The sequence below is a fragment of the Vigna umbellata genome, chromosome 3 (assembly GCF_029865625.1).
Source record: "Vigna umbellata cultivar VRB3 chromosome 3, Vumbellata_1.0, whole genome shotgun sequence".
Lineage (NCBI taxonomy): Eukaryota > Viridiplantae > Streptophyta > Magnoliopsida > Fabales > Fabaceae > Vigna > Vigna umbellata.
Window position 1 is genome coordinate 46,002,620 of NC_142167.1, and position 144,179 is coordinate 46,146,798.

The 144,179-nt window shown below is 33.6% G+C and overlaps 5 protein-coding genes, 1 long non-coding RNA gene and 1 pseudogene across 6 annotated transcripts; 4 read left to right on the forward strand and 3 right to left on the reverse strand.

Annotated features, from left to right (window-relative positions):
* The first annotated feature begins 45,362 nt into the window (after window positions 1-45,362).
* LOC148202695 (uncharacterized) lies at window positions 45,363-47,190 on the forward strand. Its single transcript, XM_088110593.1, has 5 exons — window positions 45,363-45,799; window positions 45,873-45,999; window positions 46,095-46,373; window positions 46,460-46,564; window positions 46,650-47,190. The coding sequence occupies exons 1-5, from the start codon at window positions 45,363-45,365 to the stop codon at window positions 47,154-47,156; spliced, it is 1,455 nt and encodes a 484-aa protein (XP_087966719.1). The 3' UTR covers window positions 47,157-47,190.
* A 4,714-nt stretch (window positions 47,191-51,904) lies between these two features.
* Window positions 51,905-55,261, reverse strand: LOC148202696 (uncharacterized). The gene is made up of 5 exons (XM_088109673.1): window positions 54,967-55,261; window positions 54,677-54,798; window positions 54,407-54,499; window positions 54,054-54,317; window positions 51,905-52,075 (listed from the first exon to the last, which is right to left on the reverse strand). The coding sequence occupies exons 1-5, from the start codon at window positions 55,259-55,261 to the stop codon at window positions 51,905-51,907; spliced, it is 945 nt and encodes a 314-aa protein (XP_087965799.1).
* A 5,849-nt stretch (window positions 55,262-61,110) lies between these two features.
* LOC148202697 (uncharacterized) lies at window positions 61,111-62,869 on the forward strand (annotated as a pseudogene).
* A 19,046-nt stretch (window positions 62,870-81,915) lies between these two features.
* LOC148202698 (uncharacterized) lies at window positions 81,916-89,493 on the forward strand. Its single transcript, XM_088109674.1, has 4 exons — window positions 81,916-82,180; window positions 82,244-82,557; window positions 82,642-82,737; window positions 89,248-89,493. The coding sequence occupies exons 1-4, from the start codon at window positions 82,009-82,011 to the stop codon at window positions 89,491-89,493; spliced, it is 828 nt and encodes a 275-aa protein (XP_087965800.1). The 5' UTR covers window positions 81,916-82,008.
* A 2,453-nt stretch (window positions 89,494-91,946) lies between these two features.
* Window positions 91,947-96,076, forward strand: LOC148202699 (uncharacterized). The gene is made up of 6 exons (XM_088109675.1): window positions 91,947-93,849; window positions 93,929-94,179; window positions 94,279-94,491; window positions 94,582-94,674; window positions 94,755-94,856; window positions 94,941-96,076. Exons 1-6 carry the CDS (start codon window positions 91,947-91,949, stop codon window positions 95,280-95,282), a joined length of 2,904 nt encoding a protein of 967 aa, XP_087965801.1. The 3' UTR covers window positions 95,283-96,076.
* Window positions 96,077-112,344: 16,268 nt separating this feature from the next.
* On the reverse strand, window positions 112,345-114,866 carry LOC148202700 (allene oxide synthase, chloroplastic-like). The gene is made up of 4 exons (XM_088109676.1): window positions 114,777-114,866; window positions 114,345-114,418; window positions 112,851-112,915; window positions 112,345-112,763 (listed from the first exon to the last, which is right to left on the reverse strand). Exons 1-4 carry the CDS (start codon window positions 114,864-114,866, stop codon window positions 112,345-112,347), a joined length of 648 nt encoding a protein of 215 aa, XP_087965802.1.
* Window positions 114,867-118,285: 3,419 nt separating this feature from the next.
* On the reverse strand, window positions 118,286-118,844 carry LOC148202701 (uncharacterized). Its single transcript, XR_015784819.1, has 2 exons — window positions 118,707-118,844; window positions 118,286-118,654 (listed from the first exon to the last, which is right to left on the reverse strand). It is a non-coding gene; the product is annotated as an uncharacterized LOC148202701 (long non-coding RNA).
* Between the last annotated feature and the right edge of the window lie 25,335 nt (window positions 118,845-144,179).

The window sequence follows — 144,179 nt, forward strand, 5'->3', positions numbered from 1 at the left end:
GTGGAAATTAGTTTCAAGTTGTGGTCCAATAAATTCTCCTATATGCTTTTAGATGCTAGGAATAGATCACATATAAACATCACATACAAACATCAAGTTGTGGTAACCATTAATAAGAAATTCCTCATTGAAACTCTTTTCCACAACTTTTCATTCATAAAGAACGTCCAAAACTTTGCTCGGAACCCTTAATTTTAGACTTTCCCCAACACTTAGTTCCTGTCAGACAAGTCATAACACTTTGCTCCATCTTATTATATCATTAGTGAACAATTAACATCACCTTTCCATTCTTCACAGGTTTGGTCAATCATTTATAATTCCTCTGTGTTTTACTCCCAATCTTCCTACCGAGGTGGACATAATGGGAAAAAAAGGTGGAATTTATCCATTATCACACTTAAGGGGTGTACGAAGAAATGATGAAGGTGCACAAACAATATTCCATTCTTTGGACCCGGTGGTTCCAAATTGTAGATCCATAAAGAAGTAAATTAAAAGATATAATCAAAATTGAACTTTTCCTGACGAGGGTATTAATCAAAGGGGAATCAACACTTTAAAATGCCACTTTTATGTTTTTCTCATCACCTTAAAATGACTCAATGAAACCTTTCTGGTTACAAGGTTATAACGTATTACGATGTATCATATCATACCATGGAGAAAATAGATGGAGCCTCAGTTTCCAACTCAAGACTCTACGTACTTAATATTGCCATTTGGAAGTCCCACACGGTTCAGAATATTAGACAAAATAATCTATATAAATCTTCTGACAACATGACAGTTCGCCGAGCTGAGTAACGTAAGCTTATAACCTGAGTGGGGGCATCAAGGTGATTGAAGAAGGCTTTGGCTTGCTAAGCTGGACTGGAGGTTTGCATCTTGCTGGCTTGCCCACTCCAGGTCGGGAGTTGAACCATGGGGCCTTTGCGAAGGCAAGGGTTTCCTAGTTCCTAGATAGGAGGGCACCGCGGTGCATATTTGGTAATATGTAGGATAAGTTCACCCAGCAGTAACAGTTTTCCCTCAGCAGCTCCCACTTGTATAACAATTTGAGGAGCATTTACAAAAATTGAGGGGTTCTGAGTCCACTTCATCATCATCATCGTCTTCAGTGAGCCACAAACTCAGTGAAATGCAGGATTTGCATGACTGTATTGACAAGTTCCTTCAATTGCCATTGGAACAGAATGTTTTAGTGCGACAATGCGATGGCAAGTGGGTTGATGACTTACTGGACGGGTCTCTTAGGCTCTTGTATATGTACTACTGCTAAAGATTGCCTTCTGAAATCAAAGGATCAAAAAACTGAATTCAAAATCCCATTTCCATGCTCGTTCAAACAGCTTACCTCTACACCACACCCACTTATCCTACAATGCAAGGTTAAAGGCTTCCCATGAAACCTCCTCTTCCTCTTCAACCCTTAGCCACAAGCTAGGAGGGTTGCAAGATCTACATCAATGTGTAGAAAATCATGAATTAGACCTAATTCTTATAAATTTTTTTTATTTAATTAACAAATCTTATAATATTGAAGATATTTTAGCAAAATATTAAAAAAATTATATTTTACTATTATCTATGTCTCTTAGGCTCTTGTATATCTGTACTACTGCTAAAGATTGTCTTCTGAAATCAAAGGAAAGCTTGAGTGACTTAGTTGGAGAGTTTCCATGTGGGAGACACTAAAATAATTCAATTAGATTGACGTTAATGTCCTTTTTTACATTGTCACTATCATTAAATTGTGAATACTACTTAGATCTAATTAAATTTTTCAAACGAGTGAGAGAATTAAAAAAAAGAGATTTTAGCCAAAGAAAACATATAATTAAGGATGCTTTTTCTAACCTTTTCTAAATAAGACTGAAGCAATCTCAAAACATGCAACATGTTAACATGACCCGTTTTAACTTTTACGCATTTTTCCTTATGTCTCATATCTTTAACTAACAATATTTAGTAATCACCTACCTTTAGTGAATGTTATATGAATTATAATTGGGAGAACTACCTTCAATCACTTGGATAAAATTTTAGAGATGATATTAGATTGAAAACTTAAAATTACACTTCAAAGGAGTAAAAGTAGAAATTACATTTAAATTATGACTTCTTTTTTCTTCTTACATGATAATTACTATGGAAAAAAAAAACATTACATTAAAAAGCTAAAATGACGTTGTAAATTCAGAATCTCCTCTCGTCTTTCTTTTCACCAAATCATATCTTGTGAATTGCGCAACCCATTTCTATTGATCTCATCACATTTTTCAAATAATATGAGGATTCATGGGCTGCGAGTACATTGAACATATTGCTCATCTGGATTCCTCGTCCTTCCTACAAACATATTAAGCATGTTGAGATAATAAACAAATACTCTTAAATAACATGAAGGAATGTGTAGATATAACATTACATATCAAATAAGATCATACATTAATCAAGAATGATCTTACCCTTATATGTTGCACATCGAATTAAGAGAATTGTGGATGTGAAATTTGGGGCAACTGTAATAAAAGTTGTTGGTTAATAGAAAGTAGTTGTTTGTGATGTAATATGAAAGAAGAGAAGAAGAAAACCTAAATATAAAAGTGAAGTAAGAACTAACCATTTAATGGAGGAAGAACCCTTAACCTTTAATCGGAAGATTATCCCTCCGATCATAAAGGTTTCTCCTAATTTAAAAAAAGATATAGAAAAATCAGTATGTTAAACAAATTATAAGATGCAGCGTTGCTTTAAAGTTGGTTTTGTGTTGAGTGTGATTAACTATAAATCAGATACCTTTGGTATTTCCTTGATTTGATTTTGAGATTAGGATCTCATTCTTCAAAAAGTATACATTTTTCTCCTTCTCCTCTTCTTCATCTTTGCTTAGGCTGTTGCTGCCCATTTCATAACTTGCCTGACAACTCTTTCAATCTCACCTATATATAGATGAAATAAGTAGGTTAAAAAGAATAACTTATTTTAGTAATTTCTTTTAAAATGAATTATATTTTCATTAAATTATTAAATTTATTATTCAATAATCAATTATGTTTTTTTTTATAAATTATATATATTCCTCTTAAATTTACATGGTTGGTTTTTTAATAAAAAATTGTTCTGTCTTGTTTATCATTTTCTAATATCAAGATAATATTTTTATTTCATACCTTTAATTTATACAAACAGAAAAAAATTATTTTTTTATTATTCCAAATTTTATATTTTTCATAAGTAATTTAGTAAGATGTAGGATAAGTTCATAACCACACTACTCAATTATTGAAAAAAAAAATATAAGTAAAGAGCTAATTGAAAAAAAATAATAAAATTCTAAATACTTTCATATATAAAATAAATTAATAAAACATTAATTGAAAATAGTTATATTTATGACATTTAAAACTTAATTAAGAATAAAATTAATACAAACATTAAATAAAGTTTATTTAATTTATCAACCGTAACATGTAGCAATTAGAAATTAATATTCTGCAGTTTAAAATACACGCGCAAGTTTATTTATTCAATGGATGCATTCATATCAAACTCAATAATATTAATTATTATATTAATTAAAAGTAACATATAATTAAGTTTAATATATATATATATATATATATATATATATATATATATATATATATATATATATATATAGGTTTGCTAACTATAAGCTCTTTATCAGTTGGTACATTTTAACAATGTGTACCGAGTTTTAGTAGATAAAAATATTTCATATATTATGGATTTTATATTTTAAGGTCAATGATATTTAAATAATTGTCATTCTCAAAACTAAAAAAACAAAAAAATCCTTAAATCCTTACTCACCCCTCTCTCATTCATCTTCCTTTTAATCATTTCTCTTTCATCTCTGTCACTCTAATTCTTCCTGTCATCCCTTTAGTAGCCCCAACAGAAAAAATCAGAAACACTCACCTAACCCTAATTCACCTTTCTCACTTATCCAATTTGTTTTTCTTTCATTTTCGTCCTCCTTCTCACCCACACACAATAACCCGCGACATCGCAATTTGTTGTTCTAGCTTTGTTAGTTCATTTGTTTTCCACTTTAACAACAAAATAATTGATGATGTTGATGTTGATTTTTGATTTGAGGGTTGTGTTATATTTTTTTCCCTTCTTATTGTTATTTAATTTTTTTTTAAATTTTTGAATTAGTAGTTTATCTTTAGGGAGATTTGATATTTTGACTATTAAGTGGTTCGAAAATATTTTCTAGAAAAGAAAAAACCTTATGTGGAAAGGGAATTCAAGAAGGGGTAAGTCATTGTCCAGAAAATTGATTTATGAAGTCAGCTCTTAAAAATAATTCTAAAAACATATTTTCCGTTAAAAATAATATTTCGAAATATACTTTTCACCTTCCTGCATATAACGAACATCAAAACACAACAAAAAATGAAGCTCCTGCACATCATACTAAATGATTTAATAGAAACAAATTATTGAAGAGAGTTATGAATAGAGAAAATTGTTGTGGTTGACTCTATCCCTTATTCAGAAAAGAGACAATTGCTCGTTCTCTTTCGAATGTTTCATATTGATAAGCATATTTTCATTTCATTTATGTAAAAAGAATAAAAATATTCTAACAAATTACACATCTTCTATATTTGAGTAGATTGTAGAATATTGAGTAGTTTCTAAGAACAATTGCATTAATATACCAACTAATTAAAAATCAACCAGAAATTAGTAAACTAGTCATAATGAACCTTTTAGCTCTTAGTTGGACCGGAAAATTACTTTCCAAAGTAAATCATATAATGTAAGTTTATTTTAAAGAATTCATATCTCCAACTTGTTTGGTGAATATAAACATGATGTTAATCATTTTGATTTATCATTTGCTGCAGAAGCGAAATTAAAAGAAACAAAATGCACTGAATTTCAAATTGAATTTAAACTTAATAAATTTGTTACCATCATGCTCATAGTTTAACTTTTACTCCTTTCATTTCTATGTTTTTATCAACATTTGTATTAAGAAACTAAATGTTTTGCAACTATTATGGTTTGTTGCTAACGTCTTTTCGTGGGAGTTTCTCGTTTTTTTTTCTTTTAGTTTTGAAATTATTGAAATTATTCTAGACTTTAGTTTTTTACAAATTTAATAATCATCAGAAGGAAAAGATATAACACAACCCTCCAATCAAAATCAACATCAACATCATCAATTATTTTGTTATTAAAGTGGAAAACAAATGAACGAACAAAGCAAGAGCAACAAATTAGGACGTTGCGAGTTGTTGTGTGTGGGTGAGAGAGAGAATGGAGATGAGAAATAAACAAATTGGATAAGTGAGAAAGGTGAATTAGGATTAGGTGGTAGTTTCTGAATATTTTTAGTTGGAACTACTGTAGGGATGAGAAAGAGATGAAAGGGAAAGCCTTGAGAGGAATGAGAGAGAGAGGTGAGTAAGCGTTTGGATTTCTTGTTTTCTTTAGTTTGATAATGGAAATTATTCAATTACCCTTGATCAAAAAACATAGAATCCATAATATACGAGGGTATTTTTGTTTTCTAAAATCTGATATACTTTGTTAAAATGTACCCACTGATAAAAGAGCTTACCTATTTTATCAAACCCATATATATATATATATATATATATATATATATATATATATATATATATATATATAATGTATTCAATCCATGGATTAAATATTAAACGCACTTTTCATTACAATAAAATTAATGCGAACATTAAATAATATTTATGAGATGTTTGTAGTTCTTAACAATTAATATTCTACTGTTTACAATGAATACATTTATTGATTTAATGGGTGCATTTATTACAATTTCAATAATCTTAATTATATTAATTAAATGTAATATATAATTTATTGCATATATATATATGAGATAATGTATTTAATCCATGGAGTTGATATACACTCTTTATTACTATAAAATTAATACAAACATTAAATAAAATATTTACGACTATAACTTGTAGTAATTAATATTTTGCAGTTTACAATATACCCTTTATTTATTGATTTAAAGAGATTCATCGCAATTACAATAATATTAATGGTTATTTTAATTAAATTTAATATATATATATATATATATATATATATTATTTAATATAAACAAAAATGTGATTCAAACACGCAAAAATGATATTTATTAACTAATAATGTTATTTATGTTACATGAATACAACATGAAAATCGTAGTGCAGAATTGGCTTTTAAGGTCATCCTGTAGACGTCGGTCCACCAAATAATCAACGTAAATTATTGATTAATGACATTTTCGTAAATAAGTAGACATATAGACGTCCTTTAGGAGGGGCCCGTTGTCTACAATATTATAGACGTTGGGGTCCCTCCTAGCAGATGTCTATATGGCTGAAAGGGTAGGTGAGAAGTATTTTTTCCGACGTCTACAGCTAGTTATATATACTACAAAACACGAACCCGCGAGGAGTTGCGCTCACTGTTCATCGTCTTTCTCGCGTTTTCTGTTTGAAACATTGCATTTCCAAGTGCGTTTCCCCTCTTTTGCGCGAGGACTGCATTTCATAACTTGCCTGACAGCTCTTTCAATCTCACCTATATATAGATGAAATAAGTAGGTTAAAAAGAATAATTTATTTTAGTAATTTCTTTTAAAATGAATTATTATTTTCATTAAATTATTATTTATTATTGAATAATCAATTATGTTTTTTTTATAAATTATATATATTCCTCTTAAATTTACATGGTTGGTTTTTTAATAAAAAATTGTTCTGTCTTGTTTATCATTTTCTAATATCAAGATAATATTTTTATTTCATACCTTTAATTTATACAAACAGAAAAAATTTATTTTTTTATTATTCTAAATTTTATATTTTTCATAAATAATTTAGTAAGATGTAGGATAAGTTCATAACCACATTACTCAATTATTGAAAAAAATATAAGTAAAGAGCTAATTGAAAAAAATATAAAAATTCTAAATACTTCATATATATAAAATAAATTAATAAAACACTAATTGAAAAGAGTTATATTTATGACAAATTTAAAACTTAATTAAGAATAAAATTAATACAAACATTAAATAAAGTTTATTTAATTTATCAACCGTAACATGTAGCAATTAGAAATTAATATTCTGAAGTTTAAAATACACGAGCAAGTTTATTTATTCAATGGGTGCATTCATATCAAACTCAATAATATTAATTATGATATTAATTAAAAGTAACGTATAATTAAGTTTAATATATATTTATATATATATATATATATATATATATATATATATATATATATATATATATGAGTTTACGTAATTTTTTTTAATTGATACATTTTAACAAAATATATTTACGAGAAATTTAAAACTTAACTAAGAATACAATTAATACAAACAATAAATAAAGTTTATTTAATTTATCAACAGTAACATGTACCATTAGAAATTAATATTCTGCAGTTTAAAATACACGCGCTTGTTTATTTATTCAATGGGTGCATTCATCACAAACTCAATAATATTAATTATTATATTAATTAAAAGTAACATATAATTAAGTTTGATATATATATATATATATATGAGACAATGTATTCAATCCATGGAGTAAATATGAAACGCTGTTTTCATTACTATAAAATTAATACGAACATTAAATAATATTTATGAGATGTGTGTAGTCCTTAACAATTAATATTCTACTGCTTACAATGAATACATTTATTGATTTAATGGGTGCATTCATAACAATTTCAATGATATTAATTATTATATTAATTAAATGAAATATATAATTTAATACATTATATTTGTTAACTTATCTAACCTCTTAAAGTGTAACATATTTTAGTTGACAAAATATTCTCTACTCATAAAGAAAATATACTTTAAATATATGGATATTTTAAAATAAAAAATAAAAAAAATTAAAAATTATTCAAATCCTCTCAACCTTTAAACTTAGAATTCATAATATATATATATATATATATATATATATATATATATATATATTAATAATTTTTATTTATAAATTAAAATAAAAAATAAAAAATAATTTAAATATCTTTAACTTAGAATTTATAATATATAGAGATATGTTTTGTTAATTTAAAATTTAATATATTTTAAAAGATTATCTAAGTTAGCAAAAGTATATATATATATATATATATATATAAAAGATAATGTATTTAGTCTATGGAGTTAGTATAAACATACAAACTATAACATGTAGCAATTAATATTATTTGGTTATACTCCTTGATTAAAAGAGATTTATCACAATTACAATAATACTGGCTTATTTTTGTCTTGGAATAATCGATTATTTATAATCGATTATGACTTACCATAATCGATTATTATGAGTAATTATGAGAGTTTTCAAATAGATAAATGATTATGTTATTTAGATAATCGAATATCACATATTAAATAGTTGACAACATATTTTTGGAGGTATCTTTGAGTAAGATCTCTATATATTGGATTGAGATTCTTATTCTAAAAGACGAAATATGTGAATTTCGAAAAGCTTATTTGTTTTGTTGTGTGTTGTGATAAGTGTGCTCTAAGGTTTCTCTAATGTGGCTTTGAGAAGTTGGTGTGGGCATAGAGTGATAACTTTCACGGGAGTTGTTGCTCTTGTTGAGTCAAAACCTTTCATCTTTTGTGAAGATTCAAAGGAGGTGGTCATCCTTCGTGAAACATTCGAAGGAGGTGTTCATCCCTTGTGGGTTTCAAGGGAAGTGAGTTTCATCTCTTGGAGTAACGAAAGAAGTGTTCTAACCTTAAACTTGTTTATTTTCTTTGTGATTGTAACAATTTGTTGGTTTTTGATAGTGGATAGTTAATTCTCATTTGAGATTAACAATTGGATGTAGGATCCTTGTGATCTGAACCAATATAAATTCATTTGTGCAAATTTTCTCTCTACCTTACTCTCTTAGCTGTTTTAAATTATTGTTAATGAATTTAAATTACAAGAGAAAATATTTAAAGGCACGATTTACGATAAGAAACCAATTCACTCCCCTCTTGATTTGTTGTTCATGCTAACCATTCCGTTACACCGCCCTAACAATTGGTATCAAAGCTTGCTTTGATAGTAATTCAATGACGAGGCAACATTAAACCTTTGCTGAGGATACCTCTATCAATAGACCTCCATTCTTTACTAGAGAAAACTATGCTTTTTGGAAAGTTAGAATGCAAATTTTAATGGAATCGGTTGATCGTGAGATTTGGAAAACTGTCACAAATGGTCATTTTGTTCCTACTGTTTTTATTAACAATTTGTAGGAAACTAATGGAACACTAACGATAGAAGAAGATCACAACAGGATGTAAGGGCTCGTAACATAATATCATATGCTTTAACTGTTGATGAGTTTTACAGGATCTCTATTTGTAAGAATGCTCAAGAGATGTTGGAGATTATAAGGGTCACTTACGAAGGAATGAATGATGTTAGAAGGGCAAGAAGGAGTACTTTAATCCAAGAGTATTGGATGTTCCGAATAAAAAGAAGCCTCCAAACAAAACAGCTCATGCTGAAAGTAGTAAAAATAACTATAAAATTTAAAAGGTTATTAAAAATGTTCCTAAATATAATTATAATTATTACGATTATAATTATAAAAGTAATATTAAGTATGTTCCTAAATATAATAAAAAATATTATGATTATAATTATAAAAATAAAAAAAAATAAAGAAAAGTTTGGGTAGGAGAAAGAACTACTCATAGGAAACCAAATGTTGCTACTTGTTTTTATTGCATGAAAAAGGATCATACCTCAAACAAATGTAAAATTAAACATTATTGTGTTTCTTGTGGAAAATATACTTGGGTTATAAAATAATTTAAAAATATTTGTTTAGCTAACCCAACGGACCCATACAAAATTGTTGAGTACCAAAAATAACTTATTCTCTTTTTATTTTGAAGATAAGTTCAAAATTCACGAAGTCCATGTAGTATCTTGATAATGATTGTTCAAGGCACATGATAGGGGATAAAAAGAAATTTTCAAACTTCGAGAAGAAGGAACAAGGTTATGTCACATATGGTGACAACAACAAAGGAAAGATCCTTGGAATAGGAAACATACACTAGTAAAAAACGAGCTTTTTAACGCGCTATATAGGCTTTGGTTTCGCCAAAACCGAAGCGTATAAAAACACGGTGACATTTTTGTAATTAAGGCGACATTGTGTGCCTCGGTTCATTGAGAATCGATGCATAAACGGTATACTGCTTTGGTTAACAGGGCAACCGAGGCATAGGACCCTATGCCATCCACCTGCCCAGTTTGCAAATCAGACTTTTCGTCTGACAGCCTTTTTTGGAAGACGCTTCTAGCTTGGTTCCTTGGCAAACCGAGGCATAAACGCTTGTGCTAACCACCTGCCCAATCTTCCTACCCACGGTGCCCCGTTGTCCAATTCGTTTTCTTGCGCTATCTTGACAGAATGAACTGTTGTCCCTGCTGCCTCCATTTCTTTTGTGCGAAGGGCTCTCTACTTGGCAACTTCACGGTTCTTTCATTGTGTTTTTCTGTGTTTGATAATAATTGTTGTTAGGAGATTGCTATATTGACCATAGAAGTAGAACTAGCAATTGTATTGGTATTTGGTGATTAGGTTTATATGTATTTCATAATAATTTTTGAGATTGATATATTTGTGATTGAATTATCAATTTTATTGTTATTTGGTGATTAAGATGAATATGTGTTTGATGATTGGTTATAGGAGTAGCAATTTTATTGTCATTTGATAATTAGATTAATATAATGGTTAAATAAATTTCAATTGTATTGTATTGTTAATTGATGATTAGATTGATATGTATTTGATAATAATTATTTTGAGATTGATATATTGGTGATAGGATTATCAATTTTATTGTTATTTGGTGATTAAGATGAGTGTGTTAGACGAATACAATACGAGGACGACCCTCTTGGTGCGTTAGACGAGCTTTGTAACATCATTGCTGATGCGCCGATGATTGTACCATGGGATTCTACTAAATTTGGAAGACATACGGAGATCCCGTTGTACTTGCATCAGCAAGATGTTAAGGAGCTTGCGTCCGGGAGAGAAGAGATTAATATTTCTCTCGTTCAGTTGTGGGTGATGTAACTTTATGAGAAATTTTTTATATAAATTTGATTTATCAAGTTACTTATATAAATATTTCCCGTTGTCGTTTCTCTTGACTACACTAGTGATAGGAAGTGTAGATACCATGATGATAGAGGATGTACTATTTATAGAAGGATTGAAGCATAATCTACTAAGTATTAGTCAACTATGTCACAAAGGTTTCAAGGTATTAGACATGCAAATATTTATTTATTTAATTAAGAAACTGCATCAAATAAAAATATTTCATGTTTAGTAGTAAAAGAAGAAAATTCATGTTTGTGACATAAGAGAGCTGTTCATATTCATATGCAACAATTGAATAAACTCATATCTAAAGACTTAGTAATTGGTCTACCAAAACTAAAATTTGTTAAGGACAAAATATGTGCTGCATGTCAAAAGGGTAAACAAATTAAATCATCTTTTAATTCGAAAAATATTGTTTCAAGTGAAAAACCCTTATAACTCTTGCATATGGATTTATTTGGTCCTTCAAGAATAAAAAGTTTTGGGAGAAATTATTATGCTTTAGTTATAGTTGATGACAATTCAAGATATACATGGACATTCTTTATTACTCTAAAAAGTGAAACTTTCAAAGTTTTCAAAAAGTTTTCAAAACAATTTAAAAATGAAAAAAATTTGAAAATAAAATCTATTCTTAGTGATCATGGAAGGGAATTTCAAAATGAATCCTTTGAAATATTTTGTGAAGAATTTGGTTCTCATAATTTTTCTGCAACTAGAACTCCACAACAAAATGAAGTTGTAGAAAGAAAGAATAGGTCTTTAGAAGAACTTGCAAGAACTTTATTAAATGAATCAAAGATTCCAAAACATTTTTGGGTTGTCACTGTGTGTACTATATGTTATGTTTTGAATAAAATGCTTATATTAGACCTATTTTAAAATGTACTCCTTATGAACTATTTAAAGGAAGAAAGCCAAATGTTTCTCATTTAAAAATATTTGGATGCAAATGTTGTGTTTTAAATAAGGGAAAATAAAATTAGGAAAATTTGATTCTAAATTTGATGGAGCTATATTTTTTGGTTATTTTGTAACAAGTAAAGCATATAGAGTTTTTAATCGGAGAATGTTTGAAATAGAGGAATTTATGCATGTTTTCTTTGATAAAATTGTGAAGCTTGAGGAAAAACCTTTTGAGTCAGATGAACCAGATGCAGGTGAAGAAGAAGACTTGCAAGAGACAACAAATGAAGAGACAAATAATCCTCAAATTGAAGATTTGGCTAAGATATGGCAACAACCTCGAGGATTATCATTAGACAATATTATTGGAGATGTCTAAAAAGGAGTAAATACTTGGATAGACTTAGCTAATTATTATGACTATGGATTTTGTTTCATAGTTAAAACCTAATAACATAAAGGAAGCTCTCCAAGATGACCAATGATGTATAACAATGTAAGAAGAACTCAACCAGTTTGAAAGGAATCAAGTGTGGGAGTTAATCCCTAGAGAAAACACTCATCAAGTAAATAGGAACTAAATGAGTGTTCAGAAACAAACTAGATGAAGATGGAAACATCACCAAGAACAAAGCTAGGCTTGTTGCACAAGGTTATAATCAAGAAGAAGGTATAAATTATGATGAAAGATATGCTCCTGTTTCCAAGTTAGAGGCAATAAGCCTACTTCTTACTTATCTATCTATTATGAAATTTAAAGGCTTAATACCATTGTTGGTCCCAATTTTTGTCAGCTTTGTTCGAAATGGTCCTAATTTTTTTAAAATGTTCAATGTAATCCTAACCATCGTAATTTATGTTCGATTTAGTCCTTTTGGCTAATGACGTTTAAATCGTTAACGACTAAATGTCTAGCTGAGCAATCAGTGACACATCACCCTTGACACGTCATCATCATCTCCTAACTTCAGAAACCCTAATTTCCCCCTATAGAGAAACCCTAGCCACCACCTAACACTAACCTTTGCTGCCACGCTAACAGCCAGCCACCATATTCACACCTCCATCATCAGACATTTTGAAACCCTAACCAGATGGTCGCACCGCTAGTCCAAAGGCTCCGCCACAAGCATTGCGAAACCGAATCGCGAGTTCCTTGCGCCTTTGACCAACGTCGTCGTGAAGCTTCTTCATTCTCCACCAGCCAACATCAACCTGAAACACAGAAGATCAAAACCCATATAACCAAAAATCTCCTTCAAACCAGAAGCGTGATTCGCACCGCAACGGTGAAGAGCCACCAACATCATCACCAACCTCTCGCGAGCAAAACCCAAATCGCAAAAATGCAAAGTCGAATTACGCAATCATCTTCAACCGTCACACCAGCGCCTCTCCGCAAGCTTCTCCGCCGCGCCTTCTTCATTCACCTGCAAGAGAAAAACCTAGAAGGAAACCAACTATCACGAAGTTCACGATATCCACCATGAAGGAGAAACCCTATTCTTGCGTGACGGCATTGGAGCAAGATTTTCCCCAATCTGTAGATGCAAATCTGAAACCCTAATTTTTCGGTGAAGAAAGGGGTTGCCACAGGTCAACCCCTCATTGGCGCAACCATCCTTTGTCAACTCTGGTCCTAGTCACGTCAGTCAATAACTGCCATGTAATTCATTGATTGATGATGTGTCGTTAACGATTTAAACGTTGTTAGCCAAAATGATTAAATTGAACATAAATTACGATGTTTGGAACTACATTAAACATTTTAAAAAAATTAGGACCATTTCAAACAAAGCTAACAAAAATTGGGGCCAACAATGGTATTAAGCCAAATTTAAATTATATCAAATGAATGTTAAAAGTGCTTTCGTAAATGGTTTTCTAAAAGAATATGTATTTGTTGAACAACCACCTGGTTTTAAGATCATAAATATCTATATCACATCTTTAAATTAAAGAAAGCTCCTAGATCTTGGTATGAAAGGCTTAGCAATTTTATGTTAAAAAATAGATTTAATTAAGGTAAAGCTGATTCCATTTTATTTATAAAAAGAATAGGAAAACATATTTTCCTTACCCAAGTATATGTTGATGATATTATATTTCGATTAACTAATAAATCTCTCTGTGAGGATTTTGCTAAGACTATCCAGGGTAAGTTTGAGATGTCAATTATGGGTGAGTTGACATTTTTTGTTGGTTTACAAATAAAGTAAACGAAATAGGGTACGTTTCTTTCCCAATCTAAAGTTTGAAATGCACAAAGCTAAGGCGACATCTACTCCTACGTCAACGTCTTGACAAGGATGAATCAGGTACGCTCGTAAACCAAACTCTGTAAGAGGCATGATAGGATCTTTATTATATCTTACTAATAGTAGACTAGATATCATGCAAAGTGTGGGTGTTTGTGCTAGATACCAAGCTAGTCCTAGAGAGTCTCATCTTATCGTAGTTAAGTATATCCTTTACCTTAAGGAAATTGTGTCTTTTGAGTTGTGGTATCCTTCTGAGTCTGGACCTAGTCTTATAGAATTTTCAGATGCAAATTATAAAGGTTGTAAGATAGATAGAAAAAACACTAATGATAGATGTCACCTCTCAGGCAGTTCCTTACTTTCCTAGCATTTTAAGAAACAAGCCTGTGTAGCCCTTTCTACCACTAAGGTTGAGTATATTGCTAGAGGTCAATGTTGTGCTCAAATTTTATGGATGAAACAATAATTAAAGGATTTTGATATATACCTTAACCATATACCTCTTAAGTGTGATAACACCAGTGCCATCAATATTACTAAGAATCCCATTATGTACTTTAGAACCAAACACATAGATATTAGGCACTACTTTCTTAGAGACAATATCCAAAAGGGGGTTTGTGAGATATAATATGTAGATACCAAGCACCTATTAGCAAATAATTTCACTAAAGCATAGTCCAAAAATAGATTTTATGATCTTAGAAAGGACTTGGGGATCCTAGAAATTACTGGAGGGTATTGTTTGTTGCATTTTTCATGTTTTCAAAAATCACCACGCAAAAATCGATTATCCCTAGATGATAATCGATTATACCTCCCTTTAGAATATGTCATGGGTTGTGGAATAATCGATTATTTCAAGTTATGGGCTTTTGGTTTTTGAAGCGATAATCGATTATCTCTTAAAAATAATCGATTATAACGATTTCTGACTGTTAGAACTATAAAACTAGACGTTGTATATAGGGGTCCATTTGCTATATATAGGGGTCCATAATCGATTGTTTGGATATATTTTTTTCTTGTATGCTTACTTGATCATTTTGTGCAATCTTGCTTGTTCTTTTGCATTTTAGCTTCTCACCCCTTAGTTTTGCATTGCTCCTACTTTCTCCATATGGCTGATAGAAGAAAGTTACCAATAAGAAGGAGCTCTAGCTCCTCCTGCTCTACCAATCCAAGAAGTCGTGACAATAATCTTAGCGATGGATCTCCGATGAAGAAAAGCAGCGTGAGTTCACCTCGTTTTGGAAGGAAAGAAAGTTGATATCCCAAAAGTACAATGATCTCAACTGGTTTCACATATATGGGTTTCAGTTTCAGCCACTTATCTTCCACCAAGGCATTCAGCCCCTACTAGATGCAAGGTAAGTTCTACCGGATTTGGTTTGAGTTTTCTTCTTTAACTTAAAGGTACGAGATGCGGTCTACTCCATTAGAGTCAAAGGAGTAGATATTTGGATAACAGTGTCTCAGATTTAGTTGTGATGTTGACTCAAGGTATTGAAGGTGATAAACGGCGTTATGAGGCGAATGATGAGAAGACATAAAATCTAGAGTAGATCGAGTTGATGAACCGAAGAAGCAGCGGAAGAAGCAAAGAGATGAGGAACCCTAGGTTTTGGTGTCAAAGAGGGATAGTGACGAACAAAACCTAGATTCAAGGGTTTGTTCGGTGTAGTTTAGAGATATGGTGATTTATAACGATTTAAATACTGGAAAGGAAGGATTAATCAGTGGAAATGGATGGCATCAAGGTTTCAATCTTTGAAAATGAAGGAAAGGGCGAAAATGGAGAAAACAAATAGTGGATTGATCGAAAAGCTAATGGGAGAGGTTTTCCATGGCTTGGATTTGCAAAGTATGGAGAAGGAATAAGGATTTGGTGATGTGCGGGACCGAAATGGAGTTCTTCGAAGGAGATAAGAACTCTCGTGAGAGAAATGGCTGAGATAGGGTTTGGACACACGAATGAAGATGTGCTTCTACGAGAAGGAATTCTCAAGTGAGAAAATGTGAGAGAAGTCGTGGCTGATGACGTGCATGTGAGGCTGCTAAGCGTGTTGACACATGCGCATAAAGGCTGTAATGGCGAGGCGACAGGTTCTTAGGTGGAGGAGTGAGAAAATGGATTTTGGAAAATGAAAGAAATGGAAATGTAAGTGGAAGATGGCTAGAGGAAATTGAGTTCTGGAGTTTTCTCTATAGAAAAATTAATTCATTATTCTTAAAAGTGTGTTACAAATGGTGTTGACATGTCTATTGTTGATAGGGGGAGCACTGGTTTAGCTGAACCCACAATCTCAGTAATATCTGAGTTTTTGATGATCACAACGCATAATTAATAACACATGTCTATTCTGTGTGCATTGTTCTATGCTTACATGTTATATGCGTATATGAGAACATGATTGTGTTGTTGTTGTGTTGTTCATTGCATTTCACTGTGTTATATATGTGATTTTATACATGAATACATGACACATGTTTTTGGTTGAGAAAAATCACAAGCACTAATGTTGAACTTTAATTGTGTGGCAAAACAACAGTTTGAAATCGATTACATTATAGGGTGAATCGATTACAACTTGTGTTTTTTGCACAAACTTTTTCAAGTGTGCTGTGAGAAGTTTTTCAAAGAGAAAAGTTTTCAAAGCTTTGCATAACACTGTTGCATAATCGATTGCATGCGATATATATTCGATTAAGTTTGTTACTGTTTTGAAATCTGTTAATGCTTGATATAACTGTCACAACGACTATATTTTTAAATGTGTTGACCAAACATTAAATGCTATTCGACTGCATTAATTGTGAATTCAATTAATTGCTTTGATTGCTATTATTTGTTATAATTGAATTGGTGTATTCGACTACATTAGTAGCAAAGTCGATTATGTTGCGTCTGATACAAGTTTGTCTATATATTGACGCAAATTTGATTTCTGTAAAGACTTTTGTGATTCTAACATTTTCACATTCTTTTGCAGAAAAGTGTAAAGTTTACAGAAAGAGAAAAAGCTCCAAGAAACTAGTTTGACCGTGGTGATCAACTAATTGTGATTTCTTGAAGAGCAAGATTGCTGAGTTTTCAAAGTCTGATCTATCTGCACATTTGGGTGGCTATTGCAAGATCAGGTTCTACAATCTGCTGAAGATTGGGTTGAGTTCCCTGTTGTGATTATGGGAAGAAGGACGTGCTGCGTTCTTGACTTTGAGGGTGCCTCAAAGGGGTTGGACTACAGAAGAGGGGATTCTTGCTTTGTGTACTACCTATATTTTGATTAGAGGGTTAGAGAGGTGTTTTATATTTTTGACATAAGGTCTCTATAAAAACCTTGTTGTAAAAACCTTGATCATTATAGTGCATTGGCTTCCTGTGGTTGGAAGGACACTGCATGTAGGCTTGGTCGAACCAGTATAAAAGTCCCTCCTATCTACCACATGCCTAACACATTGTACATATGTTGTATAACAAATAAAAGAAATGCTAAAAGAATAATTGGGCTTGATCCCCATCTATCAGAAGGCTTCAACAAGATTTTGGCCTTCGGCTCCTTTTTGAAGAATCCTGAGGTTCATATTAACAGGTAGTAGTTGCTTGTGGATGGTCTCAAGAAGGATGAGAGGTTAATTCATTTCTTGATTGTGTGGCTGCTTTGTCCCTTTGCTTCTAATAAGGCGCAATGCTTAGAGGCAGATTTGATGATAATTTATGGGATAATCAATGAATTTATGATTCATTGGCCCAACCTTATCTGTGAAACTATGATGAAGGCTAAGAGTTTCACTCATTACCCTCTTCCTTATGCTCTTTTGGTATCCAAGATGTGCGAGTACAAGGGAGTTGATGTCTCTAATGAGGCCTTTCAGAGTATGCATAATAGGAGTCAGATAGAGAGCTCTTCCCTCCGTTAGATGGGATTCATCTTGCAAGGAAATACCTACGTCCATCATGATGATGTGGGGTACCTAGAGGATGAAGATCAAAACTAGTAGATGGATGGTATCGAAGATGAAGCGTGACCGTCTGCACCAGCTCTAACCAACTCCTCTTACTCTTTAAAGAGTCTGTCTTGGTAATTGTCCGATATGTCTCTTCTTCAAGCATTTAATGATGAAGAAGTATGTTCTCTCCTTATGAGTCTATACGATAGGGTCCATGCCATAAAAGACTTAGTTAACCCCCTAGTTAATGATGACAGCGACGAGTTCCAAATGTCCTTCATGCATCCCATTTGGGTTTTATTCTCTTCATGTCTTATGTATCATGTGTTTAATAAAAATGAATAATTTGCCTTATTTTTTTTATTGTCTTATTTTTTTATGGTTATATTCAGGGGGAGTTCTTATATTAAGGAGCAGTTATAAGATAATCATACATAACTTTTCTTTTAAAAATGATAAAAAAAGGGGGAGAAATATATTTAAAGAGGACTTAATTTATTTATCTCTTATCCATTAATCCTTTTTCCTAAAGTTATGTATGCATGACAAATTAGTACATGTTACAAAAGCCTTTAAATTAAAGGAGTTTTAATCATCATAAAAAAAAGGGAAGACCGTTAGCATAAAGGTGAAGCTTAAGAGTTATGACAATGTTTCAAAGTCCAGTCTCAAATTCTCAAGTTGCAAGATCTTCATGAGGAATTTTTTTTTGTTAAAGCTTTTTTAATTCATTAGTTTTATGTATAGGATTATTTATTCCTTATTACATGTATTGTGTATTAAAACGGTTTTCCAAAAACTAATTCTGTCTTGGAATAATCGATTCCTAACATATGATAATCGATTATCCATAATTGATTAAGACTTATCATAATCGATTATAACGAGCAATTATGAGAGTTTTCAAGCACGTTTTTGACCGTTGTGCATACATTAAATGCATAATCAATTACGTCATTTAGATAATCGATTATCATGCATGAAATAACTGACAAGGAAATTTTGGAGGAATCGTTGAGTGAGATCTCTCTATATTGGATTGAGACTATCATTCTAAAAGACAAAATACGTGAATTTCGAAAATTTTATTTGTTTTGTCGTGTGCTGTGATAGGTATGTTATAGGGTTTGTGTAACCCTTGTACTTGTGGCTTTAAGAACTTGGTGTTGGCATAAAGCAAGAACTTTCACGGGAGTTGTGATTTAGTGTTGTTGTTGTTGCTGAGTAAAAGCCTGTCATCCTTTGTGAAGATTCAAAGGAGGTGGTCATGTTTCATGAAGCATTCGTGTTCATCCTTTTTGGTTCCAAGGGAAGTGAGTTTCATCTCTTAGGATAACAAGAGAAGTGTTTTAAAAATTTTTATTTTCTTTGTGATTGTAACAGTTTATTGGTTTGTGACAGTGGATCCTTAATTCTCATATGAGATTAGCAACTGGACGTAAGATCATTGTGATCTGAACCAATATAAAATCATTTGTGCAAATTTTCTCTCAGTTGCTTTAAATTATTGTTAAGGAATTTAAATTACAAGAGAAAATATTTAAAGACACGATTTACGATAAGAAACTAATTCACTCCTCTCTTGGTTTGTTGTTCACACTAATCATTCCGCTGCACCAGTCTGACAACCCATTGGCCTAAGAAAACAACATGTAAAAAAGATTTTAAATGTTGCAGGATACTAGTTTCTCCTCTAAAGAAAACAAATATATTATGAACATAGAGAGTATGAGAAGGAAATTGTATCCCTCGATGACCAATAATGGAAAGCATAAGTCTTTAGAAATAAGCTCTAAAATGCACTTTCTCAAAATCTCCTCGATAAAAAAAAGCAAAAGAGATTATTCTCCTGTCTAATCACTCTACCACAAGTAAAGTAACCAGCCAAACCACCATTAACACGGATAAAAAGATAAGCAAATTGTAAAATATGAAGAATAAACATCAAAAATCCTTCACGAAACCAAAACAACCCAACACTTGAATTAAGAAATGCCTAACAAAATTTATTCTCATTATCATTTATCATACAATTAAAATAATAAAAAAATTGTTTAATTTTTTTTAATTATTTTATTAAAATTTACAAATTGTTAAAAATATTAGTTATTTTTTAATAACTTTTATGATCAATAATTAAATTATGTATTCTAGTTAAATTGATTTTAAATTATAATAATTTTTCACATAAAAAATGGATAGTCTGATTGTAGAATATAACAAAATAACTAATCTTAGACAATATTAAAAGTCAGAAGTTTAGCTTTCTTAAAAAAGTTATTAAATCAATATTGTTTTAGACAAAGTATTTAAATGTATGTATTATAAATTATCTCACATTCTCAATAGGATAGTAAATTAGTTTACTGACTTTAGAAATATCACAATGTAAAATTAGTTTACTGTAAAGAATCACATCATATGTCAAACTCTATGATAATTATTATTATTAGATGAAGATTTTACTTGTTATGTTGGTAAATCTTTTCCACTCTCTTCATTTTGTGAAAGAAAAGTATATCATGTTAATCTATCTAAACAATATACTCTATAGATATTACATTTTATTCAAGTAATAAACAATATAATTTTATTTGATATAAAACTATAATATATGGATAGAATATTACTTGCACTACCAAACAATCGTACTCAATTCAGGAGAATATGTACTTTGTGTTTTATGCATCGAAATATTTAGTTGTATTTTGTGACATTAATCCATAATTTTTAGCATATTATGATTTAGTTGGATAAACTTTGTAGATAGTTTTTATACTAGAAGTCAGTTATCCATATAGGTCTAAATTATCAATCCTATCAACCTCTCCTCTTTGGGTAAGAGTCAGTTGGTTGTGAATAGAATATATATTTGCACTGAACATATGAATGGTCTTGTAATACTTCTCATAAATGAAAGCACCAAAACCATCTGGTGCAGGAATGATATTATTATATTTAGTCATGGAAGTCAATCTTGAATGTGTATTACATTTAGAGTAGCTTCTTGAACTTTGAGATGCAAATCCTGAATGGTATTTCTTTCTATTCTAGTTTTGTAAAGTTTGCTTAGTCACTTTTAGCTTTTGCTTAAAACAAAAACACACGGCAAACAACTAGTGCTTTATTCAAGACATTTTGTACGATGTTCTCTCCATCTTATTCAGAGGATTACCTTTGATGATGAAATTGTTCTTTAGGTGTCAACAAGATGGAAAATTGTTACCACGAAGGTTTACGGATGCCATAAAGAACCGAAGCTCATGGTTAATGGAAAGGCTTATGTTGAAACACAAAGTCTAGATCAGTAAAAAGAGAGAAGAAAATTTTATATTCTGATTGGTTAAAAACAAACTATGAATTCATGAAATTTATTGGAATAGTTTGAAGATCAAATTAATATTACACTCAACTGATAATTACTATGAAATGTAGTATTACATTGAAAAGTTATAATATTTACAAAAGATCAATAAATGTTTCTCTTATTCTCTCTTTTCAGAGAAGCCTCCAACCATTCAACAGTGCTCAAAATATTCCTTCTTTTCAGCAACTCTCAGACACTTAACATCCTTATCTTATTCTCCTTTTAAATTTCCATCAGAGGTTGGAGCTCAAGATATTTGACAGATGGGAAATTATTAATGAAATGGGGGAATCCTACGTTGACAAATTTGACTGCAAAACTATCCCCATTTCTAAATAATCCCAAATCATCATCCTGTCATTCGTAAAAAAAAGGCTTCTGTTAGAAACTAGAATCATTTTGAAATCAAAGATTATGCTGCACTCATTCATATATGTTAAGGTTGACATGTTTATAATCTCCATTTTCATGTATGTTTTCTGACAGAAAAATTCTGAAACAGTTCTCAATATGTGTGTCTCACTAAAAAAATGTAATGTTCAGTAAACGAAATGTTTTCTAATTTGAAAAACTAAATAAATTAAAACAATAAAAAAGTGGAGGATCTAATTAATGAAATGCTTATATATACTATACCTTTGGTATACTTCCTTGATTTGATTTTGAGATAATCTCATCACTCTTTCAAAACTTTATGTCTGCGTCTTCCTCGACTTCATCATTTTCCATGATGATGCCCATTTCTCTGAACTCTAATATTCAGAGACAGCAAAAGAATTGCTGTTGACAATGGTTTAAACTTCGACAATAGTTTAAGGGAAGAGGATTAATATTAATTTTTATAGTATTTCCCGTTTCATAAAGATTTAAAATAAGAAAAGTAATAAATGAATGCATTTGATTAATAAATAATGTCATTAATGTAATAAATTAATGCATGCGTTATAATATTTATGCAATATCATTAAATATGTTACACCAAATTAATGTATATATTAATGTAACATAAATAACCTTAATTCATTTATTTATTTGTAAATATTAATATAAGTATACATTCTATTGGTAAGAAGTACAGTCAAAATGGGTCACACGGCCCGACTCGGCTCGGTCCACCACGGGTTGGTCATTTAGTGAGTCAACTCAACCCGGTTCATTTATTAGCAAGTCAAAAAAAAGGGTGTTGCTCTCTCCACCACCCCTAAGTGCTTCTGCGCCTCCCACTATTTTCTTTTATTCCAAAAATACTCTACATCTCCCCACTATTTTCTTTTATTCCAAAAAGACCCTACACCTTCCCACTATCCTCAACAATCTTTCTCTTTCTCTCTCTGCATTAATGGAGCATTCATATGGCCTAGATTTAAACTTGTGATATATTGCAAAATATAAAATTCAGAGAAAACTTCAATATTAGTGCTTCTACCACTTCCATTTTATAAACTTAAAACTTATATCCAAATATAAAATAATAAACATAATAATAATAATAATATTATTATATACTAACTTTATAACGACGAAAGAACTAAATAAATTCCAAATCTTTAACAAATAACTTTTCTTTTATATTTTAAGTATTTAATAATATTTTTATATTATTTATCTAATAAATTAAGTACTTTATTCAAGTTATTTGAGTCAAACATGTCGGTAAGTGAAAACATAATATATTGTTAAAAATTAGGTTTAATCCTTTTCGACATCCCTATTTATGTACAAATGTCTCAGATGGGTCCTCGTTTTTTAAAGTGTATCAAAATGGTCCTTAATTTTGAAAATTGATATCAATTGAGTCCTTTTCGTTAAGTTGGTTGGACGGCGTTAAAAAAATTGATGAGTGGATGCTGAGATGACGAACGAACGCTCGTCCACCAGCGAACGAACGCTCGTCCACCAGAGAACGAACGCTCGTCGACCTCTTACTGCTGGACGACCGTTCGTTCGGTGGTCGACGAGCGTTCGTTCGCTGATGGACGAGCGTTCGTTCGCTGGTGGACGAGCGTTCGTTCGTCATCTCAGCATCCACTCATCAATTTTTTTAACGCCGTCCAACCAACTTAACGAAAAGGACTCAATTGATATCAATTTTCAAAATTAAGGACCATTTTGATACACTTTAGAAAACGAGGACCCATCTAAGACATTCGTACATAAATAGGGATGTCGAAAAGGATTAAACCTAAAAATTATAGATATTAAATGTAAAAAAAACATATATATAAACATTTTTCTAGAAATTTAGAACAAAATTTTACCATTTATTAAGTAATTTGAAGAAAAAAAATATTGAACTGTGAAAATAAGATTGAATCAAACTTATTTAAGGGAAAGTGTAAATAAAATTTTGCAATATATCACAAGTTTAAATCTAAACCATGTGAATGCTCCATTAATGTGGAGAGAGAGAAAGAGAAAGATTGTTGAATATAGTGGGGATGTGTAGGGTATTTTTGGAATAAAAGAAAATAGTGGAGAGTTGTAGAGTATTTTTGGAATAAAAGAAAATAGTAAGGAGGTGCAAGAGCACTTGGGGTGGTGGAGGGAACAACACTCTCAAAAAAATTCAAACCCGGCCCGACCTACCAAGGGTTGACTCTCTGGCTCACTTAATTACAAATTTTTTAAATAAAAAAATTACATACTTTCTATAATTCAAATCTAAACAAATTTCACTCCCACATTTCACTCTCAACATGAGTGTTTAATTAATTTTGAAAATGAGGAACTTAAATAATTTTTTCAAGTAAAAAATTATAATAAATATTTTTTTATAAAATTAAAATTAAATTTTAATAAAATAAAATTAGGTAGGTGACCAACCTGGCATACCAAGGGTTCAACCCGCATAAATTGGGTTTAAATGAGCTGGGTTGAAATCTGACCCGCATAAAAAAATACAATTTTTTCAAACCCAACCCAGCTCGAACACGTGGTGGGCCGGGTTGGCTCACGGGTTGTGACCCATTTTGACAAATCTAGTAAGAAGGAGAAAAATTAAGATTTTAAGAATAAAGTAGTTTGAGATTTTAGGTTTTTGTTTGCAAATTAGTGTTCTTGAGTGTATATTTTTATTAGAACATAATTGTTATGTTATTTCTTTATTTTTATATTTTTTCCTAGAGGCAAAAGGGTCTTTTACTTTATTTAATTGGTGTAGAAATTAATTAAGGGCTGGTTTAATGTTTAGAAACTCTAAATCAGAGAGAGAAAACAAAGAAAGGGTAGAAATTGGCGTTTTGGGAGAAGAAGAGAGAGATAGCGACGCTAAACTCTTAATGTAAAGAAAGATTGGTGGTGTTTTAGGGTTTTAGATAAAGTCTTATGATTGGTCAAGGTATGGGAAAACTTACTTTTGTTTGTTTATGGTTGTATGTTATACGTGTTCTTGATTATCTTGATTAGTAATCCTTGATTTGATACATATGTATATGATTATGATTATATGTGGTTATTGTTGGGTAAGAGTTTGTGTATGAATGAGCATAGGGATTATCTAACATTTGTGATGAGTTTTCCATATGAATGTATTATGTATATTTTGTTGGGTTATCCTAACAAAGGGTTTGATGCTAAGTGTTGGGTTGTTGGGTTCCCTTCAAATGTGGAGAATAGGCCAAATAATATGGACCATTATGCCTCACTTTGTTTTAGTGGAGATGGGTCAGATTAGTAGGACACATTAGAGTCATTTGAAGAGAGACAAAAACCAAGTGAGAGAGAAAGGAAGAGAAAAAGTCATTCCCGCATAACATTAAATCTGCACTGGTGTTTTCATCATTGTGAAGTAGTTCACCGTTGGATCAGATTGATTTTTGACAATGAGTTCCAAACTTAGGGTTCTTCATTCTAACCGTTCAGATCGTTAATCGGAGGTCTAGTTTGGGAGAAAACATCCTCGTATCAACAACTTTGTTTTGGAGAATTTCATAAAATCTACACTAGTGTTTTCGTGGTTGTGAAGTCGTTCACTGTTGGATTAGACTGTTTTTTGGACAGTGGGTTCCAAACGTATGGTTCTTCATTCTAACTGTTCTGATCGTCAATCAGAGGTTTAGTTTGGGAGAAAATAGCCTCGGATCAACAACTCTGTTTTGGAGAATTTTCATCTTCTTGGTTATCCAATTTGCTTAGTTTGGCTCATTGCAAGCATTATGCTTAGTTAGTTTGGCTCATTAAAAATCCAATTTGGTTTTTTTTATCGGAGACTCTTTCACACCCTATTATTGGGGGTATAACATATTGTAGAAATAGATTGGCCTAGTTTCTCAACCAAAAGGGGCGAGAGTGAATTAGTTTTGTTTAATAAAGAATTCAAGGAAATAAAAGAGATAAAGGATAGAAAGAACAACACCAAGGTTTTTACTAGTTCGGCCTCAATGCCTACATTCAGTCTCTTGCAATCAACCTGAGATTGAAAGTAATCCACTATATAGATCGAGTTTTACAGCAAGCAATAAAGAGACACCCTCTATATGTATCCTTCTCTCTAACTCTAAATATACTATAGTGAAACACAAAAAAAAAACAATCCTCTTTTTGAACCCTCTTTGAGATATAACACTCAAAGTAACTAGAACGCAAAAGTTCTCTTCCTGGCAAGTAGCAACAGGAAAACCACAATCTCACAAGATTGCAAACAATTTTGATCTTCCAGCAATACACCTCATATTGCAGATTGATTAGACTTTGAAAATTCACCAACTCTTCAAGAATCCTTGCTTTGATTTCTTTCCAAATGAAATGCTTCTTGATTCTTGGAGAATAGATGCTCTTGATATTTAAGAACTCAACAAACTTTTTCAGATATAAAAGATATTATTCAAAAGTTGTTTAATATAAAGAGTTATGCGTCAATTTATAGAAATGATTATGACGCAAATTAATCAATTACGTTATTAATGTAATCATTTAAGCAATTAACTCTACTGTAACAGAAATACATTTAATGCATTTAACAGATTAAGCATAGCACGTAATCGATTAAGCAATTAATGCAAGTCTTAGCATGTAAAAATATAATCGTTAAGGCAGTTATGACTTATCAAGAAAAAATTTTCAACTAATGAACATTTTAACCGATTAAGAAAAAGGTGTAATCGATTAAGTAAAACACTTAAGCAAATTTGAAAACTTTTTCACACCAAAACTCATCAATGCACTCAGTAAACAAGTATATGCAAAGACACGAGTTTTAATCGATTATCTACATAATATAATCGGTTAAAACTTGTAGTTTTTCCATTGTTATGCAAATAGTGATATTTGATGAATCTAATAAATTACAAAAACACTGTAATCGGTTAATTCATATAGATATGCAATATACAAAGAGTTTTTATCAATCTTAACCAATGAATATGCATACCACAAATACAGTCATATATCACATATATAAACACGATGAATATGCATATCATATAGTTCAAGTACAATCAAATATATAAACAACCACCTGGTTTAAAAGATCATAAATATCTAAATCACATGTTTAAATTAAAGAAAGCTCCTAGATCTTGGTATGAAAGGCTTAGCAATTTTCTGTTAAAAATATATTTAATTGAGGTAAATTTGATTCCACTTTATTTATAAAAAGAATAGGAAAACATATTTTGCTTACCCAAGTATATGTTGATGATATTATATTTGGATTAATTAATAAATCTCTTTGCGAAGATTTTACTAAGACTATGCAAGGTAAGTTTGAGAGGTCAATTATGGGTGAGTTGACATTTTTTTGTTGGTTTACAAATAAAGCAAACGAAATAGGGTACGTTTCTTTCCCAATCTAAATATTTTAAGGAAATTCTGAAGAAGTTTGAAATGGACAAAGCTAAGGAGGCATTCACTCCTATGTCAACGTCATGTTGTCTTGACAAGGATGAATCAGGTACGCTCGTAAACCAAACTCTGTATATAGGCATGATAAGATCTTACTATATACCTTGACATATACCTCTTAAGTGTGATAACACCAATGCCATCAATCTTACTAAGAATCCCATTATGTACTCTAGAACCAAACACATAATAGGCACTTCTTTCTTAAAGACCATATCCAAAAGGGGGTTTATGAGATATAATATGTAGATATCAAGCACCGCAGATAATTTCACCAAAGCATTGTCAAAAAATAGATTTTATGATCTTAAGAAGGACTTGGGGATCCTAGAAATTACTGAAGGGTATTGTTTGTTGCATTTTTCATGTTTTCAAAAATCACCGTACAAAAATCGATTATCCCTTGATGATAATCGATTATTCCCCCCTTTAGAATATGTCATAGGTTGGGGAATAATCGATTATTTCAAGTTATGGGCTTTTGCTTTTTGAAGTGATAATCGATTATTTGTTAAAGATAATCGATTATCACGATTTCTGACTGTTAGAACTATAAAACTAGACGTTGTATATAAGGGTCCATTTGCTATATATAGGGGTCCATAATCGATTGTTTAGATATATTTTTTTCTTGTATGCTTACTTTATCATTTTGTGCAATTTTGCACGTTCTTTTGCATTTTAGCTTCCCACCCCTTAGTTTTCCATTGCTCCTACCTTCTCCATATGGCTGATAGAAGAAAGTTACCAATAAGAAGGAGCTCTAGCTCGTCCTCCTCTACCAGTCCAAGAAGTCGTGACAATAATCTTAGCGGTGGATCTCCGACGAAGAAAAGCAGTGTGAGTTCACCTCGTTTTGGAAGGAAAGAAAGTTGATATCCCCAAATTACATTGATGTCAACTGGTTTCCCATATATGGGTTTCAGTTTCAGCCACTTATCTTCCACCAAGGCATTCAGCCCCTACTACAGATGCTAGGTAAGTTCTACCGAATTTGGTTAGAGTTTTTGGACAACAGTGACTCAGATTCAATTACATGATTATTACATCGAAAAGTTAAGATCACACGTATATTTATAAATTATAATAAATGTTTCTCTTATTCTCCTTTAATCCTTTCCATCACATATCTCTCTACAATTTTGTATGAATTCGCATTTCACCCAACAGACGAAGAGCTGATGCTTTAATTAAGCAAATGTCTGCAGAAGTTCGTCTTTGAAATATTCTTTCATTTATTGTTGCTCATCTTGAGAATGGAATTGGTGAAATGACATAAGGAATCCGAAAAATTATTATACATGAGACCATTAAGTCAAGTCTCGTGTAAACTCCTCCGCCATTTCTTTATGATTTCCAAAACGATAATGCTGTAATTCAAATAAATGTTTGTGTTAGGAAAATAGAATTAGTTTCAATTCAAAGATTAAGTTTCACATGTTTAATGAAGATAATCTTAACAAAAAATCAAAAACAAAGAAAATTTTGAAAAAAAAAACAAAATTTAATGTATAGGTCAGGAAGAAAAAAAAAAGGATAAAAAGGTGAAAATTGAAAATTAAAAGAACTTCCATCTCTTCTTACATGCCAGGACAGAAGACTGAAATTCAGAAGAAAAAAAAGGCTTAGAATGAATGAGTTTGACGTCAAATTAGATCATATATGTTCATTTTTCACTTTGACATGTTTTATGAAGATAATCCCTATTTACATGTATTTTAAGAAAAAAATTGTGAAAAAGTACTAAACAAATGCAAATAGTTTATTTTAATTTGAATAACTAAATAAAAGACAGCAATGAAAAAAAGGCATGGATCTAATAAATGAAACGCATATATAAAGAGTACCTTTCGTATACTTCCTTGATTTGATTTTGAGATAATCTCATAACGCTGCTGCCCATTTCTCTAAACTCTAAATATTCAGGGACAACTAAAACTATTCTTTTGTTACTATGAATCTCCGCTTTATTTATAGATGAAAAAAGAAAGAGGAGATGAACAATTCACTGAATGAGGTTTAATATTAAATTTTACAGTAATTTTCGTTTCGAAAGCAATTAATGTATTTATTTAATAAATAGATAATGTCATTAACAGTATACGTTATATTTTAAATTATCGATAAATTTTACCCATAAATAATATTACATTATATTTCATATTACTAATGTAATATCATTAATAGACATGTCAATTTGCCATCCTCACATGTGGACCAGGCAAGAAACACTCATAAGACCATAAAAGCTTAGCATTGAAAAAGCTCATCATCAAAATATTCATAAAAGTCACGTGGGTCATGATTAATTCATAGATCTTCTTTTTAGAAAAAATATTCATTTTAAATACTAAAAAAAATACAATTAGCTTATAATTTGTGACAAATATAAATATTTTTAATTTATCTAAGAAATATATATAAACATTTTAATAAAACTAAGTTGTCTCTTATGTTTTTTATGTTTTAATAATTTTGATTGCTTACTTATATAAAAGAAATTACACAATAACATAGGACTTCGAAAATCTTATTAACTAAACATATTTAATTTTCCTTAGAATGTTAAACATATTTTTAAAGTATATAACATACTTATTTAATTTTGTTGTTCAAACAATTCATCTAGATGAATCAAAACTAAATGAATCAAAACTAAATAAAACATCTCAATTTGAAAGTTTAAAACAATAAATTTATGAATAATAAGTTTATGGATTTTTTTTATTATGTGTTGTTTATTTCTTTTTCTTTTTTAATGTATCACTTAAATTTATACTTAAATTCTATCAATTATTTATTTCTCTTTAATAATCAATAAATATACATATATATAATAAATATATATTTAGTAATTTTTAAAAAATTTAGTGTGAATTTTATTAGAATTAGTATAATATTCTCACATTAAACTCTGTTTTTTGTATCATGTTTGAGATTTTTTTCACAATGTACTATGTACTTTTATAAGTTTTTTCTAATAAACTGATAAAATTAATAAATAGATTATAGTGAATAATTATCTTAAACTATATGTTATATACTTTATTTAATAACATAATAATAAGTGTGATATAAAAATATTGATTTAAATATAATAAAATTATATCTTAGATATCTAATAAAATATATAATTTTATATGTGTACATAAATGATATTATTTCTAAAAGTTAATTAAATTATTGTAGTAAAACTAAATCCACTTTAATCTTGATCCTAATTCACTTGAGAGACTTTAGGAATATAGACATGTTTTTTGCACCCACTTGAGGAAATACATCATAAAAGAGAATTATTTCAAAGATAGATTATGACTAATTGTCCATGAATTAAGTTAACAACTTTAATCATGACACTAAAGATAGTAATGTTGAATCTCAAGAACTCATTAAGGAAAGGAGAATCTCTTGATCGCTAATAGCTTAAATTCTATATATTAAGATATGAAGTGGTGAAAAATATATGACGTTAGTGTTTTGCAAACAATCCTAAGACCACTGAGCTAAGGTTTGCACCTAGAAGTTAGTATCTGATAAAACATGTAAATATTACTCTTTTCGAAGACATTGAATATATCACAAAATATTAATTACTGATATATGCAGTTGGGAATGATATATTGTATCTATATTAAATTATATTTTCTTAATGATCTATTGTTTAATATTAACTAAGTGTTTATATGATTTTGTGATATGTTTTATTTTATGATATTAGTTGGTATGAGAGGTAATATTACATGTTAAGATAAAAGTTGCATAATTATATATACATTAAAGTAAGGTATGTATTAATATTTTAGACCCATGAATAAATAAATTAAGTTTAATGATATTACATAAATAATACAACGCCTACATTAATTTATTAATCAATGTATTACATTAATGACAAGATTTAATAATTAAATTATATATGTTAAATGTATATACAACATGACACCACTTGTAACTCAAAACTTATATTAAAACAATGAATTTATAATCTTTTACTTATATAGTCAATTTATTCATTTTAATTTAATATATATATATATATATATATATATATATATATATATATATATATATATATATATATATATATATATATATATATATATATATATATATATATATATATATATATATGGGTTTGCTAACGTACGTACGCCTGTTTCTCAGTTGGTACATTTTAGCAATGTATACCGGATTTTAGTAGACAAAAATACCCTTATGGATTCTAAGTTTTAACGTTAAGGATATTTTAATAATTTTATGAATGTGTACCAGATTTTAGTAGACAAAAATATCCTTATATATATCATGGATTCTAAGTTTTAACGTTAAGGATATTTTAATAAATAAATAAACAAACGTGTTGTAAACTGCAGAATATTAATTTTTAATTATTACATGTTACTGTTGATAAATTAAACAAACTTTATTTAATTTTTGCATTAATTTTACTCGTAATTAAGTTTTAAATTTCTCATAAGTATTTTTAATTAAGTTTTTATTAATTTCTTTTACATATGAAGTATTTAAAATTTTTATTTTTTTCAATTAGTTCTTTGTTTATATTTTTTTTATAATTGAGTAATGTGGTTGTTATCTTATGCATGTTAAGAATGTGAAATTTTATAACTAATAAAATAATAATAGAAAAGTAAGAATGATTACGTGTGTCTAAAAATGATTTAATATATCATTAAACAAAATTACACAAAAGAAATGATTTAATATATCATTAAACAAAATTACACAAAAGAAATGATTTAATATATCATTAAACAAAATTATACAAAAGAAGTGTAATACCCTATAAAATTTTATTAAGTAGAATAATAAAAATGATGGATTAAAGTTTAAGTTATAATTTTCAAGATGAGTAAAAATGATCAAACTAATTATATAACTACTTTTGTGAATTATATAAAAAGAATTGGCCAGGTAACTTTGGCATGATTATAAAAAAAATTGTGATTTGGTTTGTTTTTCAAAAACTATAAGGGATGACAGCAACTTAAAATAGAAAAAAAAACAATAGTTACAAATATATATATATATATATATATATATATATATATATATATATATATATATATATTGATATTTTTGTGTATATGGATTGATAAAAAATGTTACATTAATATATGTATTAATTTGATGTAGTATATTTAATGATATTTTATATTCATTAATTTATTACATTAATGACATTATCTAATAACTAAATGCATATATTAATTACTTTTTCCTATTTTAAATCTATTTAAAACGAATGTTGCCAAAAAAAATTAATATTAATCCTCTTTGATTGAACTATTCATATTTTTTTCATCTATATAAGGCAGCGATTCGTAGAGTTTTCTCGTTGAAGGCATTGAACTTTAATCAATGAGAAAAAGAATAGGTTTGGTTGTGAAAGATGAAGAGGAGGAAGAAGGAGACATAAAATTTTTAAAGAGTGATCAGATTATCTGAAAATCAAATCAAGGAAGTATACCAAAGGTAGTGTTTTTTTGATTGTTGTGTTTTATTTAGTTAATCTTTGAATTGAAACTAATTGAATTTTTAAACAAAAACCTTTATTATGAATTACAGCATTGTCTTTTGGGACATCATAATGAGGAGGAGGAGGAGTCTACATGGACGTCACTTAATTCTCCTCTTATTTTCTTGAGCTCCACTCTCATAGATGAAGCTGTTCATGCCACAAAAACGGGGATTCTGATCCTAGTAATGTACCAGAGACTAGTGTAATTAGCGAGAATCAGTTTGAGGTTGTGGAGAGCCGTTATCAGACTGGGTGGCTATGATGTGGTATGGATTTGTCTTACATGTTATTTTTGACAGATCATCTCTTGGAATGTCTTTTTCTTATACCTTTACTCTTTTTAAAGCTAATAATTGTTTATTTATATGTTGAAAGGAAAGAGGAATGCAAAGACAAGGAAGTCACAGGCCGAGATAGTTGATAAGGCACACAACACGACCGGAGATGCTATCTAAATGCCAAATTTAAGACATTTTTCTTACCTAATTTGGACTTAGTTCGCAAAACTCATTAAAAATTATACTTTAACGAGTCTGGTCCTATTTTGGAAGTCTAAATCAGTAAGTGTACAATTTAAAATCTCTATAATTAACCTGATGTTGTGATTAGTGACACTAAAAGACTAACCCGTACATTAGAAATTTTTTAAGAAGTCAATTGCATACTCACTTTTCATGAACATTATACATACGTGCCCAGAATTTATTTCTTTGAAATGGCATGCTTAGAAAATAATTAACAGAGATAGTACAACTTTGGCTACTTACCTAACTTTTTTAGTTTACCTGTTATTATATTTTGTAGTGCTTCCCTAGCTTGCATTATGTTCAATATTGATTAAATTGACCCTTGAAGTTGGCCTTTTGTTGTTGCTACCATAACCCTGAACCTGTTAAGCTTAATTAGAAGTATTGGATGTTGTTATGTGGGTGTACGAGGGGTTAGTTTGCTTATGTTTGTGTTATCTTTTTTCACTGTTTGAATGTGAATGAGAATGTAAGTTTTATATTGTGGGTTGGTTGTCTTGGTTGTAATGAAAGCATGACTTACTTTAATAGTTTAAACTTGTATATAATATGTAGTTATTTGTTATCATGCACTGAATTTATTTGGATTTTACTGGAGTTTTTGTTTGTTGTTATGTTCAAATTATAAAGATATTTTTTACTTTTGGTTTTTTAGTGTCCAAGACAACCCAACAACAATGATTGTGAGTATTACGTGTGTCAATATATAAAGAAAATTATCACATACTAAGGAGAAACAATTCCAACTGATGTAAGCTATTTTTCATTGTTATAATTAATTTGTAGTAAAATTTAAATAACTAATTTTATATTATTTTTTTCTTGCAGTATTTTTCTAGTTGCAGATCAACAATATCGTGACAGTCAAATCATTGAAGTTAGGAAAAATTGGTGTCTACATGTAATTAGTACATGTTTATAGGTTCTATTATGGTGATGTACATGCTTATAAACATTGATATAATATAATGAAGAATATGTAATACAAGCAGACTCAATTGTGACCCACGAAAGTAAAATATCAATATATAAGATTTTGTATATCTTCAATCTAACTAATTCACTTTTTTTTTCACTCAAACTAAACTTCATTTCATACCAACAAAGCAAATGTAATAATTATTATATTACTTTAGTTCTAATCTATCTCGTATAATAAATCAAATGATGGCAAAAAGTTTATATAATCTGCTTTAATTTTAATTTGAAGTGACATATATATGAATTTAAATTGTTAACGTTAGATTGTCCATGTTGGCAGTATTTTAATTAGTTGTTGGATTGTTGCATACGTAATTATCTTGCAAAATGAAAGTAGTTCACGTTGTCATCGAACTACATTGTCAACTACCATTGGAGCTATCACCGGAGCAACTTTGTTCCTCCACCATTGTGATGCATCAAATTACACCACTATCGAGAGTCCAACACCAACAAGGAGGAACCATGAAACCACCTTGCACCACCAGCATCTGCATGTTATCCTGTCCACCTACACTTCGAACCACCATTACCCTTCAACGCAAAATTGTAATCCATCTTCTCGAAGTCCCTAATCGCAAACCACAAATCCATAATCAAACTACTGTGAGACGAAAACAACAACTTATAAACAAAACGTGATAGAGGAACAAGTAGCAATTTAGCCACCATTGAACCCTAAATCACAAAAATTCAAATCGTAAGCTGCACATGATGAACCACCTCACGTACGCAACTCACTACAAGAAATCAATCATCACAATAGAGTCAATGTCGTACCACTACAAACGTGAAAACGCTATGAATCAGAAACACTTTTGCCATGTAGACAGAGAGCACCTGTATCAGAACACAAATCGGAGCATTTCATGACCTAGACGAAGCATATATGTAACCTCGTCATAGTTTGTTAAATTGGTCTCGTCAGCCGGGTAAGCAAATCGAACCCTAAATAAAATTAAAAAAAACCATTATTGAACCCTAAATCACAAAACCCCAAATTGTGAGCTTTACAAGATGAACTGCCTTATGAAGCAACTCATCGCGAGCAATCATGTCACTGTCAAACCCTAGATAACGTCAATGTCATGTCACTACAAACATGAAAATGCTATGAATTAGAAACACATATTTACCATTCACACGGAGAGCACCTGCATCAGAATGCAAATTGGGTCATTTCATGACCTAGACAAACCATATATGTAACCTCGTCATGGTATGTTAAACTGGTCTTGATAGTTGCACAAGCAAATCGAACCCTAAATCACTAAAACAACCATTGAACCCTAAATCACTAAAACTACCATTGAACCCTAAATCACAAAACCCTAAATTGTGAGTTTCACAAGATGAACCACCTCACGAATGCAACTCATCACAAGAAATCAACCATCATAATAGCATCAATGTTGTGGCACCGCAAATATGGAAATGTGACGAATCATAAATGCATTTTCACCACACACACAAAGAGCACATGCATTAGAACGCATATCAGAGCATTTCACGACCTAGACGAACCAAATCTGTAACCTTGTCATGGTATGTTGTATGATTAGTTGCATAAGAAACTCTTATTGTGCAGGACAGGACACATAAGCAATAGTCCATTCGAACATTCACTACAAGAAAATAGCTAGTTACCCGCGGATCATTATATACGGATTAAATCCGTATGTAATAAAAGTATTATATACGGATTTTACATACGGATATTGGGAAATCCATTATATACGGACAAATCCGTATATAATAAAAAAAAAATTTTTATACGGAGGATCCGTATGTAACTGGCGTACGTAATAACAAAACAAGTGAAAATGAAACTGAAAGCTCCAAAATTTCCCACACTCTGAAAAAAACATATCTTCTTCCTCTTCTGTCCTCGAACGTTCAGTCGAGTTCTGCCTCTTCTCCCTCTTGTCGAAGCTCAGTCCACTTCTTCAGTGCATTCTCTTCTCCGCTGTGAGTCCACCTCGCCTGCAGGGAGGCTCTTCTTCAGTGAAACCCGCACTCGACGTCACTGCTCGTAGATTCGGATTTCATTTGTCGATTACGGTGAGTAATGGAAGCTTTGAGGATTATTTTTGTTTTCGTTTTCTCTTTTTGTTCTTTGGAGGTTTGAAATTGCGATTTTGGAAACCCTAGGTTGGTTTCTTCGAAGTGGTAGAGATAAGCTGGAGCTGTAGTTGCGTTTTGGTCCTGGTAAGTTTGAATCGTTTAGATTTGAGGTTTATTTGAGTTATCTTTTCTCTCGGTGTTGTTACATTGTCCTATTTTTGCTCGTTGTTGTTTCGAGGTTTGAAATCGCGAATGAAGAAACCCTAGGTGATGGGGTCTTCGAAGTGGAAGAGATAAGATCGAGCTGCTATTGCCTTCTGCATTTAGTAAGTTTGAATTGCTTATATTTTGGTTTCGTTTTATTGGTTGTTATTGAAAATGGGTCTTGACGAAAACTAGTCACTGAAAATGGTTTGCTTCGTTATTGAAATTTTTATTTTGACTTTGATACAGGAGCTGAAGTGGTTGAGAAGTGTGGGGTACCTCATTGGGAAGGCTTAAAGTGTTGTACAGTGAAGCAAAAGAGCTAGGTACTGAAGCAAGGTATGTTTACTCCTGAGTTTTGCTGTGTTGTTTCCCCCTCTTTTATGTTTAAAGTCCTTACTTTACTTCTTATGCAGTTTAGCATTAAATTGTATAAAGTTCATTTGAACTTCCTGGGAGCATTTTAATAGAACAATAGAGGAAGCTGCTGGATCAATCTCAAGGTTAGGAGAATTATGGTGGTGTAGAGAAAAGAAACTAAGAAGAGCCAAAGTAAGTGGCGCTAAACATTATCTTTGATTCTGTGAAATATGGTGTTATGATTATATAATGGGTGAATGATTCTTTCTAATATGATGAATGCAAATTAACATGTACTTTGATTAGAATAAGGCTTTAGTTATGTTTAGCAATATTTGTATGTGACGTTGTGAAATTGGTCCGAATAGGGGTTTCAAGCAGAATAGGAAGAGTTTCATAGGTTCTCTAGGAACATTCAATTATATGATTGATTAAGGTGCAATGTTGTATGATTGCTGGAGAATTTCACCTGATATAGTTTATAATCCAGAAAACCACACCATTAACTGACATTTTGGTTAAGAAATGAATATTTAGTAACCAAGGTAAGTAGTTCAATGCGCTTGGAATTGGTTAAGTGCAGTTTTGTTTAACGTGATAGGAGATATTGCGGTGTTACCTCTGGTTGCAAGTTTAATATATAGGTTTGTTAAGTGCAGGTTTGTTAAGAAATATGACATAACCTCTTTTTTAAATCCAACACCCATATAGGAAATATTAGAAGACCGCTCCAACTGCTCCTCTGATATTCCAAAAGGTATTCTCATAGTAGTGTTAAGAAACTAGAAGGCATGAATATTAAAAACTACTAAAATATATAAACTGACTGGTAAAGAAATGCACAACTAGCTAAAACTTGGAGCACTCAACTTTCATACTGAAGAACCACTTTTCAGAAGGTAACAACTCTCTAACTTGTGGCTTATGACAGTAGAAATCATAACTTTCTATAGAGATTTCACCCAGTTTACTATTTCAACTTCCCTCATTTCCCATAGTCACATTGAAACCTATTTCTACCAAGAGAAAACGAGAGAGCACCTCTGTATAAAAACTCATCCCTCTACATTTTCTCTTTATACTTCCTAAAGAAAGTAAACAAATTAAATAAACAGATCAATGTATATATATATATATATATATATATATATATATAGAGAGAGAGAGAGAGAGAGAGAGAGAGAGATAGAGTGAGAGTAAAGATGTTACAAAAGAGGAGTTGAATTGATTTATTGGTTAGGTGTAGAATGAGAAGTAGTGGGAAGGAAAATATTGGTAGAAAAGAGGTAAACAGGAAGTGATATGGATTTGGATTGAAAATGATGAGTTAGGTATAATGGAGATAGTTATTACAGTTAGAGTAGTGTTAAGATAAAGATACGTTGGTGTGTTTAGTTCCCATCTTTATCTTCTTTTTCTCTCATCCCATCAAACTATAAAAAATAAATAAATACAAGAAAACTAGCCAGGACCATAATGAATCTAATGATCAACTAGTACTACTAGCAAAATGTTTCTCCTGGCCAAGAAATGAAATCCATGACCAAGCCAAGTATTCTGCATTATGTCATTTTTTGTTAAAATTAAAGAAAATATTTTATTTGAAGGGGAAATAGATATGATGAAGAGAAGTTTGAGCAGATATTGTCCTCCTTTATCTGATAGCATAATGATGGCAAGCACATTACTGCATAGCTGTAAGAGAGCCTTTCTGAAAACTGGCCATGGCGAATACAATTGTTTCCATATTAATTATGGTGATTTCCCATTAAGTATCCAAGTTTTGGTCTAAGTTCTAACTGCAGATGCGAAATATCAGCATATATATAGGATTCTGCTATAGAATAGTATCGTCCTTGTTTTTGGGAAAACCTTTTAATCTAATTGAAGATAAATTGCTCTCAAGCTTGAGAGATCTCTGTAAGTAAGGTGTATGTAACAGCAAAGGAGATGGGAAGTACATTGTCATTACATTTGGTGTAGAGGGAAAGAATGGGAACAGGTGTTCCTATTGAATGTTGAGCTGGGACCGCATATTGGATATTCATCAGGTTCCATGACTCACCAAATACCATATAATTCTGCATATGCTCTTCTCTGCACTGTGAATAGGCTGTTGTTTCTGAATTAGAAGTTAGAACAACACAACAAAGTTATTATGAGTTGTAAAAAACAACATCCATGCATGTACCACAAGCTATTAATCAAAATAGTTTATATTTGTAAACAAGAGTCGTCCAATAAAGAGTCTAACTTCCGTTTTTTAATCCCTCATTCATTAGTTATCTTAGCAATGGAGCTTACGTAGGAGAAGAATTTAAGGATGACTGACAAACCAAATGTCGTCAGCACAAGGTTTCTTAGTTGTTATACTTTAGCTCACCGAGACTGCATGGAGTTTAGCTTCATTACATTGAACCCAAGCAATGAGGAGCTTGGCTAGTGATATGCATATTTTAATAGGAAAAATATAGGCTTATGAACATGAATTAAAAAAGAGTTGAATTTGTTCCCATGGTGATCTCATGAAATGACTTCATGCTCATCTTACAATCAATGATTCCAATCACAAGTTTATATCAACATAATAACTTTATATGAACACAAGTATGAAATGGACGGATGAAGAAAGAATAAAAGATAAACTGTCAGAAGCCTTAGGAAGGAATAGAGAAAGGTGTGACACTTGTTGAAGTAGAGATTACTCCATGCTTCTCTAAGAAAACCTCCTAATGTTGAATCACTGACTCCTAAGAAATAAGATAAAACTCTATAATCTACTTCACACACACAAAGTTGTCAAAACTTGCTCTGAAATTTCAATATATCAAAAGTGATTTTACCAAGGATGAGGATGGCTATTTATAACCTGTGACATCCAAAATTCAAATATAAAATTCTGAGGAAATGTTTGCTACTCCTAGACATTGGAATTACCATTTCTTTTAAGAAATGAAGAAATTTGAAGTGAAAGCCAAGGACAGACTCTCTCAGCCACTATATCAGAATGTTCAAATCCTATCACTTGGGCCGTTATTCCTTTTTTCACATCCTCACTGCCAGATTAATTTCAAAACCTATTTAGTACATCAACTTAAACCAATGCTAAGCATAGAAAACTGAACATGATTTAAAATCAAGCACCCATAGTTGCTTCCATTCATACCTCCAAAACTCAAGTCTTTGAAACACAATTCTGATAATATGAATCATACACTGTGGTACGTACATGCGATCACAGCCAAGATGCAATTGCAAGGATAACAAAAATGACAATGACAATTATTGGGAAACCAAAGAACACTTGTTTTCTCATAGATTTGGTGTATCTTTCTAACACACAAGTGTATCCAGGTAAGTGTATCTTTCTCTGAATAGGCTGTTGTTTCTGAATTAGAAGTTAGAACAACACAACAAAGTTATTATGAGTTGTAAAAAACAACATCCATGCATGTACCACAAGCTATTAATCAAAATAGTTTATATTTGTAAACAAGAGTCGTCCACTATAACTACACTAGATTCCCCCATTTGAAAGGGTGTGTCTCCAGGCCAAGCCATTAGGTTCAGAACATGAAACTTTTAAATCTCCTCAGTTATGACATCTGCTATGTCCAACAAGTATCCTCTTTTGATGCAGTATATGAATTGGGCTTAAGCAATGGTGGAGCTAGGTACATGAGAGCTAGGGGTCACATTAGAAATGAGAAAGGTGACCCATATTTGTGATAGTTTTCATGTTTTCCCTTTGGAAGTCTTTGAGGTTGTCCAGACCTCCATATCATAAGGAACTGATATTTGCTGTCAGGGTTCCTTTTCTTACTAATATTAAGTGAAATTATAATTTTATAAAGTTATATATATACATACCAGTGAGATAGAATAGAGCATGACTGGTTGAATTCCTCACACTCTGATTTCAAAAATCTGCATCAATATTCTTCACTGGTTTGAAGTTGTGCTCACTGTTGTTGGTCAGATTTTGTGGTTTTGAATCTTGGTACAAGTGTGTTTACTATTGTTATACATGTTTCAAGTAGTAGCAACTCTTGTTAATCACTAAAATGCAAAATGCATACCTGATTTCCGTACTTTCAGTAGCTTGTCATGTCTTTGTTTCACAATTCTCCAATTCAATTTCTGGTCTGCTTTGGTCAATACTGTTTCTGCTCAGTTTTGTTGTGTATAAAGCTTGAGACAAGTTTCTTTTATGATTTTAAGCATGTCTCAAGGGATAGCAACTCCAATCAATCACAAAATTGAAAAATGAATGGTTGAGTTGATTAAATTCTGGATTTCAAAACTGTCACAGTTTTAAATAAAGTGTTTGCACCGTGCTTGCTGTCTTTGTGTGGTTTTAGGTCACTTTAAATCTTCTAGCTGATATCCTGTAGTTAGATCTAGTGTTTAGGCATTGTTTGAGTCTTTATTTGAACCAGCCAGCTTTGAATGTACTGTTTTATAAAATCTGCAAAAGTTTTCAATGCATTTTTCGGCATTTTAAGCAACTGCTGCTGTCATATGAAGCCACTGGCTGTGTCTATGTATTCTAACCAATCGAGCAAGTCTATGTTGTCATTTGAAAGTTGTGTGCAATGTTCAAATGGTCCTTGAGAAGCCTATATGCACAATTCACCTTTAAACCATCACATTTTGCTGCATTTTAAGCTACAACTGTTGTCAATTATAGAATATGATTGTTTCAGTGGAGTTTAAACTTTTGTGCATGTGTCTTTTACCGTTTGAAAGTTGTAGTTACTGTTCATTTGGTAAATTTGACACCAGTAAGATGTGTTCATTAATCTGTTCTTTTTACTGTTTATTGTGTTATTTACAGGAGGTAGTGTACGGAGGTGTGATTAGGGAAAAGCCAAGAAGCAAAGAAGATTGTCCACAATTCCTGAAAGGTATGCTTAATGTTATAGTTGTAGCATTTTTGAAGTAATAAGTAGTGTTCTTTGTCTTGACTCTGATTTATGTTAATCATCAGGTCAAAATTTCCCCCAAAGTTGTAGTAAAACAGTGAAATCAAAACTCAAGTAAGTGGTTCTAACCTTTTATTTGGATCTTTTTGCCCAAAATAATGTTGGAGTTGTGATGTTTTCTTGGATTTTAGTCAATGAGTTTGTTTTCTTTAATTTATTTATTTATCTTCTATTCTATTTTATATATTTAGCATTTATAGATATATTTATTAATTTGGTTTCTACTATTGGCTATCATGCCTTCTGCCATATTTTTATTTTGTTTTCTTCTACATTATAAATAATGAGTGGTGCAAGCAACACCATTGCTTGCTTTGGAATCCTTACTTATTTCTTCGGTTCTTTAGTAAACAATACCCCAAACATTCCTTTTCCAATTTATAAATGTAGAGTAGAAGCCTAGTTTTTGAATAATGTCATATAGGAAACAATGACCTTAAAGTCCAATTTCCCATCTTACAAACTTCCTTTCCCTAACAAACAGTTTAATCTATTTGCAATTGGATCCTCTGTGAAACATGCAAAAGAAGTGAGAGTTTAGGATGCCACTTTTAGCCTCTGAACAGTTAGGTTCTTGTTACCCTTTTCATCTAAGGTTGAAAGGTTTCAGCTTTCTAATAAAACATGTCCATTAAAAAAAGAACATTTATAGAGAGGAAGATTCTGGATTGAGTATTAAATCACAGTACAAGAAAATAGAAAGTTCAAAGAATAGAATATTCCTTCCATTCAACTTAAAAACAATACTCCAAGAAAGAACTCAGTGGCAAAGAAATAAAAAAATTAATTACCCTCTTTTCAGTGAAAATATCTACAATTGAAAAAGGAGTATTTGACAACAAAAGCAATAGAGTTGTAGATCATGATAGAATAATTACCCACTTAGGAAGTTTCTTACTGCATGGAAAATTCACTTGCACTATTTATAGTAGCATTCTTGGCCAATGACATTTTTGGCAAAAAGCATAAAATATTTCCCTGCACATCCTATTCAAGAATGAGCAGTTATCAACTTATACCACGCATGGCTATACCATTATTCTTTATGTTTTTGACACATACATATATATAGCTTATGCTTTTAATATTCATCACATGTCACAAACATAACACTGCCGCACTGCTTCATCTCGCAAACTGATGCAGCATCCATGGTGGTATCAGAGTAGTCGTACTAGGAATTGTTCCTCCTTCATCCACTTCTCCTGAATTCTGACTGCACCATTTTCACACTTCTTATAATCCCAAAACTCTATAATATATACACCACCAACATTCTCTAAACAAATTCAACATCAAACCTCACCTAAACTAATATATATATATATATATATATATATATATATATATATATATATATATATATATATATATATATATATATATATATATATATATATATATATATATATATTCAACATGAAACATCTATACCCCATGTAATATGGCAAACCTTTTAAACTAACATGACTAAGTACTTACCTAACATTACCTTCCAAGGAGCAGTGATGGAAATTCAATTACTGATTGTTTAGTGTTGAACTTTCTTATTACTTTTCCTTGAAGGAAAACTTGTAATACATAATTAATTTAGCCTTATATTAAGTAATGGCTAATTTGTCGTTATACCTCTACCATTCATTGGATAAAAGGTGAGTGTCCAGAAAACGTAGGCTGCTTAATAATGCTGTTCTGTAAAATCTAGATGGACCATCATAGTGTAACATTTTTAAACCAGTTCTCAAATGAGGGACCCAGAAACAAAATTGTTCTAGAATTTACTGTATACAGTCACAGTTGTCATTATACATAAACTGTCAACCATAAATTTGAAGGTTAAACATCTTCATAAAGACAACACAGGCAGGACTTCATGTAAATTCAAACACAATACTACCATGAAATAGCACAATGTTTGTCATTTCTAATGAACTGCAAAATCTTGAATTTCACTGAGTTTTGACTCCATTTAAAAGGAGTATACTCAATAACAAACTAAACATTAAAAGTACTTAGATACACACAGGAACTAATAAACAGAAACAGAGCAACACTGTAAATAAAATTCTGCAATATCCACAAGATACCCAACAAAAATGTACATCCAATTGCAAGAGGCAATAACTCCTTAAGAAACAACGAGGCTTAAAGAATTCCCCAATGCTATACGACACATCAGGTTGAAAGTCTTGCTGAGACAAGTTCCTCAGAAGAATCTTCCGACAATGATTGAAAGGCTGTTGGGGGAGCACAAAAGGGCTTTAGAAGATCATCTTATTAATCTTCTGAAGTCTGTGCATAACTCTCCAAAATCATAGTTTATTTTTCTTGGATAATTTTGTGGTTTCTTATGTTTGCTTACTATTAGATCTTCTATTATTCCTTCTAATTGCTGTGAATAGTCAATCCTCGCTAAATTTTGCTTGAATGATGTGTAAAGAATTAATGTTAGTAAAACCTAAAAACTGATTAAAAAAGTAAAAGGAAACAGAAGAACTAAAACATAAAAAAGTAAATTGAATCTGATTTTATGCACACATACTAATATATATATACTACACTCGAATTTGTGGCTGTATATCCTCCTTGTCTCGTAGTCTTTTCCAGCTCTTCATCTTCAGATGTAATGACTTGCTATCTCAAGTTGCATAAGAATAATCTGAACTGTCCATTAGAGTTTTTGACTGGCAGCAACAAGTTGACTGGTCCAACAATTCACACATCCCTATCTCAGATCAATTCACGTTCAAATTAGACTTCTCTCTTGTAACTTCAGATTACTGTCAGGTGGAGGTTTCCCACTGCACTACTCTTCACAGCACCTAGACCAGCTTACCAACAATATCTCTCCAGTTTACTGCACTATAAAATGAAGTTTTTTCACTGCAAAAAAAAAAACTTCATTTTATAGCTAACAAATCCCATAGCAGAAGCCACTTACCACCCCAATAGAAACCAATTTAGTGGAAGCCACTTACCACCCCAATAGAAACCAACAAATCCCATAGCAGAAGCACCTTTCCTTTTCAAGGCTTCAATAATAGGTTTTGCAATTTTTCCCTGCACATTTAATAGGTAATATCATAATAACACAAAATGTTCTTTTCTTACTTTTCCTTTCTATTCAATTGTAAACATAAATTGACCGTACAATTTTGTTTTTTGTTCAAGAATATGGCATCAGATGGTTGTGACCCTCCTATTCCACCTTCTTCAAAATCAGAAAAGGAGAAGGGCAAGAAGAAATCTTATACGGTCAAGTTGTTAAACCGTTTCAATAACGTAAATGCTTCAAGTAGTCAGCCATCTACACCTACCTCTACCTCCACTGCTAGATTTGTTCCACCACCATTACAAGTTCCTGGTTTGACACCTACTCCACCACCAATTCCACCTTCGTTGGAAGTTCCTCCTTTGACACCTAGTTCACAACAATTTGCTGCTGATCAATGGAGATCACCCTCCCCCCATGTTGGTTCTAACCCAACAACTCCCACAAATATGCCATCACCATCTCCTATAGGGGATAACCCTCCACGTTCAAGTTCAGCAGCCAATGACTTTGAAGATGTTTCCAACAATCGTCCAATCATTACACCTATTGGAGGAGGGTAAGAAAACATCAATTTAATGTTCCAAGCATATACTGTATTATTCTAATATTTGACTTTTATTTTGGTATAGCTTTTATCCAACAAAAACAGCATCCAAAGCAATCACAGCCACCATCAAGGCACAGTTTGATGAGCCATGGGTGACATGGGGACAAATACCTCAGACACGAAGAGATGTTTTCTTTGAGCGTTTTAGGGTACACTTGTGTTCATTTACATTATGTACTACACTTAATTTTAAATGTTAAGGTCCTCAATTATCTTATCCAATATTCATCTTTTTTGTCAACAGAGAAAGGTTTCATGGAGGTCTAACCATGAAGAAAAGGTGAAAAAAAATTTCCACACAAAAGCATCTCATAGATTATCTGAGATGTTTAAAAAAGCTCGAACAGAAGGAAAAAAACCTGATTGGATGGGGGATATTGTTTGGAATGGTCTTTTGGAGAAGTGGAACATGCCACTTTATAGACAAAAATGTGAAACGGCCAAAAAGAACAGGACATCTGACAAGGGTGGTTGTTTGCACAGTGGGGGATCCATTAGCGTGCATGAGCATGCAATTCGTCTGGTACATATAAATTTATTTTTACATTTCTATACGGATAAACTTTAAAAATATTTGATGTTAACAACTTACATCTTCTTTGCTTGCAGTCACAGGAGCTTGGTCGGTCAGTGCATGTTGATGAAATATTTCAGCAGACACATATTCGAGCATCAACAGGAGAATTTGTCGATGAAAGGTCTAGGCGGACACATGTTAGTTTCTACTAACTTATTCTTTATTAGGTTATATAATTCTTAGGTCTATCTATTTAACGATAATCATGTATTCATTTAACAGGAAGAGTTTGAAGCCAGATTTTCTCAAATAAGATCTGAGACAGCATCCGTTGGGGCTTCAACATGTGCTCCCCTAGACCCTGCAGATGAGGAAAGATTGAGGAACCAATGTTGGTTGGATGTTGCTGGTGGAAGGTACAAGGGACGCGTATACGGCATTGGAAATGTCAGTGCTCAAGATGACTGTGTCGATAGTTACATACAACAGACACAGGCATCTTCTTCTCAGCAACCGATTGCAGAGGACATTCTTAACCTCCACACACGAGTATCAACCCATGATGACCAACTTCGACAGATGAACTCTCAATTGCAAGGCTTTATTGGTGTCATGATGCAGTATCTTCCACCTCCTGCAGCCGCAATTGCACAACAATTTCTTCAATCCCAGAATCAGCCACAAGCTAATGTTCAACCACAACAACCACAACAACCACAGCAACCAACAGATCAACCACAGCAACCAACAGATCAACCACAAGATGATACTGTTTATGGAGATTACTAGTTATGTTTTTAGAAGTAGGACATGTGTATGACTCACACTTTATGTAAACTTATTTGAACTTATTATGATTAACAATTATGTAAACTTTCTTATTATGATTAATGTGAAATGCATGTTTGTAGGTTTTAAAGACTTAATTTATTTATCAAATTTGTGAATGGATATAATGTCCAGGTCTTGTGAATTATCTGTGTGGTATGGACAGGTCTTGTAAATTGTCTCTTTTTGGATGTTGGATGACCAGGTCTGCTATTCAAGTCAAGCTGTATCTAATTTATATACGGAATATCCGTATATAAATTATATACGGAATATCCGTATATAACTTATATACGGATATTCCGTATATAACTTATATACGGATATTCCGTATATAACTTATATACGGATAATCCGTATATAACTTATATACGGATAATCCGTATATAATTTATATACGGAATATCCGTATATAAGTTATATACGGAATATCCGTATATAAGTTATATACGGAATATCCGTATATAAATTACATACGGAATATCCGTATATAACTTATATACGGATTATCCGTATATAAGTTATATACGGATAATCCGTATGTAATCTTATCTACGCCCCTTTTATATACGGATTTTTGACCGTATATAATCCGTATATAACACCACTTTTTATACGGATTTTCGATGTTATATACGGATTTTGGCCGTATATAAATGCGATTTTTCTTGTAGTGATTGTTAATATATGTATAGTTTGTCATCAACGATTTAGACGACGTCATGAAAAAAAAGACCAAATTAAACATAAATTACAAAATTTGAGGGCATATTGAACATTGAAAACAAAATGAGTCTCACATTGAACAAAGATAACAAAAATAAGGTTTTTGACTTTTAATGAAGAGAAGAAAAAAATTAAAGGAAAAAAGGAAGTTCTGCGTTCACAAAGTTGAAGGAGAGAATGGGTTTTCTCGTGGGTTCTTTTGGTCCTCACTAGTGCAGTTAAACGAATTGGCACCGGTTATTTTTGGCCATGAAAGCAACACTTAAAAGCTTTTAACAGAATCCCTCAATATTTGTAGGCAAGTGCACGAATTGTTGTTTAAGAAGGATGAAAATTAAAAAAGGAGATGCGCATTGTTGCAGACCATTTGTTACTAATTGGAGATTCACTTGTGCATGTTCTTGGATGGAAACTTAGTAACTTGGAGAAGAAAACTCTACAAAAGGTAATTATAGAATAAAACAATTCATACTTTAATCATTGAATTTTATTTCCTTAGTACCTCTTGTTTCTCCTTGTGAAGAAAGCATTGAAAAGGAACCAAACAAACCAGACATTCGCTCCAAGGTTGCCTTCAATATTGACCTTTTCGAAGAAAATATAAGTCAAGAAAATATGTAAGAATATCCAAATTTATTTTGCAACTGTTCAAGGGAAAAACGTATAAAGTAAGAATATATATAAATGACCAGCTAAAGCAAATAAAATGAGAAGTAATGAAAAAGTACCTTCACACAGAAGTCATTAATATCTAACAACAACAACTTTGATTCAAAGTAATGAGCCAAGCAAACACAACCAAACCACCATATGCGTCTTTCAAGTCAGTAATATCTAACAAAACTTAACAAGCTTACATCTTAAAACACCGTCGAGGAGGTAAATAAAGTGTTAACACCATCAAGGAGGCCGTGAAGAAGGATGTGGCTCCGGTCAACGACTGATTCCACCTTGTGCGACTCACTCTCAAACTCCTAAAAAACGCCAATCTCAAGATCTGCGAGCTCTAGGTTTTTGGAATTAGGGATTTGAAACAGGGAAAGACAAGGGAATTAGGGATTGCAAAGTGACGAAGGACTGTGAGGATGGAGAAGCCGAGACGAGAAGGCTGTGAAGATGAAAACGACAAGACACGAAGGTTTGGAAGATGGAAATGGCGACATGTGCAAATCATAATCGATTTTAGCTCCTCAAAACCGTCATCGGAGAGCTCCTCAAAAATGTAAATCGCAAGGTCGGTGAGCTCCTAATGCTTGCGTTTTTAGAATTAAGGATTTGGAGGAGGAGAAGGCTAGAGATTGCAAAGTTACGAAAAGGGTTGTGGAGATGGAGTAGTCGAAACGCGAAAGATGAAGATGAAGAAGTGGAGACGCGAAGGTGAAGATAGAAATGAGGAAGTGAAAAACAAAAGCTCTGAAAGCACGACTTTGGGTGCCAAGTATTTTGAAAAGTATATTTTGTATAGTTCCAATGGTTTGATAAAAAACTCCTGAAAATTGTGATAAAAAATTAAAATTAAACTTGACTGCGATTTTGTATTAAACCACCTATAGTTAAGAGAGGTTTTTAGAACCCATGTAAACAAAGCTCTACTATAATGTTTTATTTTTATAGTGATAGAGTTTCATCTTTTAAAATTTATTGGATAACTTAATTGCATGAATTGATTTACTTAATAATTGTTTGGTCTAATTAAATGAATTGTTTGAGATTAGCATCTAAATGAATAAATAGAAAAATAATAAAACAAAAAAGAATTAATTTACTATGACAAATTTTGTATTAGTTGTCATGTCATAATAACTTTAAACGTATTAGGATTGATCCAATTATATTTGTTAGATTAAGTTCATTTACTATAGTAAGTGTTCAAATATTTATCATAATAAGTTGGACTAATTATAACATGTTTTAAAAAATGTGTCATAGTAAATAAAAATTATTACGATAAATTTTTAAAAATGTATTACAGTAAATTAAACTTATTATGGCTTGAATATTTGTGATAATGTCAGATTTGTAATGACAAATTTTTGCAGTGTCATAAAAAAACATTTTCTTTAATTTTCACAACTAGTCGTGATACTTATCATAATAAATCCATTTTATCTATAAAAAATTCTCGTAATGGTCACACATAAGTAATGGTCACATAAGTTTGTGAATGGTTATCACTTCAAATATCATCATAAAAACATTTTCCACAATATCATTTTCATATTGCTAAAGCTTCCTTATATCACAATATCATTTTCATATTGCTACATATCCTTCACTTTTTTCTTGGTCACGATTCCTTCACTTTGGATTTATTGTTTCGGCCCTTGATCCAGTGATATAGAGTTACTGGTTTCCAAATATACTGTTGTGAAATATTATTCTTACATTCAAAAGTTCCTATAGGTACAATTCCCCTATATCTCAACAGTGTTCAGCAAGCTCTTTCTTTTTCTATTTTGGCTCATTGAGGTTTTCGATTTTATTATTCTAATGTATCATATGTTAGAATTTATGATTGAGAGATTAACAAGAACAATAAACCCTTTAATCAAAACCAAAATTCCTTAGAACAGTAAAGCTTAAGCATACACGAAAGATTAGACATGAGAAACAATGAATAAGTAATCTGGGTTGGTTTATGATATGTTGGTTTTTGATCTTACCTCTCTACTGTATCTTAGGTTCATTTTGGATTTTCTTTTCTAATAGAGATAAAGAGAAAAAAGAATAGGAATGATACGATGTGCTCACGGGGACCATCACCCTTTAAATAACCTCTGACGGTTAATATTTTTTAGTTTCAATATTTATAATTTGGTCCCTTCAACAAATTAAAATTATTGTTGGTCTCTATACAATATACCTTTCATGACAAATATACCCTTAGTCATATTTATCTTAATTAGATCACTTTATAAAGTTGGCTAATAAAATATAATAATCCTAACATATTTAATAATTGTTATATATATATAAGTTACTTTTAATAAGAAATTTTAAAATAGTTTGTGATAGGAAGAAAATTGAAATTTGACGAGAAAATTACTTATTTATCCTCAGTCTTAGTGTTTAATATTGTTGGCTTGTATTGATCTTCTTAAATATATTGAGAATTTGGCTGTTTCTCTGACGTCATAAATTTTCTTAGCTGTTGATGTTCATTTGACTACAATAGTAATCGTCAGAATATGATCATGAACAGAACGACCTTAACCCCATCACGACCTACCGTGTCCCTCAATTGTTAATGGCTCAATGGTTTAATATAAAATCTAAATTTAATATTTAAGTTTGAGTCATCATAACCGACGCTTGATATTTTGTTTTTATTTTATTTTTTTATAAAGATTTTGAGTTCCTACAAACGACTCTAATATTTAGATTTACTTTTATATCATTTTTGTGTCTGTTTGACCGACACTATTAACTTTCCAATTATGACCGATGCAAAAATGTGGAATCTAATTCTATGAATTCTATATATACATTTAGTCTGTTACATCCCGATCCATTGGTTCAGAACTAGTTCTGCGTCGCAATCTTTTAGTTCATATGATCTTGCACACATATCTTACGCTGGAACATTCAAGGGCATGTACTTTGTTAATTTTACATCTTCACATACACACTGTTATAAAAGGGAGAGCGAATGTTCCTTAGAAAGTGAAAGTAATGGGATACAAAAAACAATAACAATTAAAATTACATTCATAATCAAATCACACTTTCAGACTTTTTCTTCTTCTTAATTACATTATAATTACAATCAAATCTGGTATTACATTGAAAAGTTAAAATCAAGCGTATATTTATAAATTATCAATAAATGTTTCTCTTATTCCCCTTTAATCCTTCCCATCACATCAAACTTGTTGAAGTATTGTTTGATGACACGTATATTTACAAATTATCATTAAATGTTTCTCTTATTCTCCTTTAATGCTTTTCAGGAGCTCTCGGCCATGTCCTATTTAATTGGCATTTCATCCTAAAGATAAAATAGCACATTCTTTAAGCAAATGGCAGCAGAGGTTCTCCTTAAGCATATAGAAACTGGCACCCAGTTTCTTTGAGCCCACTGAAACTTTCTTCAGACCATCGAGAGCTCCAAACCAACCGACAAGCCTCAAAAATCTTGTCATTTTTGGTCGTTCCTACAAACAAAGCCAGCATAATCTTAGGTTTCACATCTTTTATGACAACAATCATCACTTTTAATCGTGCTTTAGAAAACAAACTGACAAATATTGTTCAATATATGCAAAAACTGCAATTTTCTTTAAACGAAATGTTTTTTAGTTTAATAACAAAATTTAAACTAACTAAGAGTGAAAAAGATATATGTAAACTATCAATCCTATTAATCAAAAGACTATATAATACCTTTGGTACTTCCTTAATTTGATTTTATCACTCTTAGAAAGAAGTATATGTTTGCGTTTTCATCGTCTTCATCATTATTGCCCATGGTACTGATATTTGCCCGAACTCTAAATATTAAGGGATACCTGGAAATATTGGCTTTGTCACTGATGAAATTTCGATTACTTGGTTGAGAAAACTCTTCCAATATCCACTTTATATAGATGCAGAAGAGGAGATGAGCGGTTCAGTGATAGGATTAACGTTAATTAATGTGCTTGTACTTTTCCTTCTGAACTAATTATATAAATAGATTAAAATAAAAACAAAATTAATTGATACGTATATTTAACTAATAAACAGTTTTATTTATATAATATATTAATGTATGCATTGCATTATTTAAGTGGTATCATTAAATATATTGCTCGAAATCAATACATGCATTAATAATATCTTAGTATGTAACGTAAATAACCATAATTACGCATTCAATCACTTACGTAATACATTAATATATGCATTGATTTAATCTATTATATGCAATTAATATAGTAAAACTTTACTGATAACATTCCAAAATACTAGGTTGTCTAGATGTCTATTTATCTATTTATGTATGTATTTATCTATATATTTATTGTTATATTAATATATATATTCGAATGAAAATATATTTAATTTTTCGAATAACCATACAGAACTCTTACCTTATACATTAACATATATATTATCTCGTTAACCACGATTATAATAAAAAAAAGGTTAATTTAAGTTTCAAGTCTTTTATACATTTAGGTATTTTTAATTGGGTTTTTTATTGTTAACTGAACCGTTCATAACTTTTAAAACTTATTATTGCTTTTAAGAAAAAGTTGTTTTTATGTTTTAGTATTAACTTTTTGGCTTAATACCCTATTTTGTCCCCAGTTTTGCTCGAAAATGTCAAATTAGTCCATCCTTTAAAAAATGCGTCAATTACGTCCTCACTTAATAAAATTTGCATCAATGAAATCCCTTCCGTTAAATCCGTACAAACGGCGTTACTTAATAAGAGAGAAAAATAATTAACGCCGTTTGTACGGATTTAACGGAAGGGATTTCATTGATGCAAATTTTATTAAGTGAGAACGTAATTGACGCATTTTTTAAAGGAGGGACTAATTTGACATTTTCGAGCGAAACTGGGGACAAAATAGGGTATTCAGCCTAACTTTTTTTTTAGTCTACTCGGATGAAGTTTCCGTGTAGTTTATGTTAGGAAAGGAAGGGGAAAGTGTTTTGAACGATAAGTTACCTTGACTTAGCGAGTCTGAACGTGCAGCGATCGTGACCGAGCGACTGCAATCGAACGGTGTGAATGTGAGCATGAAATGATCGACCAGCGTAACGAGAAGCACTACGTGACCGAACGGTATAAACGTAACGAGAGTAAAAATGAAAGTGAATTGTATTTCATGCGTTAAAAAAGTACAAGCGGTGTATTGTATTTATACTATGAGTAACGGAAATAACGAAATTTTAAAATCCTAACTAACTGGAGGCTTGAGTTATACTCTCCTAACACTCTCCCTTAATTCAAGCCTTAAGAGATATAACCCCGATCTCCTTTCTCAAGTGCTCAAATGTGTCAATTTTTAGCGATCTTGTGAAAAGATGTGCCCACTACCGTTCGGTTTTGCAGTAGACTAACTCAATCTTCCCTTTGTTCACCATGTCCCTTAGGAAGTGATACTTAACTTCGATGTGTTTGCTCCTGCCATGACTTACAGGGTTTCTTGCTAAGCTTATGGTAGATGTATTATCCATTCTTAGTTGCATTGGCCTCTCCCTGAGTAACTTTAGTTTCCTTAACAGTTCCATAAGCCATATTCCTTGGCATGTGGCATAGCATTCTGCTATGTATTCAGCTTCACAACTTGATAAGGCAACGACCGATCGACTACTTTTTGGAGCACCATGAGATGGGTGATTCATTGATGAAGAAAATGTACCCGGACGTACTCTTCCTTTCCACTGGATCTCCTCCATAGTCTGAGTCAGCATAACCTATGAGCTTCAATTCATCTTTATGTCTCTCGGCTTGAAACAGAATTCTACGATCACTTGTTCCTTTGATATACCTTAAAATTTGTTTGACGGCAAGCATGTGGCTTTTCTTTGGTTGACTCATAAACTTGATGATTAACCCAACGCTGAACATTAAATCTGGTCGGCTGTTTCACAAAAAACGCAGTGATCCAACTATCTACTTATATGTTGTCTTGTTCACTTCCTCTCCAGCCTCATCTTTCCTTAGCTTGACATTGACCTCCAAAGGACTTTTAACCGAGTTGCAGGAAGTCATTTTAAACTGTTCGAAAACTCTCCCACATACTTCTGCTGATGCAGACAAGACCAGCAACAGTTTGAGTAAACTCCATTCCTAGAAAGTACTTTAGCTTTCCAAGGTCAGTCATCTCGAACTCGGTCTCCATCAACCTCTTGAACTCATCTATCTCTTCCAGTTTTGATCCTGTTATCAATAGATCATCAATATATAAACAGATTATCATTATACTTTTACATGGACTACCTTTCACATACAATCCATGTTCTACTGCACATCTTTCGAAGCTGTGTTTGATGAAGAAGGCATCAATTCTCTTGTTCCAAGCTCTCGGTGCTTGTCTTAAACGTTTACCTGGGGGCTGATGAACGTAAACCTCCTCCTCCAGGGGTTTGTGTAGGAAGGCTGATTTGACATCAAGTTGAAACAATGACCATTCCCTTGCACAAGCCACTATTACCACTACCCGAACGGTCTCCAATCTTACAACCGGTGCGAAGACCTCATCAAAGTCTACTCCTTGTCTTTGAAGAAACCCTTTTCTCACCAGTCTTGCCTTGTGTTTTGAGATAATGTCGTCTGAATTCAACTTCCTCTTAAAAATCCATTTTACTCCAATGTAGTGCTTTCTAGCTAGAAGATCAACCATTCTTAATGTTTTATTCTTTTCTGCGGATATGAGCTCTTCTATCATAGCATTCTTCCAAATCGGTTGCTATAGAGCCTCATCCTCATTCACTGGTTCTGCCTCGGCCATCAGCGCAATGTGAACAAGATTTCCCTCATCATTAATACCTGCATCAGAGTATATCTCATAATCTGTAAACCTTGGAGGTATAACAATTTGTCTACGTGGCCTCTGGGTTGTTGCTGAATCGACATTGCTCCTATTGGTATCTGTGATTTAATCATTAGATTTCCCGAGTGCTTCTCCCGTTCGGTACATAGTATCTCGATCGTTCGGTTCATAACTCTTCTACCGTTCGGTCAACAAATCTCCTATCGATTTTTTCAGGCTGGTTCGTATGTGATGCTAGTCCCATGTTTCATCCTCGAGCACGATCACATCTCTGCTCGGCACCATCTTTTCTGAGATCGGGTTGTAGAGCTTGTATGCGCCAGTTGGGTGATATCCAACAAAAACCATAACTTTGCCTTTATCTTGCAGTTTCGATCATTTTTTATCTACAACATGACTAAATGCAAGAGAACCAAACACTTTAAAATAATGAACCGAGGGGTTATTACCTGACCATGCTTCTAGTGGTACCTTGCCTTCAAGCCTTTTGGTAGAACATCTATTGAGATGTGAACATCTGTCGAGACGACCTCTACTCAGAAGCTTTGTGGCACTCTCTTCTCCTTTATGAGACAACTACTCATGTTCATTATCCTTCGGTTTCTTCTTTCCGCTAATCCATTATGTTGAGGGGTGTACGGCGTTGTCACCTCATGTGCAATTCCTCAAATGCATGTGAAGTCTATTCTCCTCCTCCATCAGTTCGGAGGACCTTTACCTGCTTTCCACTTTCTCTTTCTACACAGGTTTTAAATTTCTTGAACACTTCTAAAGCTTCATTCTTCATCATGACGATGTATACTCATAGCATCCTACTGTATTCACCAACAAACGTGAGAAAATATCTGTTTTCGGCTAGTGAGGCACACCGAACTATCCACAGATGTCTGAATGCACCACTTCTAGGCATCCTTTTGATGTCATCTGCACCTGTGACTGGAATGGTCTTCGGGTCTGTTTTCCTGTCAAACATGATTCACAAGCATTGTCAGGAATAGAGACGTTCGATATACCTGTCACTAAATCGTTCTCCCCAAGTTGCTGAAGATCCTTGAAGTTCAAATGACCGAACCGCAGGTGCCACTTCCAGCTTTCTTCATCCTTCACGGCAGTCAGACATCGAAGATTCGGTACTGCATCTAGGCTGACTTGGAACGTTCGGTTCTTAGAGATCTTGCTTTTCAAGATCAACATCTTGTTTCTGTCAAGCAATTCCACTTGGTCGTGATTCCCCATGATCACCGTGTTCCCTTTCTCTAGCAATTGCCCAATACTAAGTAGATTGCACTTCATTTCTGGGACTAACAACACATTGGCGATGATAGCATGTGATCCATCCTTCCTTTTGATGATCACATCTCCCACTCCTTCAACCTTCAGAGCACTATCCTCTACGAATTTCACTTTGCTTTTCCTTGTTTCATCAAGGTTTACTATCCACTGAAAAATTCTAGAGCTACAAAGATAGTTATTAAATCGTTAGCGCCGCATAAAAATATTCCTCATAGAGTAGTTGTTAATATGAATAAGAGAAACTCTGTTATAGCCATTTCTATACATTCAATGTACTCTACGGATAGAGGAATACATAGAGTTAAACATAGTAAAATAAGAAATTAAAAGATTTCGTTGAAATTGTTCGTTTGGAAATTTCCCGAAAAGGCAATCATAGGTTCTTCTCTCCATCGGAACAATAGGGCCGTTATGCTCATTACTAAACTTGTTGAAGAGATAAAATAGAACCAAGATATATCTTTTTGATCAGAAGTTACAGGTCATATGATTTGAACAACCAGAATCAAGGTACCAAGACCTAACCTAAGACCGTGAAGAATCGGCAGTGGTTGTTACCATTAACGTTAGCGGTTTTGAGTCTGAGTCTTCCTAGGCTAAATGTGCCTCCTTATTCTGGTACTTCTTCTTTTGCTTTCCTTTGCTGGAACGACATTCATTGGAATAATGTCCCATTTTATGACAATTAAACATTCGATGTTCCTCTTGTCTTTCTTCTTATATTTTTTGTCAACCTCACCTTTTTCATCTGCCGAATCATACTTCTCGTCTTGATCATCTGCATTGTGATCATTCTTCCATTTCCCTTTTGTTGCTTTTCCCTTCCATTTCTTGAATTTCTTCTTGCCTTCATCTCTGGAGTGATGTGCCTTCAACGCTTGATCATCATTCCGAACAAGATTCTTTCTAGCATTCTCAACTTATGCGCTTCTAATGAACTTTGAAGCTCCTCAATCTTCAGTTTTTCCAAATCTCTGGACTCCTCGATTACTACCACTATGTAGTCAAATCTTTAAGGCAGTGATCTCATAATTCTCTCAATTATCATGAGATCACTGATGGCTTCACCACAACCTTTCATTTGGTTAGTAATCGACAAAATCTTATTTAAATACTCGGCTACCTTATCATTTTCGTCCATTTGCATGAGTTAGTACTGCCTTCTCAGTGTCTGCAGTTTCACTTTCTTAATCTTGTCACCTCTAGAATGGCATCGCACCAATATGTTCCAGGGTTCTCGTACCGTCCTCGCATTTTGAATTTTTTCAAAGTGTGTGTCATCCACCCACTGATGGATGATGAATAGTGCTTTAACATCCTTCTTCCTAAATGTTTCCTTTTTCTTCTCTGAGTTACCATCGTCAAGCTCGTATCCCTTTTCTTCTACAACTTCGCTGACGTCTTGAAATCGGAACAAGACCCTCATCTGCGTATTCCACCTACTCTAGTTCTTGTCTGTAAGAACAGGAAAACTCATTGCTGGAATATTTGCCATGACTCAAACCTTCTTTCTCGCTCAAGAACCAAACTCTTGACTGCCTTTCTTGCTTGCTACAATCAATCCATTTTGAGGTTATTTTCTATTCCTCCATAAAACCAGTATACGTCAAAAAATTACACTGCAAAAATATTATTTATTACTGATGATAATTACTATTAGGGCAATATCCACATGTAAGTTTGAAGTATTGATGGAATTACATACGAATATTTACTGATAAATCCAAGGTTATCGGTAAGTTCTTTATTCCAATGAGTTCAAAATTTGGGTATTCCCTACCTTAAATTCCATTTCAGCGAATTCTTCCTCTTTGCTCTATGCTCTTGTATTTGTCCTTAGTCTCGTTGTTGTGGTACAACCATCCAATTGATGTGTTTTATTGTTCGTTCATCCTCGGCGGAGGCCTTTTTCGTTAATGCCACCATCGGAGGGTGTTGCCATGAGACAACTGGGTCTCTCTTATGTTATGGGTTCTTGTACGAGGGTTCTTGGATTCTGGCATGAGGAGCCCACATCCGTGATGTGGAGTTCCTTGGTCCATTGAGCAAGGACGAGGGTTTGTGTAGTGGTAGGCTTAGACAATCTTGGGGGAGGTTTTGTGGTTGTCTTGTGATATGATCATAGATGGGGCAACAATAAAGAGTTTTCAAAGTGACAACAAGCATAAAAAGAGTAGAATAGATTTCATAGGCTTGTATTTGCCTCTTTGTTTCTTTTCGTTAGTTCTAGTTGAATAAACGCTTATAAACCTTTCTTTTAGTTTAAGCACAAGCAATGTGGGACTTTCCATGGCTTGGTCTTAAAAGAAAAGAAGAGAAAGAAGGTGTCTTAGCTTGTAGCGCAAGGTAGCATAGCTAGCTTTTATGTTTTGAACTATTGGAGAACTAGGTTCCTTATAAACCCTTTGGAGTGGAGAGAATTGAGCAATGTGGGACTCAAAAGTCCTTAGAGGAACTGCAGCAGCTGCTGGATGACCTCCACACTCATAAGTCCCACATCTCTTAGATCTTGCATCCTAGCTCACTCCAAAGGTTATATAAGAAGGCTTAGGGGTCTCCTTTTTGTACCTTACCTTGAATCAATTGAATTTTGAGTTGATTTGCACTTTTGCAATCTTCTTTGAGATAGTATTCTGTCTCCAAAGTCCCTATTTTGGGCACACCTTATCTTGCTCAAGCAAGTGGCGGTCCTCCTTTGATGCTTATCTTGGAGCTTCCTTCAAGTGGCGCATCTTCAAATCATAAGTTTCCTCTTCCTTAATCTCTTCCATTTTTAATTTCTTTCCCATTCTCTTAAATGTCATTTAGTATATTCTCTCTAGGTATGCACTTCCCCATCATGTGGTATCATGAGCCTTAGGTTTTTGATCTCTTAGGAATTGCATGCTAGAGTAGAATAGCTTAGATATGTTCATTTTCGCTGAGCCATTTTCTGTCTTGCCCAGCCTCTGCGTGAAAATACAGTCAACTTGTATGATTTAGTTTAGCTTCATTTCTAGTCCGTTTTCCATGAAATTTTTTTTTCAAAGTTTCGTCTGGATGTCTAGTTTCATGTACAATTTTTACTTTGTTCAAATTTGTTCTATGCTGTTCCCAGTAATATTTTTTCTCCACTATGTCAGTCCAGTGCTTACTGTTGTGTGACTTCTAATCTGTTTGCATTGTTTGCTTGTTGTTTTGTACTTGTGGTGGCTGAATTTGATATGTGGACGGTGCTAAGCCCTACCAATACTCTTAAGCAAGGATTCAACACTTCATATCACAGCTTGGAGGTGATTATCCGTAGCTGTCCAGAGCATTATACAAGCAGTCATTTCTTCAAACAGCAACAATGCTATTGGAGGTCTTCCACAAGTAGGTGTCCTATTTCCTTTTGTTTGTTTTTCCAGCTTATAATTCTTGTCTTGGCTGGCTTATTTGCGTCTTTCTTGGTTGTTAACTTTGATATGAGTCATATGTTTGTCCTCTTTAGGAGTTTTCTAGAGTATTTTTCTGAAATTGCATAGCTAAGAGTTTTTTACATCTCCATGTTTGTATGCTGAATTGAGTTTGATCATCATAGGATTTAAGTGTGTAAACTTTGCTTATATATTCTGCATTAGTAGAGGTCTTAAACCAATCAAATATTAGCTTTGTGCAAACACACCTAAGCACCTCAATTTTACTTGGCCGAGACTAGCCAATCTCCTAAACTGCATGCACCACAAAAAAAAATCAAAAATTGTTTTGCATTGTTTGTGCTGGTCTGGCCATGAGCTATCTTCATTGTTGGTGTGTTTGCTAGCTTCATTTTGAGCCTCTATTTTACTACAATTACAGAATATATAGGTTTGAGGTTTGCCAAATTATTTCCAGCATTAATTTGATCTTACTCTTCAAGTATGCCTAGCATGTTGGTGTGATTTACTTCTTAGTTGTGTCAATTTGTTTGCTGCTGTCTTGTTCATTTTGTGCCACTGTTTTGCCTCCATTTTTCTTGCTGTTTTGTCTTCATAAAATCATTAGATTGCTGCCTCCTTATTGTGTGCCAAGTTTCTTGATTTTTAGGTTCCATTTCCCTCATTTGTCTTGTAGTTTTCATTCATTTTCTTTTGGCTTCTACCATGGGCTGTCTTGATTTGGCTCCTTTGCGTTGAGGGTGGATTATACATATTTCCATTTGCTTTAGACTTGATTTGGTGCTCTCAAAGTGGACTTGTGAGACATTATACTATTTTTAAAAGAAGAGTGCTGACCTTGTTTTGTCTTGAGAGCCATTTTACTGTGAGTTTTGAGCCATTTTTCCTTGCATGCTTTGAGTGCAACCGTGAGTGTGATGCTGTTTTGTGGCTGCTATTTGGACCGTGTGTATCCACCATTTCCTACCAGTTTTGTGTGTTAGCTTTGTTGTTGTTTGCTTTGTTAACATGTCTACAGGTTCAAGCCGTGTTTCCTCCAATGGAGCTAGTCATCACGAAAGTGCTTCTAGCAAATTTGATTTGATGAAGGCTTTTCAACAAATGCAACATCAACTTGACTCCATTAGTAAACGGTTGGACAAGGATGCGAAAGCAAAAGGGGATCAACCTCATGGTCATGATCATGGTTCCTACAAGAAGAAGCAAGAAGCTAGAACCGTAAATGTATACCTTCCCTTGCCAAAGAAGCATCAAGAAGATAAAGCTATGGACCATGGCCTTACACTACCAAAGTTGAACTTGCCTACTTTCAAAGGGGAAGCCGAGCATCTATTTTTCTAGATTGGATAGTTAAAGTAGACCAAATTTTTGATTTATATAGTGTAAATGGACCTTTGCGTGTAAAGTTAGCTTGTTTAGCTTTAGAGGGATACGCCAAACAATGGCTAAATAGGAGATACTTAACCATGGCCTCACCCGCGAGTACATGGGAACATTGCAGGGACATTTTGTACCTCCATACTACCATAGGGACCTCTTGATTAAGCTCCAACGGCTTACTCAAGGTAGACGAAGTGTGGAGGAGTATGCTCGCGAGCTCAAAGTGCTCCTATATCATACTAACACTAAAGAAAATGATCATGCAAAAATAGTTAGATTTATTAGTGGACTCAATAGAAACATCCAAGATGTTTTGAAACTCCATGATGATGAGACTTTAGATGAAGTGGTTCATAGGGCCATGAAAGTTGAGAAGAAAGTCTTGCAAAAAGAGGCTTTTCACAACAAAATTTCAAAAGATGTTTTCTACAAATCTTCATCATCAAAGGATAAAGCCAAGAATGTTTCTAAGGAACCCACTAACAAATCTTGTCCTCATTCTTCTTTTAACCATTCTTCTTCTAACCATTCCTCCTCCCCATCTACATCTCCTTCTAGACCTAGCCATATTAAGTGTTTTAAATGTTTAGGGCATGGTCATATAGCATCGTCTTGTCCTAATAAAAGGGTAGTGTGCATTAGGGAAGAAGAAGTTGTCATTAATGAGTCTACCTCTTCCTCACCTACACACACTTATAGCTCTTCTTCCTCACCAAGTGAAGAAAAAGAGAAGGTTATGCTTCATTGTTTAAATAAGGACATTCAAGATAACCAAGAGGAGAGAGTAAAAGAAGAACATGAGAGGAAAGAAAAAGAGGAGAAAGCAAACAAAGAAAAAGAAGAAATTGTGAGAGAAAAGGAGAAGGCAAATGTCCTAATCACAAAGAAAGTGTTATTGCAGGCACCTTCCCCTCCCATCATTCAACTGGATCCAAGCTATGATAGGGGAGTTTTTCCATCCTTCCACTTTTCTCCAAATATTAAGCTTTCTTCTTTTCCTAAAAACTTTTGTGAAAATATCCCATCTTTCTCATCTCTTATTACCACTTCTTCACACACCATTTCCAACCCATATCTTGATTTAATGTATTCTTTTTTACACTTAACTCAAGACAAAAATAAAAGTTTTTCTAAAAAAGGATTTTTAGTTTTCGTTAAAAAAATAAATCAAATTTCAAAGACCCATTCTTTCAATTTTCCTTTTCCATATACATTGTTTGGTAAACATCAATTTATTGAGAAAATGTTTGATGTTTTTTGTAGGTTAACATTTGATCCAGGAGGAGTTCCTTTGGTTTATACACGAAATAAGTCACTAATCTCTCTTTGTTGCAGGTTTTTCAAGATTCGAGGTCGAATCCTCTCCAAACTGGGGGGGATGATATGATCATAGATGGGGCAACAATAAAGAGTTTTCAAAGTGACAACAAGCATAAAAAGAGTAGAATAGATTTCATAGGCTTGTATTTGCCTCTTTGTTTCTTTTCGTTAGTTCTAGTTGAATAAACGCTTATAAACCTTTCTTTTCGTTTAAGCACAAGCAATGTGGGACTTTCAATGGCTTGGTCTTAAAAGAAAAGAAGAGAAAGAAGGCGTCTTAGCTTGTAGCGCAAGGTAGCATAGCTAGCTTTTATGTTTTGAACTATTGGAGAACTAGGTTCCTTATAAACCCTTTGGAGTGGAGAGAATTGAGCAATGTGGGACTCAAAAGTCCCTAGAGGAACTGCAGCAGCTGCTGGATGACCTCCACACTCATAAGTCCCACATCTCTTAGATCTTGCATCCTATCTCACTCCAAAGGTTATATAAGAAGGCTTAGGGGTCTCCTTTTTGTACCTTACCTTGAATCAATTGAATTTTGAGTTGATTTGCACTTTTGCAATCTTCTTTGAGATAGTATTCTGTCTCCAAAGTCCCTATTTTGGGCATACCTTATCTTGCTCAAGCAAGTGGCGGTCCTCCTTTTTATGCTTATCTTGGAGCTTCCTTCAAGTGGCGCATCTTCAAATCATAAGTTTCCTCTTCCTTAATCTCTTCCATTTTTAATTTCTTTCCCATTCTCTTAAATGTCATTTAGTATATTCTCTCTAGGTATGCACTTCCCCATCATGCATCAAGATTAAGCCATCTTCTTTTATCTAAAGTAGGAGGTTAATGTTATTTACTTGTAGAATTTTGCAATCAAATATGAATCAAATGTGATGTGTTTCTTAATTATTAGATTACTTTCGCTAATTGAAGAACTGAGGTTAAAGCAAGATGAATGAAAACTTGGTTTAATTGTTGCTTGTTGTCTTGTATGGTTAAGTTATTATTTCATTGGGTTGGGGTATAGTTGTCTTGAGTTTTATTATAGTTGGAGTATTTTCACTAAGCCTGATAATGAGAATAATTATGTTTATGTGTGTTGACCTTAAATTCCTAAGTTTAGAGTGTTAAGAGGCATGTTTTAACCATTGGAGTGGGTAACCTAGTAGTTGGTGGGTAGTTGGAGTCATGTAATGGGAATGGTTTTAATGTAGAATCTCTAGTTTCATGTAGGACCTAGTCTAGTGTCTATTTTGTGTAGCTCTCGGGTGTAAAAGTGTTGCCTAAAGGAGGAACTATGACTGAGAGAGAATTAGGTGCATTATTTTTAGGTTGAACCGTGAATTAGGTAGAGGTTTAAGGTTAGATTACAACAACTAGTAAGGGGGCTCTAGTAAAAAATTAATTCAATTTAGGGGAAAGTTAGAAAGTTAAATCAATTGTTATGGGACCACAATATCAATTGTCCTTTGAACAACATAGTTCAAAGCTTTTCTAATGTATTATTCCTACAAATCTTAACAAGTACCATGTTGTTGGAACTTTGATTCACCACTTAAAGTTGAAGACTTTGTCTTTATTTGGAGTATTATAAGAAGTTTCTAGTAGGAAAAAGTTAACTAGGCCAAGGGAACTGTAACTTGATAACCCTAATGAAAGTAAACTAAAACATAACCTAGTCTTAGAGTGATGTCTGTTTTGGTATATTCTTCGATATATAGTGTAGTATTTACACATCCTTAAAAGTAATTGTAAAACTCATTAGGATTTGTACAACTCATTTTCTATATGAACCTCCTTTTGTGATTTAAAATTTTCATCCTTTGAATTGTCATAAAAACATGGCCGAAGTTCCCAACTACCATGGATGGGTGTATTATTGTTATTATAGCAGCAGGAGAGGTTTGAAGAAAACTTTTGTCGAAGAAGTTGAAGAGTTTTTTCGAACGGCTCGACAATATAAATATTATGCTCTTGATAGAGAGATTAGATGCTCATGCATCAAGTATGAATGTAAAAGAATTTTGAAAGATGAAGTGCTAAAAGTTCACCTATACTAAAAGTGGTTCATGCCAAATTGCAAGATTTAGACATTTCATGGTGAAGAAATTTCCTCTACCTCAACTACTTGTGAAAATTGGCAGGCGACAAGTTCGAACACTTTTGTAAAGATCTCTGAAATGGATCGCTTTATGCATATGTAAGAGATGGTCAATAATGCTCTTAGTCGACATGTTGAATAGTAACAAGTCGTTTAGAGTCTCTAAATGAAGGCACTCAGGGTTTTGCATTTTATTGGCAAAAGCAAATGAGTCTGTATTTGAAGGGTCAACAAAGTTAAAACTGTCTATGTGCATGTAACACCCCAAAAATTCAGGGTGTCACGGATTACTAAAAAATCGGTAAATTTCAAAACTTTATCATAGCACTCGAAAACATATTTTTCAAAAATCTTAAAATTTAAACATGAATAATTTATTCAAAACATAATAGTTCCAGAATCCTCATCCAATTACATTATTCATAATTAATGAAAATAACGAAGGAAATATAGAAGTCCAATTACATTGTCTCAAAGTTCAAACGCAACAACCTTAAAAGAAAATCTGAAGTCTATCACCCGTCATCTCTCGAATCTTTCATGTGTCAATAACATCTGTAACATCATTTCCTCAAGTATAATTATTAAAACCTCGACAAGTGTACCGAATTGTATCAAGTAATAATAAATGGTAAGACCAAGTATCATTTCCCAAGAGACTCACGACACTAAATAGTCATGTAATTACTTAACTAATTAAGACTTTGAAGAACAATATAGGGTTTTTAAATGTAAAACAAGAAAGTAAATGTGAATGCAGTTTTTGATCAATTGAAGAGAAACGCAAAAGTGAATGATGATGTTGGTATTATGAGATGAAGATGTTGTTTGGGTTTAGATTTCACCTAATCACTCTCATGCATATAAGAATTATTCTTCATTATTAATTGTCAATGTTACTTTCTAAATTACTTAGAACCCGATGTCTCGGCGAAAGAAGCCTATTCTTAATTACTATACCACAATGTCTTGCATCCCAAATAATTAATTTTGCATTACGAACGGAAGCTTAAGACAACCAAGCGTTCTATCCTTATGTCTAGGAAATAGTTCCCTTGGGAGAAATTCCCCAGTTCTAGATTTCTAGGTATTTGTCAATAACAAAGAAAACTAAAAATCATGGCATGAATGAGTTAAACATAACAAGCATAGAGTAGAGGAGAATAACCCTTACAATTAATGAAAGAAGCATATATAAATAGGAATAAATTAAAATACATGAGAGCTTAGAGGTTACATCTTCCCCAACAAAAAATGAATTTAGTTCCCCTTTGTCATTGAGAAACTAGATGTACAATGAAATGAGAATGAAAGATAAACCCTAAAAACCGAAAAGGAGAGCTTCTGCATCCAATGCTAGAGAGCTGAAAAAGTCTAAATTTACGTCCCTTCTGTCAAAAGATACCCCCTCTAGGACGTGCAAGTCCTTATATACAACTGAATTGGATTATGTGCCAATGTCACCAGCGCAAAGCGCCCTTACTTAGGGCGCCCAGGAGAGCTTGCAAGAGAAGTGGCGTTCAGCGCCCTAGGAAGGGCGCCCAAGCGTGAAACGGTACTCAAAGAATGGCGCTCAGCGTCCATGAAAGGGCGCTCAAGCGTGGGTACGAGACATCCTACGCTGAGGGCCCCAGAAAAGGACACCCAGGCATGGGTGCGAGACATCCTACGTTGAAGGCCCCATAAAAGGGCACCCAAGCATCCTACGATCTTTTGCAACCTTCTCTTCTAGTGCTCTTTCTATCCTTTCTAGGTTCCAACTTCTTGATATTTTAACTCCTCTTTCATCCCAATTTCCTACAAAATCAAGGAAATTTAGTGATAAAATCCTCAAGTATAACCTAACTCTCTTATTGACAAAAATAAGCTTAAAGCAAGAGAATAAGCAAGTTTCTAAGTCAAAAAGGGTTCATTTATCATCAAAATTGAATCCAAAATAATGGTGAAATCTATCGTTATCACAACTCCAAACTTGAAACTTTGCTTGTCCTCAAGCAAAACAAAACCTGGCTTAACAACATAGCCAAACTACAATGGTCTATCACACCAAAAAGAATTTTTTTTTCTAGGAAATGTATATCACTCATGTCTGCTCCTCATAGAAAGATCAGTCAAGACATAACAATGCTTTAACCAATCAAGCTCAACTATGGTGCTCACTTAATCAAAACATACACAATAGATGCCAACTTCATTAACAATTAACAACCAAGCAAGAATGTTATCATAAAGTGCATGGAACAATTCCTCACCCAGGATAGTGTTTCACTCTAACTCAAAGGTGTATAGTGAGGGGCCACTCTTACACTCTACTATCACAATGTCACATAAATCAACTTTGCCTTTCATTTAAACACATCAAACACACTTACAAGATATTTATCATCACAAGGACTTTTTCTAGGCTTTAACATGGCAGACTAAGAAGAAAATTGATTTTTCTAGACAACAAAATTCCTTGAGTTAAGAGAGTGAACAATTTACTTCATGATACAACATTAATCTTTCTTTATCCTTTTATGTGAGAAACCAATCTTGAACTCATTCTCAACTTTAATTGCATTAACCTTAACCTTTTCTTTTCTTTCTTTTCTTCTCTTTTCATTTTCTTTTGCTCAATGCTCTTTAAAGATTTTCACAAAGTTCTATCCGGTTTCCCACAACCCCAAACTTGAACCATTCTCCATTACCACATAAACATACTCTACTCAACTCAAGGCAAGGATTTCAAAAAGGTTTTTTATATTTAGGCTCAACGTTCAAAGGGTAGAACAACATTGTTCTTTATTGGGTTCACATATTGGCATTGACTTATATGGGAGAAGAAAAACATGGCCTTGATGATGTGTAACAAGCAAACAAGTGGTTCAATCATAAAAACTCAGGCAAAATCAATCATGCTTCCAAAGCAATAACACTCAATCAATCAAAAACTCTGGAGTCCAACCTCTCACAGGTTAACTCAAGTTCCACAATTTGATAAACATCCTGTCCAGCATATTAATCACATTAAAATCTATGCTTCCAAGCTAAAGCAATCATTAACTCAACCATGAATCTCAAAACAATAGAGCAAGCACAAGACACTATTACTCATCACAAAACAATTCATCACCAAACACCACACCATTGCAGCACAGTTTATTTAGTTAGCCAAGTACATAGTTCAAACTGAAAACAAAATCAACAAAGTAAAGAAAAGAAAAGAAAAGAAAAATCCTGATCTAGCAGCATCCATCAGTAGATGCTATCATCTAAATCCTTTGGTCTCGGACTTGCCAGTGCTATGAAGTCCGGGAAAAGCAACATCCTAGCATCCTTCACTAGATGCTATCATCTGACTCATTATCCTCTACTATCATTTGAGCCTTCATCATCTTCTTCGTCCTCTTCATCTTCTCCATCATATTCCTCATCCTCATCATTATCATCCTCCTTCATGGTTGCAGCTCCAGATGCTCCAACTCCTCCACTAGCTTGCGCCGGATTAGTAAGCCATGCAACACGGGCCATGAAAGCATCCTGAGACATGAGCTGGCGCTTAGGGAAGGCAGATGTCAGGGTCATTAGTAACGCCTGCTCGCCTCTGTAAAGTGCCTCCATCCTGGACTACATTAGAGACATATACATGTCTTCCATATGAAAAGGGGCAACATCCTCAGCCTGATCCTACTAAGCTGCTTGTGGTTGTCTCTTGTGAGCCCTAGGAGGCTGAGGTCCTGGCACTGACACTCGCTCCTCATCTAGCATACAATACTGGGTATAATAAGAGGCGTCAATCTCCTTCCTAGGTCGCACAAAGGGTGGAAAGGAAGTGTTCACACCTTCCAGCTTAGAAAGGTGTGTGATGAGAGATGAATGCCCTAGAGGAGACTTGTTGCTTATAGCGTGGGCACATTGTCTAATCTCATTTTCTATGACATGCCCCACATTGATGTTTAATCCTCTGAGCACACAATAGAGGAAGACGACTCTATGTGTCATAATGTCTGACACATGAGAGCATGGTTGGATGTTGGCATGTGTAAATGCCATCCAATACTTTTCCAGGGGGGTTAAGAAAGATCTCCTGAAGTGAATAGGCAAATCCTGCCTATTCCTTTGAAAGTGCCCCCCTGCATGCATAAAGGCCCTTCCACTTCTTCATAATTTATTTCCTCTTCAATTGCAAAAGCAAATTGGCGCTGTTCCCCTGTTCATACACTACCCAAGAAAGAATTTATGGTGGCAGCATCGTAAGGGATCCTCTTTCCCCTTACATAACTGGTGTACATTTCATGGTTTCCACCAAAGGACCTTGCATTTGTATAAAATTCTTTTACCACTACTATGTTGGCAAGTGCAAGGTAGGAACCCAGGTGCTCCCATTGTCTTCTCCCTAGCTCCCTCTCAAATTGTAGAGCCATGAAATGAATCAACCCCACCTTCCTCTCCATTAGCAGTCTTCTGTTCTGAACTGTCTCAAAGTGCCTTTCATGATTGCGTGAAAGGAACTTGTTGAAGTATGCCTGCTCTCTCCTCTGTTTCCATTTATCTATTTTGTTGGCAACAATCTTGATACGTTGGAACCATATGTGGATGCCATATCTGCACCAAAAAGATACACAACATCCATACTAATGAGCAATCCAAATAACAGTCAAATCAATCACATACTCATTATAAGTTACAAATATGCTCTCTCATGTTCTCAACACAGTTCACACTCTCAACAACAAACATCCGACATATCCATCTTAAAATTAAAACACAAACCAAGCATCAACCACTTCTCGCCAGCGCTGAGGGCTGTTACCAATGAGGAGCATTGGTACGTTGAAGATAAAAGATTTTGATGATGCTGCAAGTAATAAAACTCGAAGAATCAAGTCATAATTGTTTTAAAAGCACTTTAGTAGTTTGAAAATGTATTAGGAAAAAGTTTAAGCATGTGTAACTTAGAAATTTTGTATATCTAAAGAAGTTGCGTATATAATCGATTATGAGATAGAATAATCAATTATCTTGAGCTGTCTTGAATAACCATTTTTGCTCTAGAATAATCGATTATCACTGGTCCTGATGAGAACTGCTCAAGTCCCTAGAATAATCGATTGTTCTTCAGAATAATCGATTATCACTTTTTGAAAATACCTATAATGGACTTAAATAATGGATTATCACTAACAATAATTGATTATCACTGACAGTTGTAATCTGACTTTTCACTTCAGACCAGTTGTCTATATATAGTCGTTTTTAAAACCCTTAGAGGGTTAACTCTAAGCTTTTTGAGAATATAGTGTGATCTGAGGAAGTTTCAAAAAGCTAGTTCATTGCATTACCTGGTCTCGTGAATAGGAGAAGCTCGCGCTTTGTGGATCAAAGGTCAGAGCGGTTCTCTTCGAGTTGGCACCGCTGCAGTTCTTCCAGTTCATTGGTCGAAGGAAGACTGTTTATGCACTGTTCCGGTTCGTTGGTCGAAGGAAAGTGTAGTTTGATCGCTTCCGATTCGTTGGTCGAAGGAAGCACCCTTCCGGTTCGTTCGTCGAAGAAAGGATTTATCTTAGTGTTTCATTCACTCTATTGTAAATCTGTGAAACTCATTTTAGTGAAAACGTTAATCACTTTTTATAGTGATTAACAACTAGACGTAGAATCTTTTGATTCGAACTAGGATAAAAATTCTCTGTTGAATTTTTTACTCCCTACACTCTTTACATTTTCCGCACATCAACTGTCCAATAAAATTTCTCTAAGAAAACTAATTTTATAAAAACAGACCATCTTAACTTAAGTTATGACCGAACACGCTTTCCGCTTACCTTATTCCGCTGCGCGACTCTACGATACCGGTTGTCATGATACCAACAAGGGCTACTCAGGGGCCCTCAGCGTCACCTGAACACAACCAGAAACAACAGCAGATCAAGAAATCAGAGCATAGGCAGATTCCCCCGCACTGAGCACCACTAAGGGGGCCCTTAGCGCCAGACCAGAAATCAAAATCACGGCCTTTGCTGGCCAAATGCCTCACGCCCGTAGTTTAAATAGTGTTATATTGATGAGTCAATATTTTCTTGACTTCACTTAGCTTATTGTACCGGATTTAATTAGATAATTGTGTTTGAATGTCCAGTATTTTCCCATTTTTGCTAATTGTGTTTAATTTGACCAGAAATTCTTATTTTAATTAATTTGAATTATCTGAGGCTAATTGTTTGCATTATTAATTGCAGGGAAATTATTGGATAATATTTTGGGACATTTGGAGAGTTGTCACAGAATTCAAGACTCTCCACAAAAGAAGTGTGCACAAGAAGGAGGACACTATGGTGATTTTACTCTTTGGGATTATGAGAAAGGGGTGCTTCATTACTGGAAAAAGGATGACATCCAGTAAAGCACGTGAAGGAGGTGAGCAATGTTAATCAAAGGCTGGACTTCACGCTTCTACTGCTGGCACAAGGTTACATTTTTTATTTGAAATTAAAAAAAAAAACAACATGTCGAGCAAATTGAAGTGGTGTCACGGCCCAACAAATTAAAAAGCACCACGGTCCAGCAAGCAAAAAGGGGAGGGTCCAACAGGCCTTCACGCTACAGCTGCTGATTCACTTGGTGCTTGGAGAGGTGCAGCCCATGAGCACAAAAGGAGAGTCCAACATAGACAGGTGGTGCTGGACCTAGCCTAAGGGCACGCTGGATTGAATTTGTTCAGGAGATAATTGAGAGCGTCCAGCATGGATGGGGACAATTAATATGAAGTAGGGCAGTCGCCACGGAGGGAGGTATTATTATATTCTGAATTGAAAGCACACAGAGGAGAGGAAAGAGGGCTACGACTAAAGGAGTTGCGTCTAGCAGGGAATGAATTTTTATCATTTTACTTTGCTTCGAAAAAGAAGGATACATTGGTTCATTATTTTGTGTCTTTCCATGTTTATTATTCAATTTTCTTTATTTTGAATACAATCAGTTGCTCACTTTTTCTTAATTCAATCGTTGCTTTTTAATTCACGAAAGATGCATTTATGCTTTAGTAATTTCATGTCCAAGCTGTAGTGTGCTTATGCTGAACGTTGTTTTTTTTTATTCACATCAAAGCGTTTCTTATTTCTATATTGCATTTTAGTTGATTCACACCAAGGGGAATTGAGATTCGTTCTTGCTGCACGTCGCTTGCTTCCAACGTTGATTTCTATTAGAATGAAGAGCACATTTCATTTTCTTACATTTAGTAAAAGGGACGTTTTGGGAGAGGAATTTGCATTCAATTTGAAGGTGTGCTTGTCACGACTGGAAAGAGGCACACAATGCTGGATGGGAATAAAAGGGACCAGCCGCCACGCATCGAGGAACACTCATTACCTTTAATTTATGGGGACACATGTTACGACCTAGAGGAAGCACAGACAACGAGAAGTAATTTTATTTTCTTTCTTTGGGAGCACACGTATTGCTGGAAGAGAAGCGGTGTTCCAAAATCAACATTTCAAGGCTTTTCAATTTGAGAAACAGTGCAACAGCTCACTTCCATTCTCGGTTTGCTGGTCATTCAGAAGCTCATTTCTTTTCTTTGTTGGAGCGGTAGACACGGTTTTCGTTTTATTAGATTCACTCTTGGACCGAGAAGGATTTATATACTCGACATGTTAGCTCACTCATTTTGTTTTATTGCACTGTTAACGCGTTTTCTTTTACGTGTTGCTCCGTAATGAAATATCATTCTATTTTTTTAGCTTAAGCATAGCAACTTTTTTTTTAGTCCTGCACAATGTGCATTACAAGGTTTTAGCTTGCATTTTCATTTTATTTTACTGTTCACGCACCTTAGCATTGAATGTTTTATTCCGGTGTTTTCGTTCATTTTAATGTTGTCTATTTTGTTCGGTTGTGATAATTCAGTTGTAATGTTAGCTTAACTAAGTTGGGTTGGTCATTAGCGATATTACATTGTTTCTTTGAGATTTCCTGAACTGTTCTTGTGTTTATTCTGCTCTACCTGACATTCTATGAAATCTGATTGTGTTCTTGTAGTAGGTATACGCTTAGTTGCCTAATTGGTGATTGCATCTTCGCTTAGTTGATCAATCTGTATAAAAAACATTGGATGGAATGGATGTATTGTGATCGCTTAGTTCGCGATTATGATAGCATGATTGGTCTTTCCTTAGTTGATTCATTCATGTTAGATTAGAGGTTAGAGTACTTTATTAATGAGACTCTTGCACTTTAACTGTCATGCCACTACTCTAATTTGGCTCATTATTCAATCTGTTTTATGCTTTCGATTGGGCATACGCTTAGTTGCCTAATTGGTGTTTAATCTTCACTTAGTTGATTAGAATGTATAGTGCAGGACTGATTGGATTTGTGCATTGCATTCGCTTAGTTTGCAGTTTTAAAGACCGAATTAGCCTCGCTTAGTTGGGTGATTCGTGTTGGATTTGGATAAGAGTAGTGTGTAATTGTTGTTCATCTGTGATTGGAAGCATAGTAATTGAGTTACTGACCAACCGTTTTAATTCTATGTTTACATCCGTGTTTATATCCGTGTTTTGATTTAGTTCATTTGCATTCACAAAACTCTTCACCAACCCCCTCACTACGTGTTTGACCTAATTCTTGAACCCTATTTGGTCCTTGAGAGACGACCTAAAAGTCACTTCCTAGTCTATACTGCATTCTTAATGCACATCAAATTTGGTGCAGGTGCGACACTCATCATATACTCATCAATAATCCATCCCAACACAGTTTTATCACCAGCATCAACAATATATCATGCATAGACATCAATTTCCATCAAAAATCAAAACTTTCAAGAGCAAAAATTGACAATCCAAGATGCTTACTTGAATGGAGAGCAAAACTTTTGAAAGATGCACAAAAAAGTAGTAAAATCTTGGGCTTTTCTAGACACTAGCAGCAACAACTCATAAACCACCCTAAACTTGGATGTATGGAAGCAAAGTGAGTGGAAATGGTGATTTTTGGTGGAACAATGAAAAGGGGGAAATTGAGAGAAATCTTTAATCAAGTGCTTTGTGCGGCTGGAAAATGCAAGAGTGCAAAGAGAGGCATAAGTCGCCCCCTTTAGGGTTAAAAGTGGATTGGGCCTAATGATGTTAAGCTTCAAAAAGCCCAAAAGATTATAACCCACGTCGCTGGCGCTGAGCGCCCATCAATGGGCGCTGAGCGCGATGCGGTAATTCTTTCTCCCTTCTTTTCTTGCTTTCCCTAGGCATCCCTAAGCAGGGGCCTTCAGCTTCAACCCTTAATTTTTCAGATTTTTGCCCATTCAAAACTTTTCACTTTCCAACTCTAGCTTAAACATCTCACACTTAAAATAATTAAAGCTCCCGATGCACATCATAATCAAACATCCACAAAAACATCTCTAATGCAAACTAGATCATACCACACAACAGTAAACACACCAAACATAACTAATTAAATAAAAAAAATCAAAGTTTCTAAAACACTGGGTTGCCTCCCAGCAAACGCTTGTTTAACGTCACGAGCCTGACACCATTATGCTCAGTTTGAAGCTTTGATGTTGGTATTCCTCTTGCTTTCATCACACCAACTTATCTTCAGCAACTTCCTGTCCACCTTTTTGACTCTTCTAGAATATGGAGCTTCAATCTCAATAAGTCCATTCACTTTAATCTCCTTCACAACCCATAGCCTGTTCTTGTACTTGACTGGTTTGCCAGGTTTGAATTCTTCATCATCACACTCTAAGTCTTGGTGAACTATCTTCTCTTTAATCTCTTTCTTCTCTTCCTCTACCTGTGACAAGAAATAATTATTACCTCCCTTGATTGAATCAACAGCTTGTTTCAATACACTAATCTTTGACAAATTTTCATCTGTAAACTAGTTTTCTTCACTTGAATCGAATGCTCATCATTGAAGACATTGAAAGTCACCTCCTCATCTTGATCTCTCAGTGTTAACACTTTATCATCTACATCAATGACAACCTTAACTGTCTTCATAAATGGTCTTCCAATAATTAGCGGGATTTCCACACTTTCCCCCATCTCCATCACTACAAAGTCCACCGGAAATTTCAGTTTATCAATTTGAACCACTAAATCTTCCACTACACCGTAGGGTTTCTTGGTAGACCTATCCGCCATTTGTAACACCATATTTGTGGGTTTGACCTCAAGACCACCATTCTTCTTTAGCATAGATAGAGGCATTAAATTGATGCTAGCCCCTAAATCAATTAGGGCTTTCCCTACATCATAATCCCCAATAGTGCAAGGAGTAGTAAAAGTTCCCGAATCTTTGTCTTCAGGAGGAAGTGTCTTCTACAGAATAACACTACAACTACTTTGTACTTCAATTGTTTCCTCATCTAAATATTTCTTCTTTTTGAGGAACTTCTTCAAAAATTTTGCATACCCAGGGATTTTTTGCAATGTCTTAGTCAATGGAATAGTAATCCCTAATTTCTTGAAAATCTCCTTGAAACACCGTAATTGTCTCTCTTTTTCCTTTCTAGAATAATCTTTAGGGTAAGGAAGATATTTCTCAATTTTTCTCTCTTTTTTCTCGCCATCTTCTTCTTCTTTTCTTTCTCCCTTTTCTTTCTTCTTTTCCTACCTCTCAACCTCACTTTTTTTTCTTCACTTTCTTCTTCTTTTTCACTCAACTCAACTTTTTCTTTTCTCTCAATTTTTCTCTCTTCCAACCTCTCACTACTTATGCTCATAATAGCATTACACTCCTCTTTAGGGTTAACTTCAGTATTAGCCCCAAACTACTTTTCGAATTTGTCCTCCAACTTTTTAGCCAACTGGCCAACCTGTATCTACAAATTCCTTATAGCAGCTTCAGTGCTCTTATGATTGAAGATAAACACTTGCATGAACTGTTGGAGTGTCTCTTCTAGTTTTGCAGTTTTTTCAGATAAGGAGGGTTTTTGTTGCCATTGTTGTTGTTGTGGTCTATTGAGTTGCCCAGCTTGCCTTTGACCCATACTTGGCTGATGTTTCCATCCTTGGTTGTAATTACCTGGACGAAACTGATTACCTTGACCCATGAACTTGACTTCCTTTTGGGTATCTTCTGGCATAGCACATTGACCATTAATATGATCTCCACCACATAACTCACAAAGTTGTTGTTGAACTTGAGAAACATTCTGCAACTCCTTTGGCAATTGAGAGATTTTCTTCATCAAAGTTTCCAGTTGTTGAGTCATAATCTTGTTATGTGCCAACAGAGCATCTTGAGATTGTAGTTGTAGAACTCCTTTCTGTTGAAGTTGAGTTCTTTCACTGTGCATCTCATTATCGTTGGTAGCCATATTTTAAATAAACTCATAAGCTTCCTCTAGAGTCTTGCACTTGATATTACCTCCAATTGAGGCATCCAACATCAATTTAGTCTATGAGCTTAGACCTCCAAGGAATAGAATAACTACTGTAGGATCATCAAAGCCATGTGTGGGTGTTTGCCTCAATAAACCTTTGAATCGATCCCATGCTTGACCTAATGTTTCATCCATGCCCTACTTGAAAGAAGAAATTTATTGTTTACCTTTGTTCACCTTTGATTGTGGGAAATATATATGTTCAGAAATTTTGCAACCACTACTTCCCACTCAGTAAAATTGTTCTCTGGAAAAGAGTTCAACCACATCTTAGCATTGCCTCCCTAAGAGAAAGGGAACAAGCTAAGTCTAATAGCTTCATCTGACACGCCATTGATCTTCACAATATTGCATATCTCACTGAATGTGATCCAATGCTCATATGGATTTTCATGTGATAATCCATTGAATTGGTTGTTCTTCACCAATAGAATTAAAGCATGCTTCATCTCCATATTTTCAACATTAACCCTCGACCTTGCAATGATATTAAAATGGTGAGGGCCAATAACTATTGCATAATCTACCAAGGTACATCTACCATTCTGCTCTTCAGCCATATTTTTGTTTCCTGGTCAGATCTTTGAGGTGAAGGTCGTTGAAGAGTCTTAGGAGAAGAGAAAAGTTCTCTCGACGTCCTGTTCCTCCTTTTTCTTGTGCAATTGTCCAGATTTATAAGAAGAGGTTCAGAAACTTTCGTGCTTTTAGTCCGAATTGTACCCTGCATACACTAGAGAAAAAAACACTAGAGCACCCAATTAGCACCAATAGATAAAAACAAAAATTAGAAACAAAAAATAAAGATAAAGTCTAATCGGTTAAGAATCACACAAAAGTATAGTTTAAACCACGAGTCTCCGGAACGGTGCCAAAAACTTGTTAAAACCTCGGCAAGTATACCAAATCATATTAAGTAATAATAAATGGTAAGACCAAGTATCGTTTCCCAAGAAACTCACGACACTAAACAATCATGTAATTACTTAACTAATTAAGACTTTGAAGAACAATTTAGGGTTTTTAAATGTAAAACAAGAAAGTAAATATGAATGTAGTTTTTGATCAATTGAAGAGAAACGCAAAAGTGAATGATGATGTTGGTATTATGAGATGAAGATGTTGTTGGGGTTTAGATTTCCCCTAATCACTCTCATGCATATAAGAATTATTCTTCTTTATTAATTATCAATGTCACTTTCTAAATTACTTAAAACCCGATGTCTCGGCGAAAGAAGCCTATCCTTAATTACTATACCACAATGTCTTGCATCCATCATACTTTATAAATCATTTTATTGTAAAAGCACGAGTGAATACGAAGAAAGTTATATTGGCTACGTAAAAGCATGGAAAGAATGATGCATGTGGATTTGTAATTTGTGAATTGGTGGGACCCGCGACATTAATGGCTAGTAAGAGAGAGACTTTTTATTTGTTCAAGTGGCGCCACTTCATGAAAAGTGAAGTTGATGTTCATTTTAATATGAAGCAACGTGAATTGAGAGGAAAAAGAGGGAGGGGTGCGCTTAGAAGAAAGAAAAGAATGTGTATATGTTAATTAACTTTTGATGGTGTTGACCTTTATTAGAAATTGGATGGAAATGTTTTTATACGAGAATGAACCACTAGTAAAAAACGGGGATTTGAAAACGCCACATACGCATCGGTTTAAGCACAACCGAAGCGTATAAAAACGCGGTGGCAGAAATGTAAATAAAGGTAACTTATATGCCTCGGTTGCCCAATACCCGATGTCTAAAGCTCGATACTAACTCGGTTCTGAGCAGAACCGAAGCATATACCTCTGCGCTAAGACCTGCCACCTACCCCTGCAATCACTGCTATCACCTGCCAAGCGTTATTAACTCGGTTCCCAAGCAAACCGAGGCCAAAAAGCTCTTCCAACTCGGTTTTCCATATACCCGAGGCATATATGGTTCTCCAGAACCTGCAACTTTTGACGTTTCGGTTTTTTAATCTACTGTTTATGCACCGGTTGTAACGAACCGAAGCCGAAACGCACTTTCGAACTCGGTTTTTGGAATAACCGAGGCATATATCTTGCCTCAGACCTGCCAACGCGTCTGCAACTTTGACGCTTCAGTACCTACAGCTGTTGTTTATGCACCGGTTATGAGGAAACCCGAGGTGGTAAGGCCTTTATGCCTCGGTTAAGTGGGGAACCGAGGCAGTAAGGTGTTTAAATTTTTCGCGAAAACGAACCGCCTTCATCTTCTTCCCTCAGCGCGCCGTTACAGAAGCAAAACGAAGAAGTAAGGTAACCCTCTCACCCTCGCGTTTGCTCCTCCGGTCTCCTCGTTCAACGTCGTCGCCTCGTCGTCGCGTTTGCTCCTCCGGCCTCCTCCGTTCTCGGTGGCTTCTCGCGTGTGCTGTGCTTCCATTTCCGCCACGCGTCTCACTTTTTTGTGTGTGGCTTCTGCGTTTGCTTCCATCGCCGGTGCTTCCGTTCCAGTCGCGGCTTTCATTCTCGCCAACTCGCTGCCACGCTCCTAGGTAATTGATTCTAAAAGTTTCTCCATGTTCATTGTTTGTGTGCACTGATATCTATTACATAACCGGGTAGAAAAATTAATTGACGGCGACGATCATGATTAATGACCCGAACCTCTTGTGCTTGGCCCTGAAGACATGGTGTTGACTTGAGTCTCAATCAAAAAACGGGTTCTTATATTTTCGTGAGTGTTGGGTTTGTCTTTGGTGAGTGAAAGTGTAAACTGTGGTTGATCCTTGATAGGTTTATGATGATGAGTGAGGTTTTGCTGTGATGGAAGGACTCTACAATTTACAAGGATTGGCATTTTGACGATCAACACTGTGAGAACTACCATAAGTGAAATAGAGAGTCTCATCATTAAATAAGAGAAATCAAATATTTTTATTGATTAAAATAAAATTGATGTTGTGTAAATCAATATACTTTATATAATATTAAAAGATGTTAAAGAAGTTTAATGATGTATTTTTTTTATGTAAGGTGAGGAGACTTTGACAGTGTAAAATGTGAGTAGAGAATATTTCTATTTGGTTGGGAAACATAGAGGATCTTTGGTTCCAAGATTTGAGTGCAAATGTTTGAATATGTTAAGGGTGGAAAAGTGAGTAGCAGATGCAAAAGTAACGGTGGAATCAATTTGGAACCCCTAACAATCAAAAAGATTACAAGATGAAGATTTTAATTCATTGCTTGTTTTAAAGTGATCAAAACTAAAGAAAGAATAGAAAATTGCGAAAGAAAAATGAAGCCTCAGTGAATTATTACTGAAATATTTGTATATGTTATGTTAGTGTAGATTATTATTGTTATTGTAGAATGATTTATTATTGTTAAATTTGATTTAATAGGGATATATATTCTTAAAATCTCATGATATGATTGAATATTTTGTTTGTTATTGTGAATTAGCCTTAGTTTCCCGTTTAAGATTCAATACAAAAATTATTTACTATCTCCATATTTTTTTAACAAACGTACTTTTTAGATTTGAAAATAGAGGAGATGGTAATAATAATTTACAAGTATTGAATCTTGAATTGTCCGATTGGACAGTTTAAGAAGAGTAATAACTTTTTCATAGTTTATTATGACATATCAAATTTAATATACACGTCTTAAATTTCACGAAAATTTGTCGTTGTGTTTTGTATTGATCTTCGGGTGCATATTTGATTGTGATTCATAATCACTTTCATTTCGTGTAACCTGAAGACCAATGCGAAATGCTGGCAAAATTTCGTGAAAATTAAGATATGTTGTTTTAAATTGATATGTTTAATAAACTAAAAAAAGTGAATCTTCTTGAATGGGATAGGGTCACACCTTGAATACAAACACGATCAAAGTGATCATTCAAGATTATTGAGACTTTGTTCTGGTTAGCAAATGGCTTGAAGTTTGATGTTGTATGTTGTACAGGATACGAAATTAATAATTGCACATTCTATACGAAAACTTTGGATGATAAAAGCACAGTTCAAAATAGTGGCGTCAGTTTAGAAGCTGAGTCGCTACAGTTTTCCACATCCAAAGATCAAAATCCTGTAGTTGGTTCCATGAGATACTATGGTAGAATTGAAGAGATATTTGAAGTTGATTACACTAAGTTTTTCGTTGCACTCTTCAAATGTAAGTGGGTAGACAATAAGAGTGGTGTCAAAATAGATGAATCTGGTATGACACTTGTTGATTTTCGAAAGGTTGGTTATAGAGACGAACCGTTCATCATGGCATATCAAGCAAGTCAGGTTTTTTATGTCAAAGATCCTGCATCTGACCATTGGTATGTTGCTCTCCAAGGAAAAAGGCAAATTGAAGATAAAGAAGAGAATTTAAGTAATATTCATATCGCTGACAACCATCCATTTAAAACGACAATAAATTTGGATGACGACCCTCTAATTGATGATATACAAGCAATACGAGAAGATCACAATGAGGGAATATATATATGACCAATCCATATGATTATGTATGAATTTCATGTTTGTTTAAATTTTTATGGCTTTTGTTAAGTAATATATGTAAGTGTTTTATTTATATTTCATCTTATTTATTGTGACAGATATATGGCTGAGTCACCTCATTCGTCAGGCGATGAAGTCCCCACCACTTCTAGACGGACGAGAGGAGTAACGAGGTTACGACAACTAATACTTAGAAGAAATGCAGGTGAGAGGACACCTGTCATTATTGACGTGGTCACTGGAGTTGCATCTGGCCCAAATGCAGATGTATTTAGGTCTTACCTTGGAGTACTAGCACATGATCGTATCTCTATACTTACTCCATCCTTTGACCATGTTTCTGAGGCTGATCGGAATCTCATCTGGCAAGATCTATTGGTAAGTTAAGCAATATTGCGGAAAATTCTATATTCACATTATTGATAAATCTGTATTGTGATAAGGTTATTACTTTCTTTGTTGCAGATAACATTTGATATGCCAAACGTCGAGAGCTTAAGGAATAGGTGTTTATCTGCAATTGCAGAACGATTTCGAGGGTTTAAGACAAAATTGACGTCTAGATATATATTTGGACCAAAAAGTGATGAAAATCCATGTAACAAATATTCAGCAATTGACGAAGACACATGGCGTCAGTTTGTAGAGCTTCGTTCTTCTGAGGCGTGGCAGGTAAGTGTAGTAAAATCATTCAATTCGTCCTTCATAATTATTTACCATGACAATTGTTTCATTTTGTCACAGGAAAAAAGGTCAAAAGCACAGGGAATAAGCGCTCAGAATAAAAATCCACACCTCCTGTCTCGTGGTGGATATAGGAAGCTTGAAGAGAAAATAATGAAGCAGAAGTCAGATAGTCGACTTCCACTTTCTGAGGGTGATGACCCTCTTCCTCCTCCTTCACCACCATCTCGGCACGACAAGTGGAAGTTAGCCCGTATGAGACCATCGGGCTCCTACACTTCGGAGTCTGCCAGAGAAATATCTGAACGAATTGTAAGATGTCATTTCTTATTATATTACAGTAATTTTGTTATATATCTTACATAGCTATTTCAAATGACTTTGAACTTTTGTTATGTTATAGGACTCATTGGTTGAGCAGAGCTCCCAAGGTCAATTCACACAAGAAGGTCGTCAAGATATTCTTGCCACAGCTATTGGACGACCTGAGCATCCAGGACGGGTGCGTGCTGCTGGGACTGGCATAGGCATACGACAGTTTTTTGGGTCTTCCTCGCGTCCATATTCATATGAAAAGATGAAGGAGGAAATAAGAAAAGAGATGACGCAGGAGATCACAAAGAAGGTTCGAGCAGAGTTATATGATGAAGTTGCTGACATGGTTGCGCGCCAGTTCCAGCAGCATTATGAGGATTATGGCAATCGTCCTCCACCATCTCCTGTAGCAGAACATGTTGTGCCCCCTACAGGTAAGGTTATTTTTTTTTGCTTACTAATTTACTTTTTGCATAAACTAACATTTAATTTGACAGGTAGAAGCGGTAAAGGAAGTTGCTCAGCTGCCGGTGCCCCAGGAGACGACATGGATGACACTCGTCCATGTGAGTTATATATTCTCTCTGATACTGGGACCATGCTAGTGGCTCGTGGTACAGTGTATGAGACAGCCACTGTAGTGCATGGGGTACAGCTTGCAGAAGATGAGTTCAAGGTCACGGTCGATGAAGTTGTCATAGCGGATGCCGTTCTTCCTGTGCCTACAGATGAGTTCTTCACTGTGGAAGAAGCATTTAGGTCCTTTGTCGCCTGGCCTAGACATTTGGTTGGTCATGTATCTAATCCCCCGGTAAACACTCGTACTATATACTTCTCAATTTTAATATTTACTTCTAATTGACGTTATAACAACCATTTTTGCATTTAACAGCAGATAGGTCAAGAGGGAAGTCCTAGACCGAAGAAAACTCATTTATCTGAGGAAGACCCTCTTGGTGCGTTAGACGACCTTGCTAAACTCATTTCAGAGGTGTCGATGTACATTGGGATTCTACTACATTTGGAAGAGAAGCTCTTATGCCATTGTACTTGCATCAGCAAGATGTTAGGGAGCTTGCGTCGGGGAGAGATGAAATTAATATTACACTCATTCAGCTGTGGATGATGTAAGTTTATGAAAACTTTTATATATACATGTATTTTATCAACTTACTTATATCATATTATTTCTTCATTTTAGGTATCTGTTTGATGTTAGTAACAAGAAGGGGTTCAACGATGTATATGGGTTCATTGACCCTTCTATGACTCATGAGAGAAATAAATTTGATGATATCCAGACATACATCACCACCTGCTTTGGAACGGGGAAGGAGATATATTTTCTCCCTTATATACATGGGTAAGTGAAGTTTGTTAACTTCAACACATTCATTTATTAATTTTGGTATATCATTCATAAGTTATTACCAATTTCAGGTGTCATTGGCAGCTACTTGTGATCTCCATACCGGAGAACACGGCTGTTTGGTTTTGTTCATTGCATAAGTCTCCTCCCAGCCCTCTTAGACATGCAGTAGATTGGTAAGAATCTCAATGTCTGGTCCTTTTTTTTTATATAAATGTATGCTAAAAGAATTTCTTTTGATAGTTCCCTTGCAGCACATATGATGTTATCTGGGAGATCTACTGCTACAGCTAAAAAGCTTGCATGGGTTTCTCTTAAGGTTTGGTATTTTAGTCCATACTTTGTTACATTTGCTTCCATTCAAATGATGTTACTTAACATTTTATAATTATGATGATATATTGTAGTGTAATAGACAAATGGGGTCATATGAATGTGGTTACTACGTTATGTTTTGGATGATGACCATCATTCGTGCACATTACACCACTGGATGGGAAACGGTAATATTTAGGTTTCAATTTTATGTTCTCTATATTTGGATTTCATATACACTAATTGAAATCATTGTACTTTATGCAGAGATTTAATAGGACTGCTCCAATTCCAGAGAAGTCAATCCAACTTGTGAGGAAAACACTTGCAAGATATGTAATTCATTTATATAATAGTATGTAGTAGATATTAGGATATACTAAGTTTTAAGTTTATGTTTCTAAGTTCTTTTATGCTTTTCTACGTTACTATAAATTGAACATGTACATTGCATTGATTTATGCTTGAAACTTGATTTATGATTACATTTTGGATTGATTTATGCTTCTAAGAATTTGATTTATGATTTCATTCAATATATTTTATGTTTTAATATGAATTTCATTTAAAATATACGTTTCTGTAATATTCTGGACTGTTCTGGTTACAAAAAGATATGCAGGTCTGTTTCGGTGATTGGGAATGTTGAAGAAACAGACCCCACTGTAAAAAAAAAAACGTACTTATATGCCTCGGTTCTGGTAAAAACCGAGGTCAAAAGCCAACTTATTGCCTCGGTTATGGTCAAAACCGAAGCAAAATGTGTAGCTGAGGAGAAAAAAAAAACAAAAAATGGATCTACTGCCTCGGTTATGGCCCAAACCGAGGCAGTAAAGTGGAACTTTATGCCTCGGTTACCACGAACCAAGGCCTAATGTGCTACGAAAAAAATAAATAAAAAAAACGTTAAACGTATATGCTTCGGTTAGAGATGAACCGAGGCAGTAGGATGTGAGTTTATGCCTCGGTTGACAACCGAGACCAAAAGTCTTTGACTTTTTACCTCGCCTGAATATGCCTCGGTTGGGAAACCGGTGCCTATAGCCAAAAATAACCGCTGTCGTTTCCCCTTATTGTACTAGTGAACAGGTGACTGAGGTTACAATGATTAATTAAAATAATAAATGATTTATTAATTTTGGATTGGTATGGAATGTTATTTATTTATTTTATTTATTTATTTTATTGTTTGAGTAGAACTTGTGAGAAGTTCATATTCAATATATTGAGTTTCGAATGAACTTTAGATAATGATGAATGAATAGTGTTAGACAGAGAATGAAAATAGTTGTTATACTTAAGTATATGATGAACTTTGACTGATGAATGAAATGAGTGAGTGTTGAAGTTGTACTTGAGTGTGACTAATTATTTTCACTATGGAGTTATGGTACTGTGGAGGCTCATGGTGTTATTGATGATGAAGGATTCATGATGAGGTTATTTCTAATGGAGGTACATGTGATGATGATTCGTAGTGGCAGACAATGTAATAGGGTTTATTTTATTTCGTTTTTATTTTATTAATTTTAGTCATATATAAGTGGATTTTCGCGATAGTATTGTGATTTTAAAAATTTTAAATTTTTCTCGTAATCGGAACATCTAAAAAATCGGAATGTTACAACAGCCAAGGCAAAAGGGTTGACGAAAAATAAAATAGAAAATAAAGAAAAAATCACTCTACTACCTCGGTTCATCCCAAAACTAAGACAAAAAACCCCTATATTGCCTCAGTTCAAAGGAAACCGAGGCATAAAGTCTGACAAAAAAAAAAAAAGAAAAAGAAAACACTTTACTGCCTTGGTTCAAAAAAAACAGGCAAAAGGCTAGCCTCTTTTTGTCTCAGTTCATAACTGAGGCAAAAATAATCATTGTCGTTTTCCTTTATTGCACTAGTGTAATATTAATTAATGAATAAACATAATTTTTCTAAACAATGCAATTCATTGTGGGAAACGATATCTGGATTTATTCACTTTATTATTTTTACGATTTGATACACTTACTAATTTTGTAACGAAATCAACTATCATTCAAAAAACAAAAATATATTATTGTTAATAATATGACTAAGTTTAAGTTTTACATTGAATAAAAATGAGAAAATTGAATACCATACAAAAAAAAATATTTATAAATTTAATATGTTAATGTTTTAGATTGAAAGTGATTTCAAATCCGTATAAGTTTGCTTTTAGTTTACATCTATGTATTCTCAACCTAATTAATCTTTCCTCGAGAAGACCTAACTGCAATGTCAAAGTCTGATACATTTCAGTGATGAATTTGAACCAAGAAAACAACAATATCATCACTGCACCAACATCACCACTACAGCAGCAAATGGTATAAGTAAATCCCAACTTCCTTTGTTGATTCAGTGGTATCATCCTCCACTTCTCTTGTAGATTGAGGGACTGTAAATAAACAAAACAATTAAAAATAACATTATTGCATGTAAAAATGTAAAGCATAGCATGAGTTAAGAAGATGTGGTTGTTCTAAATCAAAACCTTCTTTTGAAGGGATTGAAACAAAAACCGAGAACGTGCGTTCCATTTGCGTAGTTCACGCACGAGCTTCCTGTAAACGAAATGTTTTCGCTTGTTTTAGTTTAAGAACCGAATACAAACTATTAAACAAAAAATGAAAAACCATATATGTAAGAATTACAAAAATATGAATCTAATTATTAAAAATCTATAATACCTTTGGTATTTCCTTGATTTGATTTTGAGATGAATCTCATCACTCTTAGAAAAATTATGTCTGTGTTTTCGTCGTCTTCATCATTGCCCATGTTGCTGGCCATTTGTCCAAACTAAATATTCAGAGATAAATGTGTCTTTTGGAGAAATTTGGATGACTTAGGTTGAGAAAACTCTCTGAATATCCTTCTTATATAGTTGGGAAACAGGAAATGAATGGTCAATCAAAAAGATTAAGATTAATTAATTTTTTCAAAGTTTTCTTTTTAATTCATTAATTAAATATATTTAATATAAAAAATTAATTAAAGCGTTTAATTAACAATTAAATAATGTCATTAATGTAATATATTAATGCATGCGCTATATTATTTATGTGATATCATTAAATATATTGGATGAAATTAATGCATATATTAATGAAACATAAATAACCATAATTTATGTATTAATTATTTGTTTGATAGATTAATATATTCATTAATTTTATGCATTAGATAATTAATATTATAAAACTTTATCGTTATGAAATTAATACATACATTAATATATTAATGTAATAATACCATAACTCATGTATTTATTATTTGTCTAATATATTAATATATGCATTAATATAATGTGTTATATAATCCATACTATAAAATTTTATTGGTAACATCTCAAAATACTCTTTATAGAAATTAGTAGTAATAATAAATTCTATAAGCGCGTATTTGTTTGAAAAAATAATACTCAGAGTTTTATAATTTATGCTTTTTAAGTATAACAAAGGACTAACACGTTTTACATAATTAAAATTAAATTTGAAAATAATGTTTTTAATCTTTAATAAAAGATTGTGTTATGTTAGAATCTGATTCTAATATTATAATGTTACATTTGACAGAATTGCGTAAAAGCTATATTTGATCATCTTTTTCAGTCTCTATATATAAATTACAACTAAAATCAATCTAAATGATGTTTTCAATGCTTTTAACTATGCATGGATAATTGATTATGGGTCTACAAATTATTATGAAATTTAACTTTAGACAAGGTAACCAAATTAAAGCATCGTCAAAATAATAATAATAATAATAATAAATAAATAAAAGAGAGAAAAGTTTGTACTGCCAGTGGAAACCAGGTTCCAACATTGGGGATCTTTAGATTGTACAAATACTTTAAATGTGGATTTCTAATTGATTTTCCTTCTTTACATTACTTTTGATCTCTGTCAAATAACAATTGTTTTATCATATGGGGTTTATTATTGCACTAAACTATTTAGTTACACTTAACAAAATCATTATAACACTCCTACTAACTAGAGCTTTAAGAGAGAGAAAATTACATCTATTAGAAGTTGTTTGCGTTGCCTTCATTAGGGAAATGTATCATTGTATTATTGGGAAAAACTCTTACTTCAGCAACATATTTAATAAATCAAACTACCATAAGTTTTATTGAGTTTGGTACACTTTTTCAAATCTGTTTTATTTACAATCATTCCAGTAGTTTATATTTACAAGCATGGTTTCTAAGATTTACAAAATCTATGATTGGATTTGGATATCATCAAAACAATTCAAACCATGCTTTACTTTTCACAAGATAAATAAATTGTACTCGTTGTAGATGTAGATTATATGGTTGTTAAAATTGATAAACTAAAATATCAAAAACTTATAAGGAGCTCAATGATATTATCACACACAAGTCTAGACCTTGCAATGTAATTGGTCAATTTTTAGGTACTTAAAATCAACATCTAGAAAAGATTATAGATAAAATAATACAAATTTTAAATGAGTAGATATTTATATTGATGTGGATGGAAGATAAATGTTCATCCACTGGTTATTTTATATTTGTTGATGGTAATCTTGATACACAGACAATCAAAACAAACAAAAATGAAAAATGAAATGAAAGAGAAAAAACTATATACAGCGAAACAAATACTTGATGTTCCACACCTTTTTCTTTCATGAAATGTATCTCAACAACTATAGCTAAATAAAAAATAACGTGTCATCCTAACACTTCATAAATGTTAAGCGAAAAAATACTATAAAAAAATATTAAAACAAATGTTAACATTAAATTATAACTTACTTAAATAAAATATAATGGACATTTTATCATTTTGTTTGAATATTTTAATTATCTTATGTATATTAGTAAAAGAGAATAAAGAGGAATAGTGGATAGTTATAATTGTTTATTCTTCCTTCTTTGTTTTCAATATATTAATAAAGAGGAAAGAGATCTGAAATAGTGAGGACCACATTTCATTAGGGTGGGGTTGGTTAGAATTTAAACATATATATTACCCAATTCATTGAAAAATTATGTTTCTGCATTTGTTTTTTTAAACACAATTCAATCTGTGCAGCACTAGTAAAAAAATTGTTTATTAACGCGGCATATACGCTTCGGTTTTATAAAAACCGAAGTATATAAAAACGCGGTGGCATTTTTATAGTAATAGCGAAGTTATATGCTTTGGTTCCTTGACAACAGTAGCAGAAAGGATCTATTGTCTCGGTTATAAGAGCAACCGAGGCATAATAACCTGTAGAATTCACCTATTTTTCTGCAAGTCAGACGACACCCTTTTTGGAAGAGACCTACTACCTCAGTTGAGAGGGAAACTGAGGCATAAGAAATCCCTAACAGCTGCTTTTTGAACATTCTATATCAACCCCTATTGCCTCAGTTTCTTTAGACCTGTTGTCAAAAGTGCATTATGCTTCGGTTATACCGCCAACCGAGGCGTATAAGTTGAAAGTAATTTCAAAATTGTCATTTTCTTTTTTATTTTGATTTTTCTCTGAGCACCTTAGGCATGAGTTGTACTAATAACCGAGGCAATAAGGGGTCTATTGCCTCGGTTATTGGAAGAACCGAGGTAGTATGACTTAACTCCAGATACGTAAAAAATGTTAACCTACGTTGTTCATTCTCTTCCTCGCAGATCCTCTTCGTCTTGTGTTCTTCTTCTTCTTTCTTGCGTTCGTCTTCTTCTTCCTCGCACAAGAACCGTTCTTCATCATTTTCTAACCATTCTTCCTTTCTCGTAAACAACCAAAGAACAACGATGGCACTATGATGGCAGCGAAAGAACGACGACGATGCGACTAGGGTGTGGCGAGGGCACGACGAGGGCGTAGTTGGCGGTATAGTGATAACACGACTTAGGGAAGCATTTCACTTTTCTATTTCGTTGGGATTGGCTGAGTTTCGCAAGAATGAGAGTAAACTCCTTTCTTGCGGCATAGTGAGGGCTACAGCGGCGCTGCCTCCACAAGGGTTCCATCTTCCTCGTCTTTGCGATGTTAGAAGCCGGTTTGGTAGCAATTAAAAGTGGGCTTACATTCACAGTGTGATGGTCTCCGTTCTCAGGCGGTTTCGCGACAACAGAACTCGTGATTGAATGTTTTGATTTGGGGCTTGGTAGGAACTCTTCTTCGTTTCCACAAATTTCTCCTGGTTCTGTGTTTTCGTTGCAGGGAAAGCATCATTGTAATTCAAAAATTGCAACCTTGGTGTTTTGTCAAATTGGGTTTTTGAAATTGGGAAATCTTGGGTTACCTAAAAAAAAGGAAACGAGCACTACAAAAAAAATATTATTTAATGGAGGTTATTTTGTGGAGGTTATAAAAACCCTCCATAAATAAACATTATTTAAAATTATTACAATGAGTTGTCTGATTGCTAGTAATTGTAGGGGTTTTAGTTTTTCTTTTAAGAGGTTTATAACCTCCTTAATTAAAAATTTAAACTTTCCCACTTAACATCATATTTTCCAAAAAAATTCCCCCTTTTTTTTCCTTTTTCCTAAAACCTAAGCGGGAGTTTAACTTATTCACCAAATCCTTGCTCCCAACTTTCATCTGACTCTTGCTCCAAAATATCTCTTCCTATTTCCCCCCAAATCTCAATCCCTAATTTTCACTTTAGTTTCTTCCAAAGTTTAGCAACTTTCCTTCCACTCATAGCAACTCATATTTTGTTCTGTGTAGTCGTCGTCTAGGTTGAGCAAAGTGTGGTCGCCGGCCAGGTTCAGCAAAGTGTGGTTGTCAAGCCAGGTGCGGAAGCCAGCTCACGGACAGGTTTAATTCTTCAACCTAGTATTTTTTTGAACCCTCTTTTTTCCCCGACATCGATGATGTACTAGAAGGTTCTTGCTTTCAATTTATAGACATTCCTTTTGATTTGAAATTGTTGTTGATAATTGTCTGGTGTGTGCTCTATTCGGTCAATGAAAGGAAAATTTTTAAAGAGTTGTTTTAAGTAGATGAATGAATCATTTTAGGGATTATTCTCTAACAAAATTTATATATTGTTTAGGGTTAATATACGTCTGAATTGGAAATTAACTATTGATCATTTGTTTGGTTGGCTAGTGACTTTGTTTTGATGTTATATGCAATGGGAAAATAAATAAGTATGTTTAGTGCTATCAAATTAATAAGTATGAACGTACCTGTGCTGATCATTCAGTTGTTCAATCTTGCCAGCCATTAAAGGTATAATTGTGATTTTAATTTTTAACAGAGTTGTTGACTGCATTTGTAAATATAGATGTTTTCTTCCTTTTGTTGTCCAACACGTCTTTCACCATCATGGACAACATGGCAGCCTGTGAGGACAATTGTCCTGTTCCCTTATCTAATTACAACTTTGATCAAACTCCCTTTACCTACAGTTCATAAAATTGGAATCTCTCTTTCTTTTATAATTGTTCCAGAGAACCATTGTTTTTTATTTATATTTATTTGCTATTTGAAAATTTTGTGCTTTAAAATTTGGAATCTCTCTTTCTTTTATTATTGTTCCAGAGAACCATTGTTTTTTACTCTATATTTATTTGCTATTTGAAAATTTTGTGCTTTCACTTGGCTTATGATTCGCTAATATAAATTGTAATGCTTGAATTCTTGTGTTGTTGTACTGTGATATAATGTGGTATGTTGTTCATTTAATTGGAGCCATATAATTTTATATTCCTGTTAGGTGCTTTAAGTATGGTGATGATTGTATTGGTTGTTGCCTGGGGGTATTGAAACTTGGTTATTGAAAAAATATAATGGAATAGTAAGGAAAAGTTGGTGTTTTAGTGCATATAAAATTAGTTCTCTTATATTGTTTTAAAAAAAAAATTAGGCATGAATAAGTCTTGGAGCAGTGGCATATTTATGTTGGTCAAAATGATTGAATACATAAGTTGTTGAATCTAACGCATGATACAATAGTTGGTGCAATGTTTATGGATTGTTTTTTAATATATAATTGGTTATTTAGTTTTTTAAGTCAAGGTATGATTCTGGAAAACTATGCATGATATAAAAGAAAAATTGACACTTAAATCTCTTTTTTTAAGTAATAAACTAACTTTTTATAACTTGAAAATCTGTATCTCTTTAATATTTTGATTATTTTGGGATATGAGTTTTTACCCTGTAAACCTATTACTCCAAAGCTTACCACCAATTACAAGCAATGTAATATAAGCTTATAGTTTCAGCTTTTCTCCTAAACCACTTTGTAGGTAGTTCACAGATACAAACGTGCTTATTAATAAGCTGGTGTTACAACTAAGCTGGGGAGGTATTGTGTTATTACTGAGTTACTGAGTTGTTCTACTATTTGACTGCCATCAAACTTTGGAATCTCACAGTTATCAAGGTTAGTACATTTAATTTCATTTGAAAACATTTTATTTATTAATTCAATCTTTGTTTGTATATTCCATGAATATTGTTATCCTTTTGATGTGGTAGTGTATTTCATTTTGTTTAGGAATATTTTTGAATGGATAAATCTTGGATTGCTAAACCTCGAAATACAATTGAATACTCTATTGGTTTAGAAAAATTCTTAAATTTTGCTTTTGAGAATGGGGCTATTGGAGATACAATTCGATGCCCATGTCCCAAATGTGGATTTATGAAATGGCATAATAGAGTCGAAGTTCAAGAGCACTTGATCTTAAAACAATTTCCTAAAAATTATGTTATATGGAATCTTCACGGTGAGAAACAAACAAAAGATATTTCAAGAAATGAAGATGATATACAAGAGACATTTCATTCTGAAAATCCAATGGAAACAATGATAAATGAAGCATTTGGGCATTATAGGCAAGAAGGTACTAATATAGGTTCACAACATGTGGATGTAAACAATGTTCTAAATGAAAGGCCAAGGGAGAATCATAATGAATTTAATGAATTTCTCAATGATGGAAATCAGATCTTATGTGATGGGAGCAAGTACACAAAATTAGAATTTGTAATCAAGTTATATCATATCAAGGTTTTGTGTAGATTAAGTGACAAGGCAATGACTATGATCTTAGATTTGTTAAGAGATGCATTTAGTGAAGCAAAGTTGCCTCTTTCTTTTTATGAGGCTAAGAAAGTCATCAACAAACTGGGTCTTAACTATACCAAAATAGATGCATGTCTGAATGATTGTATGTTATATTTAAGAGATGATGAAAAAGATTTGGACACATGCAAACATTGTGGTACATCTAGATGGAACCCAAAGAAGAAGAAGAAAAAGCAACCTGCTAAAGTTTTACGTTACTTTCCATTGAAACCAAGATTGCAAAGATTGTTTATGTGTTCTAAGACTGCAAAGCATATGAGATGGCATTCTTTAGATAACAAGGATGGGTTTATAAGGCATCCAAGGGATGGTGAGGCATGGAAGACATTTGATTTAATGCATCCAGAATTTTCTTCTGATCCTCGAAATGTTCGCTTAGGCCTTGCTAGTGATGGTTTTAATCCTTTTGGCACTATGAGTTCTACCTATAGTATTTGGCCAGTTTTTTTAATTCCATACAACCTTCCACCCTGGATATGTATGAAGCACACTTCATTGATCCTATCCATGATCATTCCAGGCAAGCAAATGCCTGGAAATAATATCGATGTCTACTTACAACCCCTTGTGGATGAGTTACGTGAGCTATGGAGTGATGGAGTGGACACCTTTGATTCTTCACTGAATGAAACTTTTAGAATGCGAGCTGCTCTTATGTGGACAATTAGTGACTTTCCTGGCTTAGGTATTTTATCTGGTTGGAACACACACACAGGTTTAGCTTGTCCTACTTGTAACTTTGATGCAGAACCTTGTCGTCTTCCTCATAGTAGGAAGTGGTGTTTTATGGGGCATCGTCGCTTTTTAAGTAGAAACCATAGATTTCGATTGAATCGTGTTCGTTTTGATGGAAGCACTGAAGAACGGAATCCACCACTAAAATTATCAGGCTCTGACATTTTTAGGCAAGTGGAAAATATTAATGTCACATTTGGGAGAGGAATTCATTTGGATGGTAGAGGAAAAAGATATAGAGAAGAAGTTAAACAATGGAAAAAAAAAAGCATTTTCTTTGAACTTCCATATTGGGAGTCTAATTTGTTACGCCACAATTTAGATTTTATGCATATTGAAAAAAATGTATTTGACAATATTATGTATACTTTGTTGAATGAAAAGCCTAAATCCAAAGACAATCTTAATGCTAGGAAAGATTTAAAGGAAATGGGTATAAGACAAGATCTTTGGCCACATGATAATGGAAGATATCACCTTGCTTTGTTTTCACTAACTCGTGATACCAAAAAGTTGTTTCTCAAAACTTTGAAAAATGTATTAGTACCGGATGGTTACTCAAGTAACATTTCTAGATGTGTTGATGGTTACTCAAAACTTTTTTTTCTGAATGCATATTTTTTTAAATTGTAGTGATGATTGACTAAGTTGTTTTATTGTTAAAGACTTAGAAGGAGTTTTCAAGAAAATTAAGGTCAAGGTCAAAGAAGTAAATAATTTACCTTCTGGGGAACGCATCATTGTGGAGTTTGATGAGATAGGCATGCCTATTGGTGAAGGACAAGGCGTGCTTGCAGGATACTGTGGTATATTGGCAACTGATGGCAATTTGTTTCCAATTAATTTTGAAAGGTGGTCTGGAAAAACAGGCATGCCTAACACATATTTTTTGGAATGCTTTAAGGAAATGTTGCAGGTATATATATCATTATGCACGTATGACTTTTATCTTTTGAAATTTTTCAATTTTTTTATAAATGTTAACACACTAACTATGTTTTCTTTTTTTCAAAAGCCTCGATTTTGTTTTAGGATTGCTGAAGCTAATGCACAACGATATTGTAAATTAACTCTTGGTAGAAAATGGGCTGCACATAGGCAGAATTTATGGAATGAGTTTTATGATCCAGCGAAAACCAAAGATCAAATCATAAGTAATGTGCCAACTGGTATAGAAAGAACTCAATGGGCTCATTTTGTTACTTATCGTCTAAAACCAGAAACACTGGTATAAATTTCATTATTTTGAATGGTGTGAATTGTTTGTGTACTTAATTTATTTTATTGGTATATTAACTTACAATTGTTTCTCTCATAGGAGATGTGTAAAAAAAATAGAGAAAATCGCAACAAGCAACTAACTCCTCATACAGGTGGTTCTAAACCTTTCTCAAGAAAAAGGCATGAGATGGTAGGGATATTAGTAAACATGACAGTTTTTACTATTTTTTAAAGTTTACTATTTATTTTAATTTCTTCTTTTTTATTTAGTTTATGGAAACTGGACAACTGCCTAGTCGTGGAAAACTATACATTGAAACTCATAAAAGAAAGGATGGATCATTTGTAAATGACGCAGCAAAAGATATAGCGGTTAGTTCTATTATAATATTATATTTTCAAATATGTTTTTTTTAATATTTAGACTTTTAATTATAAATTGTTATATGCCTATAGGAACAAATTGAAGTGGGTTTGACTCAAAGTACTACCAATGAATCAGAGGTTTCTCCTAATGATGTTGTTGGTAAAGTGTTAGGCCCAGAGCATTCTGGGAGAGTACGATGTATGGGTTTGGGAGCAGCTCCTACTAATGCATTTAGGAATACAAGACTTCGACTTTCAGATTTAAGTCTTGCTTCATCTACCACTGTCCCATCATCATCATCTTCTAATCAGTGGCAACAAAAGTATAACAATTTAGAATCAGCATTTAAAGCATACATGATAATGAAGGAAGGAAAGATTCCTGATGAATTGATCTCATTCTTTGATCGTCAACCTCAAGTAAGTTACTAAATATAGTTGAAGCATTGTGCCTAATATACTTTAATTATAAGCATTCTTTATTATTAATATTTTTGTTTTATCATTTTAGGAAGGTGGTGATGCAAATGAGCCCGAGTCTCCTTTGGATACGATAGGATCATCTGGTGCTAGCAACATTTAGGGAGTTTATGATGTCCTTTAGGATGAAACTATATTTAGCCTATGGATTTTGATTAATTATGAATTTAGTTGTAATTACGATTCAATTTAACTTACTTTTATATAGCATGGTGTTTTTGATAATTGAATGTTTTAATGATATATAATTCAAGACTTTGGTAAAAGAAGTTTGTCATGCTTGTTTGTCTTTATTATAGTATTTGAATTTTGTTACAAATAAATATTGTTGACAAAACTATAAGCATCTTAATGGTGATATATGTAATATAAGCAAAATAAAGTTGTAAACTCACAACCTAAATAGTACAAATGAGGCGACTTAAAACATGTAAATTATAATTGTCAAATTGAATATGGTATTAATCCAAAAAGGTTTGAGAAAAACGAGGTTGATCTTTACAGTAAAATAGTTGAAAATAAAAGAGGTTTCAAACCTCTACAAAATAATAGTCAGTAATAGAAGAGGTTAAAACCCTCAACAAAAAGACCTCTGCAATATAAAATGGATACCAGAGGTCATTGAAAACCCCCGCAAATTAATAGCGACGACTCTAATTGCGGGGGTTTGAAAAACCCCTGGAAATTAATTTGTGGAGGGTAAAAACCTCCGCAAAATGGAAAATAAACCTCCACTAAATAACCGTTTTTTTGTAGTGGAGGCGAAAAGTAAAATAAATAAAAAAGAAAAAACTCTATTGCTTCAGTTACCTAAGAACTGGGGCAAAATCCTATACTTTTTGCTTCGGTTCAGAACCGAGGCAAAAAACTTACCCCTTTTTGCCTCGCTTGTATATACATCGGTTGCGGAACCATTGTCTATAGGCAAAAATAATCGTTATCGTTTCCTTTTACTACACTATTGCAAGTTGGAATAAGATAGGTAAATTAACTCAAATTAAAAAATTTTGCTAAAATATTAAATTGTAATTTTGAAGCATGAATTTAACTTAAAAAATTAAGATAATATATCAAGTCATAATAAATTTGAACAAACTAATTCAAGACATAAAAATAAAAAGGTTTAATTAAGTTTAAAGTTTCTCATCAATTTAATTATCTTTAGTTGAGTGGTTCTTAAATTAGTAGTCAGCGATGATCTTCATTAACTACAAAAAAGTTTTTATATTAACACTAAACCTTACATTTCCTAACACGTGAAAATTAAAAAGATAATGAGATAATGTAACAACTACATTACTCACTTAACATAAAAACTAAATGACATCAACTCAATTAAACATACACAAACTTTTTAAAAAATATTCAAATTTATGAGGAACTTGTAACTTAATTAAGTCAAATAAAAGCATAACACAATTTGTATATAAAAGATATTTTTATGTTTTATTTTTTTTGTTAGTTTATTATTATTTTTTAATTGTATTTTGGACTTAACACATATTTTTTTTATTGAGAAGCAACGTGAATGTTAATCCCAACTTCCATGTGTTTGATTTTTTATGATGACAACACATATATGTTATTATGATAACAATAAAAATGTGTCTTTATGTTTTATACGTGTGTTGCTAAACATATTGTTCTACATACTTACTATGATCATAAATGTGTTGCTAAACATATTGTATGCGCTGTATTAACAACTTTTGACACTTTGATCATTTTGAGAACTTTCATATTTGTTATCAGAGAGTTTAGAAAGAGATTGCAGGTGTGCCTAGTTCTCAGGGAATCAAGATTCAAAGGTTTTGAAGATTTTGAAGAATTCTTGAAGGCTAGCATTGAACGTCTATTGGCTGATCAGTTCTGCATAATTCAGGTGTATTCGTTACTGATTAATACTTTTTCTACAATCAAGAATATGGTTGTTTCCCTGTGCGTGTTGTCAGGAAGAAGAACTTGGTGTTCTTTATACTTTGAGAAGGGTCTCAAAGGGTTATTGCAATGAAGAAGATTGTTCTTCTACAGGGTGTGTTTGTTATATTAGATTGATGTGAGTTCGAAAGGAGATTTACATTTTGACAGTAGGTCACTATAATTCCTTGTTGTAATCTTTATAGTGGAAATTCTTTCAATTTAAGGTTGACAGAAAGAGATTGGATTGAGGTATTGAAGCCGGACCAGGATAAAAAGATTGTGTTTGTTTACTATCCTTAATCTCTTTACTACATTATTTTGATAACTGTATTGTGTGCTTTTAAAGATCATCTAAAGCTTCAAAAAAAAGTGTAAAAAGAAAAAGCGTTTGTATTGATTACCAATTCATCCCCCTCCTTGTAACAGAAACAAGCCATAACTTTTCTAACAATTGGCACGAGAGTTAGTTTTTGAAAAATAACCGATTACTCTTTTTGTGAAATCGATTAATTGATCCTGATGGTTTGTCTTTCTTTGATCATGAGTAAGAATGAATCTGATGATGATTGTTTGAATACTATTTTTAAAGATAAATGCAATTCTATTATTAATGGTTTTCATAAGTTTTTTAGGACACTGACTATTCAAAAATCTTTTAAGGAAAGAAAAAGTAGCATTAATATTTTGAAACCTGAAGATAAGGAAGCAGATCTGTTCGGAGAAAAGTTCACCAGATTCCTGAACATAAAGAAGACTGATATTAATCCCAAGGATGATCAAAAAATGAGTAAGTACAAAAATTTATAGTGTGTTGATCTTGGTATGATGGCAAAATCAAACACTGTTGAAGCATGTGATTAATAAGGAGAAAAACAATCAATGTGGTATCTGGACAATGGGTGTTCGAGACATATGACAGGAGATTCAACCAGGTTCATTAGTCTCTCTCACAAGACAATTGGTCATGTTACTTATGAAGACAATAATAAAGGTAAAATCATTGGAATTGGAAAAATCCAAACACCTTCTTCATATGTAATTGAAAATGTGTTGCTTGTTGAAGGATTAAAACCTAACTTACTTAGTATAAGCCAACTTTGTGACAAAGGGCTGAAAATAACTTTTGAACCTAATTGTCTTACTTGTAATGGCTCAATAGATGAACTTTTGCTAATTGGAAAAAGGTGTAACAACATCTACATGATTGACTTTAGAAAAACATCCTTTAAATTTGTTATATGCTTGTTGTCTAAAGATTATGATGCTTGGTTGTGGAATAAGAGACTAGCTCACATTCACGTGGCAAAATTAAATAAACTTGCTTCTAGGAATCTTGTTGTTGGTTTACCAAACATAAAATATGTCTCTGATAGGCTTTGTGAGGCTTCTCAAAAGGGAAAGTAAACAAAAATATCTTTTAAAAAAAGGAGAGAAATTTCTACCACTAGACCTCTTAAACTGCTTCACAATGGATTTGTGTGGTCCCTCTAGAATCAAAAGCCTTGGAGGAAATCTTTATGGATTGGTAATTGTAGATGACTACTCTAGATATACCTGGACTTTTTTTCTTGTTGTCAAAAGTGATACTTTTAGGGTATTCAAGAAGTTTGCAGCCATGATACATAATGAAAAGGATCTCAAAATCAAGTCAATTAGGAGTGATCATGGCAGGGAGTTTCAGAATGAGTGCTTTGATGATTATTGTGCTGAAATGGGGATTTCTCATAACTTCTGTGCACCCAGAACTCCTCAGCAAAATGGCATGGTTGAAAGAAAAAATAGAGCCCTGGAGGAACTTGCATGAACAATGCTGAATGAAAGGGATATGCAAAGTATTTCTGGGTAGACGCTGTCAACACTGCTTGCTATGTCCTAAATAGAATGATTATCAGACCTGTATTGAAGCTTACACCTTATGAGCTGCTCAAAGGGAGAAAAAAAAACATCACACATTTGAGAATCTTCGGCAGTAAGTGTTTTGTTCTCAACAATGGTAAAGAGATCCTCGTTAAATTTTATTCAAAAGCCGATGAGGCTATCTTCATTGGTTACTCTCTTTCTAGAAAAGCTTATAGAGTATATAATAAAAGAACATTAGACTGTTCTCTAGTGTCTTGACAATCAAAGAAACAAGCCTGTGTTATACTTCCACTACAGAGGTCGAGTACATAGCAGTAAGAAGTTGTTGTGCTCAATCTCTTTGGATCAAGAGTCAACTAGTAGACTATGGCATATTTTTAAATCATACACCTTTGAAATATGATAATACAAGTGCAATAAATTTAACAAAAAATCCTATACTTCATTTCAAAACCAAGCACATTGAAATAAGGCACCATTTTATAAGGGATCACATTTTGAAAGGAGAAATCAAAATTGAATATGTGGATACCTTACATCAATGGGCAGATCTTTTTACAAAGACTTTAAATAAATAGAGATTTTATACTATAAGGAATGAACTGGGAATACTTGATCAAAACTGCATAAAATAACATTGAATATAATTGTATCTGATGAATGAGTGCAAATTGTTTTATGAGTTATCATACATTTTCTTTGCACACTCATATTCAATCGATAAATTTATCATTTCACAATTGTACTTTGTATCTGTACTAACACTCAACAAAGTTGATAAGAATGTGATATGCAGGTTTATGACTGAACAAAATATGTCTACACAATTTTGCATTGATCTAAAATGGACTATATGTTAATCTGCAAAATGTAATCAACTGCAAAAGCAGTTCCATCGATTAAAACATCTAAATGTGGTTTGAACTTTCTATCTAATAAGTCATTTACTCTAAACAACTCATTCGGATGATATATCTGCTCATGCATTATTATACTCATTGTATTATATTCGTTGTTAAATCATCTAGAGTATTTTGAATGTTGCATACATAAATCCATTAGCTTCAAGCACTAGTTATTTTACTTTGATATTTGTTTTTGAATCTAATACTTGTTTTTAAATCTGATACTTGCTTGAAACTGATTCTAAAATTAATACTCTGTCAAAATCATTACTGATAGCTCTGTCACAAAATGATAGAGGGAGTATTTAAGAAAAATAGAGCTACTGCATAATGATAGGGGGAGCATCATCTTCTAATATAAATATGTAACATTACATGATTGATGTATCTCTTAATGATATTCTCTTTCTATTTTTAAATACTTTTTTGCTAATGCCCAAAGCGAGAGAGATATTAGAAATTGAAATTTGACTTGAAATCTAATATTACTGAATATAATTGATCGAAAAATTTCTGGTTGTGTTGTACATCATGGTTGTGCATCATAAAAAAAAGAAAGAGATTGTTGATAGAGGTGGCAAAGTGAATGCTAATAACAAACTCCCATGTGTTTGGTTTTTGATGATGACAACACATATATGTTACTATGATAACAACAAAAATATGTATTTATGTTTTATATGTGTGTTGCTAAACTAATTGTTTTGCATCCTTACTATGATCATAAATGTGTTCGCATCAATTGTATGCATTCTCAGGTGTTCATATGCTAAAACCACTTGCATAACGCAAATCTGAATGAAGTAATCGATTACACTAGTTTAGTAGGTCATCAGATAAATTATGCTTAAAACGGTGGCAAACTACAAAAGTTTGAATCGCTTACATTAATTGTAAAATCGATTAAAACTTGCGTCTTTGCAAACACCTTTTGAAAATGTGCAGTGATGAGCTTTGAGAAGAAAAAGTTTTCAAAATTTTCTAAGTGTAGGACTTAACCCATTACACTGATTATGTAATCAATTAAGTCTGGTATTCTTTGAAAACTGTTTTCAAGCTAAGTCATAACTGTAAATAACTGTCATATTTTCAAATACTTTGACTTACTATTAACATGCAATCGATTACATTGTTTGTGTATTCAATTAAATCTATTGTAACATAATCTTGATATAACTCTGATAAAGCGTAACTGATTACATTATTTTCGTAATTGATTAAAGTACGTTTGATATGGGAAAAACTATATAATAACATGTTGTGCAGTGTATTAACAACTTTTGACACTTTGATCATTTTAAGAATTTTCATATTTGTTATCAAAGAGTTTAGAAAGAGATTGCAGGTGCACCTAGTGCTCTAAGAATCAAGATTCAAAGGTTTTGAAGATTTTGAAGAATTCTTGAAGGCTAGCATTGAAAGTCTATTGGTTGATCACTTATGCACAATTTAGGTGTATTCGTTACTGATCAGAACTTGTTTTGCAATCAAGAATATTGTTGCTTCCCTATGTGTGTTGACAGGAAGAAGAACTTGGTGTTCTTGGTACTTTGAGAAGGGTCTCAAAGGGATATTGCAATGAAGAAAGTTGTTCTTTTGCAGGATGCGTTTGCTATATTAGATTGGTGAGAGTTAGAGAGGAGATTTACATTTTGACAGTGTGTCACTATAATTCCTTATTGTAAAAACTCAAAATCCTTATAGTGGAAAGTCTTTCAATCTAAAGTTGATTGAAAGAGATTGGATGTAGAGATTGAGGCTGAACCAGGACAAAAAAACTGTGTTTGTTTTCTATCCTTAATCTTTTTACTGCATTATTTTTATAATTGTATTGTGTGCTTTTATAGATCATCTAAATCTTCCAAAAAAAGATTTAGAAACAAAGCGTTTTTGTTAATTACCAATTCACCTCCCTCTTAGTAAGAGAAACAAATCATAACTTTTCTTACACTTTTCCTATAAATAAAGTATTTTATGTGTATATTTTTTCGCAAGAGAAATTAATCTCATATATAGTTTTTACTATATTGACATGGAAACTGCATCATTAACTAAATAAGTTGTAAAATATAACACCTTAATTTATAGAAGTGTTTATTGTTTTCTCTTCTTTTGTGACAAGTAGTTTCCCATCCGAAATATCTCAGGATGCAATTGGAATTCCCAACTACTTCTACAATTTCTTCACAACAAACACTTCTGGCTCTTCATATATGGTTAGCAACCATTCCTACCAAGCCTATCAGTTTATTCAGCTGGTGTGCATAATGAATTTGAGTTGGGGTCTGCATTTGATCTCCTCCCTACATGCTCCAATATTTGATGCATGTCTTCCCGGCAATTGAAAGACAAGAACTCATCAACGTCATCCAATACCAAAAGAATGCAACATTAGAGATTCCAATGTACACCTATATGTAAAGTTATCATTAGTAGAAACAGAATAAATGTAAAGTCTCAACCAGTTCAGTGAAAAGTAGCAAGAAATTTAATTAAGAAAGCTACCTCCGTAGGGATTGCTCTTGAAGGAAGTCACTCTTATACATTTATTCTGCAACTAAACACAACAGAGATATCAAAAATAAGGAAAAACAAGAAGGTTAGAGCATCTTAACTTATATGTTTTCACTCATTTTGCGTAGAAGATAAGTATCATGAAACAAATAAATTGAGATGTGAAGATAGTAGAAATTCAAGTTAAATTCTTAATGTTCACAAAGGAAATTATATCATATGTCACAAAATTCACTACAAACTTTTCAGATTAAAAAATTTGCAAGCAAACCATAAAATAAATAACACATGAAAAAATGAGAAAGGATATACTCTACTCCAGCCTTATAAATTGTAAGAGTGTGAGTTAAGAAGATGTGGTTGTTCTAAATCAAAACCTTCTTTTGAAGGGATTGAAACAAACACCGAGAACGTGCGTTCCATTTGCATAGTTTACGCACGAGCTTCCTGTAAACGAAATGTTTTCTCTTTTTTTAGTTTAAGAACCAAATACAAACTATTAAACAAAAAATGAAAAACCATATATGTAAGAATTACAAAAATATGAATCTAATTATTAAAAATCTATAATACCTTTGGTATTTCCTTGATTTGATTTTGAGATGAATCTCATCACTCTTAGAAAAATTATGTCTGTGTTTTCGTCGTCTTCATCATTGCCCATGTTGCTGACCATTTGTCCAAACTAAATATTCAGAGATAAATGTGTCTTTGGAGAAATTTGGATGACTTAGGTTGAGAAAACTCTCTGAATATCCTTCTTATATAGTTGGGAAACAGGAAATGAATGGTCAATCAAAAAGATTAACATTAATTAATTTTTTCAAAGTTTTCTTTTTAATTTATTATTTAAATATATTTAATATAAAAAATTAATTAAAGCGTTTAATTAAAAATTAAATAATGTCATTAATGTAATATATTAATGCATACGCTATATTATTTATGTGATATCATTAAATATATTGGATGAAATTAGTGCATATATTAATGAAACATAAATAACCATAATTTATGTATTTAATTATTTGTTTGATATAGTAATATATTCATTAATTTTATGCATTAGATAATTAATGTTATAAAACTTTATCGTTATAAAATTAATACATACATTACTATATTAATGTAATAATACCATAACTCATGTATTTATTATTTGTCTAATATATTAATATATGCATTAATATAATGTGTTATATAATTCATACTATAAAATTTTATTGGTAACATCTCAAAATACTCGTTAAAGAAATTAGTAGTAATAATAAATTATGAGTTTAATCATTTCGAAGGTATCTGTTAGTGTATAATTTTATCAAATAGGTCCTCATATTTTTTTATTCCAATTAGGTTCCTCTATCTATAAAATTAAGTTAATTTTGACTTTATCGTTAAATTCAGTAAATAACATTAAAATTTGTGTCCGTTTTAGTGATATGTCAGAATTACGTTAAATTTAATTATTTTAATTTTTAAAAGACTGTCTTCCATCGGGAAATGATTATCTCTGGCCCTACGTCCCCAAAAAGTCGACCCACCGCGAATCCCCTCTTGGAAGCTTTCAGATAGCCAACCCTATCGCCACCTCATCGATCTAACTCGGAGCCCTAGTTTCCAAAATGGAAGGAAGCTCGTGGTGGCACACCAGACAAGAGTTTCGCATGGAGAGCCACAAGGAGGATGCAATCAGAGTGGTAAATATGTTTGAAGGGTAAATCACGCGCCTCCGCGTGGAGCTGAAACGCCTCCTTGCACACGGCGCAGCACGCCTCGGTCTCGACCTGCACTTCACCGATCAAAGGTGTTGGAGCCTTCGTGTTCAAAAATCTCCCTTGTTTCTGTTGAAGGCAAACCATTAACCACAATATCAGCATCCCAAACAACTTCTTGCAAGTTTGTGACCACCTTCAATGGACAAAGTGGTGTATCTATCATATTCAAACAAAATCCATCTTTCCGAATCTCATCAGCTAGAAGAGTCCTATCACCAAGCCTGGCCTCAACATATTTCAGATAAGCACAATGCCTGATAACCTTGCAATTCTCAAAGGATCACCATCAGTCTTCCTAACAAGGCTACGAAGATCATCAAGCTTCTCCTCTGAACCATTGTAGGTCTAAATAGAGCCATTTGAGTACTCATTACTAATTACTTCCATGATGCTTCCCACCATGCATAAACACAAGCCTTGAAATGAAATCTTAACACTTTATTTACTTCTAGTTCTATGAACTTTTCAAAAGGTGACTTCTTTCTATTCCAGGTTTTATGCCCATAAATAAATTAAACACATCAGAATCCTATATGACCCACCCCCCCTAAATCTTAGGCCTTTCACATTCCTCTAACTCAACTCAACTACCCAATTTGACCCTTTTGATCAGAGGTTTGTGTTACCGCTAAGATGTAAAATAAACTGCAAAATCAAATCTTTCTGCTGGATCTTCATGGACAAAAAACTAACTCATTTTGAGATTTTCGAACAAAAATTCTCCACTCCCAAACTTTAGTTCAAATAGAAGAATGAATGAAATATATCATACAATAACCACTAAAAAGATGCCCTTTTTGACTTTCTTGACAACTCACATGCCCAAAATCGAGAGGCAAAAAAACAAAAATATAAAATGTAAAGACTTTGTTTTCTCTGTCTAGAGTTGTTCATCTACCCAGCTAAGAACGCAGCCACAACCAGTAAAAAACAAAGCAGAATACAAATCACCTTTAACTTTTTTGTGGGGTTAAAGGGGGAGCGGTTGCCAGCGACATCGCGACGACAGCAGTGTTAACTCATTGACAAGTATACCAAATTGTATCAAGTAATATAAAATGGTAAGACCAAGTATTGTTTTCCAAGAAACTCGTGTTTACTAAATAATCGTGTAATACCTTAAACAATGAAGACTAAAGAATGATTCCAATGATTATGGTAAAATGCAATAAAAGTAAACCTAAACTTGAATGTAAAATCTTGATCTTTTGGAACTAAAAGCAAGAATGAATGAATGATATTGATGATATGAGGAGATGATGTTGTTGGGGTTAGATTTCACCTACTTCACTTTCATGTATATTAGAACTCATCTTCTTCATTGGAATGTTAATGTCACTTACGAAATTGCTTAGAACCTGATCCCTCTGCGTAAAAAGCCTAGTCTTAATTATTAGACCTTAATCCCTTGAATCCCTAATAACCAATTCCGCATTAAGAAAAGAAGCTTAAGTTAACCAAACGTCCTATCCCTATCCCTAAGCAATATTTCCTTTGGGTGAAATCCTCCAGATCATGATTCATAAGATATTTCCCAATACTCAAACAAATCAAACATCAAGTCATGAATGGCCAAAACAAGACAAGCATTAAGAATAGGAGAAAATCACTAACATTCAATGAAATAAGAATAAAATATTTAAAACATGTTCAAATACATGAAAGTTTAGAGGTTAAATCATCCCCAACAAAAAATGAGTTTAGTTCTCCATTGTCATGGAGAACCTTGGTGTACAGTGGAAGAATGAATGAGTGGAAACCCTTGAGAGTGATAAGGAAAGCTCCTGCATGCCCAATCTCCCCCCAAAGGGTCGGAAATTGTGTTTTTGTGCTTCAGCCATCAAAAGATACCAACCCTAACGTGTAGAGGTCCTTAAATAGATCAGAAACAAAGTCCAAGGCCTAACATGCTGGCGCTCAGTGCCCCTACTTAGGGCAACTAGGCGAGCTTGCGAGAGAAGTGGCGCTCAGGGCCCTAAAAAGGGAAACCAGGCGTCCTGCGGTATGTGGAGTCTGGCGCTTAGCACCCCTCAGAGGGCAACCAGGCGCTTGTTCGAGCTACCTAGCGTTGAGGACCCCAAAAAAGGGCAACAAGGCATGGTTGTGTGAGCTCCTACGCCTAGGGCCCCAGAAAAGGGCAACCAAACGTCATGCGACCTTCTGTAACCTTCTCTTCTGGTGCTTTTTCTGTCCTTCCTGTGTTTCAACTCCTTGATACTTCAACTCCTTTTCCAATTCATTCCAATAACCTACAAAATCAAGGAAATTTAGTGATAAAATCATCAAGTATAACCTCAACTCTGTTATTGCCAAAAATAAACTAAAAACAAGAGTTTAGGCAAGCTTCAAAGCCAAAAAGGGTTAATTTAGTATCAAAATTATATCATAAATAACGATAAATTCAACTGTTATCTGACAACGAAATCCTTGTCGATGGAGTGAAAGATGGTCGTTAGGGAAAGGGTTGAGACGGTGGCACGACGAGGCGTCGGTGTGGATCTCTTCGACAAAGCCACTTTGGCAGTGGGGGCAGGCGATGGTGGCCTGCGATGAGAGGTGAACGAAGCGGGTACGGTTGTAGCACCAATACAATAGTGTTCCGTAAATAATGTTTTTAACGAAAATAAATTAATTCCACGCAAGGAGACCTCACTCTTCTACGTGCTTTATAATTTCTAGCTTAACATATCACTAGACACAAATTTTAACGCCGTCCACTGAATTTAACGGCAAGGTCAAAATTGATCCAATTTTACAGAAAAATGGACCTAATTAGGATAAAACAATACAAGAACCTATTTGAGACAATTTTCACAAATAGGGACCTCCGAAATGATACTCACAGTTTTATAATTTATGCTTTTTAAGTATAAGTTAGTTGGAAATATAAATTACTCTGAACTGGAGTAAAACAAAGAAGCAACGCTAACGAGGGAGTTGCTTTTGGATGAACTAGATGTGAAAAGTGGGATGGTTCGCAAAAGAAATGTGATGAGTGCATATTTATGCCCACATTTAGGCTTTAAAATTCAAATTTTTGATGGGATAATTGTGCTTAAATGGTTGATTTTAAATGAATTTGTGATGATTGGAATTGTTGGGTTTGGGAAATAAAGAGACGTAAAAAGTGAGTTTTAGGACATAAATTATTCTTGGATATTCTAATGTTTATTTGTGCAGCTGAGAATATAAGTTTTATTGGTCCAAATGGCAACTCAAGGCCCAAAATCATATTTTATTTGGAAAATTCAGAACGGGCTAAAGTGCAGATAAAAGAAATTTCAGGGTATTTGTGCAATTTTGGAAAGTCAGAAAATATAAAAGATAAAATTCAGTTGTTGAATTTAATTTGCGAATATCAACATAAAATATCTTCCGAATAATTTTATCATTATCTAAATCTTTTAGTTATTTGGAAGATATAGGATATAAGATAATTGAGTTAATATCTATCAAATATTCTTTAAAACTGATTTAATCTAATGAATATTTGAAAGATATAATATATCAACAGAAAATATCTTATCAACAAACTATTCAGAGTCCAAGCCAAATCAAGCCTATATAAAGAGACTGAAGGGAGGAAGAAAGGGGGGACTTCACTTAATTCATTCTCTCATACTCCTCTCACTTTTCTTTCATCTTGTATTCAACTCCATTCATGGAGAGCTAAGCATCTAGGGCTATTCTACTGTAATTCCATGATGGATTCTGAGGTTACGTTCAGTTAATGCAATTGTTTATTTTGATTATTGATTTAAGTTGTTCTCTCTATGTCTTTCATCTCTCTATCTTGTTAAAAGCAAAGATTTTTGCATCATAATGTGTTTGAATCTACATGCATATTTATTATATGAGTTTTAGGGTTTCTAGGTTTAAATTGAGAATCTACTTTGATTTAACTTAGGAATTCATATGATTAAATGGTTTTTACTATCAATTGAGAATGTACTTTGATTGATTAGTAATAATTTCAACTATAATCAATTGAGAATTTACTTTGATTGATTAGCTTTTAATTTGGTTAGGAGATTTAAGAATAGACATGATTAAACATAATAAAATTTGATTGAGAATGTACTTTGGTTGAATTTATTGTGAATAATCTAGAAAGGTTTTGCATTTGATTGAGAATTTATTTTGGTTAAATGCATGATCGTCCTCAAATTAATTAAGAATTTACTTTAATTAATTTGAAACTTAAACAATAATCAATTGAACAATTATCCGTGAATAACCGATGATGAATTTATCTTGGAAAAGCAGTGGAATTAGCCTATTTCATCGTAATTGTTTTTAAGTTTCTTATTTGTTCTTTAAACATTCTTCAACCATTACTTTTAAGCATTGCATAACATTCATAAGAGTCAGATATTCGAAATCAATTCCGTGTTCGTAGGGAGACGACTCAAGGTTACTTTAGCCCTATGTACTTTCTTGGATACACTAGTACAAAATTAGGATACTGACACGACTAATATACCTCGGTTTATAAAAAACCGGAGCATATGAAAATGCGGTGGCATTTTTGCAATATTAACGAACTTATAGGTCTCGGTTCATGAGAAACCGAGACGTAACAACTCTATTACCTCGGTTAAATAACCACTCGAGACGTGAAACTGAGTTACTGTCCCGGTTACCAGGAGAACCGAGGCATATAGCGTGAGTTTATGTTTCGGTTTTGTTTTACCCGATGCCTATAGTGTTTTCTAGGTTAAAATTGAAATCCCGTAATCACTTTTCTTCTTCCCAAGCTACGCGAAAGTTCTCTGCCTCACCATTCACTATTCTCTGCCTCGCCATTCACCATCGTTCTTTGCCTCGCCGTTCACCACCGTTCTTTGCCTCGTCGCCACGCCACTGCATCACCGTCGTCGTCGTCTCAGTTCCCACCGCCGCCGTCGTTTCAGTTCTCACTGCCAGGTGCCCCACTACTGTCGTCGTCCCTGCTGGCTCAACCTCTGGTGTCGCCGCTGCTGTCTCGCGCGAGAGGGATCTTTCTTTCTCACTGCTTTCTCACTTCTTCCCCCTTTCTCACTACTTTCTCACTGTGACCCTGGGCACCTGCCTTCTTCCCCGTGGCACAAAATTACTTCTTTCTTCTTCCTTTCTTGCAGACAAACTGGGAGGACGCGGCACCGTGAGGGTTGTAGCGGCGCTGCCTCCACAAGGGTTCCATCTCCGTCGCGGCGTCTTCCTGTCCGGGTCCTAAAATTAGGGTTCTGCAGATGGGGGAAAGGGGAAAACATTGTGTCTTCTTACTGTTGTGGAGAGGATGGAGGCGCGACCATGGATGGCAGCATACGGAGTTCGCGATTGAAGCTCATGGTTGTGCTTGCGAGGAAGACGAACTGGCGAATCGCAGCGGCGCTGTTCTTGGTTCTTTTATGGTGGTCCGGTTGCGGGGCGGTAAGGGAAAACATTCTGGGTTACATGAATTTAGGTTTCTGAAATTGGGAAATCTTGGGTGTCTGTTTTGATCTTGGGTTGAGATTTGATCCTATTGTTTTGATTTTGGGTTGGGGTTTTTGTCGGACACAGATTTTGGAAACACTTTTGAGTTTGAGACACTGGACAACAATGCAGAGGAAAATGCAATAAGAGGATATGGACTTAGGGGATGAGAAAGATATGAGAATTTTGATGTTGGATATGAGCCTGATGATTTCACCGAAGAGGATGAAGATATAATGGATAAGCTTGGAAAGTTGGAAGAAGAATGCAGGCTAGAAAAGGCTAGAAGAAGAATTCAAGTTGGAAGAAGAATGCAGGCTAGAAGATATAATGGATAAGCTTGGATATGAGCCCCATTCACAAACTGATTACAGCATTGTAACACCACAAACGAGCTTCCAAAATTGAACAGGACGAATGCGTAAAATATGAAAAAAAAAACATATGCTACTGCCTCGGTTATCTTAAAAACCGAGGCATAATCCTATTCACTTTTGTTTCGGTTCGCAACCGAGTCAGAAAACTTGTTCTTTTCTACCTCGTTTGTATGTGCCTCGGTTTCATAACCGCAGTCTATAACCAAAAGCAACCGGTGCTGTTTGTCTTTATTGTACTAGTGATACTACTTGGCAATACTGAAGTTGCCTTGAAAAGTAGTATTAATTTGATAGCTTCAACAACAGCATATGAAAATGCGAATGAAAAAATTTATTAAAAGAAATACACAGAATGTGTTGTGCCAGTTTTACTTAATTTTTGGAATTTAAGTCCATGCAAGCTATGCGGACGAGTCCATCTATGGAAGATATAGGCTATAGGTTATGCAAGATGGGCTTAAGACAACAAGTTAAAATACTCAGCATGCCCCACACTTTAAACTACGAGCCAATGTTAGTGTATTCACAATATTAGGTCTGTGGAGGAGGATGTTCATTGGGTAGTTACAATACCAATGAGATATAAGTCTAACTACATAATAGATTGACACCACTCTCTACCCAAAACCTTAAGACAATTGGTTAATGGATCTTTAAACATATATGATGTTCTACTTTCTCATTTCTACCCAACGTAAGACTTAGACTCATACTTGAAATACTAACACAATATGCAACAAAGGACTAACACGTTTTACATAATTACAATTAAATTTGAGAATAATATGTTTTTAATCTTAAAAAAAATATGTTATGTTAGAATCTGATTCTAATATTATAATGTTACATTTGACAGAATTGCTTAAAAGCTAATTTGATAATTTTTTTCTTCCTCTCTATATATAAATTACAACTAAAATCATTATTATGAAATTTAATTTTAGACAAGGTAACCAAATTAAAGCATCATCAAAATAATAATAAAAAGAGAGAGAAAAGTTTGTACTGCTAATGGAAACCAAGTTCCAATGGAGATCTATAGATTGTACAAATACTTTAAATATGGATTTCTAATTGGTATTCCTTCTTAACATTACTTTTGATCTCTGTCAAATAACAATTGTTTCATCATATGGGGTTGATTATTGCATAAACTATTTGGTTACACTTAATGAAATCCAAACTTGAGATAAGTTCACTAGTGCAGTCAAGAGAAACGACAACAACTATTTTCGCTTATAGACAGCGGTTCCGCAACCGAGGCATATACTGGCGAGGCAAAAAGGGGTAGACTTTATGCCTCGGTTTAGAACCGAGGCAAAAAAAGGTAGGATTTTACCTTGGTTCAGAGACAACTAAGGCAGTACAATTTTTCCTTTTTTATATTATTTTTTCTCGAAGGAATTTTCGCCTTGGTTCCTACTAAACTGAGGCAGTATCCCCCCAATATAAATTAAGAACATTCATGGTGACACTGCGTTGAATGCCTCACACAACTTCTTACTTTCTTTGAAATACTCATTTTCTGCTTGTAAAGCAGCTACAACCATTCCATGATATTTTTCTGTATTTCCCCTACGCTTAGCAAAAGAGACCTTGCCCCAATGCTTCGATTGTTTCTTCTTCTTCATCCTAATCATTGTCGCACTTTACACTAGACGCCTCCTTCTTTGATGTATCCTACAAGTCAGTGAACTTGCAGTCCCAGGTTCTCTACAGTGGGCACGAGTCAGAACTGGAAGCAAGAATTAGAAAGAGAATCATGTCTTTCATGAATCTCTCTAAAGCTGAGTACACCCTGGTTTTCATTGCAATGAGGTATCTACTTTAAAAATTGTTGCTGATTCTTTCCAATTTCAATCCAATAGACGCCTCCTCATAGTGTATGACCACAACAACAACGCATTGGATGTGATGATTGAGAGTTGGAAGAAGCAAGGGGTGAGTGTATTGTCATCGGAATTCTCCTGGCCCAATCTCGGAATGTAGAGGAGGAAGTTAAACAAGAATCAAACCATGATAATAGCCTAATAATTATTACAACAAAATTATCACAACTTCATATCACATGCCTTTTCATAACGGACCCCTATACTCATTCCCAAATTATATATGAATTTTTATTCGTTTTATTCTCCTCATCACCACTCTACTTTTTCACACAGGTCAAATTATTGAGCATCACAATCTTTTGTATGTAAGACTATTACAAAACAAACTTGTGGGCCACCAACTCCTCCGCTCTCTCAAAGATCTTAGGGTCTTTCGTAGCGAACGATTGATATCCAAAGATCATCTCACCCTTCTTGATCACGTACGCCGCAGCATGGCTATCCACCACAAGATCTTCCATGGCCTTCCCGTATTGGAACGACACCACCGACTCTATCCTCATCACCTCGTACACCACAGATTTAGTCAAAGTCATCCTATCGAATGCATGGAGACTCACCCCATTTGCTTCCTTAACAACGCTCCTGATTTCCTCTGCAAGCTGCCTGTGCAAACTCTCCCCTCCCAACACAACCCACTTCATCAGAATCGGAAACTGGATGAACACAAGGTTGTGGAAAGCTTCGTCCCTCTTTATCCCCAACCTCCCCACTTCGTTCAGAATGGAAGAACCTGCACATCGTAATCTGAACTAGATAAAGAAAACTTGCAACTGTAATAAAACGTTAACCGGTTCAAACTAAATGACGATGACATTACCTATGCTGGCAAAACCCTCACAGAGTTTCTTATAGTTGGATTTCACAATCCACGCAAGAAAGGGGCTTGTTCGAATAAGGAAATCTTCTTACCTGTGCGTGATAAACAAATTTTTAATCTCCGAAAACGGAGTCAAAAACTTGTTAAGACCTCGGCAAGTGTACCGAATCATATCAAGTAATAATAAATGGTAAGACCAAGTATCGTTTCCCAAGAGACTCACAACACTAAACAGTTATGTGATTACTCAACTAATTAATACTCTAAAGAACGAATTTTGGGATTTTTGGATGAAAATAAAATAAAATAAATATGAATGCAATTTGATCAATTTGAGGCTAAACACAAGAATGAATGGATGAAGTTGATGATATTGTTGTTGGGTTTAGATTTCACCTAATTTACTCTCATGCATATATGAATTCATCTTCTTCATTAATGTTAATGTCACTTTCTAATTTACCTTAAACCCGATGTCTCGGTGAAGAAAGCCTACTCCTAATTACTAGTTCACAATGTCTTGTCTCCCTAGTAATTAATCATGTATTACATTCACACAAAAGCTTAAAGGCAACCGATCCTCCTATTTCTATGTCTAGGTAATATTGCTTTTAGGAGAATTTCCCCAGTTCTAGATTTTCCCGTATGTGTCCATATTGACAAAATCAATTATCATGCAATTGAATAAGTTAAACAAAGCATCCATAGAGTGTAAAGGAAAAACCCCTAACAATTAATGAAGTAAAGCATATATAATCAAGAATCAATTCCATACATGAGAGTTTAAGAGGTTACATCTTTCCGAAAACAAATAAGGTTTAGTTCCCCGTTATCATGGAGAAACTAGATGAACAATGGAATGAAAGAATGAAAGAGATAGAAAAACCCTAGAAACAGAAGAGGAGACTCCCGCATCCCCAAATTTACCCCCAAGGGGTGACAAGTGTGTTTTTATGCTCAAGCCATCAAAAGATACAAACCCTAAGACGTCCAGGTCTTTAAAGAGGGCCGAAAAATAACAGAAAACGGGGCCAGGCCCAAAACAGATCATAAAAATAGCATAAAATTGGCCCAAAACATGTGTCGTCCACGCTTAGCGCCAAAATGGCGCTCAGCGACAACTGCAGCACTCAAATGATGCTCAGCGCTTGCGCTCAGGCATGAAACAGAAGAAAATTGGCGCTCAGCGCAACTTTTCTACACTCTGGTTGACTTTTTTGCACCCTGGTTGACTTTTCTGCATTCTGGTTTACTTTTCTGCATTTTTGTTGACTTTTCTGCATTCCAATCATTCGGTACTTTAACTCTTCTTTCAAATCATTCAATTAGCCTACCAAATCAAGGGAATCTAGCACAAAACCATTAAATTCACCCTCAACTCTCTTATTCACAAAACTAAAGCAAAAGCATGAGTTCAAGCAAGCTTCTAAGTAAAAAAGGCGGTTTTTCAACCGTTATCAGCGCACACCAGATCATCCCAAAGGTTCTCCTTACCCAGTTGGAATGATAACATATCCAACCTCACCTTCAATTTTTCCCACTGCCACCGCAACACACACGATCCAGTTCTAACAACCCAAGATACAAATAAAATAAAATTGGAAAACAGAACAATCACACTCATGCCCTAAAACAAAGACCACGGCGGTGGCATGAATCTTCCAATTGCCTTCGTTTTCGTCTAGAATGATCCAATTATTTTCCAGAATTTGTTGGACCGTGAACCCATCAGAGGTTGAGGGCTCAGAGGCAGCGGCCTCAAAGGACCAAAAGCGAATTTGGAGAAGCGCGTTAGAGAAGCTGAAACTTGGGATCGAATTTGAAGCGAAGCAAGGAATGGGTTTCCGTGGAAGGGAGTGTGATGATTGGCGACACCGTTGGAGGTGAATCGCCACTCCGACGGCACGCGACTGCGAATCGAAGAACCCTCCTCTCAAACCCTCCCGAAGGTTTCTCTGTCGTCGCCCAACAAGAAAGGGGAAGCTCGCGATTGGAATCCCTAGCCCCACTTGGCATGAGACAATGGAGGCGCCGGAGACAATTGAGACACTGGTGGCGGAGGAACTGTGGCGGAGGAACTGTGGCGGCACGACGGTGGACGCAGTGAGCGACCCGCGAGAGAAACCAGACCGCGAAGTGGAGATTTCTTTGGGCGAGAGAAATGGAGGACGCGAGGACTATGCGTTTGGTGGTAGAGGTTCGTCCAGTGGTGATGAAGGTCATAGGGGAAGAAGAGAAACGGGGAGGCGCAGGGGAAGAAGAAGAACGATGAAGCGCGTTAGGGCAAGAAGATAAGGTTTTATTATTTTGAACAAGTAAAAGGGCTATTACCTCGGTTCAACGAATAAACGAGGCATGAAGAACACTACTAACTCGGTTCATTTGTTAACCGATGCAGTAGGGCTTGGAGGAAAAGTTGTCAGTCTAACTTACAGAGTTGGGTGGATTTGCACAGGCTTTTATGCTTCGGTTTCGTAAATAACCGAGGCAATATAATGAATAGATTTCGGTTTTCAATGAACCGAGGCATATAAGTTCGCCTTAATTACAAAAATGTCACCGCATTTTAATATGCTTCGGTTTTATAAAAATCGATACGTATTAGGCGAGTTAAAAGGTTGTCTTTTTACTAGTGGTTATCATTTCAAAATTTTCATAAAATGATGGTAAGAACTCAATATAGTATTAGGGTAGTCATAGTGACAATGGTGAAAAATATCAAAATATCTAGAAGCTAACAAAATCATTAACACGCCTACTAACTAGAGCTTTAAGAGAGAAAAAATTACATCTATTAGACGTTTGTTTGCGTTGCATTCATTGAGGGAAATGTATCATTTTATTATTTCAAAAAACTCTTACTTCAACAACATATTTAATAAATCAAGCTACCATAAGTTTTAAATGAGTAGATATCTATATTGATGTGGATGGGATAAATGATCAACCATTGGTTATTTTACATTTGTTGATGGCAATCTTGATACACAGACAATCAAAACAAACAAAAGTGAAAAATGAAATGAAAAAGAAAAAACTATAGCCAAACAACACTTGATGCTCCACACCTTTGTCAGAGCGGCTACAATGGAATGGTTAGCGTGGAATAACAAACTAAGAGGGTTTTTAATACGAACACGTGTCTTTTAATTTCTATGTAATTAAACTTACCAAGCAAATAATAAAGACAGATAAAAAGGGTAAGGTTGAGAGAAATTTGCACAAATGATTTTATCCTGGTTCGGATCTTACCAATCCTACATCCAGTCGCTTATCTCAAAACAAGATAAACAGTTCACTACTCACAAAACAATTACAAATTACAATCACAAAGAAACAATTTGTAAAAGTTTAGAAACCACCTCTCTCGATACCACAAGAGATGAACCTGCACCTCCTTTGAGTCTTCACAAAGGATGAACACCTCCTCTGAATACTTCACGAAGGACGAACTTCTCTTCCGAACACCTCCTTAGATACACCAAGGATGAACTGACTATTTCCTCTGTCACCGTAGCAGCACTTCACCAGCTCCACAGACATGAGTTTCACAAGCCGAATAAGAACACACAAGTCTCAATGATTTCTGAGTACTAGAGCACAAGGAAGAGTTCCTATTGATGGAAAATTAGAGCCTATTTATAGACTCACGCAAATACTCTTTCGTTCTTCGTTTCTAGCCATTTAACGCTTTTAATCGATTAATACAAGTGTTAATCGATTAAAATGAGTACAACGGCTAGTTTTCAAAAGTAAGAAAACTCCAACGGTCACCTTTAATCGATTATTTTAAGGATTAATCAATTAACTAATCGATTAAAATAGGTATTAATCGATTATTTCCGTGTCAGTTGAGTTTTCAGCACTTGCAACGTTTTAATCAATTAAAACCGTGTGTTTTTTATTCTAAACAGCAAATACAAGTATGAAAGTACAAGAATCAAAACCTACTACAAATCTAAGTTCTAAACCTTAAACTATAATTATTACAAAAGATTTTTATAACAAAAACAAGTCTTCAAAGGATCTTCATGAATCTTAATATATCTTGACTTGATTTGGACATCATCAAAACTTCATCTTCATCATTTTGCTAACAACCTTTGTCCTCCATGTATCTCAACTATAGCTAAATAAAAGATAACGTGTCATCCCAACACTTTATAAATGTTAAGAAAATATTATAAGAAAATATTAAAATAAATATTAACATTAAATTATAACTTAAATAAAATATAATAGACTTTTTATCATTTTGTTTGAGTATTTAATTATCTTATGCATATTAGTAAAAGAGAAAAGAGACGAATAGATAGATAGTTATAGTTGTTTATTCTTCCTTCTTTATTTTCAATATATCAATAAAGAGGAAAGAGATCTGAAACAGTTACGACCACATTTCATTAGGGGTGTTTGCGGGTTGGGTTGGTTAGAATTTAAACATATATATTACCCAATTCATTGAAAAATTATTAGGTTTTATTTCTGCATTTGTTTTGTTAAACACAATTCCATCCGAGCACGTTGGACTGAGATGGGTAAATTACACTAGTGTAAAAAAGACCTTTAACGTTACCTTTTAGACGTCTGACTCTGGAATATCCAACTTAAAAAATGACCGGTGACATTTTTCGTAAATAAAACAACTATTTAGATGTCGGTTATGGAAGGGCCCGACGTCTAAATACTCATATACGTCGGTTCCCCCGAATAAACACCAAAACTAAATGAAAAAGTTAAAAAAAATTATCGTACATGATGACGTCTCCCATCTCCTCTTACGCATTGCTTTAGAACATCTAGGTCACATTTTTTTCTCTTTTAGGTTTGTTGTGTGGTCGCACGTCCAATCTCATCTCAAGAAGCTATTCAAAGTATCGAGCTCACTCTTTTTCGTCTTTAAGGTGCCTTAGTGGAAGAATCTTGGTTTTTTAGGATTTTTCTCTCTTATTAATCTGTGACTTCTTCAATTATTGTCTCTTCTGACCTCTCTTCTTTCACTAGTGCATTTGACTTGGTCATATATGTTTTTTCTAAGCGACAAAAACAGTTTTTGTTAGTTTATTTATAGTTATGATGATTCTTCAACAATGGTTTCTTTATCCTCTAAATGTCAACAATGACCTATTTATCCACTAAATGTCAGCAATGAATTGCTCAATGATGATTTATAAGAAGAGATTTACATGGAGCCACTAGTGTAGTAAGGGGAAACGACACCGGTTATTTTCGCCTATAGGCAGCGGTTCTTGAACCGAGGCATATACAGACGAGGCAAAAAGTCCACACCTTTATGCCTCGGTTGTGAACTGAGGTAAAAAGTTGAAGGATTTCGCCTCGATTCATAGAAAACCGATATAGTACATTTTTCGTTTTTTGGATTTCTTTTTCGCAAAACTTTATGCCTCGGTTTCTTCTTAACCGAGGCAGTATACTGTTGTTCTCAAAATAAGTGTATCACATTATCATCATATTCACTATCATCATATCTGATAGTATTCGTGCATCACAGCTTGAAACCCATGACAAAATTTCAAAGTGAAAAAGAAATCAAAGCATCAGATGCAGGAGACCATAATCGACTTTCTTCCAGGAACACTTTCTTCCATTCTTCTTCTCTTCTTTCTTTTCCATTAACAAGACATGAGGAACTTTAGTCAAATAAGTCCCTGCTCATCTTGCCCTTCGTTTATCACATTTTCTATCACAATTACTTTTCCTCTTTTGCCTTTAACAAAAATAGCTTCTCTGCAATTTTCTAATATCTTCTTACAATTCTTGTCACTCCAATCATGCAGAATCCACTTCAAAAAGTAAAGAAAGAACTTTAGGAAACATTCGTTTATAGATGCCTACCTTGAGTAGAAATGCATCAGCCTTGGGAATAGATTCGAACATGTCACCACCAACATATCTCAAACTGTTGGTTCCCGACAACTTCACAACCTTAGAGCAAACATTGAATCTCTAAGCGAATTTTGTTCAACTTTAAACCTGAAATTAAAGCAGAGAAACATCACAATCGAGACTTCAAGCATGTTGAGACAAAAAGGAAACTTGTTCTTGGACTCCACAAATACAAGGTATAAAGATATAGATTAAGCTCTCCAGATATTCCACAACCATAATCGACAAAAAGAGAAAAACTAAAAAACAAAGACACCAACTTTCCCACAATTTCGCAGCATCCAAAGCAGAAGAAGCTTCAATATAATCCATCTAACAAAGAGCAATGATAGTGACTATCATAAAGAGACCAAATTGAAAAACCCCTTTTAGCAACATCAGAACCGAAACCCCCACACTGTAGAGAAATCATAACCACCATACTGCAGAGAAATCATAACCATCACAATGCAGAGAAACCCACAAAATACCTGAAAAGAGGTTAGAAAACCCTAGAGACGTGGCAAAGGGCGGTGGGGCGGAGGGCAATTCGGGGAAAACAATTCGGTCCTTCAGCACCTAAAACCAAATGGGTAGGCAAAGGGCGGAGGGCGGTGGTGGCGCAACAGCAAGGGCAGTGGAGGCGCGGTGAGAAATGAGTGAATGAGTAGTGGTGGAGGCACAACAAGGGCGGGGAGCAGTGGTAGAGAACGCGAGCAGTGGTGGAGAACGTACGCAAGCAGCAACCACGACGATGAAGGCGCGACGAACGTGGCAGTGGAGACGCGATGAAGGAGGCGCGAGCAGTGGTGGAGGCTGAGCAGTGGTGGTGGAGAGAAAAGTGCAAAGAAGAAGAAAACTGGTCGCAGAAAGTGTTAAAAATCTTAGAAAGAAGTACTACTTCGGTTCTTTGTGAACCCGATGCCTAAAGGTTCAGTATTTAAAATATTTGTCAGGAAGAGGGGTATATGTCTCGGTTCCCCAGGCAACTGAGGCAATAGCACCCTGACAAAAAAGGTTTGATATAAAAGGTCAAAATTAAGTCAAATGTGGAGGGTTATATGCCTCGGGTGGTTATTTAACCGAGGTAATAAAGTTGTTATGCCTCGGTTTCACTTGAACTGAGGTCTATAAGTTCGCTAAAATTGCAAAAATGCCACTATGTTTTCATATGTTTCGGTTTTCTACAAACCGAAGCGTATTAGCCGCGTTAGTATCTCAATTCTGCACTAGTGAGCAGCCTTCAAGATTTGACCCTCAATGAGAATCTTTTGAATTAGTATTTTGTCTTCTACGTTTTCTTCGCAAATTATTAAAAATTTGGTATTATTATAGTGCAAAAACATATATTTCCACTAAGTTTTTATTAATTATATTAGTAACAACCTTATTCCATATCATTTCTATGTACCAACTTGATGGAGAGGATTGAATATATTATATTATTATATATCTTAGATAGATATATTGTATTTATCTTTTATCTTTCTTTAATTTGTTATTATTCTTTATTTATATTTTGAACTTATTTCATATTTTTTATTATAAATAAAATATTTTATATATATATTTAACACAAATATATAATTTTCATTGTTTAATAGAGAAATCAACTCAATTGAATTGAATTAAATTAAATAATCAATTATCATTTTTAATATCTTATCTGTGCGTAACAATGCGACGAAACCGGTTTAATAAACACCCTTACATTTGACAATAGATGTGATTATTCCATATTAGCTATGCACGTATACCCTAGTAAAAAATATAAGAAAAGAAAACCGAAAGAGTAATATTTTGAGAAGTAAAGTTTTATAACATTAATTATAGTGTATTAAATTAATGCATAATTAATATATTACATAAATAATTAAGTACATACATTAATGTAGTGCATAAATGACATTGTTTAATGGTTAAATACATACATTAATAATTTTCTTATTTTAGATCTATTTAAATTAAATAATAGATAAATATGTTTTTAATTCATTTATTTTTTTTATTGATAAATATTATATGTTAGTATTTTTTTTATTCGGAAAATTTGAATTTATGATTTTTCTCATCTTTCTTTTCAATTTTACCACCAAACCACATTATAACTCTAAAAAAATAATTTAATTTAATTAAAAAATATATTATTTATTTTTAAATTTGAAAAACAAAATGTCTTATTTTTATAGAGACAATTCTAATTTTACTTTAAAATTCAGAAACTAAAAACATGTTTAATTCTCAAATAATCAATTAATAATTAAGAAACAAATAAAAGCATGAAAAAAACAACTAATGTTGATCCTTTTCACAAAGCTACCCATGTCTTCTGCATCTATATAAAGCGGATATTCATAGAGTTTTCTCAACCAAGTGACCAAATTTCACCAACCACAGAAGAAAATATTTCTAGATATATCTGAATATTTAGAGTTTGAGCAAATGGCGAACAGTATAGGTAAAGACGAAGAAGATGAAAACGCAGACTTGCACCTTTCAAAGACTGATGATATCTGAAAATCACATTAAGGAAGTACCAAAGGTATTATATAGTCTTTTGATTAATTAGATTCATAGCTTTTGCTAGTTTTTACGTATATTCATTTAAAGTAAAAAAACATTTCGTGTACAGAAAACTGCAATTTTTTGTGATACATATATTATTTTACGGGTTGGTTTTTCAGAAACAATGCATGCAAATGATGATTGTTTTGATAAAAGATGTGAAACCTAAGATTATACTGAATATTGGGTTTAAATGTAGGAACGAACAACAATTAGAAGACTCACAGGGATCAAAGAAACAGGAATGACAGTTTCTATATGCATAAGGAAACTTTCATCAGACATTTGTTTAAAGAATGAGCTTCTTCATCTTCAGGATGAAATGCCACTTCAAAGAAGACATGGGAGTCATAATGAAAATAGTTTAGGAGAAAGAAATAAAACATTTATTGATGATGTATTCTATCTTTTTCAATATTTCATAGTAATTATGATGTAAGAAGAAGAAAATGTCTAAGTATTAGTACTACATTTCTCAGTAATTATGAATGTAATACAAAATTGTTGTTGTTGGGGTTTGTATCCCATTATTTTCACTCTCTTTGATGACAGTGTGTGTTTGTGAAAGGCAGGATTGTAGCGACCTCGTTTTCATACAATTTTCCACTTTTGATGATTTTAAAATTGTGTATATCAAACAGAATTTTTGTTAAATATTATAGATGTTGAATTTTACGAGAATTAAATCTTTAGATGGTACTAAATCGATAATCAACACGGCCAATCTTTAAATTCTGAAATTGGTGAAAATTTAAATGAGTTTATGTTTTGGATTAAATAAAACACTACAAAAAAAATGTCATTTAGTGGAGGTTTTTTTTTCGATTTGCGGGGGTTTTCACCCTCCGCAAAGTAATTTCCGGAGGTTTTTCAAACCGCCGCAGTTTGAGTCGCCACAACTTATTTGCGGGGGTTTTCCGCACCCCCTGGTATCACATTCAATTTGCGGAGGTTTTTCTGCGGAGGGTGAAAACCTCCTCTATTAGTGGCTATTATCTTGTGGGAGTTTTTAACCTCCTTTATTTTCAACTATTTAATTACAAAAAATATCTGTATTTTTTATATACTATTCAATTCATCCGCTTGCTAAAATAATAAAAAAAATAATAAAATATATAAAATTGTAAAATACAAAAAAATAATTCAAAATTAATTTTATTCATGATTTAAAATAACATACATTCATTGACAATTATAATGTAAACATTATATTCTCAATGTCATCATAATAACATAAAACTAAATTCAATTGAAATGTAATTATAACTTCATCCATAATCACTAAAAATACATAATAGACTAAATATAATTCTATCCTTTAAAAACATCATAAACTCCCAAAATGTTGTTAGCATGAGATAATCTTCTTGTACTCAAAGAAGACCCAGACTCATTTACATCAACAGCTTCCTGAAATGATAAAAGAAAAATATTAAAATAAAATAATAAATGAGATAAGTATAATTTGAGAGTTTATGGTTACACTCATACATGTCCACACTTGCCCAATTTTGTAGATTTAGGAAAAGTTTGACCTTTGACATGACTATATATTTATGAAAAATAACAAAGTATAATCTTAAACTATCTTCAATCAAACTGGCTGCACTAAAAATACAATAATACATGTCTTCAATAAAACTGGTTGCACTAAAAATAAAAAAAAATAAACAATTATAATTATACTCATAATTTTGCAGTACAAGAAAAGTGAGAAAAAAAATGAATTTGTTAAAGATTGCATCAATGTTAAAGGTTGCAGGTTGAACTTTATTATCAGATTTTAATTAAGACTACCACTTTCTCATCATGTCCTTTAAATGAAAGAAAGCCAGCTAGAAAAATAAACAAATTTGGTATAATTATTCCTGTTAATCAAAGCATCATTGGCCAAATAAAAAAAGACTTTTCTTCTCACAACATTGAAGACAATGTTTTATGATAACTTGAAGGACCTAATTTACTGAGGCAGGGTAAATATTGAACATTAAGGTATGGAACAAGAAATTATTAACAAGAAATATAGCAGAATTGACAATGAATAAAAAAGCATGACTATTGGCAGGCTGACATAATTTCACCATAATTAATACAGATAAAGAAAACTAGAAAAGAAAGAAAACTTCCAAAATTGAGCGAGTAATTACATACCTGAACAAATGGAGCTGCAGTAGGACATGATGCTTTACTCTGAAAATAGAGAATTAAAATGGCAAATTGTGGTAAAAAAAGGTAAACTGTGCTTCTTACCATATAAATGCTAAAGCTTATTGAAAGAAAAATGTGTTAATTGAGTTTATCGAATTGAAACTGCGTAAAAGATACTATATGACAAGATCTAATATAATACCTCTCACAATGTCAAAACAAAAATATCAGAGAATGAGAGAATCCAAGCAAAAGATTGCTATCAATTAATAAGAAAATTTAGTATCATGTAAAAATCAAGATAATAAATTTATTGTTTTAAAATTTTATAATTGAAATATTATTAATTAATTTATTTTTAAAATGTTGACTTAATTTAATTTTCTAACTTTAGGTAGATTTAATTCTTCAAATGAACCACGTTAAATAGTAATGTTTGATAGGAAGTATCATAAGATTTTCTTTTAGTATGTACTTTAAATAAAACTCAACAACTTCTTTTAAAATATATATTTCAGAAACATTCTGTAAAACAGTAACAATAGAATTTACCAAATAAACATTGATAAAATACAAAGAAAACTTATGAAACATAAGTATTAAAAACATTTAATTAAGTGTCTTATAAGTGTCACATCGACTAGAAATAAGGCCAATTTATATTTTATAAGTGGCAAACCTTATCCTACAAGTCGATTTTGTGGGGTTGAGTTAGGGTTAAAGTCCACTTCTAACAAAGTGTGGGGAAATGACTTCTAATATAATTTTATAGGTTAAATATGTTTTTTTTTTAACTTTCAATAAAATTTGAATTTATTTTATTTTAAATTTTTTTTATTCAATTTAGTTTTTAAAATTTAAGAATACGTAAATTTAATCTTTGAATTGTAACGGATTAAACAATAACATCTGATACGAACTTTTATATGATTTTCTTTTAATATGTATTTTCAATAAATTCAACAATTGAGTATATCTTTTAGAGGACATTTTCTAAAACAATAAAAATACAATTTACTAAACTAAAATTGATAAAATAGGGAAAAAAAATTGAAACATAAGTGGTAAAAACATTTAATTAAGTGCGTATGAATTCACTCTTAATATAATTTTAAGAATTAAATATGTTTTTGTACTTTAATTTTAAGTAAAATTTAAAATTAATTTATGTTTAAATTTTTCTCAATTTGATCTTTCAACTTTAAGAATGTAAAGATTTAGTCATCAAAATGTATTAACATTCAACAGTAACATCTGTTAGTGTAAGATCTGGGAAATTTAATCCAAGACCCCACCGGTCAAATCTCATTTATTACTCCCAAAATCCTGCTCAGGTGTATTTAAAACACACTTCCAAACTCTGCACACTGACGCCAGGTGTCAAGAATGGAAGATTCGAAAATTAGTAAGTGGAGGACAGGTGTCCATAGAAGAGCGCACGTCCGTTGGACGTGGGGCAGACAAAAATGATTTATGAAAAACCCTGTTCACTCTCCTCTGCATGCACTTTTCCTTCCAAAATTCTGACCTTTCAATTTCTCCATCTTCTCTCTAGAAAGCTTCCTTCTTCTCTCTACTGTAACTCACTACTCTTTTCTCTGATCAACATTCAGAAACCGTAGGAGCGTTCCCTGCGCCGTGAGCTTCATTCTGGACCGAACAGTTCCAGATTCTGAAACTGGTAGGTTTCTTTCCTTAGTCGTTCGTTCTTAGGTTTCATGCAAAACCAAGTTCCGGTTGCATGCATGAGTTGTAATTCTAAGTTGTTCCTGATTTTTATGTGATTAGATTAAGTTGGAATTGTTAAGAGACCGTGAGGATAGAAAGCTGTAAGCGGACGAACCAAAATCTTGCGTATAGAACATTTCACTCAAGAATCCAGGTAAGGGAAGCTTATTAATTTAATTTATATGACTATGTGTTGCATGAGCGTTCGTTGAATTGATTGGATATGAAAATTTATGATGCATGAAATGTATGAGATTTCTGTGATTTGGTGATTTAAGATATGATTATCTGAATATGGTATGATTGTAGATGGGTGAGACTATATGTTAAAATTGAAATTTGATAATATTGACTATGATAAAAAAAATTTCCCTTATGATTGTGTACGTACGTTACTGGACGGTCTTTGACCGTTCGGTTTTTCCAGTGAAAATGATTTGGTAAGGGATTCTTTCATTCGGAAAGAATCCTAGTTAAGGACGAACGCCCTCTTATATTAGTACTACGTTTGAGCGTTCGGCCAAACGTAGATATCCTGAGTGTTGTGTGAGGAATTGAGAAGCTTGTAAACATAATTGGATACTTAGTCATTCTGAATTCTACCTTCACCATCCTATAATAACCTTATTTCTAGTTATAATTATGAGTTCAAATCAGCGATGGGTCTCGACCCAAAAGCGTACGTATTGAGTGGCGCTCGGTCTTATACCGAACACTCGTCCTAGTATTAAATTACCAAACGGGTGGAAATAGCGTTCGTCCAAATTTTAGTAAATCTGTCTACCGCGTTCGGTCATTGACTGGCAGTCGGCTTCTATAATTAAATTATTCTCGGTATGGTCATCTAATCGTCTTGAGGTGCCTTTATCTATTTTGGATTCGGCCTAGAGCCTTCCCACTTAAATTATTCTTTGAGTAATCATTTGATCTTCCTAGAGTCAGTTCATTCAATTGATTCAAGTAGAAAATGACGTTCGGTAAATCTGATGTGTCGGTTTTATTCGGTTTTGAAACGAGGAGTTCTCGATCTCGTTTTTCATGTTCGTCCTCGTTATGAAGAAGGCTGAACGTTCGTTATTTTATGTAATTATAATGAAAGACGAAAATGAGGTTAAAGTGAAGAATGATAATGAACAAACAATATATGAGATGAAATAATGATTGTGGATTTTGAACGAGCGTTCCAGGGAGGAACGACTCATGTATGGATGAATATGAAATTTTGTAAAGTATGACTGTGGGCATGCTAATGCTGGCTGTTCATCCTGATGTTCCGTGAGTACTCGTCCTCACGTAGAGGAGGGTAGGTCATGTATGGGAACGACAGGAGGTCCTAGTCCTTAGGGGTACTTTGGATAGGGCTAACCTCGGGTGGCAGCTGATGTGATTATTCCAGTTACTACATCACCCGGGTCCAGAACGCCTGTAGCTACACAGATTCATACAGTCCTGACGGTTTGTCTAATGAGAGTTTTAGTATGATTTTATATGTTGAAATATTCTTGTGTGATTTGAATGTTTGATTTTAAATGTTGATGTATGAATTAAATTACATAAGCTTACCCTTCGTTTTTCCTTGTGTTGTCTCTCGTCCCTGTACGTTCGTCCTGTCAATGCAATGATCATCCGTGTGGATGTGAGCAGAAGGCGAGGCATTGCTAGAAGATGTTATTGAAGAGGAGAATCTGGTAGACGTGGAAGTCAAGGCTGAGCACTAGAGCGTTCGTTTGTTTAGATGTTAGTTATTAGTTTTGATTTTTGAACGTTCGGTTATGTGATTTTGTAAAACCGTTCGTCCCTGACTCTTATTATTCTGTAGTTTTGTAGTAAATTCTGTACTCAAAGTCGTTAGGTTTTTGAACATTAATTTTAGTGTAAAGACTGCACTGTTTGAATTATGAAATGTAATTAATTCTAATTTATGGTTATTACTGTATTTTGGGATGTTACCGTTAGGAACTCTTATAAGATTTTTTTTTAATATATACTTTCAATAAAACTCAACAACTTCTTCTCAAATATCTCAGGACATTTGTAAAACAGTAACAATAGTTTAACAAATAAAAATTGATAAAATATTGTGAAACACAAGTGCTGTAAACATTTAATTAAGTGTGTGTGAATCAACTTTTAATATAATTTTATGAATTAAATATATTTTAGCCGTTAACTTTAAGTTAAATTTGTAATTAGTTTATCTGTGATACTTTGACTCAAGTTAATCTCTTTATTTTATAAATACGTAAATTTAGTTTCATAGTATAACGACATTAAGCAGTAAGAAATGATAGAAACTCTTATAAGATTTTATTTTAGTATGTACTTTTTATAAACTCAAAAACTTCTTTTAAAATATCTTTTAGAGGACATTTTGAAAACTTAGTAAAAATACAATTTATCAAATTAAAATTGATATAATACGAACAAAATTGTAAAACACAATTATTAAAAACATTTAATTAATTGTGTGTAAATCAATTTCTAATATAATTTTATAGGTCAAATATATTTTTCGTTATTTAACTTTTATAAAAATTAGGAATTAATTCATATTCAAAACTTTGATTCAGTCTCAACTTTAAAAGTACATAAATTTAGTCTTCAAAATATAACAATGTTAAAAAATAACATTTGATTGGAACTCTTATAAGATTTTCTTTTAATATGTACTTCCAAAAAGCTCAACAATTACTCCTCAAAGATATCTTACTCACCCATCCTTTTCACAACCATATTTTTATGTTCAATTTTTTTTTATAGTTTCATATCGACTAGAGATAAGATCAATTCATAATTTATAAATAAATGCAAATCTTACTTTATAAGTCGGTTTTGTGAGATTCAGTTAGATTTAAAGTTTACTTCTAACAAACTTGGTCAAGACTCAATTAGAAGGTATTTCTATTAAGATGATCACATTTTTAAGAAATTAAAGGATGATGCGTGATGATAAATTTATTATTTAGGCGTCAACAAGATGGGAAAATGATTATGAGCAAGGGTTACACAAGTGATAAAAGCTCGAGCCAATTATTAGTATGAGATGTAGTAATATTACATTGAAAAGTTAAAACAACACGTATATTTACAAAAGATCAATGAATATTTGTCTTATTCTCCTTTAATCCTTTCCATCTACAGCTCTCCGCAAATTTCTATGAATTCGCATTTCATCTAAAAGATAGAAAATCTCATTCTGTAATCTTCTTTAAACAAAAATCTGTGTTATGAGCCTCCTTAGGCTTTTCCAGACAAGCCTCCAACCATTCAACAGTTCTTTTCAGCACCTCGCAGACACTTAACATCCTCATCTTGTTCTCCTTTAAATGATAATTACTATGATTGAAAAGTTAAAATGAGACGAATATTTAGAAAAAGATGAATAAATGTTTGTCTTATTCTCCTTTAATCATTTCCATCATACAGCTCTCTACAATTTTCTTTTTTGCACATGTCAGCCACTCTCATCTTATTCAGCAAATTTCCATCTTCTTTAAACAAGATATCTGGGAAATTACTAATGAAATGGGGAAATACTCAAAACTTTGACAGCAAAACTATCCCATTTCTAAATAATGTCCCAAATCATCATCCTGTATCATTCATAAAAAATAAAAAGCTTCTGTTAGAAATTAGAATCATTTTGAAATCAAAGATTATCCAGCACTCATTCATATATGTTAAAGCTTGACATTTTTTATAATCTCCATTTTCATGTATGTTTATTGCCAGAGAAAAATTGTGAAACAGTACTCAATATGTGTATCACTAAAAAAATGAAAAAAAGTGGAGGATCTAATTATATATACGATACCTTTGGTAAACTTCCTTGATTTGATTTTGAGATAATCTAATTTCAAAACTTTATGTCTGCGTCTTCCTCGTCTTCATCATTCTGCATGCCGCTGCCCATTCTCCAAACTCTAAATATTCAGAGACAACTAAAACTATTATTTTCTTACTGATTAAAATTCCATAACTTTGATGACAAACTCTACGATCTCCGCTTTATATAGATAGAAAAAGGAGATGACTAGTTCATTGAAAGAGAATTAATATTAATTTTTTCAGTAATTTCGTTTCAAAATTATAAAATAAGAAAAGTAATTAATGTATGCATTTAATTAATAAATAATGTCATTAATGTAATAAATTAATGTATGCGTTATATTATTTTTGTAATACCATTCAATACGTTACACGAAGTTAAAATATAAATCAATGAAACATAAATAACCGTAATTTATTTATTTGTTGATTTCTGTAAAATATTAATATATACATTGATTTAGTTTAATACATAATTAATAGTGTAAAACTTTAGTGGCCACGTCTCCAAAATATCTCTCTCCCTGGGGCATACATATCTTATTGATAACTTTCATCTCAACATGTAATATTTATATATGACAAATAAATTTGTATTTATATACAAGAGTTTGCTAACATGTATAAGCTTTTTTTGATTTGGTACATTTTAACAAAATTTATCCAGTTTTAGTGATTTCAGTAAATAACACAACCAATTATACGGTGTTTAATATGTAATTCCTAATGTGATTTATTGGCCTTTTGATCAATATTTAAAGAATTTAGCTTAAGAGGATTTTGTAAAAGTGTCTAAGCCAATAAGAGAGAGACATTATGTTGAGCAGGTTGGTTTCATTTTAATCATTCTTAAATTATACTTCTTATTTTTCTTAATAATATGCTTAACTTTTACTTGCTTTTCAGATTAGCTGTTGGTTTGCCTTTGGATATTTGCTTGGCTACGTTCTATTTTATAAGTAGTTTCTAACATATGTAAATAGGCTAACATGCTAACACCATTAGTGCAAAAACAGTATACCTCACACACTCGACGTATAACCAACGTTAAAAATGACCGGTAGCACTTTTATAATAAATTCAATTATTAGAATTAGACCTTAAAAATAAAAATTTGAGCGGGAGATTGAAAATTCATTCACTTTATCTTAACGCGCGATACCCTCTGCTATGCTCAAACTTTTCTGAAACAAAGTTTGACGACCATCACACATGTAATCTTTTTTTCATTTGTTACAAATGCATGTTAATTAATTACTTTAGGTATGATTTTCGTTTGTTTTGATCTATTATTTTTGTGTTCTTGTCCTCAGCACATTTTGCTTTCTCTCTCACGGATGACAATACTTTATTTCGACGAACCCACTTTTGAAGGTTAGTTTTCGTTTTCTTTTTGAAGAACTTGTTTGTTGTTTTTTTGTTGAACTTGTTTGTTGTTGTTGTTTGGTTGAACCTGTTTGTGGTTGTTGTTTGATTGAAATTGTTTGTTATTGTTTTTTTGTTGTTGATATTACATTACACGTTCATAGTTCATGCTTTATAAAATATCAAAAACTGAAATTTATTGTTTTTCTGCTTTTCACGAGAGTTGTAAAAAAGGATGACAATTAATTTAAAAAAAACAAAAAAAATGATTAACGTTTAATATTGACAAAATTCAACGTTAATTTGCTTTATTATGAACGTCGAATTGTTCTATGTTCAACATCAATTTAACGTTTCCCGATATGACGTCGACCTCGAATTCGACATGAAAGACCGCAATATGGTGTTTTTGTACTAGTGCACTTATTTGATAAGTAACTTTATGCATTATTTTTAAATGGTATTATTGGAATAGGACACCATGCCCTATTTTGATGGGAATGTATATACACGGTTCATTCTATACCATGTCTTTCTCAGATCCTGTAACTCAACACTGCTACTATTATGTATACTTGGGAAATGCACCTCTTTGCATTATTGGTGTATGATTTTTATGGGTAAAAATTTGTTAACAGCAAGTTTTGGGATAATAAATTTGTTTATAAGATGGTTTATGTGTAATCTACAATCATAACAATCATTAATCTTAATTTGGTTATTTTCTTGATTGAAGAGAGGGGGATAAAGTAGTGTTTAATGTTGAAGACATTCAAGAGTATGATCATTCTACAAATGAACAACCAATGATCCTACTTATTTTTAATATGATTTTATTTAAGTTTTCAATTTTTCATTTCAAGATATTCCGTGTGATTTCTGTTATATATAATTTATATTTGAATGTTAGAATTAAAAGTATGATTACTATTAAAAAATTATTTCTACGAACTTTGAACTGATTCATGCATCTCAAATTTATGATACTCTTTTTTGCGTATTTTAGGTGACAACAAAAAGACATGTTGGAGAAATTTGCAAGTTCCATTAGGCAGTTTTGGATTTATAGATTACTCTTATGTTATTCCGATAACAAACCATTGCTGCACAAATACAAAACATTAATTAATCTATCTACTTTTTGTTGTTCTTATAATGAAATTGGAGAAAAAGATGGAGACCGAAGAAATTTGGACATGTTGCTATAAATTTTGTAGCATGTTCTTGAATACTGTTTTTTTGTGATTGACAAATTAGAATGTGGCATTAGCTTTCTATTTTATTTATGACTTTGTTTTATCCTACAATTCATCCAAAACTACTGAAGAAACTCCCGATGCCGTGACAATAAGGGATTTTCATCATATGATGGATCCTTCTACCTCTACTATGAGTTATAAAGCATGGCAAAGAGAACCAAAAAGGTATGCTATTTCCTTGGTAAAATCTTCTGCTCGTATTTGAATTACCTACTCTACTTGGTGTTTTTTTATATTTGTGTTGTTCGCTTATTAGGATGGTCCACCCCAATATAGAAGCAATAGTATTTTTGAAAATGCTACCCCTGAGATGATGAATTCAGACCTAGATGGGACGACTTGTTTGCAAAGTCCTCAACTATTGAAGAGTGTTCAACTACTGGTACCATGAAAGTGCAATGGATATACGAAAGGTGCATAACAAATTTCTCCTGATTTAAGTGTATTTAATTGTTCTTTCTCAGTGTGCTAATGGGTGCAAACTATTTGTGATATTATATTCTTTTAACAGTGGAATCAAACAGAGGTACTAGTCAATTAACTGCCTGTGAAGTAAGGAAAACAAGGTCAGAAGATTGAACCTGAGAAACCACAAGGCGTGAACATTCCCAAGATGCTAGTTATAGGTGGTGTTTTAGCTCTTGATTGTAGTTTGGATAAGGGTCTAGTGACCAAGTATCTTTTATTTGGTGTTACTATAAGATTTGTTAATATAGGTAAACAATAGTTAAAAACGGAAAAGGAATGAATGCTTTGAATGATATTCCTTTATATAATAATATTTTGGTTTACTCATTTTATTTTATTATATTAAAACACTTTTATGCTCACCAAATCATTTGAATAATAAAAAAAATAAAACTATTTATATCATCGGTGGTTATGAAAATCTTAACTATGTAAATCCAATAATTACTAACGGTTTTGGTAAAACTCTCGCAAGTACTAGCGGTTTTGCTGAACTCTAGCAAGTATAGACAATTTTCATAAAAACTCCTACAAATATCGGTGGTTTCTAAGAACTCCCGCAAGTATTAGCGGTTTTTAAGAATCCCTGCAAATAGTGGTTGTTATTTACAAAATCGTCGAAAATTATTTGTCAACGGTGTTTTTCAGCCGATTTTCCCAACTGTGGGAAAGGTATTTACTAGGAGTTAAAATCATCGGTAATGCAAAAAAAAAAACCTTAGTATAATTCCTGATTTTTATGGTGGTGGAAGTTTCCATTCCTCTTTAACGGTGTCATGCCCAACCTGGTCGAAACTATTGGACTCCAATGAATACACAAGCCTTTTTGATGTTACAACAATGCTACGACTAGGACCTGCTATTGCCTATGATTTCTCCCTTTAGCAACATGCTTCTCCCTTTAACACCATAAAAAACCACAAAACCAATTTCCAAGAACCACCACATCTTTTCTTGAATTAAGGTTGTTGTTCAGTTGACATTGGCTTAAAAATGGATTTTTTTGGTCATGTTTCATTTAGCAAGCTTTGATAAGGATAAGTCGCGGCACATGAAAATGATGAGGGTTTTGACGAGTGGTCGCTTGGCGATCTCGAAGGGGTCGCGACTCATGAGCACGATCAGCGTTTTGATGAGCATCGACTTAGTGATCTAGGGTCCCGACATTGTAGACGTCGAGTGTTTTGAACTCTGCATTGATGTAGAGGAGTTCGTCAAGGAGGAAGTGTAGCTAGGACATGGAGAGGAGATGTCTAGAAGGCTTTTTTTCCGTTAGCTGAGATTCCAAGATTCAGTTTTGATCACCAAAGGAAATGGTACCCTACCAAGCTGACCAAGGAGTTGTGATAGTATCTACACTTGGACCAACACACAACAACATTGATGAAGTGAAACATGAACAAGAAGAAAGGAGAAGGAGCGCGTAGAGAGATAATGAAGCGCGAAAGGAGGGTTGGGGAAGAATATCAAATATTCTATACTAGTTATAGTGAAAAAATGGTATAGAAAAAGTTTTCCAATATTATATTTTTCCAACCACACTACTTTTATATTAGTTATAGGTCTAATCGATATAGAAAAACGATTTTCTATACCTATTTTTAAGTGGAACATTTATAAAAATCTTTGAAATTTATTACAGATTTACAATAATTCCACTTTCTATACTTGTTCTCAATGGAACAGGTATAAAAAAGTGTGACATATTTGTAATATTGTCACCGCATCACTTTTTATACTTGGTAGATTTCAATTGGTACAAAACGTCGTTATAAAAGGTGTATTTTACACTAATAGATATACAACATTTTGGTCTTTGTTGTAGGTTCGTAAAATCGTGCTTTGATGCATTACTCATACCTTCTCCTTCCATTATTGAGAAATTATTCATTCTGTATTTCATTGCTCAAAGCACGCTCTTATTTATGCATTTAAATAATTTTAATTTTTTTTATCAGATAGACTTCGGTTACTGAAACATATTTGATGAATATGATTCAGTTAAGAATCAAAGCCTAAAACCATCTTTCTGTTTTTCCTCACTTTGATATGTTTCGATTATAAAATTAAAGTAAAACTTTCAAAATAACAAATGTTAAATCTATCAATAGGTATAGGAAAGAAAATGATTTCTTTTTCTCTAAAAACTGGTATGGAATAATAAATATAAAAATACATGTTCTTTAACGATAGAATCAACCCATCACTCAGAAATAACATGTGTATTCTCTTAATAGACTACTAGCATTAAATCCATCATTCACTAGTAAAAAAAGGGATTGGAAAGCGCTATATACGCTTCGGTTTAAGCAAACCCGAAGCGTATAAAAGCGCGGTGGCAGAACCGTAAATAAAGCTAACATATATGCCTTGGTTGCTCCAAACCCGATGCCTAAAGCATGATACTAACTCGGTCCTACACCAAACCGAAGCATAAACCTACCTCTGATAGATGTTACTAACTCGGTTTCCACGAAACCGATGCCTAAAGGCACCTTCGAACTCGGTTCTAAGCAGACCGATGCATATGTTTCTACTTCAGACCTGCCACCCACCTGCCAAACAAGACGTGCCATGCTACTAACTCGGTTCTTATGAGAAAACTGAGGCGTAAAAGTCACCTTCGAACTCGGTTCTAAGTAGAACCGATGCATATGTCTCTACTTCAGACCTGCCACCCACCTACCAAACAAGACTTGCCATGCTACTAACTCGGTTCTGATGAGAACCGAGGCGTAAAAGTCTGCTCACTGCCAACCTCTAACGTTCTTGGTTTCAGCTGGTGTTTATGCACCGGTTGGCTTCTTGACCGAGCTGGTAAGGGTGTTATGCCTCGGTTAAGTGAAGAACCGAGCAGTAACATGTTTAAATTTCTTCCGCGAACAGAACCACCTTCGTTCATCTTCTTCTCAGCGCGTCGCGAGCTACAGAAACCCTGCCATCTCCGTTTGCTTCCATCTCTGTTTGCTTCCATCGCGTTTGCTCCCATCGCCGGTGACCGTCGTTTATCGTCGTCGTCTCCTCCTCTCCGTGTGGTCACCACCGCCAAGTGCTTTGGTGTTTCCTCCGCTTTGCTTCCATCTCCGCCGCGTCTCAGTTTTGGTGGTTGTTGCGTCTGCCTCTGCTTCCATCTCTGTCGTCGGTGCTTCCATTTCAGTCGTGGCTTTTAGTCTCGCCAAGCTTGCTGCCACGCTCCCAGGTACTTGATCTTAAAAGTATCTCATCTTCATTGCTTGTGTATAGGTCATTCATCCAAATCATTTGTGGTATTGATAAAGAAAATTTGGCATGAAAAAGGAGCACGTAGTTAACCAAATCAATTCATTTCTTGTTTAAAAGTGACCAAAACCAAGGGAAAAATAGAAAATTGCGGAAGCAAAAATGAAGCCTCACTGAATTATTTCTATACATTTTTTTAATTCTCTTGTTTTGTCTTTTATTACAACATTAAGATAAGGCAAGAAAAACTAACAGTGAGTAAGTGGTGACGGATAAGGAAGAATTAAGGATCAAAAGCAATGAATGCTCCACGTGTGGTATGAGATAAATGTGAGGGTTATTTTAATGTGTAGATTATTATTGCTTGTGTAGAAAAGTTTATTATTGATAAACTTGATTTAATTAGAGATATATATTAATAAAATCTTATGATATGCTTGAATATACTGTTTGTTGTTGTGAATTATCCTTAGTTTCCCGTTTAAGATTCACTACAAAAATTATTTACTATCTCCATATTTTTTTAACAAACGTACTTTTTACAAATGAAAATAGAGGAGATGGTAATAATAATTTACAAGTATTGAATCTTGAATTGTTTGGTTGGACAGTTTAAGAAGAGTAATAACTTTTTCATAGTTTATTATAACATATCAATTTTAATATACATGTCTTAAATTTCACGAAAATTTGTCGTTGTGTTTTGTATTGATCTTCGGGTGCATATTTGATTGTGATTTATAATCACTTTCATTTCGTGTAACCTGAAGACCAATGTGACTTGCTGGCAAACTTTCGTGAAATTTAAGATACGTTGTTTAAAATTGATATGTTTAATAAACTAAAAAAAATGAATCTTCTTGAATGGGATAGGGTCACACCTTGAATACAAACACGATCAAAGTGATCATTCAAGATTATTGAAATTGTGTAAACAATTTCAGTAAACATGCGTACGGATAGAGGGTGGATTAATTTACCATGCATCAGCACTGAGTACGAGAGAGGGGTAGAAGAATTTATAGAGTTTGTGCAACGTAATGCGAGTACAAGTGGTGATGATGAAGTCAAGTTTAGATGTCCCTGTGTGAACTGTTTGAATGGGAGGAAGTTGAACGCAACTGATATTAGGGAACATGTTATCTGTAATGGTTTCATATGAAGTTATACAACATGGATATGGCACGGCGAATTAACAAACTTTCCAACTGAAAATGTTTATGATTCCATAATGAATATGGAAGATCAAGCAGAAGAAGACAACTTATAGGACATGATCCGCAATGTTGGCGCAGAAGCTTTTGCCCAAGCGCATGTGTATGAAACGATGTCCATTGATGCAGAGACTCCTTTGTATGCGGGTTCAACTAAGTTCACACGGTTGTCAGCGATGTTAAGGCTCATGAATTTAAGGGCGAGCAATGGATGGAGTGATAAAAGTTTTACAGAATTGTTGTCGTTGTTGAATGAAATGCTGCCAGATGGAAATACGTTACCCAATCGTAATTATGATGCAAAACAAATTTTTTGTCCGATGGGTATGGAATATTAACGGATACATGCATGTCCGAATGATTGCATATTATATAGGAATGAGAATGAAGTTTTGATAAAGTGTCCAAAATGTGGGTTATCACGATACAAGTCAAAAAACAACGGTGAAGATGGTGGTCACATAGAAAAGAAGGTTCTGCTTTGAAAGTAGTTTTGTACCTTCCACTAGTTGCTAGACTTAAGTGTTTGTTCACGAATCCCAAAGACGCTAAAAACCTAAGATGGCATGCAGATGAGAGAACAACTGATGGGTTGCTTCGTCATTCAGCTGATTCAAAGTAATGGAAAATTATTGATCAAGAATTCCCCCAATTTGGTGAAGAATGTAGAAATCTTAGGTTTGGCTTAGTTGTTGATGGAATGAATCCATTTGGTAATTTACGTACCAATCACAGTTGTTGGCCCGTTATACTGATAATTTACAACTTATCTCCTGGATTGTGCATGAAAAGAAAGTACATGATGTTGTCAATGTTGATATCTGGTCCAAAGCAGCCTAGAAATGACATCGATGTTTATCTAAGGCCACTAGTTGAAGACTTGAAGTTGTTGTGGGTTGATGGGGTTGAAATATTTGATGCCTTTGCTTCAGAAACTTTCATGATGCATGTCATGTTATTTTGCACCATTAATGACTTCCCAGCTTACGGTAATTTGTCGGGGTACAGTGTGAAGGGTCATAAAGCATGTCCTATATGTGAAGAAAACACTGCAGCTCAACAATTAAAACACGGAATGAAGACAATGTATATGCGGCATCGACGATTTTTACAATCTAATCATCCATATCGAAGGTTAAAGAAAGCATTCAATGGAGAACAAGAGAAAGACAATGCACCCATTCCACTTACTGGACTTGAAGTTGCTAAGAAAGTTAATAGAGTACATCATATATTTGGGAAAACGTCGAAGAAGTCTTCTGTAACGACCCTTTGGAAGAAGAAATCAATATTCTTTGATCTTCCATATTGGTCAAAGTTAGATGTTAGACATTGCATAGATGTCATGCATGTTGACAAAAATGTTTGTGATAGCTTGATTGGTACACTACTAAACATCCAGGGAAAAACAAAAGATGGAGTGAATGCGCGTTTGGATTTGGTTGACATGAAGATCCGAGAAGAGTTGGCACCAAGAGAGATTGGTAAACGTACTTATTTGCCCCCTGCATGTTACACAATGTCCAAACAAGAGAAGATAAGTTTTTGTATTTGTTTAAAGAGTATCAAGGTACCACAAGGATACTCTTCAAATATCAAGAGCTTAGTGTCAATGCAGGACTTAAAGCTTGTTGGACTGAAGTCTCACGATTGCCACGTCTTAATGCAACAGTTGTTACCAGTGGCAATTCGTGGAATTTTGCCCAAAAAGTTAGGCAGACCATAACTCGATTGTGCTCAATTTTCTCGTCAATTTGTAGTAAAGTCATCAATCCTACAAAGTTAGATGAACTTCAAAGCGAAATTATCATCATCTTGTGTCAGCTAGAAATGTTTTTCCCTCCATTCTTTTTTGACATCATGGTGCATTTACTTGTTCATTTGGTCAGAGATATAAAGTTGTGTGGACCAATATACTTAAGATGGATGTATCCTATTGAGCGTTATATGAAGATTTTGAAAGGGTACGTCAAAAATCAATATCGTCCAGAAGGTTCAATGATTGAAAGATATATTGCTGAAGAAAGTATTGAGTTTTGCTCTGAGTATATGACTAAAGCAAATCCGATAGGAGTCCCTTGGACATCATGGTTGAATAGATATTCTACAAGTAAAAGCATCCAAGGTATGAATGTGGTGACGAAAAGTCATGAAGAATTGATGCAAGCACATTTGTACATATTAAAACAACACAGATGAAGTGATCCCATTTTTGGAAGCACACAAAGCCCTTGTAAAGGACAACTATCCACGACAATCAGAGAAATGGCGGTTGGTGGAACATAACAGAACATTCTTGTCTTGGTTCAAATATGAAGTTTCGAAAGAATCACGGTCCTCTGAGACTTTGTTGTGGTTAGCAAATGGCTTGAAATTTGATGTTGTATGTTATACAAGCTATGAAATTAATAATTGCACATTCTATACAAAGACTTTGGATGATAAAAGCACAGTACAAAATAGTGGCGTCAGTCTAGAAGCTGAGTCGCTACAGTTTTCCACATCCAAAGATCAAAATCCTGTAGTTGGATCCATGAGATATTATGGTAGAATTGAAGAGATATGGGAAGTTGATTACACTAAGTTTTCCGTTGCACTCTTCAAATGTAAGTAGGTAGACAATAAGAGTGGTGTCAAAATAGATGAATCTGATATGACACTTGTTGATTTTCGAAAGGTTGGTTATGGAGACGAACCGTTCATCATGGCACATCAAGCAAGTCATGTTTTTTATGTCAAAGATCCTGCGTTTGACCATTGGTATGTTGCTCTCCAAGGAAAAAGGCAAATTGAAGATAAAGAAGAGAATCTAAGTAATCTTCATATGGCTTACAACCATCCATTTAAAACGACAATAATTTGGATGACGACCCTCTAATTGATGATATACAAGCAATACGAGAAGATCACAATGAGGGAATATATATATGACCAATCCATATGATTATGTATGAATTTCATGTTTGTGTAAATATTTATGGCTTTTGTTAAATAATATATGTTATTTTATAAGTGTTTTATTTATCTTTCATCTTATTTATTGTGATAGATATATGGCTGAGTCACCTCATTCTTCAGGCGATGAAGTCCTCACCACTTCTAGACGGACAAGAGGAGCAACGAGGTTACGACAGCTTATACTTAGAAGAAATGCAGGTGAGTGGACACCTGTCATTATTGACGTGGTCACTGGAGTTGCATCTGGCCCAAATGCAAATGTATTTAGGTCTTACCTTGGAGTACTAGCACGTGATTGTATCTTTATACTTACTCCATCCTTTGACCATGTTTCTGAGGCCGATCGAAATCTCATCTGGCAAGATCTATTGGTAAGTTAAGGAATATTGCTCCAAATTCTATATTCATTATATTGATAAATCTGTATTGATATAAGGTTATTACTTTCTTTATTGCAGATAACATTTTGATATGCCAAACGTCGAGAGCTTACGGAATAGGTGTTTATCTGTAATTGCAGAAAGATTTCGAGGGTTCAAGACAAAATTGACGTCTAGATATATATTTGGACCAAAAAGTAATGAAAATCCATGTTCCAAATATTCAGCAATTGACGAAGAAACATGGCGTCAGTTTGTAGAGCTTCGTTCATCCGAGCCGTGGCACGTAAGTGCAGTAAAATCATTCAATTCATCATTCATAATTCTCTACTATGACAATTGTTTCATTTTGTCACAGGAAAAAAGGTCAAAAGGACAAGGAATAAGCGCTCAGAATAAAAATCCAAACCTACTATCTCGTGGTGGATATAGGAAGCTTGAAGAAAAAATAATGAAGCAGAAGTCAGATAGTAGACTTCCACTTTCTGAGGGTGGTGACCCTCCTTCTCCTCCTTTACCACCATCTCGGTACGAGAAGTGGAAGTTAGCCTGTATAAGACCATCGGGCTCCTCTGCCAGAGAAATATCTAAAAGAATTGTAAGATGTCATTTCTTATATTTTTACATTAATTTTGTTATATATATTACATAGATATTTCTAATGATTTTGAACTTTTGTTATGTGACAGGACTCCTTGGTTGAGCAGAGCTCCCAAGGTCAATTAACACAAAAAGGTCGTTAGGATATTCTTGCCACAGCTATTAGACGACCTGAGCACCTAGGACGTGTGCGTGGTGCTGGGACTGGCATAAGCATACAACAGTTTTTTGGGTCTTCCTCGCGTCCGTATTCATACGAAAAGATGAAGGAGGACATAAGAAAAGAGATGACGCAGGAGATCACAAAGAAGGTTCGGGTAGAGTTGTATGATGAAGTTGTTGAAATAGTTGCGCGCCAGTTCTAGCAGCATTATGAGGATTATGGCAATCGTCCTCCGCCATCTCCTATAGCGGAATATGTTGTGCCCCCTATAGGTAAACTTATTTATTTTTGGTTACTAATTTGCTTTTTGCATAACCTAACATTTAATTTGACAGGTAGAAGCGGTAAAGGAAGTTGTTCAGCTGTTGGTGCCCCAGGGGACGACATGGATGAAACTCGTCCATGTCAATTATATATTCTTTCTGATATTGGGACCATGCTAGTGGCTCGTGGTACAGTTTATGAGACAGCCACTGTAGTGCATGGTGTACAACTTTCAGAAGATGAGTTCAAGGTCACGGTGGATGAAGTTGTCATAGCAGATGTCGTTCTTCCTGTGCCTATAGATGAGTTCTTCACTGTGGAAGAAGCATTTAAGTCCTTTGTCGCCTGGCCTAGACATTTGGTTGGTGATGTATCTAATCTCCCGGTAAACACTCGTACTATATACTTCTCAATTTTAATATTTACTTCTAATTGACGTTATAACATCAGATAGGTCAAGAGGGAAGTCCTACACCGAAGAAGACTCATTTATCTGAGGATGACCCTCTTGGTGTGTTAGACAAGCTTGCTAAAATCATTTCAGATGCGCCGATGAATGTACACTAGGATTCTACTACATTTGGAAGAGAAGCTCAGATCCCATTGTACTTGCATCATCAAGATGTTAGGGAGCTTGCGTCGGGTAGAGAAGAAATTAATATTACAGTTATTCAGTTGTGGATGATGTAAGTTTATGAAACCTTTTTTATATAAATCTATTTTATCAACTTACTTATATCAGATTATTTCTTCATTTTAGGTATATGTTTGATGTTAGTAACAAGAAGGGGTTCAACGATGTATATGGGTTCATTGACCCCTCTATGACTCATGAAAGAAATAAATTTGATGATATCCAAACATACATCACCACCTGCTTTGTAATGGGGAAGGAGATATATTTTCTCCCTTATATACATGGGTAAGTGAAGTTTGTTAACTTCAACACATTCATTTATTAATTTTGGTATATGATTCATAAGTTATTACCAATTTCAGGTGTCATTGGCAACTACTTGTGATCTCCATACCGGAGAACACTGCTGTCTGGTTTTGTTCAGTGCAGAAGTCTCCTCCCAGCCCTCTTAGACATGTAGTAGATTGGTAAGAATCTCAATGTTTTGACTTTTTTGTTATATAAATGCATGCTAAAGGAATTGTTTTTAATAGTTCCCTTGCAACACATATGATGTTATCTGGGAGCTCTACTGCTACAACTAAAAAGCTTGCATGGGTTGCCCTTAAGGTTTGGTATTTTAGTCCATACTTTGTTACATTTCGTTCCATTCAAATGATGTTACTTAACATTTTATAATTATGATGATATATTGTAGTGTAATATACAAACGGGTCATATGAATGTGATTACTACGTCATGTTTTGGATGATGACCATTATTCGTGCACATTACACCAGTGGATGGGAAACGATATTATTTAGGTTTGAATTTTATTTTCCCTATAGTTTAGATTTCAAATACACTAATTGAAATAATTGTATTTTATGCAGAGATTCAATAGGACTGCTCCAATTCCAGAGAAGTCACTTCAACTTGTGAGGAAAGCACTGGCTAAATATGTAATTCATTTATATAATACTACAATAAAACATGGAATTACCGACGGCTTTTTATCGACGGACTTAGTTCCGTCGGTAAATGATGCATTACCGACGGCTTTTACCGACGGATGAAAAAAATGTATTTTACCGACGGATATGGGCCTTCGGTAATTACCGACGGTCAAAATCCTTCGGTAAAGCCTTCGGTACTTACCGACGGCCAAAAGCCTTCGGTAAAAAAGAGCGGCAAAATTCCCGCCCATTTTTTCACTCTCTCTGCGCAAAGTTTATACATTTTTATCACTCACAAATCGCTTCCTCTGCTATATTTCTCACCTTTTCTCACCTTCTCTGCCCCCATTTTTCTCAGCTGTGCAACCATCTTCCCACACTGTCACCGGTGCCGCTGGGAGAACGCCACCGCTGCCTTTGGGAGGACGCGACTGCTGCCGTGGGAGGACGCCACCGTTGTTGCGGCAGAAGCGCCGCTACCGTGGGAGAAGTTCCGCTGCCGTGGGAGAAGCGCTGCTGCCGTGGGAGAAGCGCCGCTGCCGTGGGAGGACGCCACTGCTGCCGTGGGAGAAGCGCCGCTGCCGTGGGAGAAGCGCCGCTGCCGTGGGTGAAGCGCCGCTGCCGTCACTGGAGAGCACCACCGTTGCCATGGGAGAACACCACCGTGCAAGCTTCACTGCCATTTGGGATTTTTTAAATTTTAGGGTTTCTAAAACAATTAAAGAACCGAAGTGTAGCCTCTGATTTTGGTTTTGGAATGAAAAATTGTTGTTTTGGTTTAGGAATGAAGAAATTTGGGTAAAAAAAACTGAAAAACGAAGGATACAGGAGAAGGGGAAAGAGGAAGAAGATGAACCAGATCGACGTATTTACCGAAGGCTTTTGCCCTTCGGTAAAGCCTTCGGTAATTACCGACGGCCAAAAGCCGTCGGTAATTGTTAGCGACAAGAGATTTACCGACGGCTCGATGGCCGTCGGTAGGCCGTCTGTAAATGTCTTTTTCCGACGGCTTTTGGCTGTTTCCGAGGGATTTGGGCCTTCGGTAATGCTTTTTTTTTTGTAGTGTATTTTAGTCCATACTTTGTTACATTTCGTTCCATTCAAATGATGTTACTTAACATTTTATAATTATGATGATATATTGTAGTGTAATATACAAACGGGTCATATGAATGTGATTACTACGTCATGTTTTGGATGATGACCATTATTCGTGCACATTACACCAGTGGATGGGAAACGATATTATTTAGGTTTGAATTTTATTTTCCCTATAGTTTAGATTTCAAATACACTAATTGAAATAATTGTATTTTATGCAGAGATTCAATAGGACTGCTCCAATTCCAGAGAAGTCACTTCAACTTGTGAGGAAAGCACTGGCTAAATATGTAATTCATTTATATAATACTATGTAGTAGATATTAGGATATAGTAAGTTCTAAGTTTATGTTTCCAAGTTGTTTGATGTTTTTCTACATTATTATTCGTTTAACTTTGTACATTACATTGATTTATGCTTCAAACTTGATTTATAATTACATTGGATTGATTTATGCTTCTAAGAAGTTGATTTATGATTCAATTGAATGTATTTATGTTTTATTATAATTTTCATTCAAAATATACGTTTCTGGATTCTTCTGGACTGTTCTGGCTGTAAATATATATGTAGGTTTGTTTCTATTGTTGGGAATGTTGCAGAAACAGAA

Excerpts from the sequence above, each read along its gene's own strand:
- LOC148202699 (XM_088109675.1), top strand. The coding sequence starts at position 91,947 with ATGGATAAATCTTGGATTGCTAAACCTCGAAATACAATTGAATACTCT. Across the intron at positions 94,492-94,581 it reads GTCTAAAACCAGAAACACTG|GAGATGTGTAAAAAAAATAG; the intron begins GTATAAATTTCA and ends TTTCTCTCATAG. Across the intron at positions 94,857-94,940 it reads ACGCAGCAAAAGATATAGCG|GAACAAATTGAAGTGGGTTT; the intron begins GTTAGTTCTATT and ends ATATGCCTATAG.
- LOC148202696 (XM_088109673.1), bottom strand. The coding sequence starts at position 55,261 with ATGGTTGATCTTCTAGCTAGAAAGCACTACATTGGAGTAAAATGGATT. Across the intron at positions 54,500-54,676 it reads CTCAAACTGTTGCTGGTCTT|CCGACCAGATTTAATGTTCA; the intron begins GTCTGCATCAGC and ends TTTGTGAAACAG. Across the intron at positions 52,076-54,053 it reads TAAGCTTAGCAAGAAACCCT|GAACGACCAAAAATGACAAG; the intron begins GTAAGTCATGGC and ends CTTTGTTTGTAG.
- LOC148202695 (XM_088110593.1), top strand. The coding sequence starts at position 45,363 with ATGGCATCAGATGGTTGTGACCCTCCTATTCCACCTTCTTCAAAATCA. Across the intron at positions 46,374-46,459 it reads ATGAGCATGCAATTCGTCTG|TCACAGGAGCTTGGTCGGTC; the intron begins GTACATATAAAT and ends CTTTGCTTGCAG. Across the intron at positions 46,565-46,649 it reads AAAGGTCTAGGCGGACACAT|GAAGAGTTTGAAGCCAGATT; the intron begins GTTAGTTTCTAC and ends TTCATTTAACAG.
- LOC148202700 (XM_088109676.1), bottom strand. The coding sequence starts at position 114,866 with ATGCCAAGTGGGGCTAGGGATTCCAATCGCGAGCTTCCCCTTTCTTGT. Across the intron at positions 114,419-114,776 it reads CGGGAGGGTTTGAGAGGAGG|AACTGGATCGTGTGTGTTGC; the intron begins GTTCTTCGATTC and ends TTGGGTTGTTAG. Across the intron at positions 112,916-114,344 it reads TATGTTATCATTCCAACTGG|CCCCTTTCTTGCGTGGATTG; the intron begins GTAAGGAGAACC and ends TATTCGAACAAG.
- LOC148202698 (XM_088109674.1), top strand. The coding sequence starts at position 82,009 with ATGAAGGAGGAAATAAGAAAAGAGATGACGCAGGAGATCACAAAGAAG. Across the intron at positions 82,558-82,641 it reads GTCATGTATCTAATCCCCCG|ATAGGTCAAGAGGGAAGTCC; the intron begins GTAAACACTCGT and ends ATTTAACAGCAG. Across the intron at positions 82,738-89,247 it reads TTGCTAAACTCATTTCAGAG|CGAAAGAACGACGACGATGC; the intron begins GTGTCGATGTAC and ends CTATGATGGCAG.